The 126,755-nt window shown below is 40.5% G+C and overlaps 1 protein-coding gene across 1 annotated transcript; it reads left to right on the forward strand.

Moving 5' to 3' along the window:
- Positions 1-58,388: 58,388 nt before the first annotated feature.
- On the forward strand, positions 58,389-115,818 carry LOC140598749 (uncharacterized). The gene is made up of 5 exons (XM_072757278.1): positions 58,389-58,430; positions 60,496-60,584; positions 92,446-93,132; positions 98,368-98,518; positions 115,689-115,818. Exons 1-5 carry the CDS (start codon positions 58,389-58,391, stop codon positions 115,710-115,712), a joined length of 993 nt encoding a protein of 330 aa, XP_072613379.1. The 3' UTR covers positions 115,713-115,818.
- The last annotated feature ends 10,937 nt before the right edge of the window (positions 115,819-126,755 follow it).

Genomic DNA, 126,755 nt, shown 5'->3' on the forward strand with positions numbered 1-126,755 from the left:
ATACTCTACATAGAAAACCCAAAAGCCTCCACCCCAAGATTGCTAGAACTCATACAGCAATTTGGTAGCGTGGCAGGATACAAAATCAATGCCCAGAAATCAATGGCATTTCTATACACTAACAATGAGACTGAAGAAAGAGAAATTAAGGAGTCAATCCCATTTACAATTGCACCCAAAAGCATAAGATACCTAGGAATAAACCTAACCAAAGAGGTAAAAGATCTATACCCTAAAAACTATAGAACACTTCTGAAAGAAATTGAGGAAGACACAAAGAGATGGAAAAATATTCCATGCTCATGGATTGGCAGAATTAATATTGTGAAAATGTCAATGTTACCCAGGGCAATTTATATGTTTAATGCAATCCCTATCAAAATACCATGGACTTTCTTCAGAGAGTTAGAACAAATTATTTTAAGATTTGTGTGGAATCAGAAAAGACCCTGAATAGCCAGGGGAATTTTAAAAAAGAAAACCATATCTGGGGGCATCACAATGCCAGATTTCAGGTTGTACTACAAAGCTGTGGTCATCAAGACAGTGTGGTACTGGCACAAAAACAGACACATAGATCAATGGAAAAGAATAGAGAACCCAGAAGTGGACCCTGAAATGTACGGTCATCTAATATTCGATAAAGGAGGAAAGACTATCCATTGGAAGAAAGACAGTCTCTTCAATAAATGGTGCTGGGAAAATTGGACATCCACATGCAGAAGACTGAAACTGGACCACTCTCTTTCACCATACACAAAGATAAACTCAAAATGGATGAGAGATCTAAATGTGAGACAAGATTCCATCAAAATCCTAGAGGAGAACACAGGCAACACCCTTTTTGAACTTGGCCACAGTAACTTCTTGCAAGATACATCCACAAAGGCAAAAGAAACAAAAGCAAAAATGAACTATTGGGACTTCATCAAGATAAGAAGCTTTTGCACAGCAAAGGATACAGTCAACAAAACTAAAAGACAACCTATAGAATGGGAGAAGATATTTGCAAATGACATATCAGATAAAGGGCTAGTTTCCAAAATCTATAAAGAACTTATTAAACTCAACACCAAAGAAACAAACAATCCAATCATGAAATGGGCAAAAGACATGAAGAGAAATCTCACAGAGGAAGACATGGACATGGCCAACATGCACATGAGAAAATGCTCTGCATCACTTGCCATCAGGGAAATACAAATCAAAACCACAATGAGATACCACCTCACACCAGTGAGAATGGGGAAAATTAACAAGGCAGGAAACAACAAATGTTGGAGAGGATGCGGAGAAAAGGGAACCCTCCTACACTGTTGGTGGGAATGTGAACTGGTGCAGCCTCTCTGGAAAACTGTGTGGAGGTTCCTCAAAGAGATAAAAATAGACCTGCCCTACGACCCAGCAATTGCACTGTTGGGGATTTACCCCAAAGATTCAGATGCAATGAACCGTCGGGACACCTGCACCCTGATGTTTCTATCAGCAATGGCCACAATAGCCAAACTGTGGAAGGAGCCTCGGTGTCCATCGAAAGATGAATGGATAAAGAAGATGTGGTTTATGTATACAATGGAATATTACTCAGCAATTAGAAACGACAAATACCCACCATTTGCTTCAACGTGGATGGAACTGGAGGGTATTATGCTGAGTGAAATAAGTCAATCGGAGAAGGACAAACAGTGTATGTTCTCATTCATTTGGGGAATATGAATAATAGTGAAAGGGAATATAAAGGAAGGGAAAAGAAATGTTGGGAAATATCAGGAAGGGAGACAGAACATAAAGACTCCTAACTCGGGGAAACGAACTAGGGGTGGTGGAAGGGGAGGAGGGCGGGTGTTGGAGGGGAATGGGTGATGGGCACTGAGGTGGACACTTGACGGGATGAGCACTGGGTGTTTTTCTGTATGTTGGTAAATTGAACACCAATAAAAATTAATTAAAAAAAAAATCAACCCAAAATGGAGTAAAGACTTGAATGTAAAACCTGAATCCCTAAAACTTGTAGAAGGAAACATAGGAATGAGCTCCTGGACATAGATCTTGGCAATGATTTCTTGAATCTGACATCAAAGCAAAAGCAACAAATAAATAAATAAATGGGACTACATCAAACTAAAAAGCTCTGTACAGGAAAGGAAACTATCAAAAAAATGAAGAGGCAGCCTGCTGAATGGGAGAAAATATCTGCAAATTATGTATATGATAAGGAGTTAATATCCAAAACACTTACAAAATCCATACAATTCAACAGCAAAAAAAAAAAAAAAAAAAAAAAAAAAGGAGGGAGCACCTGGGTGGCTCAGTGGTTGAGTGTCTGCCATCGACTCAGGTCATGATCTCGGACTCCTGGGATCAAGTCCCACATCAGAATCCCTGTGGGGAGCCTGCTTCTCCCTCTGCCTATATCTCTGCTTCTCTCTGTGTGTCTCTCAAGAATAAATAAAATCTTTTTTAAAATTTTAAAAATACAATTTAAAAATGGACAGAAGATCCAAAAGACATTTTTCCAAAGAAGACACACAGATAGCTGACAGGTACATGAAAAGATGCTCAACATTATCAATCGTCAAATTAAAACTACAATAAGATATCATTTCACATCTGTTAGGATGGCTATTATAAAAAGGCAAGAAATAGCAAGTGTTAGAGCAGATGTGGAGAGAAGGGAACACTAGTGCACCATTTGTGGAGATGCAAACTAGCACAGCCACTATGGAAAACAGCATGGAAGTTCTTCAAAAACTTCAAATTAGAAATACCAGATTATCCAGGAATTCTACTTCCATTATTTATCCAAAGAAAATGACAACACTAACTCAAAAAGATATGAAAACCTCCATGTTCATCACAACATTGTTTAAAATAGTCAAAGTAACAACCAAGGAAGGACCAAGCTAAATGTTCATCAATGAATACATAAGTTGTGATATATATAATGGAACATTATCCAGCCAAAAAAGAATGCTATCTTGCCATCTGTGGCAGCATGGATGGACTCTGAGAGCATTATGCTAGCTGAAATAAGTCAAAGCAAGACAAATATCATATGATCCCTTTCATATGTGAAATTTATACCTATCTATATCTATCTCTATGTATATATACTTACAGAGACAGAGAATAGAGTAGTAGTTGCCAAAAGTGGGGGAGAGAGATGAACTGTTTTTGTTTTTTATTCAGTTTAAATAAATTGAATTTTTAAAATTAAAAAAGTAAAGTACAAGAAAAAATAAAATAATTACTTAAAGCACTCTTTACACTTCTGTATTTCATGGTGAATTTTTCTCAGGCCTACAAAATTTGAGCTGGACTTTGCTGGAGCAAGTTATATTTTTTTAATTAACCTTTTTATTTTTAAATAATTGTAGATTCACATGCAGTTGTAATAAATAACACACAGCACAGACTTCCCATATACCTTTTACGCAGTTTCCACTAATGGCGCCATCTTGCAGAACTACAGTCCATTATCATACCAATATGCTGACACGGTTCTGGTCAGAGTACAGAACATTTCTATCGACAAGAAGATCCTTCATGCTGCCCCTTGTATGGGCATACGCAATTCCTTCCCACTTCAGCAACTACTAGCCTTTTCTTCACTTCTATAATTTTATCATTTTATAAATGTTATATAAGTGGAATCATATACTACATAATCTTCAGGAATTGGCCTTTTATTTTTGATTCAGTATAATTCTCTAGAGATTCATCCAGGTTGTTGTACTTATTAATAACTCATTACTTTTTATTTCTGAGTGATATACCATGGTAAGGATATGCCACAGTTCATTTAACCATTAATGCATTGAAGGACATCTAGGTTGTTTCCAGTTGGGTTTTTTGTTTTGTTTTGTTTTGTTTTTTTGTTACTACAAATAAAATTGCTAGAGACACTTGTGTGCAGGCCATTGTGTGACTATGGCTTCATCTCCACCAACAATGTTTGAGGGATCCAGTTTTCTCTATATACTTACCAATATTTGGTGTTTCTACTATTGTTTAAATTTACCCATTTAAACAGATGTGTAGTGATATCTCCTGTGGTTTTAACCACATTTAACCATGATGACTAATGATCTTGAATATCTTTTCACGTGCTTATTTGTTCTCTCCTCAGTGAAATGTCGTTTTGAGATGTTTGCCCATTTTACAACTGGATTGTTTGTTTAAGCAATGTTTGATTTTTGAGAGTTCTTTGTATGTTCTAGATGCAGTCTTTTTGTTGGACATATGATTTGCAAATATTTCCTCCTAAGCTGCAGCCCATCTTCATCCTACTAATAGAAGGCTTGTAAAGAATGTGGGTTCTGTTGCGGTTGGATGGAATGTTCTATAAATGCCGGTTAGATTCTGTTGATTGAACCTGTTTTTGAGTTCTTCCATGTCCCTGCTGACCTTCTTGAAGCTGTCCGGTAAATTGTTGAGAGCAAGGTGTTGAAGTCTGCAAGAATACTCTATTTCTTCTTGCAGTTTCTACCAATTTTTACTTCGCACATAGTACAGCTTGGTGGTGTGGTGCATGCACATGTAGGGATTGTTACATTTTCATGGTGGGTTGACCCTTTTACTATTGCATAATGTACCACTCTGTCTATAGTAATTTTCTTTGCTCTGAAGTCAACTAGATATGGTATTAATCTGGCCATTCCTGCTTTGCTGTGGTTCATGTTTGTGTGATACATCCTTTTTCCTCTTCTTTTACTTTCAACCTGCCTGTACTGATATATTTGAAGTGAGTTTCTTATAGACAGCATATAATAGGTTGTGTTTTCTAAACCCACTCCATGAATCTCTGTCTTCTAATTGGTGTCTTTTTTCATTCCGTTTAAGATCTTACTGGCTTTCAGTATGGTAAGATATTTTTCTATTGAAACCATGACATTTTTGTATTATGCTGAAACTCTGAATCTTATTTAAACCTCTGTTTTAGCTGTTTATTTCTGATCCCACTCCAGAAGCAAAAAGGAGGTGTGATACCTCATTACTGTAAGCACATGTAAAAATAACAAATTCTGCTGTTAATAGAAATTAAGTGTGGGTGATGGGGGAAGGCTGGCCTTCTAATTGTATGCATGACCTTTATATTTTGGTTTATCAATAATAATATTAATATAGACAAGTGAAAAATAATATTGTACCTTCATCATCTAGAATTGTGGAATAGATTTAGAGATAATCTCTAACATAGGACCTAAAATCAGACCCAGCATTTTCTATCCTTACTTGGAATTTCAAAATCAAATCAATTTACATACTGTTTTTCTTTTTATGAAGTAGAAAACCCTATCATTTTTATTACAAGTATGACATAACTGTACTAACTGCTTAAGCATTAAAACCATAGTGTGAAATACATATAAAACAACATTTTTTTTTTTTTTTTAGAAATACCAGGACAAATTAAAAAGGGAAACTTTCAGAATTGTTAAGGCACTACTTGAATACTCTTTTAGATCTGGCCAAGACCAGTAGCATCCTCCTCTACATGTGCTCTGCTCTTGTCTTCCATTATCTGGACACTTCTTGTCTCTGCCCCTCCAGTCTTGGGGTAAAGAGATGACCAGACCAAGGAGGCATGTCTTTCCGGAGGTCAGACAGACCTAGGTCACACTCTGGGAGTTATGGCCTAGGAATTCCCTGTTCCACTGGCCCCGTGCATATTTCCAGGACCTTTCCAAGGTCTAGTCTCCTAAGGACAGCCCCTTATGCCAGCATATGCACCCCAGGATTGAGAGGTAGCCAAAGGGGAGCTACCTTGGTGAATTGGCATGTGGAGGGGGAACCTAAAGGCCTGTATACTGGTGAGTCTTCGTGATGCAGTATGGAGCCACAGCTGGAAAGGGATGTGGGACAGAACTTCCAACATGATGATGAGAACCTCTGTGAGTTGTATTTGGTTTTTCAATTCATTAGAAAGGTATATTTGTCAATTCAGAGGCATAAAGAGATATCTGACAGTTATTTGCTTGATTTGTGACATTAAAATACTTAACTGGGTCTGAGTGCTGGTCTGACCTTGCTTTTGAACCATGTACAAGCTTGCATTAAGGTTCAGTCCCAGATTAAAAAATCTAAAGGCAGGCCTTACCATCAAGTCTTTGACAATGCTACTCAAAAAATAAATGTGAAAATAGAGGATTTGAAATAATTAATAATGCACGCTTTCAAACATTTTAGGCTTATAAGCAATGTATATACTTTCTCTAGAGTAATCTTTATAAAACTCTTTAAAACATCCTCCCTTATACTGATATATACTGGTTGCCTTTCAATGTCTTAAAAATGGAAGGCATTAGGAAGCTGGCTTTCAGCTTCTTCACAACATGAAAAATACCTCAAGCCTCTATCTGTCCAATTCTTCCCCCATCAGAGGGAGAATGGTTGCATTCTCTGTCCCACGGCCCAGCACCTCTCACCTGACGCTATGATATATTGAACAGCAGAAGCCTTGGAGTCAATTCTCAAGAAGTAAAGGCCAGTAAATCAGAGGACATGTCCAGAGAGAATATGAGAGCAAAGACTGCATCATGAGGTAGACTGCAAAGCTAAGTCTAGGATCGTCTTTGCAGACAGCAAAGGAATAGTGAGGATGGCTTTGTCAGGACAAGACAAAACTAGGTTTTTGGGTCCCCTAGATCCTTTGTTTATGATCTAGATCTATTTCTAAAAAAATATTTTATTTATTTATGAGAGACACACACAGAGAGAGAGAGAGAGAGAGAGGCAGAGACACAGGCAGAGGGAGAAGCAGGCTCCATGCAGGGAGCCTAATGTGGGACTCGATCCCGGGTCTCCAGGATCACGTCCTGGGCCGAAGGTGGCACTAAACCACTGAGCCATCCGGGCTGCCCCTAGATCTAGTTTTTTAAGATTTTATTTATTTGAAAGAGAGAGAGCATGAGCAGAGGTGAGGGGTGCTGAGGGAGGACGAGAAGCAGGCTCCCTGTTCAGAAGGCTCCTGCTGGGATGTGGAGCTCCATCCCAGGACCCTGGGATCATGACCTGAGCCCAAGGCAGGCGCTTAACCAACTGAGCCCCCACAGGCACCCCTGGATCTATTGTTAAGAGTCCAGGAAGGAAGGGGCAATACATAGACTCTCATCCCTATAATTTCTTATGAATGCTATGAAATTAGTATAGCACCTAACTTAGCTCTTTCTTCTCAGTTCTGGAATATTTACAGTAACTGAGACCCTTAATAAAATAGCTAAGCTTTGCTGTTTTTACATGTTCCAGTAACAGTTCTAAGCACTTAAAATTGTTCTTAAGGGGCACCTGGGTGCCTCAGTGGTTGAGCCTTTGGCTCAGGTCATGATCTCAGGGTCCTGGGATCAAGTCCCACATCGGCCTCCCCGCAGGGAGCCTGCTTCTCCTTCTGCCTATGTATCTGCCTCTCTCTCTCTCTCTCTCCCTCTCTCATGAATAAATAAATAGAATCTTTAAAAAAAATTGTTCTTAGGAAGGTATGTAGGGTCGTTGTAAGCACTCAATTCTCACAACAACTCCTTGAAGTTGGGATTACTATTATCATTCTGATTTTGAAGTTAAAAACAAATTGGTGGAGCAGAGGGAAATTAAGGAACTTGTCTGAAGTCATGCAACTAATCAATGGCAGAGATTCAAGCAACTAATCAACAGCAGAGCTGAGATTCAAGCTCATGTGGGCTGACTCCTTTTGACCACTGCCTCACACTGTCTTCTGGTGGGAGCCTCTTCTCATTCACACACATATCTTTAGCTACAGGTGAATAGGCAGGTACAATAAGCCGTTGGGTATGGGGTTAATAGCCCTTAAAATGCCCTGAATCTTCTACTGGAAAAGCTCTTCCAAAGTGCACTTTGCTCTGTGGTCATGATGCTGGGTCATGTGGGAACATAACAGTCAGCACATGAAAACATCACAAGGCTTGGGGGCTTTGAGTCCTGGGCAGTGTAGGCCTTTGAATGGCAGAAGTCTCCAACCACCCTCCCCATGCATCTCTTTTCTCTCTGCCAGGCCAGTACACTCAGGCATGTTTACCCACTTCTCTGGGTCTGGTTAAACTTCAGGAGGGAGGAGTCTCAAGCAACTTTAAGGCTGCTGAGTGCCAGGGACCATCACAGTTTGGACTCATGAAGTCACTACATATCCATCAAGCCTTGCTAATGAAATGATGGTGCTTCAGGCCCTCACCCGTAAATATGATAAATGCTCACTGCTGACTGCATTTGGCCTGCTGAACCATGACTTCATTGCCGCCACTGGTCTGATGCTTTAATCAAGTTGTAATGCTTTCTAGGTGGCTGCAGGCATCCAGTCAGGATTTTGTCTGCATGAGACATTCTCTCCACAAAAAGATTCATTTCCCTCACTATTCACAGGTCCACAGTGTCCTCAGAGGGGCAGAATATGTCCAGAACTCTTCCAGTGTGGCACCAGGGCCCTCATCTACCATGAGGCGGTTCCTTCTCACTGTAACAGCTGCTGTGCCTTCGGTCACCGGGAAGAGAGGAAGCAAAAGTGGAGGGCTGAGGTAGGGTATTCTGAGACCTCCTCAGAGCAGTAAGACCCCACTCCCCCTCTGGTACCTCGACCCATGAAACTCTATTTCCTCTGTCATGTCTCTGGTCTACTGCCTTTCTCTGGGATCCTGCTCTCTTCAGACCCTGGCTTCAGGCCTTAGGCCTGCTATGACAGCACACAACTGATCTCTCCACCTTCAGCCTCTCCTCTTCCTTCCTCATGGAGCCAAATTCTTGTTCCTGAAATAAGTTTACATAAGGCCATTCTCCTTTTAAAAATATCTTGCCTTGGTGGCTCAGTTGGTTAACTGTCCAACTCTTGATTTTGGCTCAGGGTGTGATCTCAGGGTGGTGAGATGGAACCCGGAGTCCTCCTCTGTGCTAGGCATGAAGCCTGCTTAAGATTCTCTCCCCCCTTCTCCCTCTGCCCCTGCTCCCCCACCCCTGAGTTCACACATGTATGTACTCTCTCTCTTTAAAAAAATAAAATAAATGAAATTAATTAATTAAAAAATAGAAAAATAAAAATAAAAAATAAAAAAATCTTGCCTTTACCCATAATCATTCATTCATTCATTCATTCATTCATTCATTCATTCACAGCTATGAAGTACCTATCACATGTGAGGCACTTTTATAGGTAATGGAAATACAACATTACACTGAAAAGGCCCTTGTCCCACGGAGCTTACAGTCCAACATAAGGAGAAAGAGAAGGAGCAAATAAATATGTACAATGTCAGGTAAGTGACTGAGTAAGTAATTGGAAAAAAAACCACATGAGGGGACAGAGTCTGATGAATGGGAGTAGAAAGGAGTCATGATCTGATAATCAAGGAATACTTTTCTGGGAAGGAAATGGAGAGAAAGACACTAAGTGACCTCCAATGATCCTGCTGTGACTGCACCGGACTGTGTACCCAACTGTGTTCTGGTGTTCACACCCTGTGTAATCCTCATCCTTTGAGTGTGAGTGGAGCCTACAACTTGCTTCTCCTGATGGAATAGAGAATGGAACAGCACTCCTGTGATTACATTATGTTCCATAAGTCTCCAACTGGGTAATAGTCTTGCATACACTCTCTCCATCACTGTCTTTGAGGGAGCTGCTAAGAATATGTGTTTATTTTTTTAAAAGATTTTATTTGTTCATGAGAGACACAGAAAGAGAGAGAAAGGCAGAGACAGAGGGAGAAGCAGGCTCCATGTAAGGAGCCTGATGTGGAACTCAATCTCAGGACTCTGGGATCACGCCCTGAGCCGAAGGCAAGTGCTCAACCGCTGAGCCACCCAGGTGTCCCAAGAATATGTGTTTATAAACATTTGTATGGATACCTGCTTTCATTTCTCTGGAATTGACACCTAAGAATTGCTGGATCATATAATAAATGTATAATTAAATATTCAAGAAACTGCTAAACTGTGGGTACCCCATTTTACATGACTACAGCAATGTATGAGGGTTCCAGTTTCTCCACATCCTTGTCAACACTTATTTTTATTTTATTTTAGCCATCTTAATAGGCATAAAGTGCTTTCTCTTTTTGTAGTTGAATTGTAAAAGTTCTTTATACATTCTGGATAATAGATCATTACCAGATATATGATTTACAAATATTTCTACCCATTCTGTAGACTATTGCTTTCTTTTTTTTTTTTAATTTTATTTTTTTATTTATTTATGATAGTCACACAGAGAGAGATGAGAGAGAGGCAGAGAGAGAAGCAGGCTCCATGCACCGGGAGCCTGACGTGGGATTCGATCCCGGGTCTCCAGGATCGCGCCCTGGGCCAAAGGCAGGCGCTAAACCGCTGCGCCACCCAGGGATCCCAGACTATTGCTTTCTTAATAATGGACTTTAATGCACAAAAATTTGTAATCTGCATGAAATCCAATTTAACTATTTTTTTTCTTTTGTGGCTTGTGCTTTGGTATCATTTCTAAGAATCTATTGTTAAATTCAAGATCTTGAATATCTATACCTATGTTTCCTTCTACTAGCTCTATGGGTTTAGCTCTGATATTTAGATATTTCATCTGATTTGAGGTGATTTTTATATTTGGTGTGAGGAAGGGAACCAACTTCATTCTTTTGTATGTGGATATCCAGTTGGCTCAACCCATTTGTTGAAGAAACTATTCTATCTCCAACTGAATGGTCTTGGCACCTTTGTGGAAAATCAATACCATAGATGCATGGGTTTCTTTCTGGACTTTCAATTCTATTCTATTTGATCAATGTCTGTTCTTATAGAAGTGTCACACTATTTTAATTATTGTAGCTCTGTAGTAGATTTTGATATCAGGACCTGTGAGTCCTCTTTTTCAAGGTTGTTTTGGCTATTCCACATGAATTTTTTTTATTTTATTTTATTTTATTTTATTTTATTTTATTTTATTTAAATTCAATTAGCCAATAGAATAGTACATAATTAGTTTCTTCCATATGAATTTTATTTTTTTTAAAGATTGTATTTATTTATTCATAGAGACACAGAGAGAGAGGGGCAGAGACACAGGCAGAGGGAGAAGCAGGCTCCATGCCGGAGCCCGATGTGAGACTCGATCCACGGTCTCCAGGATCACGCCCTGGCTGACCTCCAGGATCACGCCCTGGCTGAAGGCGGCGCTAAACCGCTGCGCCACCGGGGCTGCCCTTCCATATGAATTTTAGAAACAGCTTTTACATTTATACAAACCACTGGGATTTTGACTGAAATTACACCGAATCTGTAGATCACTTTGAATAGTATTGCCTTTCTTAAAAAGTGAAACTTTCCAATTCCTGAAAATGGACAGTTTAACATTTATTCAAGTCTTACTAATTTCTTCCATGAATAGTTTGTACTTTGCAGTGTAAAAGTCCTGCACTCCTTGGTTAAATTTACTCCTATTTTATTTTGGTGCTATTGTGAATGGAATTCATTTCATTTCATTTTCAAATTATTCATTGTTAGTGTAAAGAAATACATATGATTTTGCATACAGATCTTGTATTCTGTAGTTTTGTTGAATTCATGCATTAGCTCTAATAGGTTTTTTGTGAGGTCGTTAGGATGTTTTATACATTTTAAATTGTTATATCCTCTTGATTGATCCATCCTTTCACTGTTAGGAAAATTTTAACTCTTCTAATGCTTCTTTTCTTGAAGACAATTTCATATGATTGTTAGTATAGCCATCTCAGATTTCTTTTGGATGATGCTGGTATACATTTTTTCTATCTTTTACTTTCTATCTGCCTATTTCCTTATATTTAAAGTGTATCTCTTGTAGACAGTATATAGTTGCATCATGCATTTTAATGCAACAAATCTAAGGATTTGTACTCAACAAGTACTCCTTTTAGTTTGAGTATTATTCCACTTATATTTAATGCAATTATTGATATACTGGGTTTAGATCTACAGTCTTGCTATTTTTAAATATGTTTCCTCCTTTCTTATGCCCTTTTTTGGGGTGGGGGGAATGATTGAGTCACTTCTAAGATTCCATTTTATTTTATCTATTAGTATTTTGCTAATAACTCTTTGTATTATTTTTTTATTGCTCTAGTGATTACAATTTTTACCCACAGTTCAACTGAAATATTAAATCATTTCACATATATTGTAAGAATAGTGTTTCTATTTAACTTCTCTGTCATTTGTGCTATTGTTGCTATATTTTAATTTACATAACTACATATGTATCCTTACAATATATCAATATTATTTTGGGTTTTAATGATTATCTTTTAAAGAAATTAAAAGGGAAAAAGTCTCTCATACTTATTTATATAGCATTTACTATATACAGTGATGTTATTTGTTTTTAGATCATTTTTAAAAAATTTTTATTTATTTATGATAGTCACACACACATAGAGAGAGAGAGAGGCAGAGACACAGGCAGAGGGAGAAGCAGGCTCCATGCACCGGGAACCCGATGTGGGATTCGATCCTGGGTCTCCAGGATCGTGCCCTGGGCCAAAGGCAGGCGTGCTAAACCACTGCGCCACCCAGGGATCCCTAGATCATTTTTTTAAATCTGAATGTCCATGTGACATAATTTTCTGTTAGCCTGAAGTACTATTTCCTTTAGCATTTGCTTCAATGTGGATCTGGTGGGGAAGAATTCTCTTGGCTTTTGTTTATTGAGAATTTTACTGAGATTTTTTTATTTCACCTTCATTTTTACTGAATGTTTTCACTGGATATAGAATTCTAGATTGCTTGCTTTTTACTTCGAGTACACTAAAGATGTTATTTATACATTTGCTTTGTCTCCTTTTTTGCTTTTGGTGAAAATGTGGCTGTTTTATCTTTTTTTTTTCTTTCTTTTTTTTTTTTTTTACTTTTATCTTTGATCACTTGTATGCCACTTCCTCTGGATTCCCCTGCTGCTTTTCATAATTCTTTTCTTTATTCCTATCTGCACAGATTTAGCCCAACCAGTGTCAGTCATTTGTATCCTTAGACATACTTTTGAATCCATAAATTACTGCTGTTTCAGTGAATTTGTAGAATTCTTTTTCCTCATTGTTGCTTTTGCAAAATGGAAAAAGAGAAAAAGATACTGATTTAGGCATTCATTTTATCATTAACTATATAAGTAGTTGAAGATATCTGAAAATATTTTTTATAATTTCTTTATATTTTTTCATATTGCTGTTTTGTTTAAGGGCAGGGCAAGTCATTTACATGACTGTCTCAATCTTTCTAGTGGTATTAGAATAATCATCATCTAAATAAAGTTCAGTGGTGCTGAATGTCTGTGATATTTGAAGTGATTCTGTACATATGAATAAACATTTTTTATACAACTGAAAAATTTTTGGTTATTTTGGTCTGCCCATAGATGGTATTACTCATTCTGTATTCTGACCTAAACAAATGGTAAAAATGTGAGGCCACAAACAGGGAGATACTATAACCTTATCAGGCTAATTCTCAGTCACTTTTCTACACATACTTATTCTTTAAATGTAATATAGAAATGTTACCATACTTTAAATTGGGCTCTTACTGAAAAGACCTCTCATGGCAACATACCTCCCGCAAAAATATAGAAATAATAAATCTTTACAATGCTATGACTTGATAAAATATTTCCACTGTTTTTTGTTGTTGATTTTGATTTTGTTTTGTTTTTGTCACATCTATAATTGTATCCCATAGGACAGAGGGACAGTGTGAACAGCATGGAGAAATTGTCTCTTAGTAGCAATGGTCATGAATGTATTTGTAAAGACCAAATCAGGCTTTCAAAATTACATTACACAAGAATTATTAATTAAAAATAATTTCTCATGGGGTGGCTGAATGGCTCAGTCAATTAAGTGGCTGTCTTCAGCTCAGGTCACGATCTCAGGGTCCTGGGATTGAGCCCCAAGTCATGCTCCCCACTCAGTGCTGAGTCTGCTCCTCCCTCTCCCTCTGCCCCTCCCTTCTCCATTTGTGCTTTCTTGTACGCTTACTCTCCATCTCAAATAAAAAATAAAATCTTTTTAAAAAGAGAATAATTTCTCATGCTTATAATATGCCTGATGAGTTGTCAACACTTCAAGGGTTTGTATGTTAATACAATTTTGGTATTTTTTCACAAGATTTAAATAAATTTAGTACAGATTTTTATCAGTTTTTTATTGTACTTATAGTGAAATATGTTTTCTGTTTCTTCATTGTTTTCTTATATAAATATACATTTAACAGTCTTAAAGCTAATTCCCCCAGCTTATTGCCTTTTCATTTTACATTTATCTATTTTTTAGTTCTTTGACAGATTAGAGCCATCTTTATAATTCCCAATCTCATTTTAGATAGATTACAGACATACCTCAGAGATATTGTGGGCTTGCTCCCACACTACTGCAATATAGTGAATATTGTGATGAACTAAGTTGAATGAAATTTTTGGTTTCCCAGTGTGTATAAAAGTTATGTTTACACTACAATGGAGACTATTAGTTGTGTAACAGCATTATGTCTAAAAATATAAGATAGCGGGGGGTGGGGGTGAATGGGTGATGGGCACTGAGGGGGGCACTTGACAGGATGAGCACTGGGTGTTATTCTGTATGTTGGCAAATTGAACACCAATAAAAAATTTATTATTTAAAAAAAATAAAAAAATAAAAATATAAGATATATACCTTAATTTAAAAATACTTTTCTTATAAAAAATGTACATTATTGCTAAAAAATACTAATCAACATCTGTTTCAGCAAGTCATATCCACTGATCATAGATCATGGTAATGAATATAATAATATTGAAAAAGTTTGAAATAATATAAGAATTAGCAAAATATGACAGAGAGACCCGAAGTGAGCAAATGCTGTTGGAAAAATGATGTCAAGTAGACTTGCTCAGTACAGAGTTGCTACTAACCTTCACTTTGTAAAAAACAGTATCTATGAAGCTCAATAAAATGAGGTATGACTATTTCAATATTTTAAAATTGTATTATATAATTCTTTTTTAAATAAATTTATTTTTTATTGGTGTTCAATTTGCCAACATACAGAATAACACCCAGTGCTCATCCCGTCAAGTGCCCCCCTCAGTGCCCGTCACCCATTCACCCCCACTCCCCGCCCACCTCCCCTTCCACCACCCCTAGTTCGTTTCCCAGAGTTAGGAGTCTCTCATGTTCTGTCTCCCTTTCTGATATTTCCCACTCAATTTTTCTCCTTTCCCCTTTATTCCCTTTCACTACTTTTTATATTCCCCAAATGAATGAGACCATATGTTTGTCCTACTCTGATTGACTTACTTCACTCAGCAGAATACCCTCCAGCTCCATCCACACCGAAGCAAATGGTGGGTATTCGTCGTTTCTAATTGCTGAGTGATATTCCATTGTATACATAGACCACATCTTCTTTATCCATTCATCTTTCCATGGACACCGAGACTCTTTCCACAGTTTGGCTATTGTGGACATTGCTGCTATAAACATCGGGGTGTAGGTGTCCCGGCGTTTCACTGCATCTGTATCTTTGGGGTAAATCCCCAGCAGTGCAATTGCTGGGTCGTAGGGCAGGTCTATTTTTAACTCTTTGAGGAACCTCCACACAGTTTTCCAGAGTGGCTGCACCAGTTCACATTCCCACTTATATAAAAGTGTTACATGTGCTTCTAGAAATTCATAGAGTGCAGACAAGTATAAAGAATAAAAATAATATAATTTAAATCTTATTTCCTGTCCTATCTAAAGAGTTAACATTTTAATTGCAAATATGCTCTGTGAATAAAGTTTCAATTTATATATTATTTTATATGGCTTTATATAGCAATTTTTAATATAATTATATTAATTTCCACTGAGATTCCCTAGAAACCTAATTATAATGGCTACATGGTATTACATTTTTGCGTGTATCTCAACTTACTATATAATTTCTCCTTTGTTGTATATTCATTTAGTTCCAGTTTTCCTTGTCATAAATATTACAATTAAAATTTTGCATTTAACTCTTTGGCTTCATCCTTCACTGTTTCTTTAGGATAGATCGCTAGAAGTAGTTATGACTAATCAAAGGTTAGGAAATTTTCAAGGTTCTTAATTTACATTGCTAAATTCCTTCCTGAGAAGTAGTCCCAATGTATAATTCCAATGGCAGTATAACAGAATGCTCTTCTTACTTTACCTTCACAATACTGAGTATTATAATTTAAATTATCTAAATTTATGTTAATTTGATAGGCATCGTGTTTTCATTTTTATTTTTTCTGATTAATAGGGTGAACATTTTTATTACATTTATTAAACATTTGTGCTTCTTTGATGAGTTCTTTTTTAATGGCTTTTGCCCAGTTTTTCTACTGGGATATGAATACTTTTCTTAATTATTTATGAAAGCTTTTTATATGAAGAGGGGGTAATTACTTAAAATGTCTATTAGAGTTTTCAGGAGTTTTTTTAAATTGATATATAATTGACATATAATATTATATTAGTTTCTTGTGTACAACATTATGATTCACTATTTGTATACATTGTGAAATGATCACAATAAGTCTAGTTGATATCAGTTACCATACACAGGTACAATTTTTTTTCTTGCGATGAGAACTTCTTAGGTCTACTCTCTTGGCAACTTTCAAACATACAATACTGTGTTATTAATTATGGTCACCGTATTGGACTTTATGTCACCAGGACTTACTATTTTATACCTAGAAGTTTGAATCTTTGAGCCCCTTCCACCTCCACCCCCTGCCTCTGACAACCACCAATCTATTCTATAATTATTTTTTCTTCAAAATTCTACCTATTAGTGAGAACTTTAAAAAAAACCTAGAATATTTCTAGATATATGATGCATTTTTTCATTGTTTCTTCGATAAAAGAAATATATTTCCATTATGTCAGCTAATAATTTATTATTAATATAAAGAAAAACTATTGGTGTTTATATATTTAGCTTGTGCTTTGCCCTTTCAACGAACTCATTGAATCCTTATAAGCTATTTTTAGGAGACTTTCTGTTTTTTAAATATATTATTGCATAAGCTGTAAGAAAATTAAATTTTCTTCTTTCTTTTTTTTAGGTGCAGTCTGTTTTTAAAAAGATTTCATTTATTTATTTGAACGACAGGAAAGAATGATTTTGAGTGGGGGAGAAACAAAGGGAGAGGGACAAGCAGAAACCCCACAGAGCATGAAGCCAAACATGGGGCTTGATCTCATGACCTGAGCCAAAATCAAGAGTCACACACTTGACCACCTGAGGCACTCAGGCACCCCCAAAGTTACTCATTTCTATTTCATACACAATTTCATTGGCCAGAACTTTTCAAATAGTATTAAATAATGATGGTTCTAGAAAGTATTCTCGACTTACTCCTGATCTCAATGGACATGACTCCAATATTTCATAGTTAAGAACAAAATGGATTATTGGATCAAGATAAAGCTCTTGAACACAGAAAAATATGTCATTATATTCCTAATTTTCTAAAGATTTTTAAAAATCTTGAATAAATGTTAAACTTTACTCAATTTTAGACAACATATTGAGCTTATCATATAATTTTTTGTTGGACCAATTGAAGTGATGACTTCATAGATTGCCTAACATCAAACCACCTCTGAAGTATTTTATAATTTAAATTCCTAGCATTTTATTTATTATTGCCCTATATATATCCATAATAAAATTTTATCTATATTAGAATTTTCCAAATTGTCTCATGAACACAGCTTCTACAATGGATTCTTGAAATCAAATTAAGTTTGTGAAATCTATGTGCTGAACCAACCATGGAGATTCAATAGTATACATAAAATATTAAACATAATGAAAATTCAATACTGAAAAGACCAGAAGAGAAGGAAAAATTTGCTTACCTTTTCCTCCAAATCTTTCATACATTTTTCTCTGCTTAGATTTCCAGTTTAATTTTGATTCAGTTTTACTAATTCACACTTTTTAAGAATTTACATTCATTTTTGCATCAAACACAATGGCAACAGCTTAAGGATAGGTGTTAAACTTCACAGTTAATAAAAAATTCTCCCTTTCTCTATTTTTACAAGCACTTTAGTGTGGTTATGAGAGAGGTCGCAAAGGGTTCACCAGTTACATGCCATTTTAAAAGTGAAAGTTCTCTGCATTCATAGTTGATACTGCCTGCTCTTTGAATGATTTTCAAAATGGCAAGGACAACACTGCTATCATCATTCAGTGTTCTGTGCTCCCTGAGTGCAGCATTGTGGAAGATATCAACAGAAATATACTCACAACTATGTGGTTCATTTATCTACAATATTAAATAAAAATGAACAATATACCACCAAAATCTCCAGTTAAATCTCAAAACATATTTGATTCATTTTTACATAAAATGAAATCGACATAATATCATTGTTCTTCACATATGGGTAGTTATAATAGCTGGTTTTATATGTCAATTTGGCTAGGCCATGGTGCCCAGATACTCAGTCAAATATTATTCTAGGTGTTTCTGGGAGGGTGTTTTGGGATGAGATTAACATTTAGATGGGTAGGCTGAGTGAAGCAGGTTGTCCTCCATAATATGTGTGGGCCTCACCCAATCAGTTGAAGGTTTAAATAGAAGACTGACCTCCTTCAAGAAGGAATTCTGCCAGTGGACAGCTTTGGGCTTTAGCGGCAGTATCACCCCTTTTTTTTGTTCTCTAGTCTGCTGGACAACTCTGCAGATTTTGGACATGTTAGCTTCCACAATCCCATGAGCCAGTTCTTTAAAATAAATCTGTCTTTCTCTCTCCCTCTTCCCCCTATCTCTCTGCCTCTCTGTCTCTCTCTCTCTGTCTCTCTCTCTCTCTTCCCCCTCTCTCTCTGTCTCTCTCTATACATACCTATCTCTAACTTTGTACCTCTGTATCTCTGTATCTCTCTATCTAAATGTCTTCTATTGGTTCTAGAGAACCATAATACAGTAATGAAAAGTTAATGTCTTAGACTTCTAGAACTTCAGAGCTGAAAGGAGCCTGAGAGATCATCTAGTTCCAGAAGTAACCATCAAACGATACTGAAATAAAGCAAACATCAGTGCCTGACCTTCTATTAAGCCCTGCAGAAATCAAATCACACATATCCAGCTCCTGCTGCCAGCTGATTTAAGATTAATGCAGGCAACACTAAAGTACATAAACAACACAAGGAAAACATAAAAGAACCGCAATATTGTCAACCCAAGTCAAACCTCATCACTTTCTGCTTTAAAAATATTTAAGTGCCACTCATTTGTTTACACAAAATACCAAATTCCTTAACATAAAACTCAAACCACTAAAAAAAAAATAAATGTAACCCAACATAGCCTGCCTAACTCACCTCCCATTGATCTACCCCTGTGCCTCCCTCTGCACTATCCAATGCCCAGGGAGCACATGGTCTTCCCTAGATCCTTCCTTTGTCCTAACTCCCCCCTAAATTTTCATGGCCAAGTTCAGTCCCACACCCCTACACTGTGATGCTGTCCTATCACTCTAAATTAAAGGATGACTTGCTACTCTGGCTTTTGCCAAATGGTTTAGATAATGTCACAATGGCATCTCGTACTTTAGATTGGGACAGAGGTGGAGGGACAGACCTTATTTCATTCACTCGCTCCCCTTGCTGTGTGTCAAAGCAGGCTCGAAGCATGTTTGCTTAATGAATGAACATGGGCTATACAGGGAAACATATAAGCATGTGATCCCTATTGGCTGTTGATTTCACAGCAGTGGCTATTGTTATTTCCCATGTGCTTAATTTGCACAAAATACCTTACTCTCTAATTGGAGGAGGAGAAAGTTGAAGATCAATGGGGGTGACATCCCTGGAGGTCACTGAAGACTAGAGTAGACTACTTCAGGTAAAACATCCCTGTTTCTTCTGAGCAAGCCCCAAACAAAGACACCGAGGGGTAATCTACAATGGGTCAAAGTCATCAGTTCCTGGTTAGTAACTAATAGGAGGGGTACTATTGAGGAGAGCTGGATTATGTTTTCTGGTAATATGGTGATATTCTCTGCTTTGGGGTTTAGTGGACTCAAAAAGGTGTAAAACAGGTGATAATTATTTATTTTAATTCAAGCAATAATCCATGGAAAGTGAGCTCTACAGAGAGTCCTTATAATGAAAAGAGAAGTGTGGCCTCATAGACAAGACTTGTCACACTTGAATGGTTTCCACAAAGGATCCGACAACAACAGACATCAGCAGTGGGATTCCAGATGGAAGCCAACAGAACATTCTGTGAGGCCACAAGATTACTGAACATCTTTGAGAAAGCATCCAAGGTGAAGTGACAGAGATTTTGGATTAGCAAATGATAGCTAAGGATGGAATTCTCTTGATTCATTCACAGTTCATTTGGGGGGGCATACACAAAACAAGTAACAGACTATTGTGTACATGGAAAGGAACTCATGACAGTCATCATGGCCCCCAAAGATGGAAGATGTGAGTGGCATATTGTTTGTGGGTACAGATTGTATCGAATCATTAAGATTATGATCTCTTGGGAGCTCTTGCAAGAGGAGAAGCACCAGGCTGTGCAGCACTGGGAAGGTGCTCAAAATAAGAAAAGCATCATGAACTGTCAGAAGGAAGCCACAGGTGCCTTGGCAGAAGAGCTATTCGTAAATGGAAGCACATGTGACTATTATTTGAAAAAAAAAAGAGAGAGAGACAAAATTAAGATCTTTCAGATAAAAGGAAGTAGGGTAGCTTTTTCTTAAAAAAAGAACGTGTAAAGGGGTGCCCATCCAAAACTAACTACCTGGAGATTGCGCATTCCCTAGTCAACTTTCCTTTCTGTTCTCCACCAAATATTCTCTTCCGGCATTCCTCTCCAATCTCATTCTCAGTAAATTACCTCCCCTTCTAGAAGCTCTCAGTAAAACAATGCCTGGACTTCTTACTACCACACCTCCTATCCTAACTGTACCCTCCTCCATACTTTCCTCCTTGCTTTCTGACATAGAAGAAGACTTCTGCCTCCACCAGGATGTCTGCCACCAGACAGACATCTCTTCCAGATGGCTATCTTGTCAAGGAACAGGAAACACCAGTCTATGGGCTTTATTCTGGGTCAGCCTTTTTTCCAGGCAAACATCACTCAGTCTCTGAACTGAATTGAGGAAACACAATTTTTACAGGCAGTATGGGTGTCATAAGCCATTGGATCTTAACAAAATATCTGGATTAATCATGTTTATAGAAATGGTGCCAGATACTTTGTACTATTGTCGGTGGCTTAAAAAGAAACAGGATCTTATTTCACTGATAGGTTACCTTGGAAGTACAAGGTGATTGCTATTATTATTATTTATTATTATTTTGCAAGCAAGGAAAACTTGTGTATGTCCATCTATTCTCAAAACTATTGTCTCTGTTGTTGCGTCTGCTGGGCTTTTGGAAAAGTTCTCTGGCTTCAAAATGGAAGACATTCAGGGCACCTGCGTGGCTCAGCAGTTGAGCATCTGCCTTTGGCTCAGGTCCCAGGATCCAGTCCTGCATCGGGCTCTCCACAGGGAGCCTGCTTCTCCCTCTGCCTATGTCTCTGCTTCTCTCTCTCTCTCTGTCTCTCATGAAAAAATAAATAAAATATATATTTTCTTAAAAAGAAGACATTCATTTCTCTTCTTTCCACAGAAAGAGTTACCTATATAAGTAACTCTTCATAAGGGTCAGGATTGACCTCCGACATTTTAAAAATCATGATTCCAAGTCTTTCCCTTCACAGTCTCTACACATTCTGCAACCTGGTTTCTATTCCTACCTCCTCCTACTTCTCTAGATACTTCTCTGTATTCTTGGAAGTTCTCTTTTCTTGTTCATTATATGTATGTTTTCCAGGGCAAGATCCTAATCTTCCTACTACTATTCACCGTACCTGGACAGGATTCACTCAGAGATTTCAATTACATTTCTGTGCTACTGATCCCTCCCAAATCAATATTTTCAGTGTGAACCTTTCTCCTGAGTCCCACTTAGGAGGAAGTCTGGTAGGTACTTCCAATTCACCATGCCCAAAGCTGTCATCGCCTAAACCCCGTAACATAACCTTTATTCTCTAGTCCCTCAGATGCCACCATGATGGCTCTGCTAGAAACCCCCTTGTCACCCACACCATTCAAACATCTCACTACTTGACAATTGCCTCATTATGTGGGAACTTCACTGGGCACAAATTCTGATTAAATCTATCAACGTAGTCTGACTCTGTGCTCAGACCAAATGCATCACAGAGATGAGGTAATATCATATCATTTGGTAACTTTTTATGAATAGTTCATGCATGCTAGACTAAAACTTTTAAAAACATTTGGCTGATCATTAAAGGAAAAGAGCACAGGAATGATGATACTCTGAACATTCTCTCCAATATTCCCGAAATGCCAACCTCCTCTTGTGGTGTATTTATACTCATACTGTGTTCCTTCAGTGAATACCAGGAAAGTCCTAGCTATGCACAGGTCCAGTAACAGGTGCTGGAGTGCAGAGGTAAGGATGGTCCTCACCCCCACACTGCTTAAAGAGTAAGAGAGGAGGTAGTAGACATCATCACCATTAACTGGGCAAGTCCTTTTGCATGAGGTACAGGACTCAGTGGCTGGGGAGCAGACCACGGAGCAGCACTCCAACCAGGGCTGTGTGGCAAACTTCCTGGAGGCAGTGACATTCAAGATGGATTTTAACTCAAGCATTTCTTCACTCCATTCTCCATTCAATCATTTATTGAATGAGTCTCTCATCAGCTGCTTCACAGCTGCTCCTTAAGGAGCCATCTGATCAGATCCTCAATCTCCAGCACCAAAAGGACCTTTGCTTTTACTGTTCAAAACCTTGGAATCCCAGAGTTTGACATGGAATGAAGAAGATGTAGGTCAGATCAAATTAAGAAAGGAAGGAAAAACCACAGCTTCCCCAGCTCACTGTCTCATTTTCAGGGAGCTGGACTTTGTCGCTGACCTCATGCAGATGGATGGGAATATCGGGAGCCAAATTTAATACGCCCACTGTCTGCAGATATTTTTCAGATGCTTCTGTCTGGCATGGTGAGTACACAGTGCCCTCTTTCTGAATAACTTACAGAACAATTACAGCCCAAGGGAGGGGAGTGTTCCCTCTCTGCTCCTGCCACAATGACTAGAAGGGACCCAGGACATAGCATGGGAGTGTGGCTCAGAGACAATTCCTGCCCACAGTCGCCAGCAATTGTCTGGGATGGCAGAGTCAATGGGAGGGCTTGATCCCAATACTGAAGCCTCAGTGGTGCTTTGGTTGCTGATACATGTGGTGACATAAATTGTTGAATAATCCAGACTGAGTTTCCGTGCATTCAGAAATTTCAGCTCTCCCTATGGTTGGCTTTAGAGGCAAGCTCTACCTCCAGCTCTTTGCAACACTGCTGAGAGACTGAATGCAAATGGGCGACAGCTAGAGCATGCATAAAAAAATAAAACTCTGACCCATAAACTGCAGTGACTAGGTCTGGAAACTGACCCCTATGTACAACAACCTAGGAAGCCAGCCTGCTATAAATCAGACTTATAGGAAGTCAGGCTGTTATCTCTAATAACAATCCAGGGGGCCAGATCATAATCCCTGTAACAATTGGCCCCAAGTGGCCAGGACTTGACTAATAATAACTGACAGCTTCCTTAATTTTTATTCCTGCTTCCGATTGAGGACCAACCAGAGAAAGCCAAATATGTTTCCCTAACCAATCACATTGGATGTCCTGCTTCCACTTAGCTCACCTCCAGCCACCCCAAGGCAGCATCCACTCCAGGAATACGTGGAAACTTCCATTATGTTCACTGCAAAGCTTTCCCACTCCTCTGCTTGCCTTTGAGTCTCTACCGAAATGCAAGTGATGGCTGACTCCCTTGCTGTAGCAAGCTCTCAGTAACAGCCTTTGCCTCTTCTCATTTGGTGGGTCTTCATTTATTGCCACACTGTCAATCAGACTCGTGGGCTTTCATCTATAGCTCTTGGCTCCAGATTTTACCTTCTTAGTGTTTTTCTGGGCACACTCTCAAGAATGAACAATAGAAAGCTAAGGTTGTTTGAAAGGGGTGAGGTAGCACCAGATTATTGGTTTGGGGTAATAATATAGAAATGTGAGAAGATAAAAGCAGCATTTTTTATCTCCAGTAACAGTTTTCATTGTGAGCCACAGCAGTAAGGATGGGCACAGACGTGGATGCGGATTGGTGTGGGGACAGGAACAGACATAGATGCAAGTAAAGACCTAGTTTTTCCTCTGTGTGGTGTAAAAGATGAGGTAAGGAGGGGAAAATCACATCTAAGGGAAAGAGTTTCAATCTCCAATAGGTTCATAGTAAGAAAATAGAAAGAAAAGGAAAACAAGTAACTGACAACTCTATAACCACAGCAATAAAATGTCTCCTTGAAAACTCGCCACACATAGGCTGACTTGTGTGTGCATTTCCAAACTGCACACACACACACACACACACACACACAGACTATGTAACATCCAGCAAAACACTCATTATTTTCCTTCTTTGTTACCCATAGGCAATATCATGATTCTTTATTTAATTTTACTTTTATTTATCTATTGTTTCAGAGAAAAAGTGAAAACTGGGGGTGGGGTCAGAAGAAGGAGAGAGATAATCTCAGGCAGACTCTGCTGAGTGCAGAGCCCAATGCGTGGGGCTTGATTGTGTGGGGCTTGATCTTATCACCCCGAGATCATGACCTGAGTCAAGATCAGGAGCTGGATGCTAACCAACTAAGCCACGCAGGTGCCCCCACTTTATGATTGTATCCAAAATTATTATATGCAATGAAATGTGAATATCACCAATCACCTTATCAACACTTGAAATATTCTAGATAATTAGAATATGGCAAAGAAAGCAAAGGCTGACAAAATTTATCTACATCAATATTCTATTCTTACTCTCTTTATTAGGAACTACTTGTACCCATATGGCACTAACACTAATATTTTAGAAGAAGCCAGAAGGAAATTGTAAGCAGCCTATAGTACTGAGTTTCTAAATGGGCCACAGGGTCTTTTTTTACCAAACTCCCTCCAATCCCTTCTCCCTAACTCACCCAACCCCACCTCCCACACAAGCTTCCGCTTACTTCCATCGCTCATATTTACCTCTTTTTTTTTTTTTTTTTTCTTTTTAGAAGCAGGCTCCATGCAGGGAGCCTGACATGGGACTCAATCCTGGGTCTCCAGGATCAGGCCCTGGGCTGAAGGTGGCGCTAAACCACTGAGCCACCTAGGCTGCCCTCACATTTACCTCTTAAACATCATTCCTTTTCTAAAAGTCTTGTCTTGAAATCCAGAAAGTTAAGAATTCAGTGGTTGCATTCGAGGGCAAGGAAGTGTCCCTCTGAGGTGAGATAAACAGGCAATGTGTTTAATTTAGAAGCTTTGCTTGGCATTGGCACAGTTATCAAAAGTCCCTCCTGGAATGTCTCTTCCTTTATCCCTGTACCTGGTAGTTGTCAGCTTTAGGAGCAGGGGTGAATAATCAGCACACCACGTGGAATCCCAGGGACTAATCTCTTCCCTTAATGATCATCCCCTCCACCTCCTACATGTCAGTCATTCTGTGAGATGTAGAGATTTTACATAAAGTATTCAGGTGGGGTGGACACAGCTACCTTGAAACCCCATTTCTACCTCTTTCTTTAAAAATACAATGTTATTTCCTTGAAAGAGTAATCAAAACCCACCTCCACAAAGATGTCCGAATGGAATCCCAGAGGGCCCTTATTAACAGGTCCCTCCAGCATCCCAGCTGCATTCAAAATGACATATGGAACTCCACGTTCACACAATTTCTTTCCTGGGCTCTGGCCTCGTGACTGCGAACACTGTTGTCTCCTCCTATGTAACATTTTCAGCTCCACTTCTCAAGGAAGGTGATTTCTGGTGCCTCCATCCCTGTGTACATCCCTATGGAACATAGAAAGAAAGGCAGGAGTTTCAGAGTGCATCTCCCAACCAGAACACTTGATTACATCCTTCACTGGTAGGAAAAGCATGAGGCGGAAAGCGAGCTGAGGGCTGCAAAGTGTAAACCAGTGCTTGGGCAAGTTTCTTTTGCCAATTTGGGGGGTGGGTGTGGGGAATGTTATTTCTCATCAGCTAGACACAGCAAGACAGAGTGAGCAGCCCAAGGGAAAGAAAGGCTTGTGAGCATTTTTACCAGCCCTCCACTGAGGTGCAATCTGACTGTGTGACAGAGACAGGGATGCTGACCACTGGTGGCCTCAACCTTACTCTCCTATGAGTCTTCCAGAGGAGAACTCGCTCTCTCCCCACTCACACACTAGTCTTGTTTTCTCTGATAGCATTTGAGGTAGAGGAAATGTGGAAGGCTGGGCTGGCAGAAGGAAAGTCCTCAGAACAGATTCCCGGGGCAAATACCACCACCAACAACTTGAAAGGTGTGGAGGGGCTGAGAGAAGCTCAGTTAAAGTGAGAGAACCATGAGCAAGCAGTGAAGGGCCCTGGAAGGGTCTGGGGGCAGAGGGATTGGGGACAGTCCTCGACACAAGTGATTTATTGCAGAAAGAGACAAACAGGTTTTCCATGAGCCTCTCATGTGTCTTATGATGGAAACCCCCACCTCACCTTCATGCTCTCTGCACGTCCCCAAGAAACTTTCCGAGAACACCAACATTTGGCAATGCTTGTCTGGTGTTGGATGTTGTGTCTTCCGGATGCTCTTCCATGCACAGGCTGCTTTCAGCACAGGAGCAGAGGGGGACTTCCAGCCAGGAACTGGGGCCTAGATTCCTAATCAAACCTTGGCTGGAACCCCAACCTAGAAGTGAGCCAAGAGAGTGAATTCATAACTTCCCAGGTGCTGGACTGGTGCATGGAGGGGCCTGAGGGTGTAACGAGCACAGCCTGCCTCAACCCCTGGAATACCGCAGTAGAAGAGCAGCAGAGGAAACTATGCTGAGTTCAGTTACAGTTTTGGGGAAAACACACTATGAACCCCTGCATGTATATCACAGGAAACCAACCCTTCGCATGAATCTGCCCCTTTCTGACTGGGAGAGACTTAAGATTCCTCACAAATTCACAGGATTCACCCAAATTCTGGGAGGCATAATTCTACAGGGTTTGAATACTTCATAAGAAGGGGAGAAGTGTCTGACTCCCTTCAGGGCCAATGCTCTGTATCCCAGCTGAGGCCACCACTGTGCTGCCTGGGCGGTGATTCAGGTTTAGAACCAGTGTGGAACATTAGACATGTCTGTATCACATTACTGTAAGAGCAATTTATATTCCAGAGTTATTTTATTTTATTTTTTGGAGATGGAGGGAGGGGGAAAAGGCAAGGGGAGGGGAGAGAGAGAATCCTAAGCAGGCTCCATGCTCAGCATGCATCCTGACGTGGGGCATGATCTCACCATCCTGAGACACTAAGCGTTTCCCAGCCCTAATCAGTGCCTCTCCTACTCCTTCTTTCCTTCCCTCTTCATCTTCCCCGCACCTCACCCCCATCTTCAGGTTTGGATCATACACAATGCCTCTGATTCGCTTCCAGGTGATAGAGGTAATAATGAACACCTGAGCACTAAGCCTGTGGTGCCTCACTGGACCTAGAACTCAGGGAATGTGTTTATTAAGCAACCCAACACCACTTGGGGCTTGGACAATGGATATACGCTTGTACCAGACATGGTTTTGATGACAAGAAACATCTGGTGGCAGATTGTATCCATGTGGAAAGAACTCTGTGAAGACCTCATCCTTCTCCGGCAGAATGCTAGCCCCTGCAAGTACGCAAAGACACCCACAGCTCCCCCCGGGAACCCTCCACAGTGTGTTTTTCCCAAGACAGCTACCCAGGCTCGGTATGCAATTTATATTTGTTATATTGTGAAAATTGTTTGGGTATCTTGGATGAGAATGGAATGTACCATACTTTGTGTTGTTGAAATTTGGGGTTTAAAAATAATTAACAACTTTCCACCTAAATGGTGGGGTTTCTGGAAACTGATTAGTGATTTTAAGAAAGGTATAGTTTTACCAAGGTTCTTTTTTTTTTTTTTTTTCAAAAAAGGGATTTCAGTGCCCCTCATTTGCTTATGCCAAAGCACATGAGCCTGTTTTGAGAGCCAGCTCTATGGCAGGTGACAGCCTGCCCCAGCCCCAGCCCCAGAGTAGAGAGACAACCACTTCCATGAGGAGAACTGGGGAGAAGGAGAGCTGTGTAAAGTGGATTTTCTAGATGTCCTGGTGGGTGATGTGCAGACACTCTCTTCACTCCTCACAGGGCAATCTTAGGTAGAGATTGGTTCTCAGTAGTCCTCTTAGGTCTGTTTTGTGCTCCTTCTGGGTGCCACACCCGGAGGAGACCAGCCTCAAGGCTGGAGGCACAAGGCCTAGTTGTATGCTGCTTGTATTCAGATTATGACAGCTAGGAGTATCAAATCCATGCATTCCAACATAAAGACATAGTAAACTTTCTGTTTGTCACAGAGGTCCTTATGGAGACTACACTGGGATTCAGACATGACAGCAGCCAAAAGACGCTTCATATTTAGGTGTCAGAAGTCTTGCCAAGGGACACCTGGGTGGCTCAGAGGTTGAGCATTTGCCTTTGGCTCAGAATGTGATCTTGGGGTCCTGGGATTGAGCCCTGCATCAGGCTGTCCATTGGGGAGCCTCCTTCTTCCTCTGTCTCTCTCTGTACCTCTCATGAATAAATAAATAAATAAAATCTTTAAAAAAAGAAGAAGTATTTCCAAGATGAATGTTGTACAAGAGTTCCCACTGACAGAGATGAGACCTGTAGAGGAACCTATATCCCCCTGCTTCCCAGCTTTCTCCACAAACTGTTTAATGATCCCCACAGCAAGAGGTGAGCAAAAGTCAAAGAGTTTCAAGAGGTGCTCAGTGAAGCCAGGGGACAAAGATGCATGTGGGGCAGGGAAATCTCTCCACCTGGATACAGGTCCCAGCAGGTGGCAGAGAGTGTGGCCTTGCCTTGACACTGGGGGTGGGGGGTTGCCACTGGTGACCTCAGAGGACAGGCCCTTGGCTGGGAGTCAGTGCTGCCTCCACAAATGGCCTCCACAACAGTGCAGCTGGTCACCAGCTCTCAGGGACTCCTCCTGTGTGGACATCACCATAGGGCCTGACAGGACAGGTGCATTTCGAGACCTGAAGCAGTGCCTCATGGGACTTTGAGAAGAGGAGGGATGTCCACAATGGTGAGTGGGAGCAGGAAGCAGTGACATTTTAATGGAATTTACACACAGTCTGGGAAGTCCTGAAGAACTGAGGATCACTCAATCTTCTGAAACATTATTTGATTGTTTAAATAAATAGTATAACCTGTTCTGCTTCCATAAAGATGGCACTATTGATCTGTCATTTAGGAGAACATTCACTCAACATTTTTATCGCTGCTGTCTTTTGTCAATACTGGGTTTTGTTGGGGTTTTTGTTGATTTTTTTTCAGCAGTGTTGACAGATTCTCAGTTAAAAATACACAATCTCTTAAGAATGCATACCAGCTACTTGGTTGCGGTTAGGAACATGTAGGGTTGGAGGCACAGTCTGTAACTGAGGTGTAGAGAAGACAGACTGGTCATGTGATGATGAAATCTGTTTCCTAGGTCCTGATGAGAATTTGCACTATTTTATTCATTAGTTTAAGGCTTTCAGTGAAGTTCTGTTCGTGCCAAGCCAGGGCTACAATGAGGGCCATGAAGATGAATGACTTACCTTGGAAGGGGAGCAAACTTGAATACAAACAACTTCTTTTTAAAAATATTTTATTCATTTATTTGAGAGAGTGAGTATGAATGGAACAAGTGGGCGAGGGATGCAGAGGAAGGAAGAGAGACAAGCAGACTCCACCCTGAGCACAGAGCTGGACATGGGGCTCGACCTCACCACCTGAGCTCATGGCCTGAGCCAAACCATGAGTTGGATGCTTAACAGACTGAGCACCCAGGTGCCCTGAACAGAATAATTTCAATGCAATATTAAAAGTGCTGGAACAGAGTTACATGTGAAAACAGAAGTGTGAAGCAAATTCTTTACCTGGGGATGTGCAAAGGTTTCAGAGAAGGTGACAGCTAATACGCATTTTGAAGGGTAGGTGGAAGATTTCCTTATGGAGAATTTTTTAAAAGAAAAAGAAAAAGAAAAAGAGAGGAGCACCTTTTGTTACCTACCAGCTCTCCCCATGCTTCAGCTTCACAGCTATATTCTTCTCTTTGAAGCAGATAATCCAGACTTGGCTTGAACGCTGAATAGATGGTTTTAGTCAGTCCAGAGTTTGTCTACATGTGCTCTGCCAGGGGCTTCAGGGAATATACCAGTAGCACAGACATAGCTCTCAGTCAAGAATTGTACAGATCGCATCTTTTGGATATTAAACAACTAAAAATGAAACAGCAAGCCATGGTAAGTCCCCAGATCAGATGCAACAGAAATAAAAGCGGTAGAACCTTGGAGAAAGAATCCCATAAGCTGCACTCTACAAGGTTCATTTATTTGTTTCATTGTAAACATTTGACGTTTCTCCTTGTGTTTTCTCTGTTATCCATTGCCCTTCAGTGATATTTTGAGGAGCAAGATTTTTCTTGATATTTCTATTTGCACAAATGGGAAAACAGTATAATTGTTGCTTAGAATATTAGACACTGACCTCTTGCTTCATCCATTTATCCATTTCCTTCATTTACAACTCCGTGGTGAAAGGGAAGATTCTCAGTCTATTATCTCCAGCTCTAGTGGAAGGGAGGCAATGGTAAAACAAAAAACAAAAAATAATGGGTCCCTGGGTGGCTCAGTTGGTCGAATGTCTGCCTTTGGCTTGGGTGTTATCTCTGGGTCCTAGGATCAAATCCTGGGTCCAGGTCCCTGCTCATCAGGAAGTCTCAGCCCTTCTCCTCTGTTCATATTCTCTCTCACTGTCCCAAATAAATAAAGAAAAATCTTTTTTAAAAATGCAAAAAAAAAAAAATTAAAACCAAAAAACTGAATCTCATCTCTTGAAAGATACTTTATAAAAACAGTCTTAGCCCTTTATCAGTTTTAAGATCTAGTCAGGTCTAGTAGGAATGGTCTTTAATAAAAGATCTTCTGTAGGCAGAGGAGAAAAGAAAGGTATTCATTTATCAATAAAAGTTAAAAATAGACACACATAAAATGATCATATCAGCTTTTTAAAAAATATTTTATTTATTTATTCATGACAGACACACAGAGAGAGAGAGAGAGGTAGAGACACAGGCAGAGGAGTTGGGGTTTAAAAATAATTAACAACTTTCCACCTGCTTTCCATGAAGCAGGCTCCATGCAGGGAGCCCTATATGGGACCCGATCCCGGGTCTCCAGGATCACACCCAGGCCGAAGGCGGCACCAAACCGCTGGGCCATCAGGGCTGCCCCATATCAGCTTTTAAACAATAAGGCTGAAACCAACTTTTTTTTTTACACTTAACAGTATATTAGAGGATGTGATAAAGGATACAGATGAACAGCCAGGTAAAGAGATACGCAGGGTGAGGTCTGGGAGAGCCCGGAGTATAGGAGCTTCTGTCTTCATGGAGTTGGGATGTGTTTCCCTCCAGGTATGGATATGTTTGCCAGCCTGGAAGCTTCCCAAACCCTGCATATTTGGGATTTTATGGAGGCTTCCTGATGAAGGCATGATCGATTATTAACTCTATTTCCAATATTAATTCCATTTCTCCATGAAAAAACTAAGCCTTTTCTTGGGGGAATGAACTCAAACAGGATTGTCTGTTGGCACACTCCAATCAGACTCCCTGCTATGGGGACTTACAGACATATTTAAGTTCCCAGGGCAGGGAGAATGGTAACATTTGCATTTCTCACTATATACTAAGACAAGAAAGTTCAGAAACATCATCCTAGAGATTGAATGCCTTCCCTGGACCTCTGGGAAGGAGACATCACAGTGATTACAAGAAAACATGTATGATGGCAGGTACACAGGGGTTACTTCATGCCTAACAGAGCACAAAAAATTATTTGTGCTGGTTTACTCTATTCATTTTATTGGAAATGCTGATATAATCAGTAAAAATGGTAGCAGCAACATGATTGCAGTGAGGAGGATTACACCTGCGTGTGCAGAAGAGATTAAAAGTACATATAATTGTCAAAGGACTGCATGAAAGGTACAACCATACATAAGGACTAGGTACCAATCTCCTTCGTCTCATAGACTTTGTTTTTTTTTTTTTTTTTTTTTGAGAAATTTTAGATTTCCAGAATAACTCAGTGGAAAGTACAGAGCACTCCCACAAGCTGCCTCTGTCCCCTCCAATCTCTCCTATTATTAATATCTTCAATTGGTGTGGTGCATTTGTTACAAATGATGAACAAATATTGATACATTATTCTTTTTCTTTAAAAGACTTATTTATATATTTGAGAGAGAGCACATAGGGGTAGGGGCAAAGGGAGAGGGAGAAAGATTCTTAAGCAGACTTACTGCTGAGCACCCCAATGCGGGGCTTTATCTCACAACTGGAGATCATGATCTGAGCCAAAACCAAGAGTTGACACTCAACCAACTGTGCCACCCAGGTGCCCCAATACATTATTCTTAACTAAACTCCATAGTTTATATTAGGATTCACTCTAGATATCATACATTCTACTAGTCTGGGTTAATGTATAATAACCTATATTCACCATTACAGTATTATACAGAATAGTTTCACTGCCCTAAAAATCCTCTTGCTTCACCAATGTATCCCTTCCTTCTCCCCACTCATGAGCCCCTGGCAACCACTGATCTTTTTACTGTCCAGTTTTGCCTTTTCCAGAATGCCTTATAGTTGGGATCACACAGCACACGGCTTTTTCAGATTGGCTTCTTTCACTTAGTAATATGCATTTAAGGTTCCCTCATGTCTTTTTATGGTTTAATAGCTCATTTCTTTTCAGTGTTCAATAAATATTCCATTGTCTAAAGCACAGTTTATTTATCCATTCACCTACTAAAGGACACCTTCATTGCTTCTAAGTTTTGACAATTATGAATACAGCTGCTATAAACATTTGTGTGCAAGTTTTTGTATGGACCTAAGTTTTCAACTCCCTTGAGTAAATACAAAGGAATGCAATTGCTGGATTATATGCTAAGAGTATCTTTCTTAAGTTTTGTAAGAAATTGCTAAACTGTCTCCCCCCCCCCTTTTTCTTTTTACCAAATTGTCTCTCAATGTGAAATCTTTCAACAGAATTTCAAGAAGCTTTTAACTTCAATGAAAGTCCAACTTATCAATGATTTTTTTTCAAGGATTATGCTTTTGTTATTATATCTAAAGTCATCACCAAACCTTAGGTTACCGAGGTTTTCTCCTCTGTTCTCTTCTAGGAGTTACATGGGTTTACATTTTACATTTAAGTCTATGAATCACCTCGAATTAATTTGGGGGGGGTAAGATATAAGGTTTGGACCTCTTTGCATATGAATGTCTAGTTGTTCTAGCATCATTTGTTAAAAAGACTATCATTTCTCCATTGAAGTTCTTATGCTCCTTTGTCAAAGATCAGTTGATTATATTTGTATGTGTCTATTTCTGGGCTTGCTATTCTGTCCCACTGATCCATCTGTCTATTCTTTCACTGATACACACTATCTTAATCACCACAGCTTTAGAGCAAGCCTTGAAATATGGTAATGTCAGTCCTCCAATTTTGCTCATCAACTTCAATATTGTGTAGGCTATTCTGGATCTTTTGCTTTTCATATAATCTTTAGAATAAATTTGATGGGGTTTCAGTTCAAGATGGCAACACAGGAAAATCCTGAACTCCCCTCCTCCCATTGACATGCTGAGTCTATAGCTATACATATGGAACAGTTTCCTCTTCAAAACCTAAAAGCTGGCTGAGAGATGGCTACGTACTGGGCAAATGAGAAGAAAACCACACTGAAGAGGGTAGAAGAGACTAAGACACAATCTAACCATAAACCCCATCTTCCACATGGTGACCCACAACTGGGAGAAAACTCAAAACCAATAACTTCTCCCTGAGGAGTGAAGGGTTTGAACCCCATATTGGGCACATCAACTTTTAGGACCTGTACCTGAGAGAGGAGTCCCCAAAACACCTAACTTTGAAAACAAGTAGGGCTCACATCCCAAGACCCTCAGAACTGTGAGCAATCTGTGAGATGGCCCTTAAAGTTCCTGCACGCTTGGACTCACCCACCCCAAGGCCCAGCTCAGATGGATGGTGCCCAGACTTAAAGTGAGGGAAGCTCATTTGCTTATATTAAACATTGCCCTTAGGGACTAATTGCACACATATCTCTGCTGGAACACTCCAGGAAGAAGACCGGTAGGCACTATTCTGGTGCTCCATGCTCCAGAACACCAGTACTTCTGAGAAAGAAGCTTTCACACATAGTCTGTGCCCAGATCTTTGTAGATGCCACCTAAGGGACACCTCTTGACTGCCTGGCTCTGGAATCCAGGGAGGAACTTTGCATTCCTGGTCCCATGTAACTGTAATAATTGGTGTCACTCAGGACGGAGCTCATATCTTGTCAGGTGCCCCGATTTCTACAGCAGCTGCTAGGGAACAACTCTAGATGGCCTGGCTCTGGTGGACAGTGGGGCTTACATTTGTGGCAAGTTGCCACCCCAATAGCATTTTGCAGACAGCAGACTGAAGCAAAGCCCCCAGGTCTTTCTGTAAAGGATGCCTCTTTGCTTGTTCTAGAGCTTTGGCCTGAGGGGCAGGCTTCAGATCTGGTGCACACCTAGTGGACCATGGGACTGCTCTCAAGGAACACAGGCCCTGGTGCCAACGTGGAGCTCTTCCACCACCTTGCTCCCACTCATCTCCTAGGAAACACTTGTATCCACCTGGAGCCCCAAGTTTTGGAACTACAGCCCAGGGGATACAACCAGATTGCTTGGCCAGTGGGGCTTCTTTCACTTACATAAGCATGCCACTAAAAGCTGCTGCCTGAGGGTCTGGCTTCCAGATGATCTGAATTTAGGTCCTGAGACCCTCCCCTTAGAGACACTGACAGGTCTTGGCACATCCTTGACTACTGGATGCTACTAAAAATATAAACCACTTGGACCAGCACAGAGGTTTGAGAGGTAGCAAAGAGCTGAGGTGAGATTGAATGACAAGGTTTATCTCCTATACAAAGCTATTCCTTTAAGATTGGGAGAGGTGGCTGTTTCATTAACTATACAGAAACAAACATAGAGAGGCAAGCAAAATAAAACAGAGGAATATGTGCCAAATAAAAGAACAAAATAGTCTCAGGAAAAACTTTAACAGAGATAAGTAATTTACCTGATAAGGGGTTCAAGGTAATGGTCATAACAATGCTCACCAACCTGCAGACAAGAATGAATGTACACAGTTCTCAACAAAGAACTGGAAAAAAAATAATAAGGTACCAAACAGAAGTCACAGAGTTGACTGAAAAATACACTAGAGGTAAGGGCACCTGGGTGGCTCAGTGTTTGAGCATCTGCCTTCAGCTCAGGGCGTAACCCCAGTCCCAGGACCAAGTCCCACATCGAGCTCCCTGCATGGAGCCTGCTTCTCCCTCTTCCTGTGTTTCTGCCTCTCTCTGTGTCTCTCATGAATACATCAATAAAATCTAAAAACAAAGAAACAAAAAAGACATAAAACATTGAAGGGGAGTGTAAAAATGTTGAGTGTGAGAAGGGGATCAAACTTTACCACTAGTCAACTTAAATGGTTACAGATAAATTGTTGTATGTAATCCCTATGGTAGCCACAAAGCAAAAACTTATCATAAACACTGGAAAGATAAAGAAAAAGAATAAAAGTATACCACTAAATAAAGACACCAAATCATAATAAAGCAAGAGAAGAAAGAATCAGAGAGGAGCTCGAAACAGCCAATAAACAATTAACAAAATGGCAATGAGTTCATACTTATCAATAACTACTTTCAATGTAAATGGACTTAATTCTCCAATCCAAAAATCCATTTTTGTCCAAATGGATTAAAAAAAAAAAACAAGACTCAACCATATGCTGTCTATAAGAGACTGACTTTAGATGAAGAACACATATAATCTGAAAATGAAGGGGGTGAGAGAAAAAGGTTCTATGAAAATGAAAAAGAAAACCAAAAGAAAATCTGGGGTAATAATACAACACACAAAATAGACTTTAAAACAGACTATAATAAGAAACAGAGATGGGCATTACATAATGATAAAGGGATCAATTCAACAAGAGAATGCAATGTTTGTAAATATTTATGCAACATAGGAGCACCTAAATATCTAAAGCAAATATTAATAGCCCTAAAGAAAGAAATTGACAGTAATACATTAAGAGCAGGGGATTTTAATGCCCCACTTACATCAATGGATAGATCATCCAGTCAGAAAATCAATAAGGAATTATCGGCCTTAAATGAAACAATAGACCAAATGGACTTACAGATATATGCAGAATACTCCATCCCAAAGCAACAAAACACACATTCTTCTCAAATGCACATGGAATATTTTCCAGGATAGAGCATATGTTTGGCTACAAAACAATTTAATAAGAACTAAAATCATGTCAAGCATTTTTTCCAACCACAATGGTACGAAACTTAGAAATCAGTTTTGTGAAGAAAATTAGAACATTCACAGATATGTGGAGATTAAATAACATGCTACTGAACAATCAGTGGATCAAAGAAGAAATAAAGGAGAAATATAAAAACACCTTGAGACAAATGAAAATAGTAATATACTAAGATTTGTGACATGCAGCAAAAGTAGTTCTAAGAGGAAAGTTCATAGCAATTTAATGCCTACCTCAAAAAAAAAAAAAAAAAACAGGAAAAGTCTCAAATAAGGAACCTAACTTTACACCTCAAGGTACTAGAAAGAGAAGAATAAATGAAACCCAAAATTAGTGGAAGGAAGGAAATAACAAAGATTAGAGCAGAAATAAAACAATTAGGGATTTAATAAACACAGTAGAAAAAAATCAATGAAACTAAGAGCTGATTCTCTGAAAAAACAATCGAAATTGATCAGCCTTTAGCTAGACTCATCAAGAAGAAAAGAGAGGACTCAAATAAATAAAATCAGAAATTAAAGAGATGTTATAACTGATAGTACAGAAATAAAAAAAAAATCATAAAAGACCACCTGAACAATTAAATGTCAACAAATTGGATGACCTAGAATAAATAAATTCCTAGAAATATACATATCAATACGTCTGCATACACACTTTGTCTCCATCCACACGTTGCTAAGATCTTGAGTGGAAATGCACTGAATCTATAGATCAAACTGGGAAGAACCAACATCTTGACTATACTGAGTCATTTCATCCATGAACATGGGATAGCTATCCATTTATTTAGTTCTTTGATTTCTCTCATCAGTTTTATAGTTTTCTTCATAGAGATCTTATTCTTGTTAGATTTATATTGAGGTTTTTCATTTTCTTTGATGTTAATATAAATGGTATTATGATTTTCATTTGAAATTCTAATTGTTCATTGTTGGTATATAGAAAAGAAATTGACTTCTATATATTAATCTTGAATCCTAAATTACTTATTGGTTCCAAAAGTGTTTTCATTGACTGGGATTTTTTACATAGACAATCATGCCATTTGCAAACAAAGACAGTTTTATTTGACCTTCTCAACCTATAATACCTTTTATTAATGATGAAAGGTGTTGGATTTTTGTCAAGAGCTTTTTCTGCATCCATTTATATAATGATTTTTCTTTTTTGTCTTATTGATGTGATTAATAACATTAATTGCTTTTCCAATGTTGAAGGAGCCTTTCATTCCTGGAATAAATCCCACTTGGTCATGGTATATAATTCTTTTATAAATTGTTGGGTTTTATTTGATAATCATTTATTGAGGATTTTAGTCTATGTTCATGGGATATATTGGCCTACAGTTTTTCTTTCTTATAATATCTTTGTCTAGTTATAGCATTAAGGTAATGTTTCCTGCTTACTGTTTGACACATACAGGCAAAACTTAGCATGCACGTCATCACTCAGTCCAAGACACACTGTCAGACCTGGGAAGTAGTACCATTCTGTCTGTCAGGTTATCCAGATTCAGCTTTTCCAGAATCATGTGGAAGATCCCAGGAAGAGGAGTAGTCAACAAAGCAACTATGAGAGCAGATACGATACAGTTGTTGCAAATGTGTAGCAGGTAATGGAGGAAGATGTGGAGCTCAAACAGAGGCAAGCAGTTCTCATTACCAACCAAGGACTAAATCCTATATTTCTCACTTAAACTGTAAAACTTTCAGAGGGCATCTTTGTGAAAGGAATGTTCTCTGGAAGAAGAGAAGAAACTCTGGTCAAAATGAGCTCCCACAGTACGTGTGCAATCCAGGAAACAGAAATCCTAAGGATCTCTGCTGGAAACAATTTAGTAAAGTGTCAGACCCTCCCTGTTTCCTCAAGAAATATTTGATGATAGTAAAATCTGGAGAGATAAGCATTTCTTTAAGTGGGGCTGTGAACTGGAATGAAACGAACAGGTTGCTGGGGATGCCAATGGATGTGAGCCCAGGAAGATTCTGTGGCCTTCCATTCATTATGGCAGCGGCATCATCAATAAGGATCCATGCTGGATCCTGAAGATGGGCCATCAGACATGCCAAACTGTGATCCCTTTTGTCCTTAATGCCCAGAGTCCATTTGCCAACCACTACTCTGATTCTGAAATGAAGGAAAATAACCATGAGCTGCTCAATAAACGTCTGGCCCACCTACTCATGTTCCCGTCCAGGTAAAGAGTACAGTGCTTTTAAGGCAACAGAGCCTCAATGTTCAAAAGAAGAGCTCCTATCTGACTCATCGTACTGAACCATTCCCAGAAGACAAATTTCATCTCGGTTCCTCTTACCCTTTTTTCCCTCACAGAAAGAAATTCATGAATAAAGATTAAATTCTCTTTTCTCTCAGTTCCCTTTGGAGCTTACAAGAGATCAGATTCCAGTCAGTACTGGAATTGTTTGCCATGAGACACCTTTCTCAAGGAAAGAAGGGTTTGTTTTCCCAACCATTGTTTATAGTCAATCAGCACTTCCACAGATTAAAATATTCTTTGTGCCATACTGTACAAATGTTTTTTAAAAATTTCTTAGTAATTTTTTTCATAGTTTTCCCTATTTTACCAATGAAGAATTAAAGATACTTGGGAGAAAACAGGAATCACAGATCAAAGACTGAGAAGAGGTTTAAGACATGTTCACAATCAATACAGGTAAGGGTTCAAACAGCAGGACTCGTTTGTTAGCTCTTGTGGGGGCTCTCTTAGCTCTAACATCTACTGATTAAACTGAGTCCAGCCTGAGCAGTTAGAAAAGGCCAGCTAGAAATGGTGAGAATTCAAATTGCAGATCATTTTTTAAAAGATTTTATTTATGAGAGACACAGAGAGAGAGGCAGAGACACAGGCAGAGGGAGAAGCAGGCTCCAGAGCCCGATGCGGGACTGGATCCCAGGACCCCGGGATCACGCCCTGGGCCGAAGGCAGACATTCAATCACTGAGCCACCCAGATGTCCTTTGCACCATTTCAAACTGAATTTTTTTTTTTTTACATAATATCTATCATCAGATCAGGAGCTTTCAGCTCATCAGGTTCCTGAGCCTGTTTTACGGAAAGTGTATTCTGCACATTGATGTTTTTTTGTCGGAATGTGCATCACTGACATTCTTTAAAATACATCCTCGAGTGAAACTTCCCCATCATGATCTCACTCACTTCCTTAAAGTCCGGCGGGATAAGGCCAATCTCCGTCTGGCTAAATCATCCCGCAATTCCAGATTAGTGGCTCTGAATTAATGAGGCTTTAGGACGATTTGCAAAAATCAGTGTGCTAATAAACTTGTGTTAGTCCTGATCATGAGGCCACCATGTCCCCACTTTTCCAGACTTGAACTGTAACCATGCAGAGCTCTGGAGAAAACACGGGGTCAGCGCCCAGAAAATCAGTGCAGGGCCCTCTCTAAGCCATAGAAGGTGAGAGGAGATTGGAGGGAACACCCGGGCATCTTCCTGGGTACGTGTTGTGATACTGAGCTCAAGCTGGGGGACCCTCCCTGGTGTTCTGTAGTGCTTCCTGAACAAGGCTCCAGCATTTCTCTTTCCAAGCTTTCAGGTTGACCTAGTTCCCACTGAATCATTTCCTACCCCATCTGTTCACACCCCAGACCTCTCCCATTTTTGCTGCTTGTTACCAGATCTATACCAATTATTCCGCTCTCTCCACCTGAGCTCTATACTCTTCTTAATAAAGCTGGCCTCTAAAAAGCCTTGGCATCCTTTCTTTTTCTCTTCTTCCTACTCCTTAGTCATTTGTATGGGAAAAAATAATATTTTCTCCCAGTGTCTGACAAGACTGTTGCAGGGATTAAAGGGAATAATACAAGTGTGAAGTGGTTCTTTCGTGTGCAAGAGCTCCTTTTTGTTCATCGGATATTTATCTCACCATGACTCCTGGGAAGCCACATCCTCCATCCACTCTACCTGCCTTCTAGGCAGCGGTGTGTTCATAGGAACGAAAGGCCTTACTTTGTAGCTTTTGTTGACTTCCAGGTCTAAGTGAGGTCTCCAGCGAGGGCCGATTTTAAGCTACCTATGTGACATGCACTGGCTGACAGAGTTCTTCCTTAAAGTATTTAACAATCAAACTCAGGAGCTGGTATGAGCCAGCGACAGCTCACTACTGGGTATGGCCAGGGTCATGAGCTCCCAACAGTTCTACTGTCCAGAATCGTGACCTGTTCCAGCTTCCTCATCTCAGACCAACTCTGCTGCCTCCCCTAACAATGACCCTCATGAGTGGCTGCTCCTCTGGACCCATCTGCCCCCTACCTACACTCCTGCTGTGTCTACTCTGGTAGGCATGGAGAGGCAGGGATGAGGGGAGTCAGGAGGAGGTGACCCTGCTCGACTTGTGCTGGCTCACAAGGACACGCTGTTAAGTAACAAGGAATTCTGAAGCCAGACATTAAACCATTGGTAGCTTGAAATAGGCCACAGTGGGAGTATTTATACCAGAGACATTGGCAAATGCTACAAAAACACAGAGCCTTCCTTCCACCCTCCACAGAATGAAGTTCTTCTCTTTGATTTACTGCTGCTGTCAGATATATCTGGCTTTAACCACTAAAAAAAAGTTGACCAAAGGGAACTACAATACAGAGTAAGTCTGTACTTGCTACAAAGGGCCACAAGTTCAGGGCCCCTCTCAGGAGGACTGTCTGCTCTGCTTTCACTCACCTTCCTCTTGGATGTAGGAGCACTCACACCTTCATGGCCCGAAGGGCACCTGGTACCTCCCTGACTTAGATCTCTGGCAAAATTGATTCCAACTGCCACATAAAGGAGGAGGATTTTCCTTTTTTGTAGTCTAAGAGTGGCCCCCTAAGTGCTTCTTTTCTGGCATAACAGTGACTTCTTTCCAGAACAAATGGTGGTGTGAAACCACCCCCACAGGAATACTGAACACACCCCCAAGGACTGCTCTAACAAAACAATCTTGCAATAACCAAACTTCAACACATGTCCCCACGCCAGAAGTAGTCAGCCTCAGGAGCCCCAGTCTAGGAACAGATTGGGCTGCACCTAGTTTAGTATGATTCCTTTTAAGTCTTTATTACAGGTTTTTTAAAAAGTCTATTTTGGGACCCCTGGATCAGTTGGGGCCCCAACAGTAAGCTAAGCATCTGCCTTCAGCTCAGGTCATGATCCCAGGGTTCTGGGATTGAGCCACATGTTGGGCTACCAGTTCAGTAGGGAGCCTGCTTCTCCCTCTGCCCCTCCCCCAGCTAGTTCTCTCTCTCTCTCTCTCTCTCTCTCTCTCTCCCTCTCTCAAATAAATAAAATCTTTTAAAAAAATACGTAAATAAAATAAAAAAGTCTCTGTTTTGTCTTATACCGTGTCACCAGATTACATACAGCTATTCAAGGCTTTTTAAATCCATGGGTATTGTGGTTTTACAAGGCCACAGTAAAAAACAAGAAATATTATTAACTATAGTAGGAGGCTCAGTGTCAAAGATCACAGGTTGTGAGGAGCCAATGTACCATGAGGAAAGATGCTAAGAATAGGTCTGGACTCCTGACCCAGTTTTCACCATTCCTGGAAAGTAGTTCAGTCTTACAGGACACGGGAAGTATCCTTGTGATGGGATTCCATCCATCTCCCAACACCTATCTAGATCATTCGATGGTACCACAAAATCTCACTATTAGATCTCCTGCCTTTCGCCCCTGCACTAAAGGCACCTATGTGGCAAAGCTAGGCCTTACTACACAGCCAGGCTTGCCCTCTGCAGTGACTAAAGAATCTGGGAGGATGGAGGAAATGTGAAGGAAGACATAGATGAGGAAGAGAAATGTTTCCGAGGCTGAGAACATGAAAGGAGGAAGGGAAAGGCCATGAAGCCACTGGGAAAGGAGTTGCACAGTTATGCAGGGGTGCTAAGATGCTTCAGCCCATGGGACCCCACCCATGGGAGCAGCTGCCCCTGATGGTGGCCCTGAGCAGAGAGATGCAGATGGGATGCATGGCAGGAAGAGGAAATTAAAAATCTGAGAAGAACCAAGTAGCTGCTTTATTCTGGATTTTTTTTTTATTCTGGATTTTAATGACTTTGTCTAAGCCTCCCCTAACTTCTTGTTGGCCAGTTGAAATTTGCATGGCTAAAATAAATTCTCCCAAATCATAAATGTTTATGTGGAAAGAGCATCAGGCACATGTCCCTAAAACAGCCTTAAGTGTTTTGCAATTCATAGCTCTCTAACATTCTTTAAGACACAGAGAAGCAAAGCAAGCTAGGGCAACTACTGCCACTTTTCATTTTTCATTGTGGAAGCTATGTCCCAAAAGTCTGATGTATTGTGGAGGCAGGGGAAGCAGGAATCTTGACCTACTGACCATTCCCTCTACAACTTCTCAGTGTTATCTCCATACCAACCATGGGCCTCACCATGCTTCATCTTGCAAAAGCGAACCACCTTGGGTGGAAGACAGAATGGACTCGTGCCTTCTAAAGTGAGCAGCAGCCTTTGAAGCCAACCCATGAGGGCAGGTGGGTATCAGTGTGGGGCTTCTTGCTGACAAATGCTAATGGTGGGTGAGGGAGCTGGAGGGCTGTGAGACAGGACCCTTACCCCTTCACTGGAAAGAGTACAAGCATGGCCCTCTTAGGGCACTTCTACTATATAGGAAAACCTGCCTTTTTGTGTCCCTGTTGGGAGAGCTACCTAACAGGGATTCAGCAAAGATTTTCCTCTCCCTGACAGCCAAGTCCTCGCCCAAACCAGGTCTAGTGGCATTCAGAGAGACACAAACTGGAGCATCTATATTTGGCCTCTTGGTAAGGGCTATGGCTCCTCAACTTGGATGAGTACTTGTGTACAACTCACCTTGTTGGTAACAAAGATCATCTCTGAATGTCGGTGCAGGCTCTATTGACCCCTGAAGGGTACCAGGAGAGAATGACACCAAAGAAGGGGCAGGAAGAAAAGTGAAGGTCACCATCATCCATTGACTGTACCCTATGCTTGCCAGGTATTCTATGTTGACCATTTATTTGTTCACTCATTTCACAAATATTCACTGAGCACCTCTCCTGTGTGAGGCCTGCACTGAATGGGGCAAGCAGAGGCCCAGCAGTGCATAGCTCTGAGAAAACTCAGATTCAGGGAAATTAATGGTCCTGCTAGTGTCGTGTCATTATGTAAACAGGTGAGTTGAAACGGGGCTCAAAGACTAACTTCAACATCCTTTCACTCTCTCAGGCTGCTTCTCTCTCTGAGATCACATCTATTAGAGCTCTTTTCTTCACAGAGAAATGAAATTAGCCAAGCCTAGATGCATCTTAGTTTGCAGTGTGCCTGCTGAATGGCATTGATCTTCCCTTGGGAGGTGAGAGCTATGCACTCAGAGGGGACGTCTCAATCCTTGGGATAACATCACTAGTACAAGCACTTACACTGCTGTATGGTCCATTCCACAGTTATGGCTCTCTCCTGCAGGTGAAAGAGGAGATACCACTGAGTTAAAAATGCTTTAAGGTTATCCTATACCAGTATCAAGAAAAGAAGTTGCGAAAGCCCAAATGATGGAGTTAGTAAAGCAGGACTTCACAATACTATGGAGTAAACTTTCTGAAAGCAATCATTCCTGCCCTGGTCTCTGAGGAGGTAGACCAGATGTCCTCACTACACCAAAGTCAGTGATTCTTCTTGCCTTGGGAGAGGGCCTGGGGTGCAAATGGGAGGTTCTTAGGATCCTAGGACCTAGGACCAGACAGGTTATGTACAAATCCTGAGATATCCACTAGTGTCACCTTGAAACTGAAGTCTCCATGCTCCAGTCAGGCAGAGGACAGTCAAAGGACAGTCAGGCACCCAGCTCATGGCCTGTTAGCGAAAGCAGCTAATGCATTTCAAGCAGTGAGAGCAGTGGCTGGCAGACAGTAAGCTCTCAGTAAATGCCACTAACACTATTCTACTACTATGTGCTCTGTTCTAATTAACTCTGACCTTTCACGCAGGGATCTGAATATGAGAGCACAGATACCACCAGTCCTACTGAGTCTCAGAACACAATCCACTGTGTCCAAAACCTTCTATTCTACAAAGTGACACCAATCTTTCCAAAAGTTTTAAATTACTAAAGTCACTGCTACTTTGTAAAGAAGTTCTTAACAAACCTGTGATATTGTGAGTTACAAGAAGAAATATATATTGGGTCTTCGTCCCTATTCCTGGGACAGTACTCTGAAAACCCTAGGAGTTTCCTAATTGATGTGAGCCAAAAGGTGTCTTTTGTTATACTAATGAAGTGGCTTGCGGAAAGTATCTAGGGATGGGGGCTGGTTACCAGAGGAGCCAACCGTATGGTTAGAAGGTTTGAATTTTTTCAGTCCCACATCACCCCCACCTCTGGGGAAGAGATTAGGGAGAGAGGAGATTGGAGCAATCACTCATGGTCAATGATTTAGCCAATCATGCCTCTGTAATGAAGCTTCCATAAAAACCCAAAAGGAGAGGGTTTGGAGAGTTTCCAGGAAGCTGAACACATGGAGATTTGGGGAGAATGGCCCCCTGGGAGAGGACATGGAAGCTCTGAGCAACCCCACTCCCAGACCATGCTCTATTCATCTCCTCCATCTGGCTGTTTCTGAGTTGTATGCTTTTTTTTTTTCTTAAGATTTTATTTATTTATTCATGAGAGATGCAGGCAGAGGGAGAAGCAGGCTTCCTCTGGGGAGCCCTGTGTGGGACTTGATCCCAGGACCCGGGGTCACAACCTGAGCCAAAAGTAGACGCTCAACCCCTGAGCCCCCCAGGTGCCCCTGAGGGTGAATCTTCTTTACTAATTGTATAGATTCAAATGCTATTTCTTCCAGAAGTATCTTCTCAGACACACCCAGAAACAGTGTTTTACTGGCAATGTGGAGCTCCCTTAACCCAGTCAAGTTGCTACATAAAAGTAGCCACTGCATAGGTAGTGTGAGCCCTGCTCAAACTGCTAAAGGCTGTACGACAAGGCCAGCCATCTGTGTGGTGGCAATTGGCTTGGGGAAGAGTATATTTATTTTCAAACCTCTGCAAAGTAATAAAAGGAGCAAGCAGTGCACAGTACATGGAGGCGGATAAATCACACGACAACAAGGAGGGCAGAACCATAAAGTGTGCCACCTTATGGCACAGGAACCATTGCTGGCCTTGCTGGTTTATTACTGTCCAGGCCAGGAGGCATCAAGGATGCATGGCTGGGCTGCCTTTAAGGCAACAGATTCTGCAGCAAGTGACATGTGGAGGAACAGAGGACTCACTCGTGGTCACATTCAGAGCTTCAGCATGGCTCTGACCGAGCATTGATTTCAACTTCTCTGTTCCTATGTAGTGTGTCAGTTTGCCATGCCGAAAATGACAGCTCCCTCCTGCCTTGGCACACTTTATTCAAAGCATACTATAGAAGCAGGTTGTATTGTATTCTGGAGCAACTGAAATTCAGAGAGAAGGGCATGAATGAGAATTTCTGCATCACTGTATGCATTATTTTCAAATTATGACTTTTAATTAATTAATTAATTAATTAGTTATTATTATTATTGTTTTAGACAGAGAGAGAGAGAGCTCAAGTGAGGGGAGGGGCAGAGGGAGGGAGAAAGTATCTCAGACTGTGCTGAGGGTGGAGCTGGATGCATGGCTCCATCCCAGGACCCCGAAGCCATAACCTGAGGCAAAATAAAGAGTCAGATGTTTAATCAACTGAGCCACCCAGGTACCCTATGACTTTTACTTTTTAAAAGTGAAATCATTTTAAGAAGGAAGCCCAAACTAAATTTGACTATTCTTCAATGTTAAATTACAAGGTGTGGTTTTCCTGCTGTCCTTAAAAATTGAAATAAACAACAATTTAACACATGCTCACCCCAACCAGGAAAACAAAGTGCATTAGGGTCATGGACTGGGGCTCAATCAGTTAGGCATCCAAGCCTTGGTTTCAGCTCAGGTCATGATCTCAGGGTCTTGGGATCAAGCCCAGTGCCGGGCTCCTCGCTCAGCAGGGAATCGGCCTAGCATCCTTTCTCTTTTCCTCTCTCTCCTCCTCTGCTCCCTCTGCACTCTTTCAAATAAACGAATAAAATCTTAAAAACAAAAACAAAAACAAAAACAAAAACGCCACGTACTGCAACGTGAACACCTGTGTTGTGCTCTTGCAGAGCCACTAGAGGGAGCACACGTAACTAACGTGCGGGTCCCCAGAGCCCGGCGCCTCTGAGGATGCAGGCAGTTACCTTCGCGAGGACGGAACAGCTTCCATCTTGGTATCTGTGCTGAAAAACCACTAAGCAAAGTAGTTAATCATAAGACCAGGAAGACAATGTTTCCCATTATAGAGCATCCTCTTCCTAGAAACTCCAGAGAAAGACAGGAAGATACCAGACTTGACCCTAGTTTTGGAGCTTTAGGGCAAGAGCATCCAGAAATGCACAGCTCTCAACAAGGGCCTCTTCCCAAGCCCCCTTCCCTGAGCAGGGGCAGGGGGTGTGAGTTCTTTGATGTAGAATCCAGGTAAGCACCCATGGGGACAGAGGGGCTACAGAAAGGGGAGTGTGTGTGTGTGTGTGTGTGTGTGTGTGTGTGTGTGTTTCCAGGGCAGGAAACAGGTTCCGACTGGTCGAATTCTTTCCACTGTCTCCTACCAGATCAGCAGCTGGGAATCCTAATAATCACAAAGAGTTTTCCAATGAGGATGGCAGCAGGGAACCCTTTTTTTTTAATATCTAAAATTGGTTCCTATGAAGTACTGTCTGTACTCATTTAGTGAAACTGATAAGTAATTTATTTCTCCCAAGAAGATAGTAGAATGTCCAAGTTACATTATCGCTTTCTCATCTGTTTCCTAGTAAGAAGCGTCCTTCCTTCTTAAGCTCAAATTAGACTGTAGAGTACTTTAGAATTCCCCCAAAAGGATCTTGATGGAGTAAAGAACGGAGTTCAGGAAACAAAATTTAAGAATATATACTGGAAGGAATCTTGTCATGTAGTCATTATTCCTTGAGTTCTTAATATGCCAGTTTGCATTCCATGCCCACCAGGAGTCAGCGGTTGGTAGTACGGTGGTACAGGAAGTGTCCGGCACATGATAGCCCCTCAATAGATACTTATTACATGAATGAATTAACGAATGAGTAAGCGAATGAATAACAGAAGGAAGTACAAGGTGCTGAGGGGAAGTTTTGGGGAGAGGAGGTGCTGGAGGGAATTTGGGGAAAGCATCTCAGAGGAGGTCAGACCTGAGCTGAGCCCTCAAAGATGGCTGGAAGGCAGGGGGTCCAGGAAGAAGAGGGTGCAGCAGGGGCAGAATGGGGCCTCGCAGGCACAGGGAGGGTCATGTCCAGAGATGCTGAGCTATGAAAGACTAAGCACACTGGAGAAGCTGCAGGTAGCTTAGTATGATGGGAGTATGGATTTCAGCTAGAGATTACTGAGGCCTTAAGAATAAAATTTTATTGATTAGTAATGAAATAGTAATATTTTTTAAATTAAAATTTATTAATTAATTTTGTCTTAACTTATAGGTAATTTCAAAATTTAATAAGCATTAATCACAGCTAGCAGCTAGGCCCAGTACTAGATGCCTTCTGAATAATGCATTTAGTCTTTGCCACAGTATAAAGCAGGCCATTCTTCTTTATTTTTTATTTTTTGAGATTTTTATTTATTTGAGAGAGAGAGAGAGAGAGCATGAGCTCCAGCAGGGGGAAGGGCAGAAGGAGAGGGGGAAGCAGACTCCCCGCTGAGCAGGGAGCCTGACAATATGGGGCTCCATCCCAAGACCCCAGGATCCTGACCTGACCTGAAGTCACCCAGATGCCCCTAGGCTATTCTTTATTATCCCTCTTTTTACAAGGGAAGAAACCAAAGTGTGGAGAATTTAAGGAGCATGCACCAAGTCATGTGAATGGCTGTATTATTAGTATCAAGAACCCCAACAACTTGGAAGGACTATATAACAAAGAGATGTTCTTTTTTTTTTTTTTTAAGATTTTATTTATTTATTCATGAGAGAAACAGAGAGAGAGAGAGAGACGCAAAGACAGGCAGAGGGAGAAGCAGGCTCCACGCAGGGAGTCGGAAGGGAGACTTGATCCCGCATCTCCAGGATCACACCCTGGGCTGAAGGCGGCGCTAAACTGCTGAGCCACCTGGGCTGCCCAAGAGATGTTCTTATAGGCTTCCAGAAGCTTTCAAAGGTGAGATGACTGGGTCACTGGTTTGACCACGTCCAGGTTCATTGGTATTTAAATGGGGAAAAATTTTATGAATCATTCCAAACAAAAACAACCTCCAAATCTTAGGTCAAATCATTTTCCGGAACTTGAGTCTTCAATGGGGAAGGTATAACATTACGTATGACCTAATTAATTCATCTGAAGTACTAATAGCCAATTCAAAAGGTGGTATAACTAAAATTCTCAAACATTGAATGAGCAGATGTGGAAAAGAGAGGATTAATATTTAGATTTAGGGGAACTGTTCAATTCTTGGGGAAAACATATACATTTATAAAATATAAAATTAGACTTCTCAGCTCATACAATTTTAAAAAACAATTTCAAGGGGCGCCTGGGTGGCTTAGTCAGTTATATATCTGACTCTTGATCTCAGCTCAGGTCTTGAGCTCAAACCCCATGTGGTGCCCACTTAAAAGTAAAGTAAAATAAAATAAAATAAAATAAAATAAAATAAAATAAAATAAAATAAAATAAAATAAAATAAAATAAAAAAAGGAAATCCTGCCATTTGTGACAACGTGAATGAACCTGGAGAACATTATACTAATGAAATAAGCCAGACCACAGAAAAGCAGATACTGCTAGGATCTCACTTCTTTGTGGGTGGAAAAGAAGAATTACATGTATATGTATATGTATATGTGAACTCATAGTAACAAAGTAGAATGGTGATGATCACAGGCTGAGAGGAGAGAGAACCGGGAACAGGTAGGTACAGATTTTCAGGGGCGCCTGGGTGGCTCAGTACATTAAGTGTCCAACTCTTGATCTCAGCTCAGGTCTTGATCTGAGGTTCCTGAGATCAAGCCCTGCATCAGGCTTCGTGTTCAGCATGGAGTCTGCTTGGGATTCTCTGTCTTTCTCTGCACCTCCCCCCTCCACTCACGTTCTCTCTCTCTCTCTCTCTAAAAGAAATAAAAAATAAATTTTAAAAAAAGGTACAGAATTTCAGTGTTGCAAAATGACGAGAGTTCTAGAGATGGACGGTGGTGGTGGGTAAACAATTGTGTGAATGTACTTGATGCTATTAAACTATAAGTTTAAAAATGGCTGAGACAGTTACATTTTATGTTATGTATATTTTAACACAGTAAGAAAAAATTAGACAAAACAAATGCATGCAAAAAACCATTAATTCTTGCAGTCTGCAAAGAAAACACCCTTTTTACACTGAGATCCCTCAGTTTAAAGTCACTGACGCCTTCATGTCCAGGAGCTCTGGAACTAAGTCATGTCATGGGTTTCACATGGCAGAGAAGCCCTGTTTGGTTTCTCCTGGAGTTAAAGAATCCCAACTCAAATTTTCTCTATTAGAAGTGTCTTGGAAATTCTCATTAAGTAATGATTTTTCATCTTATCCTTGCCTTTAATTTCACTGAATTTCAGGCCAATGTCTTGGATCAGCAGCTCATACTGTCATATTACCGATATACATCCCAGCTTTCCCTATAAAATGGCATTGCCATTTTAAAATTTTATTTTTATGTTATGCTCTTTGAAGGTCCCAGAACATTTTGCATGGGAGCAATTAAGAAATAAAGGTCCACAGTCCCCCGCGGGCAATAAATCACTCCCAGACTAATGTTACCCTTGTAAATGAGCCCACTGGCTAAGTTTAGTATCTCAAATTCAGCCTCTGCTTTAAGAAAGCTTATTGCACCGATGTCATAAATGAAGATTATAATTTATACTGAAGTTATTTCTAGAAAAATTTAGAATGGTTTATAATAAAATATGTGTCTGTTTATTTATACTCGCACATACACTCAAAAGGACATGCATTTTGATGAGGGTGATATCACCACCAAGGTGATGAAAACTGGCTCTTGGTGGAGGGAGGTTAAAAAGTTTTGATATTATAATAGTCTGTGACCTGTGAAAGCTCAACTCTACCCAAAAAAGTCTTATTCTTTAGCATTTACTTTCCCTCATTATATAGAAATTAAATTAATAAATACATAAATAAATTTAATTCAGTGTTTCCCTTTAGGGGAGGCAATAATGAAACAGGGTTGGAAACACTGCAAAAGAACAATCGTACAAGAAGAGAGAAAGGAAGGCTAGACCCCACAGGCCCCTCAGGTGACAAGATGATCAGTCAATGGGACATTAACAAGGCAGGGTAGGTGATACAGGTGGGGCAGAATTCTGCACTCACCGCCTGGCCGCATATGGACAAGTGCCTCCTCTTTTACCTGCCCATGACCTCCACTTGCTGTTCTGCCTCAGTGATGTTCCCCCGCCCCAGTGAATAGCAGAGTGCATAGCAGTAATGGAGCTCTGTTCATATACTGACATTCTCACAGTCCTGCCCCGCATCAAAGTATTTGGTCTCTTCTGGCACTGCCGGGTGATGATGTAAAGCTGTGCATATCTTCAGGTGACTCTCCTTATCACATTCTGTCTCCTAGGGGCCTCCCCAACTTCTCTAACCAGCCTTGCCTCTTGCCAAACTCCCCCCACCCTCTTCTGGAACCACAGCAGACAAGGTGGCTTTCCCAAACCCAGCCTGCACACTGACTAATCCATATCATTGTGTTTGTCTGTCCCCTTTATGTTCCTACCACATCCTCTTTCCCTTCACTCCCTGGTGAAATTCTACCCATCTCTGAGATATAGCTCAAATGTCACCTCCTGTAGGAATTCTTACTTAGCTGCCCCACCATGTCATCAACTTAGAATTAACATGTCCATGTTCTATGCCCGTCTTGCTCTGTTGGAGCTCCTATCACATTCTGCTTGTCTCTGACCTGTGTCATGACAGCTTTCCTCCCACTTATTCCAACTTCCTTGTAGGGAGGACCAAGACTTCTGGATTTTTCTATTCCTTTGAGTTTTTAATACAGAGTCAAGGACTGAAAAAAACATTTATTAAACTGATTGACCACTATAGTTTCTTTAAAAGAACATACAATGATTTAAGAATTGTTTATATACTTGTACAAATTACTCTCAGAAAAGGTTGTAAAAAAGAGTCACCCCATTTCTTTGGTTTGATTTAAATTCAAGTCAGTTAACATATAGTATATTATTAATTTGGGGGTAGAATTTAGTGATTCGTCTGTTGCATATAACACTTAGTGCTCATCCCGTCATGTGGCCCTCCTTAATGCCCATCACCCAGTTACCCCATCCCCTCACCCCCTCCCTTTTAGCAACTCTCATTTCGCTTCCTATAGTTAAGAGTCTCTTATGGTTTATCTCCCTCTCTGATTTCATCTTATTTTACTTTTCCCTCTTTCCCCCTATGATCTTCTGTTTTATTTCTTAAATTCCGCATGTGAGTGGAATCATATGGTATTTGTCTTTCTCTGACTTATTTCACATAGCATAATACCCTCTAGTTCCATCTACATTGTTGCAAATGGCAAGATTTCATTTTTTTGTTGGTTGAGTAATATTCCAGTGTGTATGTGTGTGTGTGTGTGTGTGTGTGTGTGTGCACCTCCCATCTTCTGTATCCATTCATCTGTCAATGGACATCTGGACTCTTTTCATAGTTTGGCTATTGTGCACATTGCTGATATGAACATTGGGGTGGATGTACCCCTTCAGATCATTATGTTTCTATCCTTTATATTTTTTTTTTGTTGTTGTTGTTTCTATCCTTTAGATAAATACCTGGTAGCACAATTGCTGGATCATAGGGTAGCTCTATTTTTAACTTTTTAAGGAACCTCCATACTCTTTCCCAGAGTGGCTGCTCCAGTTTACATTCCCACCAATAGCATAAGAGGGATCCCCTTTCTCTGCATCCTCACCAACATTTGTTGTTTCCTGTCTTGTTCATTTTTGCCATTCTGACTGGTGTGAAGTGGTATCTCATTGTGGTTTTGATTTGTATTTCCCTGATGATGAGTGATGTTGAGCATTTTCTCATGTGTCTGTTGGCTGTTTGTATGTCTTCTTTTTTTTTTTTTTTCCTTTGTATGTCTTCTTTGGAGAAATGTCTGCTCATGTCTTCTGCCCATTTCCTGACTGGATTTTTTGGTTTTTTTGGGTGTTGAATTTGATTTTTTATAGAATTTGGATACTAGCCCTTAATCTCATAGGCAACTTGTGAATATCTTTTCCCATTTCATAAGTTGCCTTTTAGTTTTGTTGTTTCCTTTGCTGTGCAAAAGCTTTTTATCTTGATGATGTCTCAAGAGTTCATTTATCCTTTTGTTTTTCTTGCCTCTGGAGATGTGTCTAGCAAGAAGTTGCTGCGGCCAATGTCAAAGAGGCTGCTGTCTGTATTCTCCTCTAGGATTTTGATGGATTCCTGTTTCACATTTAAGTATTTCATCCATTTTGAATTTTTTTTGTGTGTGTGGTGTAAGAAAGTGGTCCAGTTTCATTCTTCTGCGTGTGGCTGTCCAATTTTCCCAGCAGCAGTTTTTGAAGAGACTGTCTTTTCTCCATTAGATAGTTTTTCCTGCTTTGTTGAAGATTATTTCACCCTAGAGGTGAGGGTCCATTTCTGGGTTCAATATTGTGTTCCATTGATCAATGCATCTGTTTTTGTGCCAGTACCATACTATCTTGATGATTACAGCTTTGTAATAGAGCAGCCCAGGAATAAATCCCACTTCGTGGATTATGGTGAATAATTCTTTCAATGTGCTTTGGATATGATTAACTAGTATCCTGTTGAGAATTTTTGCATCCATGTTCATCAGGGACCTGTAATTCATCAGGGTCTGTAATTCTCCTTTTTAGTGGGGTCTTTATTTGGTTTTGGGATCAAGGTATTGCTGGCCTCATAGAATGAGTTTGGAAGTTTTTACTTCCATTTCTATTTTTTGGAACAGTTTCAGAAGAATAGGTATTAATTCTTCTTTAAATGTTTGGTAGAATTTCCCTGGGAAGCCATCAGGCCTTGAACTCTAGTTAGTTGGCTCTGATATCTTCCTTGACCTTTCTTTTGGGGAGATTTCCTCCATCTTGTCATTTTGGCTAAGTTTCTATCTTTTGCATGTTTTTTTTTTTAATCTTTTGCATGTTATGAAAGCTTGTTAGGTTTCCTGTACCTCAGAGTCATACTATATTAAAGAGAGGTCACACATGGTCCAGGACTAGTGTTTCCACGTATGCTGTGTGCACTCTGCTGCTGCATTTTGGCTGCTCTTTCTCACTGGTTTGTCCTAAAAGAGTCACCCTTAAGTCAAAGTGGTTCCTCTGGGTCTTGAGATCATGAGCCACTTGACATATGCTTTTCTGTAAATTTCTACATGTGAAACTATATTTTTTTCAAATCATAAATGAATGAAATTAAGTCTTGTGTCCAAAAAAATGGATGATAGGTTTTACACAGAGACAGAAAACTCATAGTCAGCCCAGGAATACAAACAGGTTTCATCTCCAGGATCACATCCGGGTGATTGGAGGTGTCTGTGTAGTAAAGGCTTGAGAGGCTTAGTGAGGGGATGGGCTCAGATGGACAGTGGTGGCTTGATAACATAAGGCTATCACGGCTGGAAATGCAGTATGAGCACTGCTTATCTGCCTCCCCTGAAGCAGCAATAGGGTTCTGAGTGCTGCTGCCTTCACATGGCCTGGGTGGTGGACTTCATGGTGGAGGTAGTGGCCTCAGCTGGAGACACACATATCATCTACAGTTGATCTGCTAGGACACAAAACTTGCAGGGCGTGTTGTGTGCCAGGCCTTGTGGTAGGTTCATGTCAAACTTTTTAGCTCTCATAATAATACAATGAGATGATGTTTTTATTACCACCCACAGAGGAGAAAACAAAGGAAATAAATAAGTTTCTCAAGGTCACATAGAGAGAAGACCGCAAAATTTGGACCAAAACCCAGATCTGCCTGAGTCCCGAGGCCTGTGCTCCATCTGCCACCTACAACCCCATCCTCAGGGTGCTCTGAGGGGCCCAGCTGACCAAAATAACTCTACGTGGAGCAATGAAGGATCCGATGGGTCTACCAGATAAGAGTGACTTCAAAACACCTCGGATGAGTTCTATTTCAGGCACTGCAAATAAACCCAAATATCCACACACAACAAAAAAACACTGGCCCTCTGGCATTTAATGTTTATTTTCTCAAAGAAAAGAAAGAAATCTCTAGTGTGAAGCAGTGAACTTTCTTTTCCCATTGATAGAACTGGGTAAACAACATTGTCTCTACACTCCGGCAATGGATGTCTGTGGTTCCATTTTAGCCCTAACACTGATTAATGTTGAATCTGTTACCCCACTTTCCAAATTAGGGGAGAGCAAGGGACAAAAAGGGAACTTTTAGGGGTGATGGAAATGCTCTAGATTTGGATTTTGGATTGCAGTGGTGATTACATGGCTCTACGTAGTGTCTAAACTCATTGAACTTAACGCTTAAAAATGTAAGTGATTTTAGGGGCAACTGGATGGCTCAGTTGGTTAAGTTTCTGACTCTTGGTTTCAGCTCAGGTCATAAACTCAGGGATGTGAGGTCAAGCCCCACGTCTAGCTCTGCACTCAGCATGGAGTCTGCTTGTCCCTCTCTCTGCTCCTTTCTCTGCTTGAGCTCTTTCTCTCTCTCTAAAATAAATAAATAAATAAATAAATAAATAAATAAATAAATAAAATATTTTTTAAAAAATTAGATGATTTTATTGTGTGTTAATCAAACCTCAGCAAAGCTGCTAGAAACAGAAGTACAGAATCCTCAATAGATTCCAGCAGCACAGAGAGCCTTTCACAGCGAACTGCAGAGCACAGGTCAGCACATTAACTGTACATTGCTTCCATGGTGAGTACTCATAGCCTATGTCCTGACCTCTTTTCTCAAAATCCAGACGAAACACAAGAGAAGGCAATGTAGCAGAACTTTATCTACTTTGTAGGTCCTCCGTAGATATTGACTGCCTAGGGTTCTGGTGGTTCTTTTTAAACTCCTGTTGATGAGGTCCTACATACTTCAAGGAATAATAGCTAGTAGTATCTTTATACTGTGAGATATTAACTAGGAATCACTTCCATGTCAACCTTTTTAAGAAAATGATGTGGAAAATAAGCTATTCCTAAGAAATGGAGAAGGAACTGGCCACATGTATAGGCTGAGCCAAGAGAGTCAGAGGAGGAATCCCATGGGAGAAACCAGCGTCTCTGTGTTTGTAAGACTATATCTAACCCCCTTTTGGTCTCACTTTAGAAAAAAAAAACTGACAGGTATAACTGACATTATATTAGCATCAAGTATACAATTTTGCATATATTACCAAATGACCAAATGACAGTAATAAGTCTAGTTAATATCCATCACCACATATATCTAACAAAGGTTTTTTTTCTTGTGATGAGAACTTTCCAGATCTACTCCTAGAGACTTTCAAATATGCAATACGACATTATTAATAATAGCTGCCATGCTTACATTATATCCCAGGACTTATTTATTGTCTGACTAGAGGTTTGTAACTTTTGATCCCCTTCACCCACTGTACCCCCACATCCTCCCCTGGCAACTACCCATATGTTCTCTGTGTCTTTGAGTTTGGGATTCCGAGGTTTTTTTGGTCTCACTTTTCTGAACACTAATGAAAAGATATGACAATGCCTTTATGATATGGCAAATCTAAAGGCCAATGGAATGTTTTGCTGGTCCTAAAGCTATTTCAGTGGTAAATAAGGCATCAACAGATTCGAAGATGGGGGGAAACATTTTCATCTCTATCGGGACACAAACTTTTTGAAGCAGACTTGACTCTCTGAAGTTTTAGGGCTCCCTCCAGATAATTACTTTTTCCCTTCAAATGGCATGGCCCTATATCCACATCTGTGGGTTTGTAAATGGAGCCTGCACGATGCTCCATAAGTTGCTTGACTTGACAAAACCAAAAATATCCTTTAAGACATTTAAAAATAAATACAAATGTGTCTGCATTAAGAGGGTTGTATACTCATTTAGCACATGAGTTTGTGAAACCATTTCCATCCACACGATGAGAATGATTGAAAAATTGAGGACAGAAAATGTGTTTGCTGCAAATGGCACCCCCCCGCCCCCGAGCAGGCATGAGTCGGGAGGCATATAAACACGACTGAGTTCTCACATGATCGGCCTTGCTGCTTGTGGAAACGTTATGTTGCATCCTGACCTGGGAGTCAGGAACGTTAAAGGCCAGTTTCCAGTTCACCATGGATTTGGCTCCCTTGTTTCCCCAAACATCGATCTGGTCATTACTGGAGAAGCAGGCATTAAATATTAATGTTCTAGGCATGACTGAGGCAAGAAAAGACACACAGACACCTAAAAATTAAGTTGAGGCACCTTAAAATTAATTAAGAGGCACACATGGAACATATAAATACTGCTATTATCAAGCATAATTTTCAGAAGTTACTCAGATTTGCAGGACCCAGAACAAGGACAAAAATAGAGACTACATGCCAGAAGACTACAATAGTTAAAATTTAGAAACTAAGTCACCAAACTTAACTATAATATGTTCTTCCTCTTACCTCGCCATATAGACCTTCATGATGATCTGGACCAGGCTGGTATTGAGGATGCTCAGAAGTGTGAGCTGGCTGCCTCTGGCCTCAGCCCTTCCCCTTCCCACCTCTGGTTCCTTCCTCCCCTGCAAAGGCCTTACATGCATGTGTGAAACCCCTCAGCAGCACAGCCATGCTCTGTGAACACCTGTGCATAACTGCCCCTTGGTCCTGGGTGTGTGTGGCATGCATGCCAGCAACACAGTGCTGGAGAATGGATCCAGATGCAGATCTCATCACGCCATGAGGTGAGGAACAATTTGGGCAGAGAATTCCCAGGTTTTAAATACGTGAAGCACAGTCTAGTGGGGATAGCACAGGGTCCTGGAGGACATGCTTCATTGGCCCTGCAGACTCCTCATTCTAACATAAGAGGCACAACCATGAAAAGGTCTCTATACTTTGGGGCTTAGGGTAGGGGCTCCTCTTATGGATCTAAAGATGGTTCCAGAGCCGCTGACAACAATACCAAAATCTACCCTACTTAGACTTTGTAAATTCAGGGATAAGAGACAAATAGGAAGCCGTACCTATTTCATCAAAGGATTTCAGAAGACAGAATAGCAATCTCAAGTGTTAAGAGAGGATAACCATCACATATACATGGGCTTTCTTAAAATGCTGTACACTTTTCTCCTAGAAGGTCAGGAATGAAAAGTGGGTCAAAATCCACCTTTGTAAAAAGAGCAGATCAAGTCCGGCATCTAAACACTAAAACCAAAGATGAAGCATTCATTCACTTAACTGATTTGAGAAATATTCACTGAGGACCTTCTATGTGCCAGGCATTGCTCTAAGTGTAGAAAATACAATGGTGGACAGGACAGGTAAAAACCCTGCCCTCATGGTGCCTATATTCCAGGGTGAGGACAGCCAAGAACATAGGTATAAGTAAATCCATTTCCATTTGTGACAGATTCCCTGAAGAAAACAAAACAGGGAGAGACTAGAGAATGAGGAGAGTGTCGTGTGTGTGTGTGTGTGTGTGCATGTGTGCATGCACAGGTGCATGCCTTTCTGTGTGGGGGTGGCTGCTTTAATTAGAAGGTCAGGGATGAACTCAATGAAGAAATTGAAGTGCTCAGTGACCATCGATGACAGATCCTGCTGACCAAGTGGTCACCACAGTGGATCAGGTCTTTTAAGGAGTAAGGCTGAATCTGAGAAGCAAGGGGTTTCCGTCCGAATAGATAGCTCAGCTACCCACGAAGAGTTGCATGTTCCAGAATAAGTCACTATACCTCACCATAGCTCACTAAAGAACTTATAAATGGAGAGGAGGGTGTCTATGGTGTAGAATTTTTATCATGAACCCTCAGTGAGATCATCCATCATATAAAGTGAGTAAGCCCAGGCCAGGTTGTAGGCAGCTCCCCGTAATAAAGTATAATAATTTCTAGTAGCTCGAATAAACCTTGATAGCCAGAAGACTTTTTTCCCCACATATGGAATATGGCAAGGCTCAAATTCCTGGAAAAGACTCAGACAGTTGTAAACTACGGGATGCCTGTCTGTCAGATGGAGAATGTCCCTGAGGCTCTCAGCCGGCAAATACTGTGATGACAGCAGGGACAGGATGACCACAGCCACTTGCAGCTGACATGTTTTGATCGCCTTTGAAATAAAAGGATAAATTGGATCAGGGGTTTTCACATTTGAGCCACAGAAAGATCAAAGGAGCTTGTTAACAGATTCCAGATCTGGCCATTCAGAGATTCTGATTCAGCAGGTCTGAGGTGGAGACAAGGAAATGCATTTTAACTGGGCACCCAGGTAATTCTAAGATGGGTGATCTCCTGACCCTATTTGAGTGACGCCAAGCTCGATGACGATCTTCTGTCTTGGGTAAGACCTTTATGAAAATCTAACCTGAATTTGGCTTGAGAATCTGCTCACATTAAAGGATCAAATTCTCCTAAACTCGAGCAGCCTCAGGAGTCATCTTGCCTTAAACCTAACTCCCACACTGCTTTAATGGTTGGCTGGATAGATTAATACATGCAAACTGCCTTCGGAACCTTGGGAGGGGGGCACTGTCTCACATGGAACCAGAGGGGTGCATGTTTGTTATAGGCCCTGAGGCCCCAAAAGAAAGGGGAGCTGTATAAATGCAAATCAGTGTTGAATTTTTAGCAGCTCTGAGGAAAGCAAACCTTAATGCTTTAGTTAGGCTCCTGGGAATCTGATCTTTACAGTCAGGGTAGGAACACAGTTTCTATCAAGCTCGCGCTCTCAAAAATGTTAAATATTGGCTCTGGTAGTAACAATTTTGAAGAACATTATTATTTGCCTCTAATTCAAATGGTCCTTTTTGCAATAAAACAAAATAAAATGAAATAAATTAAAATTAAAAACTAAACACCACCAACAACAGAAATAAAATATAATACAAGCAGCCAGGCAATCTGGCGTTTCTAGGTTGAGATCTGTTGCTGAACGGTTATGTGACTATTAATTTGTGAGACTTAGTTTCTCCATCTACAGTAGCATCACCCCTTCCACTAACTGTGCTTCCAGTGAGACAGTGGCTATGGACATGGTGGAGCATTTCACTTCCTATCAGCCTAAAGAAACAGCAGCTCTCAAAAATGGATCTCTAGGGGCACCTTGGTAGCTCAGTGGTTGATCATCTGCCTTTGGCTCAGGTCAAGATCACAGGGTGCTGGGATCGAGTCCCACATCGGGCTCCCCCATAGGGAGCCTGCTTCTCCTTCTGCCTATGTCTCTGCCTCTCTCTCTGTGTCTCTCATGAACAAATAAAATCTTATAGAAAAAAAGGGGTCTCTGAGATTCCTCCAACACAGTCAAGCCTATGCTTTTGAGGATGCTAGGAGAACTCAGGATGGCTGATGTAAGGGTGGGGGGTCATCAGAGGAGGAAAACTGTGGCCACAGCAGGCTACTGTGTGAAGGAAGGAGGCAGTGATGGCATGATTCTGCCTACAACTGAGGATATCATCGGACCTGAGTTTCTCAATAACTCAAACCCCAGGGCATAAACGAGAGAAGAAACACTGGAGGCGGACCATCTGTGAACTCTCATCACACACTGGGCAGGGGAAGGAGAGCCAAAGAGGAGATGTGTCCAAAAGGCAGGAGACGTGTGGCCACTGCCATTAGTGATACTCACAGAGTCATTATCTCTGTCCAACCTAATTTCCTTGCTGATCTTTTTGCCTCTCATTCCATTTGGTTCTCTTAGATTTATTTCCGGTTTACATTGCACTTGCCAACCGTGGTTGCTCCAAATGAGCCCCTCAGGCTTCGAGCCCCCAGCATCGACCCTTCCAAGTTGGTTATTGCCATGTCCAATTCTCTAAATCTCTAAGGTCAAATGATGTGAGCACCTTCTGCAGTCTCCTTTGTGCCAGCATCTGTCTGTGATGAACACCCCGGCTTCTATCTGACTCAGCCTCCATGCCCATCTTCCCTCTCTTCCTCATCCCAGTGACTTTTCTCCATCACTGTGCTGTAAGTCATCCTTTTACTCAGTGCCACCCTCCTCCACTGTACCTCTGCACCTGTGTCACAAATCAGGACTATAGGACGCACTAGCCCAAACACAACCCAAGGTGACAGAAGACTTATTTAACAAAAAAAATCCTAGTAAAATAACGACCCAGCAATTGCACTGTTGGGGATTTACCCCAAAGATTCAGATGCAATGAAACGCCGAGACACCTGCACCCCAATGTTTATAGCAGCAATGTCCACAATAGCCAAACTGTGGAAGGAGCCTCGGTGTCCATCGATAGATGAATGGATAAAGAAGATGTGGTTTATGTATACAATGGAATATTATTCAGCCATTAGAAATGACAAATACCCACCACTTGCTTCCACGTGGATGGAACTGGAGGCTATTATGCTGAGTGAAGTAAGTCAATTGGAGGACAAACATTATATGTTCTCATTCGTTTGGGGAATATAAATAATAGTGAAAGGGAATAGAAGGGAAGGGAGAAGAAATGTGTGGGAAATATCAGAAAGGGAGACATAACATAAAGACTCCTAACTCTGGGAAACGAACTAGGGGTGGTGGAAGGGGAGGAGGGTGGGGGGTGGGGGTGAATGGGTGACGGGCACTGACAGGGGCACTTGACGGGATGAGCACTGGGTGTATGTTGGTAAATTGAACACAAATAAAAAATAAATTTATTATAAAAAAATAAATAAAAAATAAAAATTTTTCTTGTTGAATAATATTGTTGAGACTCCTCTTATGCAATGAAAGGTGGTTCTGTTCTTTTGAAAATTAAAAGGAACCAGGGTACCCAGGTAGCTCATTCAGTTAAGCATCCAACTCTTGATTTCAGCACTGGTCATGATCTCAGGTGTAGTGAGACTGAGTCCTGCATCTGGCTCTGGGCTCAGCGGGAAGTCTGTTGGTAGGTTCTCTCCTCTCCCTCCACCCCTCCCCTAGCTCTCACGTGCACATTTGCATGTGCATACTCTCTCTAAAATAAATAAATAAAATCGAAAGAAAGAAAGAAAGAAAGAAGAAGAAAGAAAGAAAGAAAGAAAGTAAGAAAGAAAGAAAGAAAGAAAGAAAGAAAATTAAAAAGAACCAAAACTTTCTTCTAAATGCTCAGCACATTCTGAGAGGCATACTTTCAGGGACTATTAACAATAATTGTACATTTTCTCTTGAGTCATTCTGTTCTTTTTTTTTTTTTAAAGGTTTTTTATTTATTTTATTCATGATAGAGAGAGAGAGAGAGAGAGGCAGAGACACAGGCAGAGGGAGAAGCAGGCTCCATGCCCGGGAGCCCGATGTGGGATTCGATCCCGGGTCTCCAGGATCGCGCCCTGGGCCAAAGGCAGGCGCTAAACTGCTGCGCCACCCAGGGATCCCTTTTTTTTTTTTTTTTTTAATTTAAGAGTCATTCTGTTCTTAAAGAAAGTTTCATTGATATTACTAATTGCATAACTGAAGATACCATAATGCATTATATATTCTACAAGACGATTCCTTTTTTTTTTATATCTGAAAGCCAGATTTCAGTTCTAGAAATGTGATCACTATCTATTCCATATCCTTAAAAGCATATTACTCTAACTCCTGAAGTTCTTACATTACCAGAGGGAAGGAGAGCAGAATGAAAAATATTGAACATTCCATGGGACCAATCACAGTATTGCTTGCAGAAGTTGGCTAACTTCTGCAAGCAATAAGTTGTGTTTGGCTAAAATGGCTCACTGCAGGTGTTACATCCTGTTAAGAGCAACAGTGGTCTCTTCAGACCCAGGTGAAATGATTTATGGCTCTTCTCTTTTGACAATGGCTTGTGTCATCTAACCATGCACACACAGAAATGTGCCTCAACAGGTGTCAACAGTTTATAAACCATCCAGGCTTCCACCAATGCCAACAGATGTCAAAAAACTCAAGGCTGTGAGTGTCTTTCCAGACATGGTTGCTATATTTTATTCTCATCTACAGCTGACAGCTGCTTCTGAGTTAAGGCTGCTACCCCATAAGGCACAACAGAGATGAAGAGGAAAGAAGCAACAGGCCCAGAGCAATCAGAAAAAAAGGAGGCGTGAATTTTGGTCATGGGTACTTACAGAAGGTTAACTTAAGTGCTTGCTATTTAGAAAAACAGTGCTTGGGCAAAACACTGTGCTTTTATGATTAGTTAAACATTGAAGATGGTTAATAATCTGGAAGTAAAAGTTCTATTTGTTGGGAACATAAGGTGAACTTTTAAAGGAAGAATTTTTTAAAAGAAGTTTTGCTTTAAAATATTAATAAGGACAAATTACTACTGAACTTAGCCATTATTTTATGTCACCTTCCTTTTTTATGATTCTTTCCTTTCTTTAAGTCAAAAACACTAGCCCACATCTAGTTATAGCAAAACTTAGAGAATTAACTAATTGTCCATAAAGCACATTTTCTATCTCAAAAGGACATAATAAGCAAAACAATGTAAATTTGCCTTTTTTCTTTTGAATATAAATTCATTAAAAAGACATATACTGCAACAGTTTTGGGAAATAAATGCAGAAACTTTAAATAAAAACAGATTTTAAGAATGCTTTCACTTTATGTGTCTTAGACAATAAATCAGATTCTTGGTGGGTCTGTGCAATTATAGACACAGTGAGAATCAAAACTGTTTCGGGTTCAATGAGTAAAAGAGTTAAACAGTCTGGGTTTTAGGAAAGCTTTTTAAGAGTACTTATATATAATTGCAGAACTTATTTCCATCACTTACATCAAGCAGGGCTATTGCCTTGCATTGTACAAGTACCATAATCACTTTTCCAGAGGTAACATAATTCAACTGTATTTAGAAAATCTTACAGATAAACTAGCTTTGAAGACAGATAAGTAAAAATAGCCATGACTTAAAAGTCACAGATATCAAACTGGAATTGGCAGTTCTTGTTAAATAATCCTTTTAGGGGCATCTGGGTGGTTCAGTCAGTTAAGCATCTGCCTTTGGCTCAGGTCCTGATCTCCAGTCCTGGGATTAAGCCCCGAGTTAGGCTCCCTGCTCAGTGGGGAGTCTGCTTCTCCTTCTCCCCCTCATGCTCTTTCTCTCTCTCAAACAAATAAATAAAACCTTTAAAAAAACAAAACAAAACAAAACAAAACTCATCCTTTTAATGTAATCGTTCAGCTTTTCCTTCATTCAAAATAGTATGTTTGTGAAAAAAGTCTAGAATATTTAGAAATATGTAAAGCAAAAATTAAGATGATCTATAATTCAACCATTCAGGAAAACAGATAACTAATAAAATGGTGTTAATATTTCAGTGAATTTCCTTAAAAAATATTTTGGTGTAACACTGCAAAATTGAGATCTCCTTTCAGTTTTGTATCCAATTTTTGTGTTTAGCTTTCCTTAAGGGTATTCTCTCATTATCAGATATATTTCTTAGCAGCTTGATTTTTAATCATTGTATGACATACCGTCAGAGGGATATATTATAATTTCTTTAAAGCATTTTCTATTTTTGAAAATGCAGGTTTCCATTCTTTTGATTTTATAAATGATAAAATATGTCATATATTAAAGTAAGTGACCAAATCTTGTCCATTGTAGCTATTACCTTTCAAAGGAAAGCTGGCATTTTCATGTATTGCTAATGAGAATATAAATGGGTATGTTTAAGGAGGGCAACTTCGCAGATCCATAGATATTATGAATTATGAATTATAAATTCAAAATTCATACTTTTAAGTGAAGCAATTCTATAATTAGAAATGTATGGTATAGATTAATTAATCAATGACAAAGGAGGTCAGAATATACAATGGAAAAAGGACAGTCTCTTCAAAAATAGTGTTGGGAAAATTGGACAGCCACATGCAAAAGAAGGAAACAGGACCACTTTCTTACACCACATACTCTAATAAATTCAAAATGGATTAAAGACCTACCGTGAGTTCTGAAACCATTAAACTCCTTAGAAGAAAACATGGGCAGCAAACTCTTGGACACAGGCCTTAGTAATATTTTTCTGGATCTGTCTCCTTAGACAAAAGAAAAAAATAAAAAGTAAATAATTGGGACTACATCAAACTAAGAAGCTTTGCACAGCAAGGAAACTTAAAAAAAAGAAAAGGCAACCAACTGAATAGAAAATATTTGCAAATGATATATCTGATAAGGAGTTAATATCCAAAATATAAATAAAACTTATACAACTCAACATCAACAAAACAAAAATGGGCAGAGGACCTAAATAGACATTCTTCTATAAAAAGAACAGATGGCCAAAAGATATGGAAAGATGGAAAGAAACCATCAGGGAAATGCAAACCAACACCACAATGAAGTATCACCTCATACCTGTCAGAGAGGCTAGAATCAAAAGGAGAAACAAGTGTTTGCAAGGATGTGGAGAAAAGGGAACACTCTTGCACTGTTGATGGGAATGTAAATTGGTGCCTTCACACTAGGGAAAACACCATGAAAATTAAAATTAAAAATAGAGCTATCATATGATTCGTAATCATTTATTCATTTCATTCACTCAGTAATCATTTCATTCTCAAAGAAAATGAAAATACTAATTAGAAAAGATGTATACACCGCTATGTATTTTTTCAGTATTATTTACAATAGTCAAGATTTGGAAGCAGCCTATGTGTCCAACAATAGAGAATGGATAAAGAAAACATGGTGCATATATATACAATGGAATACTAACCATATAAAAGAATGAAATCTTGGCATTTGTGACAACATGAGTGGACCTGGAGGGTATTATGCTAAGTGAAATAAGTCAGAGAGAGAAATGTAAATACCATGTGATTTATGTGTAATCTAAAAAACAAAACAAATGGAAACAGATTCAAAAATACAGAGAACTGGTGGTTGCCAGAGGGGAGGTGTGTAGGGGGATAGGCAAAACAGATGAAGGAGAGTAAGAGGAACAAAGTTGCAGTTCTAAAACAAGTAAGTCACAGAGAAGAATAGTTCAGCATAGGGAACATGGTCCATAATATTGTAAGATGTTGTAGGGTGACAGTCACTGAACTTATGGTGATCATTTCATAACATAAATAATTGTCAAGTAATAATGTTGTACCCCTAAAACTAACATAATGCTGTATTTCAATTAAAAATAAAAAAATAGGGATCCCTGGGTGGCGCAGCGGTTTGGCGCCTGCCTTTGGCCCAGGGCGCGATCCTGGAGACCCGGGATCGAGTTCCACGTCGGGCTCCCGGTGCATGGAGCCTGCTTCTCCCTCTGTCTGTGTCTCTGCCTCTCTCTCTCTCTCTGTGTGACTATCATAAATAAATAAAAATTTAAAAAAAAAGATTTAAAAATAAAAAATAAACTTATCCTGCAAATATACACACATATAGCAGATGAAATGAGTTTGTATAAAGTTTTTCATTATACCTTTCTCTGGGATAGAAAAATATTGGAACTAATCTAAAAGTTCATAATTAGGTTAAATACATTATTGTCATTATTAAATGGAATATTATGCAGCTAATAAAAAATAAGGCAGTTCTTTACGTACAAATATGTAATAAACCCCAAGATAATTTACGGTGAAAAAATTATACAAAGTAACATATAAAGTCCTATGCATTGTGTAAATAATAAGATGAGATAAACATATAGCTTGCTTGAACATGCAACAGAATAATTCTGGAACAATAGGTAAGAAACTCGTAAAACCAGTTGCCTTCAGGGAAGCAAACGTGTGGCCAGGGAATAGGGTTGGAAGATAAAATTTTTACCATATGACATTGCATCATTCATGGCTATGAGCCATGAAAATATATTGTTAATCAAGAAATCAAATCTTTAGAGAATTTAAATGGAGAAACAAAAGAGGATATTCACAACCAACACTCATGCATTCAATACTTACATTTGCCAAATTTGAACATTTTTTCTGTGGACATAGTTCAGTTCTCCTGCCTGTCTTCCCTGAACTCAAAACTCAGTGGTGCTAAGGTGGCTGGAACTTGCAAGTCAGGTTTCCAAAAAGAAGGAATTATATGCAGAAAGAACTACAGGAATCTGTATAAAATTTCCTTGCATCTTTGGGCTTATTATTCCATATAAACACAGGGCAAAGCTTGGAAGAAAACAGAGAGTAAGGAGATGTGAGTTGGATAGAGGTTTTTGAGGTCCTAAATCCAAGGAGATACTAGAATTCAAAACAGTCTCAGTAGAGAGAGCTTGCTGAACACTCTGGGTATTCTGTTGAGACCTAGTAAATGGTTATGCCCAGACCTACAGTAAGGGCTATTCTAGAACTTACCTAACAAAGCCCAAGAACAGACTTCTGTAGGATCACACCAATGTGCAAATTGACTGCCTGCCAGAAACCTCAACACTCTTTATAGGAAGACAATAAAATCCAGTTCTCAACAATGCAGTATTCATAACAGCCTACAATAAAAAAATTACTAGCAATGAAGCCATAAAATGTGACCAATAATGAGAAAAAAATTGAAACAGATACAGAGATAATACATTTGTTGAAATTAGCAGTCAGAACTTCCAAGTCCGCTGAAATTTTATCTCTGTTTTCTCTACCAATTACTCTTACATTCACACTCTAGTTCCTGGAGCCACCATTCCAGACACAGAGTGGAAAGACAGGGTGGATGTGTGACTGGATCACTGTATTTCTTTTGTCTCAAGAATCACAGGACTTGTCCACGGTCCATGAACATTCTCTTCATTTTATCCAATTTGCTGAGTAGAAGCATAAGTTTAATAGCCATTACTTTGTTAATAGCATTAATGTCATAATTAATGACATTGTTTGAATTGTTAGTAAGTTTGGGCATAGATTTCAAATATTTTTTGAGTTATTTAGGTACCCTCTTTTGTGAAATGTTTGATTCTTAACTTTGTTCCAATATATTCCTAAATTGTTTGTCCTTCTCCTGACTTATATGAATTTTGTAGGTATTTTGGATCCTTACTTTTTAAATTAAAAATAATTTCTTACCTAAAAACCATAAGAGGACTCTCTATGATTTTTTTTCCATAAAATTAGAACTTTACTGTACAGAATGGATTTTTTTTTGCATATTGTAAAGCTGAAAATTTTCATTTTAAACATAAGGAAAAACATTTCAACATGCAGGGAACCACGTGTTACCATTTACTTTGTTCCATTATCCATTATTTTATTCCTATTCCAATGGCACATTTCATTAATTACTTTAGCTTTATAATCTATTGTGACATCTTATTAGACAAGTTTTATCACAGGATATCTTTTTCAAAATTGTCTTTACTCTTCTTAGGCATCTTCTCTTCCACACAGTCTTGAGAATCATTTGCCATGTTCAGGTATTACTTAATTCCTTAATGATGTGAAAAAACTGAAGTCTTCTGTGTAGTACCAAAAAGGATACAGAATTAAAATGAATATAACTTATAGGATAATCTAGGATTCTGTATTCCAAAAACAAATCCTCCGATGAGATAAATGCTTGATTATTTTTTCCCATCTCTCAGTCCCCAGGAGTGGGAAGTGTGAACAATGATCTAGTCTGGGTTGCATGCGGCCAGGCTTTTTTTACTCTTGCTACTCCAATACCTGCTCACCCTCCTCCCCAGCTTTACACTATCCACTACCCCCTTCAAAGGCTAGCCTACTAAATGATAAAATCAGTGTACGGTCTGCATCCCTGACCCATGCCCCAGGTTGAAATCTGAACAGAATTTGCTTCTATCTTCACTGTTTTTCAGACAGAATCCAGCTAGTCCCTGCCTTCCCTGCAAGTTCCCAGTGGGCTCCATGGAAAAAAAAAAAAATGAAGAGGCAGGTTTCAGGAGAGATGTGGAACATGGGAAATGATTAAGGCTTTACATTACAATAATTAGTTCTTTCCTCCAAATCAGACTTTCTTTGATTTGGCCAGAAAGCGCAGCCTGAAAATTAAAAAGTGATTTAATTAAATCTCCTGAGAGTTAAGTCCGAGTATTCATCCAGAATTACAAATGGAGAGGGGTTCCTAGGTGGCTCAGTGGTTGAGCGTCTGCCTGTGGCTCAGGTCATGATCCCGGGGTCCTGGGATTGAGCCCTGCATCAGGCTCTCCTCTGAGAACCTGCTTCTTCCTCTCCCTCTGCCTGCTGCTCTGCCTATTTGTGTTCTCTCTCTGTCAAATACATACATACATACATACATACATACATATGGAGAAATTGAGGTGCAGCATGCATGCTAAGGGAATTCCGACAACCAGTAATTATTCATGCACAGTAGCACTACAGCATTAGCATATTATTCCAGTAAATAAATTCTTAGAAGATCAGTAGTTCACATGCCTTGATTAATAATAGTAGTGACATGGGCACTAAAGAAAAACCTAAATCAACACAAGTAACGCATAATTAGAGCACAGATGATTAAAAAAAAAAAAGATGCCCAAATGCACATTACAAAAATTCAAAACAGGAGAACACTAATTAACTTCAAGTCTTTGCTAGGACTACATCTGATTACAAGTTGTCATGTATTTCCTGGCTGAACTTTTGCATAAATGCTCTTAATTTCCCCTAATGAAACTGTGGAAATCGAGAATTGTATTGTGAAACTAAAAAAATAAAAACCTTTCAAAACAATCACCTTGCAATTCAATCCAACTGTCATCAGTTTAAGGACAAGGTAATCAGGAGTGTCTGACAAGGAGGAAAGAGAACAAGGGTCTGCATGGCCACTAGACTGGCCGGGTGCCACACTCAGATGGAAGGTAGATCTAGATCTCAGGTTCCAAAGGACCTACCAGGGATCCAGAGATGATCTTCTGGGGAAACCTTTGCAATTGTATTCAAAATGTTGTGTGGGCCACAAGTTTAACTTTCATCAAATTCGCAAATGATTCATGAGCTTCTGAGGGTGAACATTCAACAGTGGTATTCACAGGAACGGTTAAGTCTGGAGTAGAGATGAGGGGTGGGGAAAACTGTGCTAACAGAGATTCAGCTCAACCCTGATCAGGACAGGGGTGCAGACAGAGTACAGAGCACAGCCATTGCAGCCCTGTCTATGCCCCACCCTTGTCCCTCATACGGCCATTTCCATACACTCCTGCCAGTCGGTAACTGCCATGATTGGCATGTCTAGGCCCTTTACTGGAATGTAGGCAGTCATACTGCCCTCCTGCACCATGAGCCCAAAGCATTAGGGAATTCACCTCCCTGAGAATAGACCTTGACCAGCGACTCTTGAGAACTGGTATATATATTCTCAAGCTTCCTCACCCATGAGTTGGGATAATTCTGAGATGTGTTTTTCATATGGCTTCCCAGAGGTCCCCCTCCAAGGGATGGAGAGTCCCCCACATCCATGCAGATGGAGTTGGTTTAATAACTCCCCCTTAGGGGCCATCTTCCCATCCCTAGGTCACTTCCCCACTCCCCTCCTGGTCTTCTCTGTATCTCTCAAGACAACTACTTGCACTTAAGCCCCTTGTCTCAGGGATCATGTGGCGGAAACTGGACTAAGACCAGCCAACACTTGACCCCAGCTCCTTAGCACTGGCAATTCTTTATCAGCCATCATATCTTCTTACCACAGGAGTTTCCAGAGGTCTCAACAGGTGCAGAGTGGCAATTAAGTCTCCAACAAGAAGTTGTAGAGGCAGATCTGTTTCCTCAGAGGTCTCCAGGTTCCTACTGCACCCTCACTTCTGGAAAACGTACAATCTTTTTCAATCTCCACTTTCTGAGAGGGGGATCCTCTCCTGAGGAGAGCTGGCTCCCCGGGAAGTATTCAATGTTCTCTGAGTGCTATCTGTGTAGCCCTCTGACTCAGGTAAATGGAGGCCGGGGTCTGAGTGTCCTGGGGCTGTGGGTAGAGCTTGTAGTCCCTAGGTCTCAGAAGACTGTTTGCAGAAACCAATTTCTCGCTTTTATAGCCTGTGTCTCCACTGGGGCATCTAGGCTTTTCTTCAAGCAAGAACCTGTTAAATAACAAAAATTCAAATTAGTAAATGTGAAGATCTAATTGGCTTTATTAAGTGATTCCTGAATCAAGCAGCATCCATCTAGCATGTAGAGGGAAACTCGGAGGCTTGTACAAAATGGAAGGTTTTTATAGGAAGAAGGGTGAGGCAAGGAGCTATTAGCAAAAGAAAAGCAAGAGGGAAGGGCTCAGGTTTTACCATGCAGATTATCTCTGGTGGGGTAGCAGGGGGCCAAGTGACATATTCCCTCTTTGGTGCCCATCAGAAGATTTACGGCTGGTGGCTTAAGACCACATTTCTGGGGGAGGTTGAAGCTACAATTAGGTTAGGTATTAAGTCTTGGTTTGTTCACTTGGCCTAAATGACGCCATTCTGGACCTGTGGTTTTCTTTTTTAACAAACCAAAATCCCCTGCTTCCTGGGCCATAGCTACTTTATCCGGAAGCAACTTTGGCCTTGTGGGAAGAGCTGCATTTGGGTGCAGAAGCTCTGGGTTTGTGTTCTAACTCTAGCTATGTGACCTTCTACAAATCATTCAGGTTGTCTAGCCTTGGTTTTCTCATCAGTAAGATGTTCAAAATTAATAAAATTACATGCATCTAACAGGGTGGTGATGTGGATTAGGAGAGACAGGTGCTTGTAATGGTATCTTGTAAATGAAATTTAACCTATGGAGATAGTATTTTTCACTGATCATGTTAGCAAAGATAAGAATGTCTGATAATAAATTTTTTTTTAATTAAAAAAAAAAAAGAAAGAAAGAATGTCTGATAATGCACTATGCTGGTAGGGACTGGGAAAACAGGAACTCACATACACTGCCCCTGGCAATGCAAACTGTTACCACTTCCCTTGAAGGAACCTTTGGCCAAAGCATTCAAAATTGCAAAGACACATGCCCTGTAACCTAGCACTTCCATTCCCCAGAATGTGTGCTCAGACATACTCGTACACGTGTGCAAAATGACACGCACACAGAGAAGATGTGAATATAATTCACAGCATTGTTTATGATACAAAAATACTTGGTATAACCTATTTAGGTTGTTTAGTCATCCAAATTGGATGGGTTGAATAAATCACAGTTTGATGACTCAGTAAAATTCCATGTAATCATTAAAAAGAGCAAATCAATTCCATATACTCTGACACAGAGTCATCTCTGAAATATCTTCTTTTTTATTTTATTATTTTTTAATAATAAATTTATTTTTTATTGGTGTTCAATTTGCCAACATACAGAATAACACCCAGTGCTCATCCCGTCAAGTGCCCCCCTCAGTGCCCGTCACCCATACACCCCCATTATCCCCCCCGCCCTCCTCCCCTTCCACCACCCCTAGTTCGTTTCCCAGAGTTAAGAGTTTTGCTCACATGAACAATTAGCTCTAATAGTATTGCATGTTTCACTGTTTTCTAGTTTTTTTTTTTTTTAATATTAAGACTCCTCTGAAATATCTTCTTAAATGGAGGAGGGGAAGAGGGAAACAGGTGAAGAACAGTATATATATAGTTTGCAATGATTTGTGTAAAAATAGTTATACAGTTGTGCAAAACTCTGAAAAAATACATAAAACACTGTTGGATAGGAGAATCACACACAGCTAGAGGACCAGAGAGCTAAGGGGGTCTTCTGATATCTTTTTTTACTTTCTGCATCTAATTCCATGCATGAGTACTACCTATCCAAATAGCGTTAATAAAAAAAAACAAACAAACAAACTAGGAAACAGTGAAACATGCAATACTATTAGAGCTAGTAGTTCATGTGAGCAAAACCTAATAATAGTGCTTGCAAAGCAAAATACTGCAGCGTAAGATCCTGGGCAACTTGAACAAAGGGCTTCCAGGCTCCCAGGGACTACTCAGCCTCCACCCCTAGGTGGCACCACGATTCTCATGAGGTCCCCAGATTCATTCACTTCAGTCTCAACCCTGGGTCACAGCTGCCGGGGAGGAGTGACCTGGTTTTCTCTTATGGTGTGGAGCTTGGCGGGGGGCCAAGTGGTTAGCATAATAAGATCAAACATTTTCCTCATTTCCTCACCCTGCGTTCTCTGTACACACACGCAGACGACAGCCTGCTGCCTGGCTGCCTTTGTCACAAGTTCCACAAGCAGATGTGTTTGTGTTTACTACTGCTCTGTATTTGCATGTTTGTTTCCCTCCCAGTGGGCCTCACTGGGTTGTCTGGGAATTGCGTGCCTGTGCCTGGGGGCTGGCATATTGTTGCAGTACTTCATGCAGTGTTACCATCTTGGGCTCCAGCTCTCAGGGCCTTACTGGTGCTGAAAAGCACTTATCTGGCTTTCTTTCAGATTACAAGCACCTGCAGAGGCTGCCAAAAAAGGCATCACAGGATTTAAGCCCATTTAGTCTGTTCAGGCTGCTATAACACATCATCATGGACTGGATGGTTTAGACGTCAATTTGTTTCTCACAGTCCCGGAGGCTGGAAGTTCAGGATCAAGGTACCAGCAGATCCCTGTCTGCTGAGACCCTGCTTCCTCATGTGCACGTGGCCATCTTGCTGTATCCTCACAGACAGAGAGGAAGCAGGGTCTCCTGTCTTCTCTATAATCCCATTACAGGGGCTCCACTCTCAGGACTTAACCACCTCCAAAAGGCCCCACCTCCTAACAGGATCCCACTGGAGGTTAGGTGTCAACATATGAATATAGGAGGGGGCAGGGATACAAAATGCCAACCACACTGACCCACAGTCTTGCAGGGGCGTCAAAGAAATCCTTCAAGAACCATCAGCCACCATATAGTTGTTACTCTGAGTACATGAACTGGTGAAGCGATGATCTTGAGGGTCACGAGGTGTGGTATGCCACATTCCAGGGGCATTACAGGCCAGACTCTCTCAATCCTATTGGACCAGTGTTCTCTTCTTCCAACAAATAAGTTGTCACATTCTCCTTATTATTTGGAAATGAAATCTATAAATAATATTACCACCTACACATAGAATTTCAATAAAGGAAACCATTATAATTGCAATATAAGTTAAACTAGAAGGAAAGTCACTTGTAATAAAATGGTCTATCTTTCCACTTGTAAATGCTCAGGTATGAGCACGCTAGAGGATGTGGTGCAGCCTCTGGATATTTGCATGTCTCTGCTGAGTCACCAGGAATGCAGCAGCTACATACATAGTGTGTAGGTGTGTATTACACTAGCAAATCACATGGCAAGAGGACAATGATGGAAGCAACAGAATTTTCTGAAACCAGAAATCACTCCTGAATCTTACAGCAGAATTCTTAAAAAAATTTAAACCCTCCCCCAAAATACTTTGGGTTTATACACCAAAGGAAATTTTACAAATAAAATGCACTTACATAAACATAGATCAGATTTTCACTGACAATCATGTAGGATGTGTGGGAAGACTCTTCAATGAGCATGACCCTCCCATGCATTGAAGGATTCTTAGCATTCCTGACCTACATCTAAATGCTGATACCTACCTGAGTCCCTAATGATTGTGACAATGAAATGTTCATGCACATTTCTACTACACACTGATGTAACCAGCCTTCTCTGGGCTCTGCCTGGCCCTGAGAATCTCCCCAACTGGTTTCCAAGACCCTTTAGCTTTCTACTCTTAGGAGTCACTGGTTTGGATAACACATTTTCTTTACAGCATCATAGCAGAACATGCATGTTACCTGGAAGAGCCACCAGCGCAGCATGAGTTCATACACTGAATGCATTAACTGCTATATTATAGCATGTATCCCTGAGGTAATAGAAATTGGCAGGAGGGTTGATAGCCTAGGTATGAAATTTTGCAGAGAGGGAATGGGTTCAGATGTGATGGTGAATGTACACAACTAGCCACAGGCGGGTATTTGCGTACCTGTCTTCACAATTATTTTGCCTATGTGCCCCTGAAATATGTTTAAAATCCATCACCTTGGGGCACCTGGGTGGCTTGGCAGTTGAGTGTCTGCCTTTGGCTCCGGTCATGATCCCAGGGTCCTGGGATGGAGTCCCATGTCGAGCTCCCCGCAGGGAACCTGCTTCTCCTTCTGTCTGTGTCTTTGCCTCTCTCTGTGTGTCTCTCATGAATAAATAAAAAAAAAAATCCATCACCTAGCATGTTGTGAGATTGACAACAAAATTTTAAGTGCACATGGTTAAAAAGATTATAATTTCTGGAGTATTATGCATATTGTCATTTTAAGAAATAATTATTACCTTATCTTTTATATCCTGTGGAATCTAAATACCCACGTAGTTTTTACCATCCCAGCATTATCTATTTTATTACAGAAATTTTCAATCATACAGGAAAGTTGAAATAACTTTATATTGAAGACCCACCACCTATATTCAACCCTTGACTTACTACAGATCTATCCATCTCTCCATCACTCTATCCAAACATCAATCCATCTTATTTTTATGCATTTCAAAGTAAGTTGAAGACATCAGACATTCCTCCTCAAAACGCTCCAGCATGCATATCATTAATTAGAATTCCATATCTGCTTACATATTTTTTCTTTTGAGGTAAATTGATATAAATAAAATGCACAAATCTTTTCTCACTTGAACCTTGAACCCTTATAAAGATATAGCACATTAACTTCACTGCAGAAAGATTCCTCTATGCCTTCCCAGTAACTCTCCAACCCCACTCCCTCAAAGTTCTAATTTTTTTCTTCCCATACAATAGTTTTGCCTATCAGAGAACATCATATAAACGGAGTCATACAAGAAGTACTCTTTCACTCAGCAAGCTTCTGACGTTCACCCATATTTTTGTGTCAATCAGTAGCCTGTTCCATTTCACAGCTGAGTAGCATTCCATAGTATGAATTTATAACAATTCTGCTGTTGATAGACATTGAAGCTGTTTCCAGTTTGGGGCTATTACAAATAAAGCTGTTCTGAATATTCTTGTACAAGCCTTTTTGTGGACATATATTTTCACTTCGCTTAGATAAAACATAAGATAGAATTTGAAATATATTAAGATTTATAAAACTGCAAAGGGTTTGTATCATTTTACGCTCCCAACAACAATGTATGAGGTCTGTGTTGCTGAGAATAACTGACCTCCATTATATAAACAGTATTAAGTCCTCTAATTCATAAATATGCTGCATTTTCCCATTAGCTTAGTTCCTCTTTCATTTCTCTCAACAATGCTTCACAGTCTTCAGTGCACATCTTTTATTCAATATATTCCTTAGTAATTTAATTTTTAATTCTTTTGAAGATAATTTTTCAATTTTATTTCTTAGGTTTTTTGCTATCGGCATATAAAAATACATTTAACCTTGTGTCCTGAAACCTTGTTAAATTCATTTATTGGTTCTACTATTTGTTTTGTAAATTTCTTATCCTTTTGTATAAACAATGATGCCATAGGCAAATAGAGGCTTGACTCTTCCTCACTTCTTTTACTTCTTCCTGACTCTCATGTCTTTTATTTATTTTTTCTTACACTATCACACCAGCTAGAACCCATAACACAACACTGAATGGGAGGAGTCACAGCGAACATTCTTGCTTTGTCTCCAGTCTTAGGGGGAAGGTTCACTGTTTTACCATGTGAAAGATTTCAATCTAAAGTGGACCTTCAAATGGAGAATCTCATACACATGCCCTCAGAAGAAAAGAACTTAAGAATTGAGATTAATTTTCCTAAAATGCCTGATTTACAGAATACCTTTATCTCCTGACCAATGAACATCCACAAAGAATCTCTCCTCATCCTCAAGCCAATGAATTTACTCCTGGGACTCTGGCTGGACTTCCCCTTGCCCATAAATATAACCTGCCCCATCAACAGAACTGCCTACAACTTGTTACAGCATGCACTTCCCAAATTGCAATTCCTCTGGCATTCTCTTATTTTTTATTTTTTTAAGTAGGCTCCACACCCAACGTAGGGCTTGAACTCATGACTCTGAGATCAAAAGTTGCACACTCTACACTCTACCCACTGGGCTGACCCTCCTCTGCTATTCTTGAATAAACTCAATTCCTAGTCATTCAAGACTGCCTCAGTTTACCTATTCATCTAGGTTGACATCCCTTAAGTATGATGTTAGCTGTACATTTTTAAAGATTTTATTTGTTTATTTTACAGAGAGTGTGTAAATGGGGGGAGGAGCAAAGGGGTCGTGGGAGGAACATAACCTCTAGCAAACTCCATGCTGAGCATAGAGTCTAACCCTGAGATCATGACCTGAGCTGAACCCAAGAGTCAGAAGATCATTAGATGATCTTTAATAGAATAAGGAAGGTCTCCTGCATTCTCAGTTTATGGAGCACTTGTGTCATGAAAGGATGCTGTATTTTGCTCATCATTTTTTACTGTATCCATTAAAATGATATGATTTTCCTCCTTTATTCTATTAATAGGATGAATTATATGGATTAATTTTTGAGCATCAAACCCACATTCTATAACTGTGGCAAACCTTACGTGGTGATGATGTATTATTCTTTTTATGTTCTGATTTGATTTGGTATGTTTTTTTTTTTTTTTGAGGCAATTTCCCTTCTCTGTTCCTGAGTGATACTAGTCTGTAATTTTATTTTTCTTTTCTATTATTCTTTATGATGTCTTTGTTAACTATTGATATGTAGTACTGGTATGCTAGTCTCATAAAATGGGTTGGAAAATGTTCCTCTATTTGCTAAAAGAGGTTTTGTAAGATTGATGTCATTTTCTCCTTAAACATTTGATAGAATTTAGTAGTGAAAAACTCCTGACTTACAGTTTTTGTGGAAAGATTTTTGATAATTCAATTTTTCTTTCTTTAAATTTACTATCCAAATTTTCTCTTTCATCTTGGTAAATTTTAGTTTCTGAAGAATTTGTCCACCTAATTCATCACATTGTTGATTTAAAACTGTTTTTAATATTCCTTTAACTTATTTTAATGTCTGCGAGATTTAGATTGACAGCTTCTCTTTCATTCCTGATATTGGTGATTTGCATTCTCTCTCTCTCTTTTTTTTTTTTTTTCTTAAATCAATCTATTTTGGAGTTGATCAATTTTGCTGATCGTTTTAAAGAACCATCTTTTGACTTTGTTGATTGTGTTCTATTGTGTTGAATTTTGCTCTTCATTACTGTTTTCCTTGTACATCCTTTGTGTTTACATTGCTCTTCTTTTTCTACCTTCTTACATTGAAACTTTAGGTTGTCCATTTAATGCTTGTCTGCACAATATTTAAAAAAAGAAACCTTGTATCTTGAGGATACTTTGCCATGCAAAGTGCTTCCTTCTTTATATCAAAACCAAAAATTGTGTTTTAACTGGATTGTAGACTTCCTTTAACAGATGTATGAATATAAAAGGGATTTCAAGAATGAAATTATTCAATTTACACTTAACCTATTATATATACTATGTGTGAATGAACAAACTAGATCAGGTTTTCTTTAATTTAAAAACATTATTTATATGAATATATATGTGAAAAATAGAATGACAATAAATGAAGAGTTAGAAATCTCTCTCTCATTCACTTATTCTTTCGTTTAACAGGTGTTTATTAAACAAATGTTATGTACAATGTACTCTGCTAGGTGTTTCAGGCTAATGGTTAAATATTTCATGGTCTAACAACCTGACAGAGAGATAGACATGAATTTGGAAAGTGAAGGTATCATGTGCAATGGCTGGGCACTTTGGAAAGGAGTAGAGAGTTTTTGTTGGCTAGAACATAGGTTCATGTGTCAGTGCAATGACAAAGATTTAATGAGGTGCCCTGGGGAGGGCCTTGAATGCAGGACTGTGGAAAAGAGTGGATAAATTATGGCTTGACAAGCAAAACCTCAATTCATAAAAACAAATTCATAGTAATCACAGTCACTACTGCTTCTATTCCACTGTAAAGATGCAAAACACATAAAAAGTTTGTTAGCCTCCACCAGTTCTTCCCAAGAAGCATTAACCTTTCTATCAAGAGAAGGTGACATTTGAACAACTAACTATAAAAGAATTAAACTGGACCACTTTCTTACATCATACACAAAAATAAACTCAAAATGGATAAAATGCCTAAATGTGAGACCTAAAACCATAAAAATCGTATAAGAGAGCACAGGCAGTGATTTCTCTGACACTGGCTACAGCAACATTTTTCTAAATATATCTCTTGAGGCAAGGGAAACAAAAGAAGAAATAAACTATTGGGACTACATCAAAATAAAAACTTCTGTACAGCAAAGCAAACCATCAACAAAAAACAGGGAGGCAACCTACTAAAGGGAAGAAGGTATTTTTGCCAATGACAAATCCTATAAGGGGTTAATATCCAAAATATATAAAGAATTTACACAACTTAACACACACAAAAAAACCCCAAGTAATCTGATTAAAAAAGGGCAGATGACCTGAATAGAAATCCAAAGACATATAGATGGCCAACAGACACATAAAAGATGCTCAACACCACTAATCAGGGAAATGCAAATCAAAACCACAATCAGGGATGCCTGAGTGACTCAGTGGTTGAGTGTCTGCCTTTGGCTCAGGTCATGATCTCGGGGTCCTGGGATGGAGTCCCTGCTTCTCCCTCTGCCTGTGTCTCTGCTCTCTCTCTGTGTCTCTTATGAATAAATAAATTATATCATTAAAAAAAACAATCATTAAAAAAAAACACAATCACCTCACACCTGTCAGAATGACTAGAATCAAAAAGACAAGGAATAACCTGTGTTGGTAAGGGTGTGGAGTAAAAGGAACTCTTGTTTTGGGACTATATAGCCACTATGGAAAACACTGTAGAAGTTCCTCAAATAATTTAAAATATAAATACCATGACTCAGTAATTCCACTATTGGGTATTTACCCAAATAAAATGAAAACACTAATTCAAAGGGATGCATCCACCCGTATGTTTATTGTAGCATTATTCACAATAGACAATCTATGAAAGAAGCCCACGTGGCCATCAATAGATGAATGTATAAAGTGATTATATATATATATAATGGAATGTTATTCAGCCATAAAAAAACATGAAATCTTGCCACTTGCAACAAGAGTATAATGCTAAGCAAAATAAGTCAGTCAGAGAAAGGCAAATACCCTGTGATCTCACTCATATGCAGAACTTAAGAAACAGAAAAAATGAGCAAAGGATAAAGAGACAAATCAAGAAACAGACTCATAACTATGGAGAACAAACAGGAGGTGGGTGGGGGATGGGGGAAATAGAGGATGGAGATTAAAGAATACATTTATCATGATGGAAAAAATTAAATAAATTAAAAAATAAAAAAATAAAGAATAAAAGCAACCCTACCAAGGGTTTACTAAGGGTTTAAACCAATCTTACCAAGAGTTTCAGATTCCAGTTGATTTTCTATCATGGCTTGAAGTTCAGAGATGGATCATCTAAGGCAAGTGCAACTGCTCAAAAATGCCATCAAGTATTTGGGCTCCACCTATTTTAAATAATAAAATTAAAAAATTAGCTTTCAGCCTTTGTGGTCATTGTTAAAATATAGCTGCTGTAACTCCAGCATTGAATCCAAGTTATAGGCAGAAAGAGGAAGGCATGCAAACAGCAAGAACATTTCTTCATGAGGCTTTGCCCTTACACTATAGAAACACAGAGCAAAGTGGGAATAGAAGGAAATTTTCTTAGCCTAATAAAGAGCATCTACAAGACCACAGAATACTAAATGTTTTCTCCCTGATATCAGGAAAAAGATAAGGATGTTTGCTCCCACCACTGCCATGCAATATTGTACTGGAGATTCTTCATAGGTCAATTAAGTAAAAAAAAAAAAAAAAAGAAAAGAAAGAAAAGAAAAAAAGAAAGAAATTAAAATGTACCAAATTGGAAAGAAAGAATTAAAACTATCTCAATTTGGAGATGACAGGCTATTACCTAGAAAATCCTGAGAAATAAGTTCAGAAAGATGGCAGGAGATAAGATAAACATATAAAATTAAATTTTTTTCCTTTTTTAAAAAAGATTTTATTTATGTATTTGAGATAGAGAGAATGAGTGGGAAGCAGGGAAGAAGAGGCAAAAGGAGAAGCAGGGAGCCCAACACAAGGCTGGGATCAAGACCTAAGCTGAAGGCAGACACTTAACCAAATGAGCCACCCAGGTGTCCCCTCAATTTTATTTCTATACACTTGCAATGAACAACCTGAAAATGAAATTAATAAAACAACTGCATTTATAATCACACCAAAAAGAAAAAATATAAGTTTAAGTAAGTGTAAAACTTGTCCATTGAAAACTACAAAATGTTAAAAGAAAATGAAGACGAGTTAAATAAACAGAAAGCATCTCATATGTTTGGATCAGAAGACTTAATATTATTAAGATGGTAGTACTTCCCAAATTTATACACAGATTGAAAGCAATTTGAAGTTATTAAAAGTTCAGCTGCCCTTTTTGAAGAAACTGACAAATTGTTCCTAAAATTCATATAGAAATTTAAAGGACACAAAAAAGTTGAAACTGTCTTTAAAAATAACAAAGTTGGTGGGCTCAAACTTTCTGATTTTGAAACTTACTATAAAGCTACAGTTACCAAGACTACAAGGTGTGACTTAAGGCTAGACAGACATACAGAACCACTGTAATAGAATTGAGAATCCCAAAATATACCCTTGCATTTATGGTCAACTGATTTTCAATAAGGGTGCCAAGACAATTCAATGGGGGAAAGAATAGCCTCTTAAGCAAATGGTTCTGGGACAAGTAGGTACCTACATGAAAAACAAAAATGAAGTTGAACCCTTTTCTCATGGCACACACAGAAAAATGGATTACAGATATCAATGTAAAGTTAAATGTAAATGTAAATGTAAAGAGCTAAAACTATAAAACTCCTACAGGAAATATAGGAGTAAATCTTTATGATCTTGCCTTAGGCAAAAGCACAAATAACCAAAAGCAGAAGTAACAAAAAAATCTGACAAATTAGACTTTATAAAAATGTAAAGCTTTGTGCTGCAAATGATACAAAGAAAATGAAAGTACAACCTACACAGTGGTAGAAAATATCTTCAAACCATGTATCTGATAGGAGAATTATAGTGAGAATATGTGAAAAATTGAGAAAACTCAGTAACAAAAAGATAAATAACCCAATTAAAATTGGGTAGAAGATTGTAACAGACATTTCTCCAAAGAATGTATACAACTAGTCAATAAGCCCTAAAATGCTTAATACCATTAGTCATGAAGAAACTACAAAGCAAAAGCACAATTAGACTTCATTTCATTCCCATTAGGATGGCTATAATCAAACGACAGACGACAATGTTGGCACGGATGTGGAGAAATTGGAACCCTCCTACATATTGCTGTTGGAAATGTAAAATGGTGCAGCTGTTGTGAGAAATGTTGGCAATTCCTCAAAATGAGGACATTCTGAAACAAAGAACCTTGTGACCCAGGAATCCCACTCCTAGGTGTATGCCCAAAAGAACTTGCATTTATTCCCACTGTTTGGAGCAAATTATTAGGCTGCAACAAACATTCCATGTTTCCAAACCTTCAGAAACAAGGCATCATTAGAATGAGAATACAAATGCATTCTACAAATTTGGGATTTGACAGGTTTGTGGATTTGCATATGATGCATATAGGAATTTGTCAACGGAAGTATATTTAAAATAATAACACTGAACATATTTTTCACATGTCTTAGGATTTTAAATCCACTTTATAGCTTTTGTGCTGTCACATTAAGCCTCTAGCAAGCACAATCAGAGCTGAGCTTCATTCTCAAATTTTTCTCTAGGCTATTATCAATTACTTATTTTACAGAATCAAAGACATCACAATGTCTGTGCTTTGAGAGAATTTGCTCTTTTTACAGACATAGAGTTATAATGAGACGCTTGCTATTTCTTCTAATTCCTAAAACTACAATAGTGTGATTTATATTTATTTTAATTTCCTCTCCACTTGGACTAGATGCAAAATGGAAGTAATTGAAAATGCAGTCAATGAAAAACAGACCAGGAGGATGCCCCATTTTGCTGAGTTTTTCCTGGTATGACAATGCAGGTTCCTTCTTAAAGCTCTGAGCCAGCTTGGGACAGGACTTTCTTGGAAATGGCCAATTTCATTTGGATAAGTAAAGAGAGGTCATAACAGAGACTGTTGCAAAAACAGTGCCCAGAAGCCACAAACATGAAGCATCTGACTGGAATCTGACATTCTTGTACCTTAGCTGATGCTATGTTAGTGAAAGATCTTAACTCGTTTCCTAGCTTGAAAGCCTTTGGGGCAAATGGACATATAAACTGTCAATCCTTCAGGCCTACCTTTTTGTAATTGTTTCTGGATTTATCACAGGGACAGATTCCACAGACAATTGGGCTCACATTTTCCAAACTGTTGAGTCATACCTTTTTCCAAGATTGCAAAGAGGAATCTAAAATTTTTTAGGAAAACCTCAAGGAAAAACAAACAAGTAGCCTAGAAAGTGATTTCCACGATAACAAAGAAGACAGAGATAATACTTTCTATTAGAGAAAAATTTATTTTTGATGACCTCATCTCACAGTCAACCCCTATAAACACAGGTTCTGCCTATAAATTGCAAGAGCTGCACAAAGAATGGCTAGGCTCAGGACTTCTGCTGGTCTCCTGTCTGGCTTCCGGTTAAACAACAGCACACAGCCAGCTCTCCAACAATGGTCTATTCCTCCCCATATGGTCACCTCACCACTCCAGCCAGAACAAGCCAGGACACAGAGGACAGAAAGAGCAGATGGGATCTGAAAAATGCCTGAGTCTGGCACATGCACATGTTCCATTTTGGATCTCTCGCTCCCTGGTGCCCACCATACTCTCCTCCTTACTTCATGGTCCATGCAGTACTGTTGCTTTCTGGCTGGTCAGTCTCTACCTCCTCTCACGACAGCTTTCATCCAGGTTTGATCTAGCCACCCTGCAACTTTATATTACATGTTAGGAAAACAATCTAATTAAATCCCATTGCTATGCTGGTTTTTAAATTTTGTGACTCCAGAGGCCTTTCCTTTCTTATTCATCCTTCCAGCTGCTGATTTCTGGAAGGATGGGTTATATGTGATCATAATAAGTTCAGAAGAAGATTTTGTGGAGGGAAAGTAGAGATGGAGAGTCAGCTACTTATTTCCTCAATTTCCATGGCCTGGCTTATTTTAAGTACTCAGAGTTATAAGATGATTGGTGACCTGCCCCGCATTGGGCTGCCCGCTCAGTGGGGAACCGCTTCTCCCTCTCCCCCTGCTAGTGCTTCCTCTCTCTCATAAATAAAATCTTTATAATTTTTTTTTTAAAAGAGTGACCACTAGTCTAACAGTCTTCAAGCCAATGCTTCATATTTTAGATTTTTATTATGGCAGCACTTCATTTCTGGATACCAGTTTTTGTACCAAGTAGTTATTTCTACATTACAAATCACCACCAAAATTAGTGGAGTGAAAGGATTACACATTAGAAAGAGAAATCTCATGGTATATTTGATTCTATGACTAAATTTTTTGTGACTTAGGAAAATTAACTTTTTTCCAGATATTAGGACATGACTATGGCACAAGTTTGTAACCGAAGACAGTGATGAAGATGTGAAATGAAACCAGTTCCTAAAGTAGAAACTACTGCTTTATAGTTATGAGTAACTACATTGTCTTATGTTTGCACTGGGCTTTATATTTCATCCCAGTACTTGCTGTGTCTACTGTTTCATTTTTCCCTCACAAAGGTCTTATGAGAAGTTATTTTGCATCCATTAATTTCTATTATCGATCTTGAAGTCATTACAGGTCAGTTTGAATGTCCTAATATATATATTGAATATTATATGATATAGCAAAGGGACTCCCTCCTAATGTCCAGTCTGGGGCTTTCTCCATCTGACCACACTGGCTCCTAGGGAAGGTGAGTTCCCAATTTGTCAGAGGATACATTAGAGAAGCATCTTCACTTAGCATCCTTCCACACATACAATTTCATGCCTGCCATAGCCAGTTATGGTGGGTTGTCAGATTATCACCAGATCTCTACAACCTTCTTGATATCTTCCTCCAATGTGCAAAGTAAAAAGACAATCCCTCCCATGAGTTTTGCAGTTTAAATAGTCAAGTACAAGGCACTTCATATTGATTTCTAGCTAGACATAATTTATATGTGTAAGGGAAGAAAAATAACTTTCCTTCTACCCTTCTCGGTTCTTGGCTGAGACCTCTGTAATAATAGACTAACAAGGAAAAAAACAAACAAACTGAAATTCATTGACTCATATACTTCATGTCTACATAGGAGATACTCAGGAGAAAATGAGTAACTCCTTTAGGTGACACATGGTAGATACACTTGCCCTGAGCACTGCATAGCATATCAACTTATCAGATCACTATGTTGTACACCTGAAGCTAATGTAACATTGTGTGCCAACTATACTCAAGTAAAAATAAATAAATTCTTCTTAAAGAAGAGTAAATTATTTTTTAGGAAAGATGAGTGGGCCCTCGGAAGAACAGATGGGAGGTATGATAGTTTGGGACACAGTTTGCATGTGGTGTTGACCTCTAGTCCCCTCACATGTGAGAGGAAGCAATCTCTCCTGGTTGATAAAACTCCTCAAGGAGGATCTATGACAATTTACTTCCTTGAGGCGGATTTGTCTTTACCAGGTAAGCTTTTCTCTGCATTTGCTGTTTTTCAAGTGCCTACAGTTCAAAATAATCAATATACCAAAGCAGCATATTTTGGGGTGGCACATCCTGAACTCCTTCAACCATATTTTGGAACGACGTATCCAACTATTGCTTACATGCTACCACATTAGCGTATTTTGTTGCCTTATCCAATTGGATTTAGAGCTTGCTTCCATTAGTGTGGTGACTCATTGCTACTTAAGTTTGGTCCAAAAGAAAAAAAAAATGCTTGTTTGGAGATAAAAATAAAAAATCCTAACATGGCATTGAGATAATAGAGTTCAAAAATGTTACCTTTATTCTATTTTAAAAGTAAATGAGGCAGCAAAAATATGATCATTCCTTTATTTTTGGCATGCTGTTTATAAACTGTCAGCTTTGAAGATCTTTTAATATATATTTTGAAGAGAAAAGCACATTAAATATACTTTCAATTGGAAACTAAATCTTAAGTTTTCAGTCTATAAAAGAAATCACTGAACTACCCACATCATTAATAAGAGCTCTGCTGGCATGAAAAGTATATATAAAATATAATTTACTTCAAGTTCAATACACTGGAATGACAACCGGCCAAGTTGTAGAATTTAATATGACCTTAATTAACTGGAATCACATTCTGGAATTAAGTCAAAGAGAAGTAGCTAAAGATACAATGTTTTCTGTTCATAACAGAAAAGCAGGGAGCCTCCAAAAAGATATGGCTAATAACTATTAAACATCAGAGTCAGATACTGTTCTAAGAGTTTTTTTTTTTTTTTAATTTTTTATTTATTTATGATAGTCATACAGAGAGAAAGAGAGGCAGAGACACAGGCAGAGGGAGAAGCAGGCTCCATGCACCGGGAGCCTGATGTGGGATTCGATCCCGGGTCTCCAGGATCGCGCCCTGGGCCAAAGGCAGGCGCCAAACCGCTGCGCCACCCAGGGATCCCCCTGTTCTAAGAGTTTTATGTGAATTAACTCACTTTATTCTCACAACAACCTTGTGACTATTATCACCTCCATTTTACAGGTAAGAATGTTAGAGTGCAGCAATACTGGCCAAGGTGCCATAGGTAATGTGACAGGGCCAGGATGCAAACCCAGATGGTCTAGATCAAGATTCCAAATGCAGTATCCATACTCCATTTGTGTTTTAAACTAAATCACAGGTTCAGACTTCTAATAAAAACATACTTGACTATCCTCCAGTAAACAACAATTACAAATGCTGGATAAAAAACTGAAGACAATACTTGAAGGCACTGATGAGCAAAGAAAGGAAGCTGACAATGGAGAACATGCAATCAAAGAAGAGAACCACTTCTATGAAATGCACATTTAGATAGCTTTTCCCCTGAAGACACTTCCAGGTCTGCATAATCTTTAACAGAACTCAAGTAGAAAGACCTAGTTGTATTGATCTGAGGGGGCAGGAGACGGAAGTTAGAGGTTAAATCCTGGAACAGAAAAAATGATAGTAAGGAGAGCCCCAGTCCTTGGCTATACCTGAACTGAACATGTGTGGGGTAAATCAAAGAATTTACCCTGAAAGGCTGAGATGGCTGCATAGAGATTTCAGTAATGCCCCATACTAAGACTGAGTTTGGGTTTGGGTCTAGCTCTACTTGAGAGGCATGGGAAACCCACATTGCTTTCACTGGACACCAGAAGGGCCATGCTTTAGGAATAAGGATCATATCTCAGGAGTCGTTTTCCTTACCCTACCACTAAAAACAAGAAAGATACCTGCTTTAACAAAATCTAAACCCAAGAGCCTACACAAGACCAAGAGCCTCTACGAATCTATCACTAAGAGAGAAAATAGGCAGGGCTATGAAACAAGTCCTAGCAATTTCAAAGGACTGAAATTATACAGACTATGTTCTTTAACTACAACAGAATTACGTTAGAAATCAGTAACATAAAGATAACCAAAATATCTCCAAATATTTGGAAATTGACACCTTTTTACAAAGCCTGTGGGTCGGGACACCTGGGTGGCTCAGGAGTTGAGCATCTGCCTTTGGCTCAGGACGTGATCCCGGAGTCCCTGGACTGAGTCCTGCATCTGGCTCTCTGTATGGAGCCTGCCTCTCCTCCCTCTTCTTATGTCTCTGCCTCTCTCTCTGTGCCTCTCATAGATATTTATTCATTTTATTTATTTAAATAAAATCTTAAAAAAAAAAAGCCCATGGGTCAAAGAAGAAATCACAAGAAAAAAATGAACTTTTAAAAGATTTATCCATTTATTTTAGAGAGAAAGAGAGAACATGAGTGGGAAGGGCAAAAGGAGAGGGAAACAATCCGAAGCAGACTGCCTGCTGAGCAGGGAGCCCAATGTGGGGCTTGATCTTCTGACCCTCAGATCATGACCTGAGCTGAAACCAAGAGTCAGATGTTCAACTGACTGAGCCACCTAGGCACCCCCAGAAGTAAAACTTTTAAAATATTCCATGCAAACAATGCATAAAAAAGCTGATATAACTATATTAAAACCAAACATTATAAGATTCAAGACAATGAGAGGTCTTTAATAATAATAAAGGTTGAATTCATTAAGAACGTACAAAAACTCTCTGTGCACATATTTCTAATATGAAAGGTATAAAGCAGAAATTGGCAGATCTCAAGGGAGAAAGAAACAATTACACAATTGCAATTGGATGGCTTTTTAAAATTTTTCTATTTATTTCTTTGAGAGACAGAATGCACATGAATGGGGACAGGGGTAGAAGGGGAGAGAGAGAGAGAGAGAGAGAGAGCGAGCGCATACCAAGCAGATTCTCCACTTAGTACAGAGCCCAATGCAGGGCTTGATCTCACTACCTGAGCTGAAATCAAAAGTCAGACCCTTTACCAACTGAGCCACCCAGGGTCCCCTCAATTAGATATTTTAAAACCTTTTCCATCTCAATAATTAATAGGACACTTAGACAGAAATACCAGTAATAATATAACAAATTTTAATAGCAGTAACAACCACCCTGATCTAATTGATATTTAACGGAATGTTATACCTAACAACTGGAAAATCTTTTCAGATCCACTTGAAACATTCCCCAAGACAGACTACATGCTGGGTTCTAAAACAAATCTTAATAAATTTGAAAGGATAAAAAATTATGTTCTCTCCTCATGACAGTATTAAATTAGAAACTAATAATAATAAGATATCCAGAAAATGGCAGGATATTAAAAAAGTTAAGCAAGATATTCCTAAATAACCCACATAAGTCAAAGAATAAATCACACAAGAAATTAGAAAACAGTTTGAAATAAATAAAAATGAAAATATATCAAAATGTGGGGGATACAATTAAAACAGTGCTTGAAATGAAAATTAGAGCATGAATGTCCATATTTTTTTAAAAATGGTAAAATTTAACAATCTAAGTTTTCATCTTAAGAAGTTTAAAAAAAGAGAGAATAGAAGAAACTCAAAGTTGGTTGAAGAAAGCACATCATTAAAGATAAGAGCAAAAATCAATGAAACAGAAAATAGAACTAACAAAAGAGAAAAGATCAATAACATTAAAAACCTTTAGTTAGAATGATTAAGAAAAAAACAAGGTAGACATAAATTACCAATATCAGGAATGAAGAGGAGCTGTGAACCCATCAGCCTTAAAAGGATAACAGAAGATATAATGAAAAACTTCATGTCAAAACATTAGACACTTTAGTTGAATTGGACAAATTCCTCAAACAACATAACTCACAAAGACTGACTCAGAAGAGACAGAAACCAGAATAGTCTTACATCTAGTAAGGAAATTAAATGTGTAACCAAAATCAATTAATCAAATAAACAAATCTTTCCACGAGGAAAACTTCAGAACCAAATGATTTCACTGGTGAATTAAAACCAGAGTTACACAAAGTCATAAATTGAAGAGGAAAGAAAAGTTTCCAATTCATTTTTTAAAATCAGTATAACCCTGATACCAAAACTTGACGAAGACATGACAAGAGGCAAACATTCTCAACAAAATATTAGCAAAAAAAAATATTTTTAAAAAAATATTTTATTTCTTTATTCATGAGAGACACAGAGAGAGGGAGGCAGACATACAGGCCGAGGGAGAAGCAGGCTGGATGCAGGGAGCCCCATGCAGGACTCGATCCCAGGGACTCCCGGATCACGCCCTGAGCCAAAGCAGACGCTCAACCGCTGAGCCACCCAGGCGTCCCTCCTAAGGTGAGGCCATGCTGCATTTAGAAGTAGGTTCTCACCACAAAAATACAGAAGTATTTTTAAAAGATAATACATCACCACCACATGGGATTTACTTGAAGGATGCAAGATTAATTAAACATTTAAAAATTTAAAAATTTAAAAATCAATGTAACTTGGCACATTAACATACCAAATATGAGAATAAAGGAAAAATCATAGGATAATCTCAACAGGTACAGGAAAAGTCATTTGGAAAAAAATACATTCTCGTAGAGAATAATGAAATTCCTTAGCAAACAGGGATAGGACTCTTCATTCTTGTAAAGGACCTGACTCTACAACACTCTACAACACACAAAATGGTGTAAGGTAGGAAAATAATTTTCCCTCTGTTGTTCTGAGTTCTTGTCTGAGACACCTGTAATAAAAGACACATTACCAAGAGAAAAACAACAGAAGTTTATTAGAAGTTAGTATACATGGGAGATATTTAAGGAAAAATGAGCAGCTCTCTGTCTCAGAATTTAGATTTATATACCATCTTAATAAGCAAAAAGAAGGAGGGATATAGGCTTATTAAGGGGATGTAAATGATTTTTAGGAAAAGTGGATGGGCCTACAGAAGAACAGACAGTAGGTATGACAGTTTGGGGGTGGTGTTGACCTCTAGTCTCCTCTACTCTTACAAGACTCCATCTTTCCTGGATGAAGAAATTCTCCAAGGAAGGCATTTATGTCACATGTGTTCCCTTTAGAGGACTTGTCTTTAGGCATATAAGAGGAGTTCAGAAAAAAGCATCTCCCTGCATGTGCTGTTTTTCAAGTGTCTACAGCTCAAAAGACTCATATATCAAAGTGGCATATTCTGCTACCCTTCAAAACCCTCTCCTCAGAAGATCAGGAACAGTGCAAATATACTGGAGTACACTCCTCTTCAAATTGTACTGGATATCTTAACACAATAAGGCAAGGAAAATAAATGAAAAGTATTAAGATTAGAAAACAGAATAAAGCTATGATTTTTCACCGATGACATGATGATGTACATAAGGAGTCTACAAACCAATCAATAGAAATAAGTGAACCTTGCATCATACATTGCATAATATGAGGTCAACCTACAAAAAGTCTATTGTATCTCTACGTAATGGGTATAAGTAATTACAATAAAATTTTAAAATAATACAATTTATACGTTTATAAAGAATTTCACCTAGGAATAACTTTAACAAAAGAAGTGTAAGATCTATATAGTAAAACCACAAAGAACTACAGAAAGAATTTTTTTTTTTTTAGGTTCTGAAGAAATGGGCATATATAACATATTCAGGGATTGGAAGACAGTATTTTTAATATGTCCCTTTTCCCAAATCTACAGGTTCAACAAAAACTTAATCCCAGCAGCTTTTCTGTAGGCATTGGCAAGCTCATTCTAAAGTTTGTATGGAGATGCCAAGGTCCTAGATCACCTAAACCAATCTTGAAAACGAACTCTGATCCCAAGACTCATTAAAATCTACATATTTGAGTCAGAATGGTACTGGTGTAAAAGCAAAGTTCAGAAATAGAGTCACATATTCAAAAATAATTTTCTGGCGTTTCATTGCATCTGAATCTTTGGGGTAAATCCCCAACAGTGCAATTGCTGGGTCGTAGGGCAGGTCTATTTTTAACTCTTTGAGGAACCTCCACACAGTTTTCCAGAGTGGCTGCACCAGTTCACATTCCCACCAACAGTGTAAGAGGGTTCCCTTTTCTTCGCATCCTCTCCGACATTTGTGGCTTCCTGCCTTGTTAATGTTCCCCATTCTCACTGGTGTGAGGTGGTATCTCATTGTCGTTTTGATTTGTATTTCCCTGATGGCAAGTGATGCAGAGCATTTTCTCATGTGCATGTTGGCCATGTCCATGTCTTCCTCTGTGAGATTTCTGTTCATGTCTTTTGCCCATTTCATGATTGGATTGTTTGTTTCTTTGCTGTTGAGTTTAATAAGTTCTTTATAGATCTTGGAAACTAGCCCTTTATCTGATAGGTCATTTGCAAATATCTTCTCCCATTCTGTAGGTTGTCTTTGAGTTTTGTTGACTGTATCCTTTGCTGTGCAGAAGCTTCTTATCTTGATGAAGTCCCAATAGTTCATTTTTGCTTTTGTAGATGGCTTTTAAGATGTTGAGGAATGTTCCCTCTGTCCCTACACTCTGAAGAGTTTTGATCAGGAATGGATGCTGTATTTTATAGCAGCAATGTCCACAATAGCCAAAGTGTGGAAGGAGCCTCGGTGTCCATCGAAAGATGAATGGATAAAGAAGATGTGGTCTACGTATACAATGGAATATTCCTCAGCCATTAGAAACGACAAATACCCACCATTTGCTTCAACGTGGATGGAACTGGAGGGTATTATGCTGAGTGAAGTAGGTCAATCGGAGAAGGACAAACATTATATGGTCTCATTCATTTGGGGAATATAAAAAGTAGTGAAAGGGAATATAAGGGAAGGGAGAAGAAATGTGTGGGAAATATCAGAAAGGGAGACAGAACATAGAGGCTCCTAACTGTGGGAAACGAACTAGGGGTGGTGGAAGGGGAGGAGGGCAGGGGTGGGGGTGAATGGGTGACGGGCACTGAGGGGGGCACTTGACGGAATGAGCACTGGGTGTTATTCTGTATGTTGGTAAATTGAACACCAATAAAAAATAAATTTATTTTAAAAATAATAATAATTTTCCAAAAGAAACCAAAGCAATTCATGAAAAAAAACAAAAGTCTTTTCAAAGAATGGAGCTGAAATAATGAATAAACACCAAAAAAATACGAACCTTGACTCCTATCTTACACTAACGCAAAATTATTAATTTGGGGTAGGACCTATACGTAAGCATAAAGCCATAAAGTCCCTAAAAGAAAACACAGCGAAGCAACAAAGGAAGAAGAGGTGTCTGCAAGGGAGGCGCAGGCTGGCTGCCTCCACGCCCGCGCCCGCGGCGGGGCCCAGAACCTTCCAGGAGCCCGCACGCCCTCGGCCGGCCGCCGCCCTGTGCGCAGGCGCCACCCCGGCGCCCCCGAGCGCCAGCGACCCCGGGCTACGCGACACACCTGGAGGCGGCCCCGCTGGCGGCCTGGGAGAAGCAGCCGGGTGCCCGACGCCGCGGGCACAAAGGGCAGCTGGAGCGGCAGCGCAGAAGCAGGCGCGGGGCTTCCCGGGACGCAGCCTCGGTGCGCCCGCTGCTCGGCCGGTCGCGTCGAAGGCGCCTGGGGCGGGGCCCAGAGACTGCCCGGCTTCCGGGCCCTGTCAGCGACCGCCCCCGCCCCCGCCCCCGCCCCCGCCCCCGCCCCCGCCCCCGCCCCTCGGCGGAGAGCCGCTGCGCACGTCACACCTGAGGCGCACGCGCCCGACCTGCCCGCGCGCTGCGTGGACCACGTGGGGCCCCCGGCGCGAGGGGGGCGCTGGGCGCGTGCACAGGCTCGAGGGGCCGGGCAGGTGCGGCGCCTCACGCCTCAGCCCGGCCTCCCGGGCCCACGGCGACCCGCGAGCGACTGCGGGCAGCGGCCGGGTCGGCAGCACGTGGTGGGCCCCGTGACCGGGAGAGGCTCGACCAGGTAGGGCCGCGGCGGGCGGCACAGCCAGCGCGGGCTCTCGGGCGTCCCTGGCGGCGGCGCAGTCAGGGCTGGGGATGCGGGCCCGGAGGGGGGGAAAACCACTGAAACAGGGCCTTCGTGCGACCCTAGGAGAAAGATTTCTTAGGCCATCAAAAACAGGAACCATAAAAAAAAAGGACAAGTGGACTTCACCATATTAAAATATCTTTTTTTTTTTTTAAAGAAACAACCCAGTACAAATTGAGCAAAAACTTAAACGCAAAAGAACGTGCATATGTTTATAAGCATAAGGAAAGAGGCTCAGGATTATTAGCCGCCTTGCAGACGTCGAGGTGGTACCACCCGGCCACCAGAAGGGCGGGAGACCCAAACAAAAACCCGGCCTTGACAGCAGAAGTCGACAGGCTGCAGAGAGAGCAAATGGAACCCTCATACATGGCTGGCCGGGGCATGGACTAACACAACCACTTGGGAATTTTGGCAATTAGCAAAAAAAGTTACATATCTACCCCGTGTCCCAGAAATTCCGCTCTTGTATATTTCTTCAAAAAAAGAGACACATCTCTGAGAAGACTTGTAGAAGGAAGAATGGTCATAGCGGCTTTACTCATCATGGCCCCAAATTAGAGAACACCTCAGTGAACATCAAGTGAATAGGCCTCAGGTGGAATTCTACTCAGCAGTGAAAAATAATTCACCGCTACCACAACGTAGCTGAATCTCAAAAACGTCCTGCCACATGTAAGAAACCAGGCCAAAAAAAAAAAAAAGTCCATCTTTGATTCAATTTATAAAAAGTATTAGATCAGGCAAGACTAAGCTATATGGTTAGAACAGAAACCAACTCGAGTGAGTGAATTGAATGCAAAGACTGGAGAGGAAAGTTTCTGGAAATGTTTTAGTCTTCACAGCATAGTGGCTATGCGGATGTATACATGTGGCAAAATTCACTGGTACAAGATGGGTGCATCTTATTATATTTCAATTAGACTCCTAAATATTGTATGTAAAAGAATTAAATTACTAAAATCTGTTACTTGTGCCTTGTTCTCTGTCCTGCAACATAAATGGAGTCAGTGGCTTGAGAAGAATAGGGTGCCAACCCCCCAAAGTGGACAGATGTTTTGAGATACAGAGAAGAGGACAGTGTCTCCTGAGCATTCACACACTACACTTCTACCACAGTGCATCAGCAGACACTATCATTCAGCAGCTCAGCTCCACAATCACTCCCATTTGCTGTGTTTATTATCTATCTCCCCAGAAAGGCAAATCTCTGCTGGGAATGGTTTCTCTGATGTCAGAAAAACCAGAGATGAAGCCTGAAACATATACCAATCTCTTATCTTCTATTAGCCCCCTTTTAAAAAAATATTTTATTTATTCATGAGAGACACACAGAAAGAGACAGAGACATAGGCAGAGGGAGAAACCTCCCCTGCAGGGAGCCTGATGTGGGACTCGATCCCAGGACTCCGGGATCACAACCTGAGCCAAAGGCAGACTCTCAACCCCTGAGCCACCTAGGTGCCCCTCTTAGCCCATTTTCTTTCATCTACATGTTATGAGTTAGCCTTTATGATGCTAGATTCTTGCTGCTGTTGTAATTCTAGGTGGCTGTGAGGATGCTCCAGGGATTTCTGTACCAATTCTGAATTCAATGACAAGTTGGAAAATAATTCTTTAAGTGAGTAGATAAATATACAAATAATAACATCCTTCCAAACCCAAGAATATTAGGTTGCAAATTTTTAATACTAGGCTTGATCTTTTACTGGCAACGACCTAATTCCGGAAAATATATCCTCTCTAAACTTTCTGCAACCAACTAACAACTACAAAAGACAGTCTAAATCATGATGATTTTCTTTTTCTTTTTTTAAGATTTTATTTATTTATACATGAAAGACACAGAAAGAGAGAAAGAGAGGCAGAGACATAAGCAGAGGGAGAAGCAGGCTCCCTCCGGGACTCAATCCCAGGACTCCAGGATCACAACCTGAGCCAAAGGCAGACACTCAACCACTGAGCCACCCAGGCGTCCCAATCATGATGATTTTCAAGTTGTAAGTTTTGATTATTAATATTCTCTAGAGATAACAGGGTTTCTACAAACTTCCACCTTTTTTACACCTCATTAATTTTTGGTCAAAAACACTTTTCCATATAAAAAAAAGTCCATTGTTATTTTAAAGGTCAATCATTGATCATTTATGACAAATACAGTGATCATCAGCTGTTTGCACACAAACAATGGACCAAGTAGAATGAATTCAAGAATAGAAATCAGGCAACCTAAATCCTCGTGTTGGCTGCACCATGCAGTAATGATTTAGGGCCAAGTTACAACCCATTTGAATCTCAGATTCTACAAATGTAACATGAAAGAATTGGACTAAATGCTCTCAGAGTCCTCCCCCTTCACCTACTAAAAATCCTTAGTGACCATGTAAACCCTGGAAAGGGGTTTTTTTCATTTCAACTCTTAGAGGTGGTCTTCCAAGTGCTTGGGTGATGTGGGCAGGAGACGAACACAGGGGTGGCAGGGGGCAGAGAAGTGCTGTGTTGTTCCTGGTCCTGCTGGCTTATCACCACTGTCACTCTGTGACAGGAGGGGACTGTTTGCCCACTGTTGTATTCCCACAGTTTAAACCAGTGCCTGGCACCACATACTCAATACACTTCTGAGTGAACTGTAGTTCATTAAATATTTATTTAAATAGGGCATGAACCTAGTCAGTGAGGGCAGGCACCATATCTCTCCTGTTCACTCCTGTACCTTGGTGCCTGGAATATGCATGGTGTATAGCAGGTACTCAGTTAACATGAGTGGGGAAAATAAATGAAAATATTATCATTCTTACAGAAGTGTTAGCCAGGGGGCAAGAGTTAGAAATGCCAGAATCTTCCTGGAATGGTTTTAATTTGCAGGTCAAGGACAATTCCAACTATACCTAGCTTCTTGAACAGTCTTGGAGAACTTCTTATAATTTCTCCTTTGGTGGAATCCCTGGTGGGCACATCTGAGATCAGAAAGGCAGGGGCAGTGGTGGATATGGTGCAGAAACATAAGCAGCACCAAAAACTCTCCACACGCTCCACAATGAATATGACTTGATCTTTGCTTAACATGTATGTTGGGCCCAGTGATACAAAAGTTAGCATGTAGAAGCCAGCAAGGGAAGGGTCAGGATTATTCTCCCAAGTGTGGGACAGAACTAGAGAGACTAAATGAGTGGCACCTTTCTTCCTGATGGAAGTAAACTCCTCTTGGAATCTTTGCCATTGGTTTCTACCTAATAACTTTTGCTTTCCAAGGTCCTGGCACCCTTTCTTTAAGAAGGACTATATCCTGGGAAAACACAAAAGCAAATGGCATTTCTAGCCCTGGGGTTCTAGTCTTAGCTGCACTAAGATAAGCTCAAATTCTTCGGCAAACCAGTTAATATTCTGAGCCTTGGTCTTCTGATCAAATGAAGGACTATGTACGCAAGCTCATAGAACAAATAGTATAAAAGAACAATTAGGTAGTCGTAGCATTATGGCTACAGGCTAAAAAAAAAAAAAAAAAAAAAGATTCAACTATATGCTGCCTATGAGAAACCAACCAGAAATACTGACATATTTAAAAGGGTTGGAAGTTAAAAGTAGACTCAAAGTAAAAGAAAAAAGCAAACCTTAGCAAAAGCAGAAATTTATGGGAGGTCCAGTATAGCCTCACAAAGACAGTCATGAGCCTGGCCTCAGGGAACAGCAAATCCAGGCACTCAGGAGCCCCTGTGGACTATTTCTACCTTCCTTTCTTCTGCTGTTCTCTCTACCTATAGCTTTTATTAGAGCTGTCTTTCTCCAATAGTCAAGGAACACAGATGTTGGCAACTCTCACTTCCCACAAAATTTATCGTAGGCTTGTTATATGCCAAGCACATTTCTAAACATTTTAGATGTACTAACTAATTAAACTTCACAACAACTCTATCAGGTAAATACTATTATTATCCTTATAGACCGGCAAACTGAAGGATAGAAAGGTTAAGCAACTCACCCAAGGTTACACAGATAAAAGTAGTGAAAAGTAGTGAAGATTCCTAGCTTCATCCCCAGAGAGACACTAAATTTCTTTCTCCGGCTCCAGTTTGGAAAACCTTGGGACAGGACTCTGCCCTGGAGTGGGTCATGCACTCTTAGCCCTCTTCTCTTCCTTCCCACTAAATCAATGTGCTTGGAGCAAAAGAAGGAGAATTTTCCAGAAGAAAAAGAGCTGACTTACAAATCAGCACCTGACCATCACAGGGTTCTTTCAAAGTGAACCCATCAAAAGAGATATTTTGAGATGTGCAGGTTCAGAAGGGTGACATCTGTCTGCTTGTAACTTGCTTCTTTTCAACAGTAAGATTCATTATGTTTAAGGGATTCAACCTTTATATATGTGAGAAGGAAAATATAGAGATAAAGATAGATAAATAGATAGATAATATATGTTAACTAAACTTACAAAAAAGAAAAACTCTTTGCTTCATACCATGCTAGATTAAGCCACTTTGAAGAAACTGGGATTTTCCTGTTTGTGAATTGGCCATCATCTAATAGTCCAGTGGCATTTCATTGTATTGTCAAGATATGTTTGTGTATCAATTCCCAGCTGACAGAGACACTTACTGCTTACTTCAGTTCAGGGAAAGTTAAGAGTTATGTTAATAGCCTGTTAGGAAAAGATAAGATAGATGTTGATTACCTGTTAGAGAAGTTACCACCAGAGTTTTTTTTTTTTTTTTAACTTGTATCTAGTTTAGCGATCTCATTTATGCATTCTTTTCTCAAGAGAGTATATATATCCCTATTTCTCTTCCTGTTAGCCCACCCATTGGTTAGTTAAATCAAACAAGCTTTCTATCAAACCTGTTCTTTTGAACGTTGCCTTCACATATGGGAGGCAGATATAATTTTGATCTAGATAAAAACTGTGACAGTGGCAGAATGACATTCCTTGACACTCCCTTCCCTCTTCTGATGGAGGAAATACTGCTAAGTACAGGAATGGACATTTGCCACCACAGCCATTTCTCCCTTGAATGGAGGGCTGCCTGTGGCTGGGAAGCCATGGAGCAGGTGTCAAGGGACAAGAGGAAGGGGTCACCCAGCCATAGAGGGGGAGCACATAGAGAGCTTGCAGGCAGTTGACAGATATTTTGATATATGATCTGAGAGCATTTTCCATTCTTGGCACTTTTGCAGCCCTGAGGCTGTCCACACATTGAGACTGAGACAGCCTCCTCTGCTTCAGGGGGATGGACAAGATCCAAACAAGAACAAAGGAATGAAGGGTCACTTTGTGCCTTCGAAAAATGCCGTTGAAGCCCTTTTCAGAGACAACAGTTGCAAAAAGGTAAAGCTAAACTTTTCTAGGTGAAAAGGGGATCAGCAAATCTAGTGAGGCCAGCCTTCTTGGAGTCTAGGTTTATAAACTGAATCATAGGTAATTAAGATGAGGATAAAATACGTTAACTTCCCTTGCTCAAAGGAAGACATGCAAACCCTTCCTGGCCTGGAAAGGATGTAGAAGAGATTCAAGACCCAGTGCCTGACCCACCCTCATGTCTGTATGGGTAGGTGTGTGAATGGAGTGGAGGTGGCAGAAAATGGGTAAGGAGCAAGTGCCCCCTATTTCTTATTCAGAAGTCTTGGAAGAGAACCACCTTGGAAGGAACCCCAATCTTACCATGGGTTCAGACAGTGGCAGCAGGGTGGGTTGTGGAGAGAAAAGGCTTGATATGGCATGCACCCTAGACCCTGTGCCCTGCCATAAGGGAGATGCAGATATTCCTGCATGCCCAGTGGGGATCACAGGTCAGGAGAGGGGCTAGACATTAGAAGGCACCTGGGGCTGGTAAGAAGATGTTGCCAGATATGGCAGTGACAGGGACCTGAGCAGCAGGTGCTGGCATCTCACTGAGGCCAGGTGGGACTGGAGAGGTCCGTGGCACACGCAGTAGGAATAGAGACCCCCTTGCAAAGATCAAGCATTGAAGTCTAGGCAGTGGGGCCAGTAGGACCCAGGTGAACGCACGCAAACCGGGCGCCCCTTCATGTAGACACCATCCTGGGAGACTGGGGCAGAACAGAAATCGCAGAGAATCTGAACTTGAGTTTGATAGAGTTTAAAGCCTGGATGAACTGAAAACCCTGGTGATCTAACCTGAAAGATCTCCTTGAACAAGCAGAATTAAGTGGGGCCTTCAGACCTAAGTACACTTTGTTTTCAGAAAATAAAGTTCTTGTCTATGTATGTGATAATCCACATAGTAATTCTCTAGCAGAATCACAAGATGTGGGAGACTCTGGTCCCAGGTTCTTATCAACACTAGATCTAAGTGTACAGACACCCTGAGACATCTTCTAACTTTCATGACAACAGCCAAGGGCAAACTCTCTTATTTAAAAGCCTCACTGTATTTAAAAAAAAAAAAAAAAAAAGCTTATTTAGTACTAGAGATCGCTATTCACCCTTTAAACAGGTTTTTGCTTATTGCAGCCCTGAGGCACACCATTAGCCCTCAGAGCTCTCGTTCTTTGAAAATGAAGGTAATAGATTTTAAAATATTTTTCTCATATAATGGAGTGTGACTGTTTTTCATTCTGTGATTTTTGAGTTCTAGACTTTCTCTTAACCTCTAAGGAGAGGGGCAAGTTCTCCAACCACAGGCCAGAACGTGAGGAGTGGAAGGGAAGCTGGAAGTAAGCTGGAGACAGGGCTCGGCAGGATGAGTGTCTCTAACATTGCTTTCTTACTTACCTTGTGGGTTTAGAAGGAGAAGTAAGGGAGGTGTTCCCCCTCTGCATCTGATGATGTAAGACTAGGCCAGTTTTGAGGTGCCTGGGTGGCTCACTTGGTGAAGCATCCAACTCTTGGTTTTAGCTCCAGTCATGGTGTTGGGGTGAGATCATGCCCCATATTGGGCTCCATGCTCAGTGTGAAGCCTGCTGGAGATTCTCTCTCTCCCTCCCACTCAGCTCCCCCCCCCCCCCACCCACTAGCTTGCTCTCTTTAAAATAAATAAAAATAAAATCTTAAAAAGATAGGAAAAAAAAAAGACTGGACCAGTTTTATCCTTTGGAGTGAGGAGTCACTCATATTGGTGTCTCCCTCACAGTGCAGCCTTCCCTGGCACCTCTGAGGCCAGCTGAGTGCCCTTCCTCCCTCTGTGGCACCCTGTTACTGGGCCATATTACCTTGTTTGTGTCTGCTCTTGCAGTGGGCACAGTAATGTCTGGTCTAATAAACTTTGGTAATAATACTGGTCCACAAAGTACTGTAAAGCTTAATAAATGAGAACGGTATGGAGGAAGGGAATGAAGGAATGGAAGGAGGGAAAGAGGGAGGAAGAAAGGAAGAGAAAGAGGACAGAAAGGAGGAGAACATAAGAAGAGGACAATCATAAAAGACAAATAAGAGATTACAAGAGGAAATAGAAAAGTTGTAATGGGAGCTCCAGGGCACTTTGCCAGGCTGATCCTGAGACTTGTTTCTGGCCTGACATCTACTTGGAATCCTCTTCCCTGGGGGAAGCCAGGACCTCTCTGCACTAACCTTGCTAAAATTCTCTTTTGCTCCGTGCTTTGCCAGAATTGAATGGGATGGCATCCATTTTTTTTTTTAGTTGGTCCCCCTGAATGACATTTCCCATAGCAGAGTTATTCTGGGTCCCGTGGGCAGCAAAATCAGTGTGTGTCCGATCTGTATGACCTTGCATGTGAAGGTGAGCTTTTTTTAGGTGGTGCTAATACAAAGGGAGAATGAGCCTTAGATAGTTTGGCATACTAAATATAGAGTGGCACTTTTAAAAATGCAATCTTGGCTGCTCCGAGTGTCTGAAAAGACCTGCCAGTCACTGCCAAGGGCAAAGGATCATCTTTTCTGGACTACATGAGGATTCAAGGACCTGTTTGGAATCAAAACAGATCATTAGTAACATATGCATGGAGAATGACCACAGCTAATTATGTACATGTTGCCTCTACACATAAGTGCTCTGCAGGCCACCATATAACCCTAAAAGTAGGCTGGAGTGGCTAACCTGGCTTTATGGACAAAGTGAACCTGGGAGCCCATGTCATGGTGTCACTATGAGTATCAAGGCATCTCAAGGGAAGAGGGTGTCACTATGGGAAGAGAAACGACCACACAAAATAGGGATGCTGTCACAAAATGATGGGTCATTGCAAAGAAAGGGCAGTTCATTCCTAATGATACCCAGTTCCCTGTAAGCTGGAAAGCAGATTTTCTGGGCAGAGCTGCTCTGGACCATTACATATCACTCCTCGCGGTCCCTTTAGGGAGTGGCAAAAACTGGAAATAGACAGTTACTTCTCTTCAGTTTAAGTTTTTGTCTTGTAGCCTATCTCATGGCTCACCCCTAAAAGCTGGGGAAAACCAGTGGCTGTAGAAGCCAAGGGGTTGAGCTGGGTATGAGGATAAAGGGAAAAACCTGATTAGGAACTGCACAGTGTTCAAGCATCTTTACCATGGTAGACAAAGCTTGCTGATCATAAACATAAAAAATGGGGTGCCTGGGTGCCTGAGTTGGTTAAGCATCTACCTTCGGCTCAGGTCACAACCCCAGGGTGCTGGGATGGAGCCCCACATTGGGCTCCCTGCTCAGCAGGGAGTTCGCTTCTCCCTCTGCCCTTTCCCCTGCTTGTGCACTCTCTCTCTCTCTCTTTTTCTGTCAAATAAATAAATAAAATCTTTAAAAAAAAAAAAAAAGGTTAGGGGATCCCTGGGTGGCTCAGCGGTTTGGCGCCTGCCTTTGGCCCAGGGCGTGATCCTGGAGTCCCGGGATCGAGTCCCACGTCGGGCTCCTGGTGCATGGAGCCTGCTTCTCCCTCCTCCTGTGTTTCTGCCTCTCTCTCTCTCTCTCTCTCTCTCTCTCATAAATAAATAAATAAATAAATAAATAAATAAATAAATAACTCCTTAAAAAAAAGGTTAAAAATGTGTGCTACATGCTCCTCCACTTGCCTCACGGGACTAAATACATTGTAACTTACAAAGAAACACAGGTAGGAAAGGCAGGGCTTCAGTGTGCCTGAGCTCTGGTATCTAGAGGCCTCATTCAACCCCATGCCCATCATTGGGGAGATAAGGGGCAAGTTACTTAGCTCTATGTAATAGAAGAGACAATATTATAACACTCATTCCTAGAGTTGTTCTAAAGATTAAGTGAATTAAGAACATGGAAAGGGTTCAGGAATTGCCCAGCACATAGTGTTGATTCACAGTGGTTGCTATGAGTTCAAGGAACTCAGAGGGATTTAAAGATGTTAGTTGTGTAGAGTCATATAGACAGAGACAAGCACACTGGGAAATGGCATTTTGAGCAGTGCCCCGTGACCAGCAGACGGGACCACTGTGCAGAAGTGCCCTGGCCTCCCCCAGGGTAGGCACTACCAGATTCTGAGGAACACCTGTGTCCTAGGCATGCATGGCAAATCGTTCCTCTGTGTGAACAGAACAGACTGTCTCATGTACTGAACCATGGAACCATAACTTGCTATTAGCCAGTTCCTTCCTCCTAGAGAACATCAAGGTGCTGGTGGCAGGCAAACTAGAAGATGCAGCTTAGGGGTATCTAGATGTGTAGGGGCCTCATGACTGTCTAGAAGGGATGGGGACAGATACTTGCCAGGTTTCTGACTGTGGACCAAATGTCCAAAATTTTGAGATTTCCTAAGCATATCCAAAATGCTTCCTTGTAGCATCAGAATCCCAATGACTGGATCACAGGGGCCCTTGGGAGGTACCCTCTTACTCTGCAGATGAGCCAAACGGGAACACAGTCTGCCAGGCAGCCAGTGCGGAAAGGATCCATGTCACATTCAAGCCGGGGGCTGGTTGATTTTGTCCTTAGCACTGTGCATTCCGGAGGGAAAATCAGATCAAAGGAGAGAGTTAATGATCCCTCCAGGCAGAGAGGCTCTTTTCGATCTGGGAAACTGTCTGGAAAGGTAGGATAAGGAGCCTGAATAGAATTACAAATGCATGAACCCTAAGGACATTCATTCACTTCACTCATCAAATACTTCTTTAGTGCTGACGATTCAAAAGGCACAGGGATAGGTACTCTTGAGGTTCAGATTTTCTTTGGCAAGATACTGAATATCTAAAAACAGTCACCAATAAAGGCACAGCCAGCAGCTGGGCGGTACTGGAGCCATTCCTGTTCGCTAATGGAGGAGACTGTTCTTATCCTCTAGTGATGGTATCTCTGGGGAAGGCTTCGGGGAAGTGGTCCTTTAGCACAAGGAATTTCCGTTTTATAAGGTTATTTGCTTAGAAGTAAGTCTATATCCTGAAACACAGGAGGTATCCTAACCATATTGAATGAACCATCAGTGGTAGATTCGAAGTAGTCCTGTTGACAAGGCAATTTCTCCTGCCATATCTCTGAAGTAGACTGAGCTTCCCCTTGGGGGAAGATCCTAGGAAAAAAGGGGAGGGGTCCTCAACATCGCTTAAGAACTGAATTATCGCCCCTTCCTCCTGTGACATGAAATCTTGACTCTCTGGGAAGCCCAACTGTTTTCCCTACACCTGCCCCATTCTCCCCTTACCAAGTAAGCAACCAGGCTTTGGAATTTCTTACCTCAGAGACTCGAGCGCTTTGGAAAGCAAGAGCAGCCTGATCCAAAATGCTTCTGAAAAGCAAAATAACAAGGAATAGACAGGGAGATCTGCAGGCTCCTTGATCAATTGGGATATTTTCCAGGTCCTCTGGCAATGTGTCTACAAGGGGACAAGGCCTCTGGGGAGAAGGAATAATCCCCAGGGGAAATCAGATTCAGTTATGGGACTCCCACTTTTGCCAGAAACTCTGCCTCTTGGAGCCTGGCTGGGCAGTGGCAGAGCCTCTTGCAATCTCTTCAGTGTGGCCCAGCGGGTGGCCAGAGAAATGACAGGGCTAGGTAAACCTGCAGGCCCCAAGGATAGGCATGGGTGGAGGATAGCAGTAATCACTGAGACTGAATTTCCCTCCTGGGTTGGGGTTAGGGCAGCCATGTGGGAGGTGACAGTCCTAGAAGGCAAACGTACTTGATTTTATGAAAACAAAGTTTTCTGCATACCTGATATACTCACCTAATAGCCACATGATCTAGGGTCTGCTGGTTCCTTGCTGGTTCCTCTAAGGTGATAATGGCAAACACACCCCAGGTCAGCCCGTGAGCAGCACAGACTGGGGAAGACCATGGTCATGGCATCTTTCAACACCATAGTGCTGCCCCCTGAGCTGGGTGCACACCAGGATTTACACATTGGCACTACTTGTAGAGAGATTCACTCCTTAAAGTTTGTGTTGTTTTTATTGTTTTCTAGGGAAAAAAGTAGTTGTGGTAGGGTTACCATTTTAATCCTAAATTGTGTGTTCCTCTGAGGATGCAGGCATGTCAGATAGATCTAAGAGGCTGGTGACCAGGCATCTGGGTGGCTGAGTCAGTTAAGCATCCAACTCCCAATTGTGGCTCAGGTCATGGTCTCAGGATTGTGAGATGGAGTCCTGCATCAGGCTCTGCATTGACTATACAGCTTGCTTAAGATTCTCTCCCTCCGGGGGCATCTGCGTGGCTCAGTGGTTGAGCCTCTGCCTTTGGCTCAGGTTGTAATCCCGGGGTCCTGTGATTGAGTCCCACATTGGACTCCCCGAAGGGAGCTTGATTCTCTCTCTGCCTATGTCTCTGCCTCTCTCTGTGTCTCTTATAAATAAATAAAATCTTCAAAATTTAAAGATTCCCTCTGCCTTCACCTTCCTAAACAAATTAATTAATTAATGGCTGGTGACTGGGGCTCCAAAGGGCTTTATTTACGTGATGCATAAAGAAATTGCTTGAGAAAATGAATTACTTTAAGACGCTTGAGGGCAAAGGTGTTAGAGTTTATGATGGAAGCATGAGAGTGAAGGATGATTTTGTAAATAGTATAATCTTTGATAAGAAGAATCTCAGGACAAGACAGCTACCAAAATAAAATGTGTGACTTGGAAACAACAAAAACAAACAACCCCATTAAAAGAATGGGCACAGGAATCGAGCAGACATTTCTCTGAAGATACACAGATGGCCAAAAAACCCACGAAAAGATGCTCAATGTCACTCAACACTAGGAAGATACAAATCAAAACCACCATGAGATAGCACCTCACACCCATCACAATGCCTACTACTGAAAAGGCAGAAAAGAAGTATTGGCAAGGATAGGAACATTTGTGTACTGTTGGACTGTAAAATGGTGCAGCTGCTATAGAACACAGTAGGTGGTCCCTCAAAAAATTAAACATAGAATTACCGTTTGATCCAACAATTTCATTTCTGGATATGTACTCAAAGAATTGAAAGCTGGATCTCAGAAAGATATTTGAGCACTCAGGTTCATAGTATTATTCACAATAGCCACAAGATGGAAACAGCTCAGATGTCCATCAATGATGAATGGATAAACCGATTGTATACATACAAGCAAAGGAATATTATTCAGCCTTAAGAAGAAGAAAATTCTGACACAGGCTACAACATGGATGAACCTAGAAGACAGGACAATAAGTGAAATAAGCTAGACACAAGAGGACAAGTACTGTATTACACGTATGAGGTACCTAGGATAAGCACATTTATGGAGACAGGAGGTAGAAGGGTGGCTGCCAAGGGCTGGATGGAGTGGGAGAATGCAGTTACTGTTTGATCAGGACAGTGTTGCATTTTCCAAATGTTTCAGGTGGTACATTTTATGTTATGTGTATTTATGTGAGTAAATATTAAAAATAAAATTTTTGAAAGGTGGGGGAAGAGAAAGAAAACATAGTTAATGCATATATGTAGTGAATGAAACATGAAGTGTCCACAGTGATTGGGGAGCCATGGGCAGGACACACCACACTGATTTGGATCCCAGCAAGGAACCAGCAGACCCTAGATCATGTGGCTATTAGGTGAGTATATCAGGTATGCCCTCCATCAGAGGGCATGTTGTCACAGGCTTCTCTGGAAAAGAACAATTGCAATAGCAGACTGCTGTCTGGTCCCAGCAAGCCAGACAGAAAGGAACAAATAAAATGCCTGCTGGTTACCAAGCTGGGAAGGGAAGAGCTCAGTAATGCTGTGGACCCAGCTCAGCTTTGAGATTAAAAAAACACCTCATGCTGAGAAATTTCTATTCCTTTAACAGATAATCTACAATTCTTGTGGATCTATATGAGTTCAAAAGAATTATTTCTGTGCTGAAGACACACCACTCAAATATTGTGATATAAGAGTCATACCCAATTCCCCATCTCTCTGAAATATTTACTCAACTTACCTCTCCTGTTGCCTGATAGTCCCCTCATTAGTGTCATCTCCGTGAAATAAAAAACATTATAACTTCGGAAAATACCACTTTTATTGCCTCTGGGCATCTTTCCCTGCCTCCTCAAGCTGGTTTTGTGGCTCACCTCACTGGTCTCATAATTCCCTATGGATACCTCTGTCACCACACACTGTATATGTGCTTCCCCCATACTACACCTTGTGTTTTTTCAGGTCTATAACTGGGTTTTATTTATTTTTGATTCAGAGTGGCTGGTTCATAGCAGTGCTCAAAATGGGTGCTCAAAAGTGCTTGTCTTATGAATAGACAGATGGATGAACAAAAGCAATACTCACCATTATGTCGGCACATATCTAACACATTTTACCCATTGGGGGCTTCTGGTGAGAGATGGAGAGATCTGGGGTTGGAGACATCAGAACAGGATTGTCAGGTGCTCACTATGACGGAGCCCATCTTTTTACTTGGGATGTATGGTGCTGTTCCCTTGGGGGAGCCTCTCTCTGGCAACACTTTGGTTAAGCTGCTGTGCATTTTCAGTCTGGCCCTGTTCCTGCTTAATTAGCATACATCTTGTTAAAATAAAATGAGATAGATGGTTCTGGAATACATGGAATAGTGGAATCAGCTTCTCAGTTGCAAACAGAGAGATTAAGCATGTGGAAGAGAAATGCTCTTTTTGACAGATTCTCAAAATAATTACGAGCAAGCGTAGGTGGAGAAGTGTCAATCAACCAAAATGCATGTGATAAGCACACCTTTTTTTCAGATGATTTTGAAGAGCTTTTGCCCAAACACAGGATACAAGGAATACAGTGCATTTGTGTTAAAAATAGTTGTAAGTTAAACTTTTGAAGAACTAACAATATCAGAAGTAATGGTTATTAGCTTTTTGCTGAATATGAACACACGTGGATAATTGAAGGTGTTTTTTTTTTTTTTTAAGATTTTATTCTTTCATGAGAGACACAGAGAGAGAAAGAGGCAGAGCCATAGACAGAAGGAGAAGCGGGCTCCTCACAGGGATCCTGACGTAGGACTCGATCCCAGACCCCAGGATCACACCCTGAGCTGAAGACATACGCTCAACTGCTGAGCTACCCAGGCATCCCAGATAATTGAAGGTTTAAGAGATTAGTCAGAAATAGGGATTGGATTGGGGAAGATCCATTCTTAGAATCGCTCAAGGGTTCCTGCAGAAACTACGTACAGGTATTAAACACAGTATTATAAAAATGTCTCCATGTCTGAGAAGCAGTGAGTGATAATCTAGATATAAAGCATATAAATAAAATTCTAATACCTGTGCAGAGTCAGGGAGCTTTTCCTCTCATCTCTACTATCATATCACTACCCATTTATGTTGAGGCCGTTCCTGAACAGTGCTGCTGCTATATTGTCACTGTGGTAACTACTTTAAAATTCTTTAGCATAAATATGTGATGTGTGTATGCAAATTAGCTTTCATCTGGATGTGAAGATTTAACTTAGTTAGCATGCAAAGCACTCTAACCATAATTAACATTCACTCATTCATTCAAATATCAAATGTGGATTGCATAAAATCACTTAGACACTATTCTAGGAACTGGGGATAGACCAATGCATGAAACAAATTAAAACACCTGCCTTGAGAAAGCCTACAATCTGATCACAATTGATGGTGACTATAGGTGCTTGCTTAGGTATTTCCAAGATAGCTATAGAAATCATATTCAAGAGGTGCATGGGTGGCTCAGTTGATTATGTTTCCAACTCTTGATTTCAGCTCAGGTCATGAACTTAGGGTCATGAGATTGAGCCCTGCACTGGGCTCTGCAGAGAGCATAGATCCTGCTTGAGATTCTCTCTCTCCCTCTCCCTCTGCCCCTCCCAGCCACCAGTGCATACACTTTCTCTCTTCTCTTTCTGTCTCAAAAAAAAAAAAATCATATTCAAAGGATTTGATAATTGGAAGAAAGGATATCAGGAATAATTTCTCTACTAATAAATAGGTGGTGCTGAAAACATTTGGTGGTCTAAAAAGTTTCTCCAGGTCCTGCCTATATATGAAGAACAAATATAAACAGTAGGCAGGCCCTCTAGCCTACTATGTTCAGAATAGGGATGGAAATCTGAATTCCTGCTGGTCAGTGCTCTCCACTTCATTAAGGATGCTTGCACCTGATATGAGCATAAAGTTGGCCGATCCTACCTTCAGAATGTTGCTGCTTCTGCCTCAGAACAATTAGCACAAGATGCCTAAAGAGTGCTTGGAAACAGAGTAGGCCTTTGCTGAACTTACAGGAAAGGTCTGATGTTTCTATGACTGCTTGATAAAAAATGTTGATACCTTTGGCAAACTTTGGTTGAATATTTGCTGTCATTGTAACCTACTCTCTAAAAACAACATTACTGGGGAAGGTATGTTTATTTTTTGTTTTTATTTTTTAAAAATATTTTATTTTTTTATTCATGAGACACCCACAGAGAGAGGCAGAGACTTAGGCAGAAGGAAAAACACCCTATCTGCAGGGAGCCCATGTAGAACTCGATCCCAGGACCCCAGAATCACCACCCAAGCCAAAGACAGACATTCAGCCACTGAGCCACCTCATATTTGGTACCCCAGGAAGGTATGTTTAAACACTACCTTTCTCCCATCACTAGAAGATCCCCATATTTACCAGAGGGACCGGCTGACCCTTGACTGTCCGAATGAACTCGAGCCATTTGTGACAGCATCATGCTTTCTTTCTCTACAAATCTTTGGTTTTTTTTTCTTTTTTAAGATTTGATTTATTCATGAGAGACACACAGAGAGAGGCAGAGACATAGAGGGAGAAGCAGGCCCCCTGCGTGGAGCCTAATGTGGAATTCAATCCCAGGACCCGGGGGTCATGACCTGAACCAAAGGCAACCACTGAGCCACCCACGTGCACCGAACTTTGGTCTTCAACATGGTTCTGCCTGTGACCTCAAACCCTTCTCTCTGGTGGGCTAGTTAGATTGGCTGATGGTTATCCACTCTACCCAACCCTTACACTTTCACAGTTTGAGCAGCTGGGCCTGAGCCCAGCAGACCAGAAGATTTCAGGTACTGAGGAGATGCTGAGTCTGAGCTAAAACTGATGGGACAGCTGGTCTTTTCTTTTTTTTTTTTTCTTAAAATACACAATCCAGGATGCCATCTATTCTCTTAGGTCATCCTAAATTGTGCTCAGTGCTGTTTAGGGAAAGCCTACTTCTCCTCTGGCATGTCCTGTACACCCACATGGCCACTACACTCAGAGCACTTCTGCCTGCCACACCAAGCAATCTGTGACACCAGCTGGGAGTCCCACACTTTAATTCAATAGATACAATTCTGTGTAGCTAGGGATGGTGTCACATCTCACAGTGAAGGGCTAGTTCCACAAGACTGCCCTCTTTCCTCCTTTGTCAGACAGACAAAGATTGCAAGTGTAGTTTGTCATCTATGTTTCTGACCAAACAGCTGTATATTTGAGGTTCCCAACACCACCTCCCCAGGTTCAATTACTTTGCTAGAGCAGCTCACACAACTGAGGAAAACTATTTACTTAATGTTTACCAGTTTATTACAAAAGGATGTGACAAAGGCTAGAGATGAATGTCCAGAAGGAAGAGATGCAGAGGGCAAGGTATGTGGAGGAGAGGATGCAAGGCCTCCATGCTCTCTATGAGCACACATTCTCCCCACACCCCCAAGTGGTCACTTACCAGAAGCTCTCCAAACTTCATACTCTTGGGATTTTGATGGTGGCTTCCTCACATAGGCATAACAGATCATCAACTCCATTTCCAGTCCCTCTCCCCTCTCTGGAGGATGAAGAATGTGGGAGTTGAAAATTCCAAGCTTCTCATCATGGCTTGGTCTTTCTTGGTGACCAGCCCAATCCCAGAGCCCATCCAGAGTCACCTTGTTAGAACCAAGATACTTCTGCCCCCACGAAATCCTGAGGGATTTAGGAACTCTGTCAGGACCCTTAGTCAAAGACCAAAGATTGGAATCAAAGATGCTCATAGTGCTCTCATCACTTATGATGAGCTCTATGCCAGGAACCAGAGGCAGAGACCAATATATATTTTTTCCATAATTTTATAAGTGCCGTGCTCTCACTTTATGGAAAATGACTATCTTTAACCCAATCATTTCCCACAAAACTGCCTAATTTCCTATTAGTAGCATTTATAGAATGGTGGGTTTTTTTTTTTTGCATAGAATATCTTACTAAATGTTATAATAAATCATCATTCATGATGACAGCTAATAATCAGTGAATGTCTCATGTAGTCACTTGGTGGGGGTGGGAGTGAGTGTACAACAGTGGATCCTCTGGATCTCAGTAGGAATATATAGGTTCCTGGAAAAGAGGTCACTGACCGAGCCTGATTGATGGGAACACACACATCCTGACATAATCATGGAGGCTCAGGGTGTGGTCCTGGAGATGGGAATCTTAATGACCCAGAGCTAAATAAGCTCATGAGACACATTTATAAATATTGTGAATCCATAACATTTACAGCATTTCCTAACACAACGTAAATGCCATCAAAGGTGGCTGATGCTTCTATCTCCTCTGCATTCTTTAGAATTCTTTTAGTATGAAGCTCACTAGGCCAAGAGGGTGACCTGTATCTATGTAGGTACTCGGAGTGAGCACACTGCAGGGGTAGTTACAATGGAGGGAAGGGCAGGCATGGTGCAAGCATTTGCTCTCAACTGATGCCAACAATTCTATCCTGAATCTTCCCAGGTAGGGTGGGCCTTTTTAGGAAAGAATGGATGTGTCAGGGATGCCTGGGTGCTTAGTCAGTTAGCATCTGCCTTCAGCTCAGGTCATGATGTTGGGGTCCTGGGATCCAGCCCCATGTTGAGCTCCTTGCACAGCGGGGAGTCTGCTTCTCCCTCTGCCTCTGCCTGCTGCTCCCCCCTGTGCTTCTGCTCTCCCTCTCTCTCTCTCTCAAATAAGTAAATAATCTAAAAAAAAAAGAAAGGGATGAGTCAGAAGGAGCTGGTTCACATTGGAAGCTCAAGAAAAAGAGTCTCAGAGTTGGCAGTGTTCATCCATTACTGTTTGTATGGAGATTCACCTTCCTGCAGATAGCCCTGCTGTGAAGATGGACACACCAGGCCACCAGAGCCTGATGACACTGAATATTCATATCATATAACCAACATCCCTTGCCTTCATTCTTTTCCGTCCAGGTCATCTGCTTGATTCAGCTCCTATTAACATTGAAACAAAATTTGATATTCTTTAGAATGCTAGCGCTCTGTATCAGCTAGAAATGAAGGACACTAAGGCCCTGGGAGAGCATGGAGCCAGAAAATAGAATGAGCTCCATCTTTAGTCACTGTACCAAAAGTCACCCAATCCATACACATGGGACTGTCACATCAGTGAAAATTAAATTCTACTGTTGCAAACTTCTGGCATTTGTGGGTCTCTTTATAGAGAAACTTGAATTTTCTGAGCTGATACAGGAAACTGTAAACTTCTTGTCTTCATAAGCTTAGCAACTTTTTACTGTTTTCCCATATCAGATAATTGGGGTGGGAAGGTCCAGGGACCAAGAGAAAAGAAAGGATTCTATTATTGCAAATGATACCATTGTGGGATAATGTAAACATTATGTATATGAATGTGGATCTCCTGCTATCTCCTCAATAGCACACTATGGTTCCTCTCCCCAGCATACTGTGTGGTCAGCCAGCATATAGAAAATATAAGGCTTTCTCGAAATTGGTCTATTACAGTTGAAAGCACATTGGCATACGAGCTAAAAAATATTTATGTCAAACAATTTCAGCCCATGTAATATCCTTCACAAATCAAGGGCAATTTCTAAGATAGCATAGTTATAGGATTTATAGATTGTATTTTGCTGCTAGCATATGAATTACTTACTAAGCAGGGGATGGAATTTCTATTCAACACAGTCCACTGCATGAAAATAACAGAGTAACCAAGGCAGAAGAATTTAGAAAGTGGACATGGATCCAAGTGCTTGAGCAAAGCAGAGTAATGACCTTATTGAAAAAAAATATTATTACTGGAGACAAATATGGAAAGCAAAGAATGTAAGAGCAGAATGATTGACAGTCAGCCTGTTTTCCATTTCTTCCTTGACTATGTTATAGGAATGGGGATGCAGTCTATTTTAGGAAGTGGGGAGGATGGTGGCCAAGGTCAACTGTTCTGAAGGCAGATTGCGCTGGTTCCCATTACTTACTAATTAGATAGCCATGAGTAGCTTCATTCTCTCCTTGCTAAACTTCCTCATTTTCCTCATCCATAAAATGAGAAACATCAGAGTACTAACTCACAGCTGTGTTTCGAACATTGAGTAAGATAAAATTTAAAAAGGAATTCCAGAGCAAATTAGCAAAGAGTAAGGAAGCACTCACTTACCTTAGCTATGTGTAAACTCAGAAAGAAATCAACATAAATACAAATCCTAGAGACCTGCGATACACTGCAATGAGTCAATACTAGAGTAATCTGAATACTGAAGATGAAGATCATAGCGCTTGGGAACATTTCAAAGCACTTTTCCCACTTCTGGTTCTTCCCTTTCACTGTGTCAACTCCCTTTATTTTGAATGCGAAAAAGAAGACATAGGCAAATTAAATAACTCCACAGATCCCAAGCCTTGTTAATAGCAGAGGATTAGAAACCAGCTCTGCTGGTTCCCTTAGCAACACTAACAGGAAGTATAATTTTGTGTAGTTAGTCACACAAAGATTGTGTCATTGCAGAAATTTAGTAAAACACCCATATTACGCATTCCACGAATAACGCAAAGCTTATGTACACTTGATTTTAGGGCCCGTTCTTTGGAAGGGATGTGAGCACAGAGCCTCAGTGTGTGGAGTTTTTATTAGGATTTCGTTACATAGGCAAGATTGGTGAAATCATTGATCATGAGATTGAGCTCAATCTCCTGGAGGACTTCCAACCTTCTAATGACCCGCTTGATCTTCCGGGTGATTGGACTGTATCATGATCCTCTCTGGGGCCCATCTCCAGTCAGGTCATGAGTGTAATAAGGATACTCCTATGACTCAGAAAATTGAAGAGTTTCTGAAGCTGTGTCAGCAACCAGGGACAAAGACCAGACACATTCATTTCATAGCACACTGAATTTCTTTGATCAACTCATGATCCCTCCTCCATATACTTCCCTCTTCAAGGCTAACACCTCCTGTACCCCAAAGGAGATTAATTACTGATTAAGTCAAAAGAATAATTGCCCCTGATAAGCCTTTTAAAAAAATATTTTGACGTTCATCACTTATATAGTCTGTACTGATTTCAGAGGAACAGTGTCATTTCAGAGGCCCATCTGAGCCCTTGAGAAGAGCTCTCAATAAGAATTCTCTCTCCATGGCTGGACAGTTGGTCTCCTTGGAGACAGCTTTTCATGGGCAGCCCTGCCAGGTAGTCCCAAAGCACATCATGGAAGATGGATTTCATTTCCTTCATTACTCTAGCGTGTATTTTCCAAATTTTCAGTAATGGACATAAGTGATTTTATAAACAGGAAATAACTCTATGAAAAAAGAGTAGCAACCTGTACTAGGGTATATGTTCCCCCATACAATGATACTAGGTAGCAATTATGAATAATGCAAAGAAATCTAAAATAAAGTTTCAGGTAAAAACACCAATCCCATATACTAATATAAATTTTAAAATATACATGTATATTCATATACATAAAATTTATATACATAAAATACATAAATTTCATGTATACATACATATACATATATATAAATCCACATCTCTCTCTATATAATATATGTATATAATATATAAATACACAAATGAAATCTATCCTTACATATATAACACAAATATATATATCTAACCTTTGCATATGTATATATATACCTATATATACCTATATATAAATACATATATACAAAGGTTAATAATGGTGCTTTTGGTAAGTGATCTTGAGAGAGCTGAGAGCATGGAGAAGGACTTGGGATTTTCAGAGTATACCTTTCTATAGGTTTAGTTTTTAGCATAGACACTAATATGCTTTTTCATAAAGTTTTCTGTGATCAGTGGCAGATGGTAGGCAAATTTATGAGGACAGCATTTAACTTACTTAAGTTGAGGACTTCAAAGGGGTTTAATAAAATCATATTTTGTAGTAAAAAGTGGGAGGGTAAGAAAAAGAAAGAACTCAGGGAAGACAAGGAAGATGGGAGAGGATGAAGGGAGGGATAGAGGGTGAAGAAGTGAGCATTCCTTGACCAAGTGTGAAACATGCACCATGTATAACCTGACACCTAGCACTAATGTTGGCCCTCTATAGAAACACAGGAGGCCAGTCTACCTCCCTGGACATTATGCCGGTGTCAATAAGATCATTTTCTACAACAAGTATTCGTGTAGTCAGGGGATTAGCACTACAACTTGTGTGGTCAGGGAGACCAAGAAGTTATTAATCATTTTATAACGCTTTCTCCTGTTTTTCTCTCTTCTAAAATCTTTAAATCCATTATCATAGTAACATGGATTGAATCACAATGCAACGGAGAAGTCTGGGATCACAGAATGAAAGGTGGTTTAATATTGCCTTCTGGGCAGAGAATTTTGTCTTGATTACAAGCTGGCAATTTAAGGTTAGTTTTAAAGTTACAGGATTATCGTTATAGGTCTTTAGGACAAATAAATGTTCTTCAATACTACATATTTTAAAACCTTATACCCAACTGCCATATAGAAGACCGACCTTTGTACCTGTCATCAATAAGGAGAAAATCTTTAGGGACGCCTGGATGACTCAGTGGTTGAGCACCTGCCTTTGGCTCAGATCATGATCCTGGGATCTGGGATAAAGTCCCACATGGGGCTCCCTGTGAGGAGCCTGCTTCTTTCTCCACCTATGTCTCTGCCTCTCTCTCTCAGTCTGTGTCTCTCATTAATAAATAAATAAATCTTAAAAAAAAAAAAAAAGAAAGAAAATCTTTAGAGGTCCCAAACGCAACTCTCTCCCTCTAAGAACATTGGAGGACAATTTCATTTGATAATAACAATTCAGAGAAGATATCAGATTATTTCTTTAAAATCTACATCAGATGAAAATTTTTACCATGTTTGTTAATCTGAGTTTAAAACGTTTCTTGGGGGGAAAAGATTAACATTTGTTACAACTGTTGAAAAATCTGTTTTTCAGGTACCTGAGTGGCTCAGCAGTTGAGAGTCTGCCTTCTGCTCAGGGTGTGATCCCAGGGTCCGGGGATCGAGTCCTGCATTGGGCTTTCTGCATGGAGTCTGCTTCTCCCTCTGTCTGTGTCTCTGCCTATCTCTGTGTGTCTCTCATGAATAAATAAATAATCTTTAAAAAATAAATTAAAAATCTATTTTTCTTGAAGAGCTGAACACACTTGAAAGATAAAATGAATACCCATAAAGAAATATAGTAACTATAAGCTACATTAACTCACAAATCTAAGGAAGTATGATAAACAAGTTACATATTGAGTGAATAACACAGTTTGTTGGATTTTTTAACCTCCAAGATTCCAAGACAGAATACAGATGGTGGATAATAAAGTGCAGAAGCACAGCCAGGAACTGGAAACCCAGGGATCCTGGGCTGAATGAAGAATCAAAGGCTACGTCTCAGGCTCTGATACAAAGTTGCTAGTTGACTCTGCTCCATATCTTCATGCTATGTCAACCATAGGAAGAGCGCTTTCCTGTTCCTACTGGGTCCCAAGTAAGGTAATCATTGCTGGGGGTGCAGAAATGAAAACACTGTGTGATCTTGAAGGAACTCGAGTGAAATGAGACGGATAACTTAGCAATTTCAGCTTCAGTATGGGGTTGCTCTGGTCAGTGCTCAGCAGCAGAGGACAGAATCCACTCTTGCTGCCTTGTGCAGGAAGAGTTTACGCTCAATCACTGGCAGAAGAGTAGAGTCTAGCAGAGCTTCTGTGAAGAATACCCCCCACCACAAGAGGAAGCTGCAGAGCCTGGAAGCCGTTGGAGGAATTGGGAAGTTTTTAAACACACTACCTCTGCCCACACTGACAAGATGCATGTCCAGCACCTGGCTGCCTACCTATATTCTGAAGCCAGGGCTCACTGCTCTCCATGAAGGCTTAGTGGAACATCTGAGGTCTGAGACAGGATACAAGAGAAAGAAAATGTGTGCCACTACATCTTGGGGACAGAGTTGACATTCAGGCATAGGTGACTTGATTTTCTTCTCTCCAGACTTTGGTCAGCAGTGTGTGCATGCGTGCGTGTGTGGTCAGGTGAGAGTTGTAGAATGGAATTCTATGAATTATCAGATCAGCCTAAATTTTAAAATAAAGTTAGAAAGCTTTATTACTACTTGGTGGGTAAGGTTCAGTAGAACGACCAACCTTTTATAGAGATTTTGTGTATCTAAGTTGCAACCTTGGTGATGACCTCATACAAGTGTCAGAATATCTCTTCTCCCAGTGCCTGGCACAGAGTGAATGCTCAGGAAGGCATGTTACGGTGCCTCCCACACATATGGGCCACCAAAAACAGTTCATTTTAGAAGTGAGTGGGTCTTAATTCCCTGGGCTCAACTGCAGAGAATGAGATTTTTTTTTTTAATTTAGTAAATGCATTAATCCAGGTGCTGGGAGAAGTCAATGCCAAGATGGTATTAAACATTAAGGACTTTATTAGAGCCGCACCCATGAGAGGAAATAGAGAGGAGCTCTGGGAGTCTAGGAAGGCTGTTTGACAACAATGCAAATCTGACAGAGTGAAACAGAGAGGAGGGGAAGATTGGGTGGCAGTGCCCAGTGCCATCTGAGGAAGGTTCAGTGGGCCATGGGGGTCCTCAAGCCAATCAGATGCTTGGGGTGTCTTGGCTCCTGGGAATGGGTCTGCTTGACTGTTCTTGTGGCTCCATTTACTGGCTGAATCGGGGGCTTCGGGGCAAATGCAGTTAGTTGTAGATTTCAGGACAGAAGCAGCTGGAAGCTTTGATTAGTTAAGCCGCCTCCCCCTCCATGGTTGGAGATCTGTGAGATGTATTCTCATGACTCATAGTCTACCTAATCCCTCTGCCTCATCGTGTAGCACCAACAATTCCTGTAGCATGGCTTTGCCAGGTAGGATTCTCTTATATGATTATAAATATATGAAGGATAATAAAAGAGACAGATTCTCAGGAAGATTGGTACTATTTAAATACACACTCTACTCCTGCTGTTTTAACTGCTTTGAGCCCAGCCTTAGAGTGCCTCGAATTCATCTTCTGTCAAGTAGTTTGATGTTCTGATGCCAGTCTTTTTTTAAGTCCGAGGTTGATTTCCTCAATTTATTTAATAAGCTTCTCACATATTGTCTTACTTCTGATTAAGTGCTTTTCATGCTTCTCACATAAGCATGAAAAGTACACAATTTTTCTCACATCCATAAGTATTTTTTCATGAGGAGGGAGGGTAGGAAAAGCAGGAATAACTCTGAAATGAATCACCAGGATACCTCAAATTCCTCATCTCTAAAATGGCAGACATAACATCTGCTTTATCATATCATGGGAAGGATTGGTTTTGTATTAGTCTGAATGAGATACCAGAAACCACTCCAGGTATTTTCATCAAAAGGGGTTTAATACAGGGAACCAGATGCTTACAGAATTTCTGGAAGGACCCTCAGGACAAGGAACTGCTAAGTTGGCCACTGGTAGTTCTAATTGGTAGCTGCAATACTGCACCACATTGGTTGCAATCTTGGGACAGATCAGAAAACCTGTGCCAGGACTGTTGGCTCTAAATGACACAGGACTCCTAGGGTCACAGTGGCATGACTATGTTCTTCTGCTGAACTACGCTCCAAATTCATGTCTTGTGCAGGAAATTATTAATGTTCATAAGGAAAGTACAGTTTTTTAAGGCTTCATTTATTTTTTGTTAAAGATTTTATCTATTTAATTGAGAGAGAGAGTGTAAAAGAGTACAAGGGGGGAGACTCAGGGGGGAGGGAGAAGCAGACCCCTCACTGAGCAGGGCATACAACTGGCAGCTCCATCTCAGGACCCTGAGGTCATGACCTGAGCCAAAGGCAAATGTTTAACCAATTGATCCATCCAGGTGCCCCTTGAAGCTTCATGTAAATGTGTTTGCTGTTTCAGATCATAGGTCCTAAGAAATTTCTAGATCCCTAATGAACTTTGAGATGCCAGTGTTATAGTATCAAGGCACATCTATTTTGGGGTTTTCAGCTTTAATGTATTATGTTTAAAGTGTTAATTCTGAAACATGATAAAACTGGGAAGCACAGAACCCCAAACAAAACACATTTGGGGTTTTTTGGGGGAAAAAATCTAAATGTATTATTAAAACTAAAATTAAATTGAAACTTGAAATGTAAAATTTTGAAAATTGTAAAGAAAGAATCAGAATAAGGAAAGTTTCCCTATTTAGCAGCTTGGTTGAAACCCATTTTCATATTTTTTATTTAAAATTATGTTACAATTCCTTATCAAACAGTTTTTCTGTACTTATGTAATCAGTTTTAAGGAAGAATTTTCCATTGGAGCTAGGTTTGAGCCAGAGTGCTATTGTTCAAGCAAACCACTGTTTCCAAAAATAGTATTATTACATTGATACATCATTATTGGAGAAGTTCCAGTGATTTGTTACGAAGAAGCAGAAAGTAATTTCTTTAGGACTGAGGAAAGCAGTCACCTCGTGTTGTATTTAATGTGAAAATCCCTGAAAGGATTTTTTTCCCTTCTCTGGACAGTGGGGAAATAATTTTCAGGAACTTGGTGCTCAGGAGGGAGACTGGATTTGTTATTCAAGCAAAGCCTTCCACGACAGAGACACATGGAAAGGTTTCCTGTGGGTCCAGGAGAAAAAAAAAAAGATGGTTCAGCATCTTTTTTGGCTCTTTGGGCATCTGTTGGGCTCCCAGTCTGCCTGAGCACAGACCCAGATTGTGTCCCCGGTGGCAGTGGCCTCTGCATCCCGGGGCGAGAGCTCCACAGGGAGGACAGGCCTGTCTGTCACATGGCTGCACGAGGTGGCAGCGGTCATGGGGGGAGTGGGCAGTGGAGGGTCCTGGGAGAAAATCAGTGCAGATAAGGCCAGGGTGATGGAGCCCTCAAAGCCTCCTGTGCCAGAGCAGGGAAGGAGGATGGTGCGGGGGTAGAGGGGAAATTTCATCAGACAGGCACTGCCGAGCCCCAGGGGTTTTCTAAGCCAAAGAGTGACTTTTTGTTTGTTTGTTTGTTTTTTAACATTTTGTTTATTCATGAGAGACAGAGAGAGGCAGAGACATAGGCAGAGGGAGCAGCAGGCTCCATGCAGGGAACCTGATGTAGGACTCAATCCCAGGACCCTGGGATCTTGACCTGAGCCAGAGGCAGATGCTCAACCACTGAACCACCCAGATGCCCACAAGTGACATCTTAAAATGTGCATTTAGAAAGGTCAGCTGGTGGTCAGCTTGGAGACAGGTGGAGGTGAGAGGCTGGGCTCAAACAGAAGTCTAGTTAAGGATGCTCTGCTGCATCTAGGGTGCAGGGGCCAGAGTAGCTGGCAACTGTGGACGGTTCCAAGGACAGCTCAGGGGGTCGTTACCTGGGCTGAAGAAGGGACAACTGCCAGAGGGGCAGCTGTCCTGCCCATGGATGTGGGGCTCCCCGCTCAGCAGGATGCCAGGTGGGCACACCTGTGAGGATGTGAGATCTGCCATCCACAAGGCAGGTGTGCCAGCCTGTGACCAGTCCCTCGACATCAGCCCTGCTCTTTTCTCTCTCATGGCAGGAGGTCTGAGAGCTGCCTGCACTGTCTCTGTCTGACCTTGCAGCTCTCTGCCTCTCATCATCTCTACCACTCCATCAGGTGCAAGACTTCCTCTTTACAGTCCACCAACATCTTCCATCTCCTGACCTCAGAGACTATCTTAAAATGGAAAACAAACAAGGTGAAGTAGGCAGATTCATTTGTTTGGGGTTAGTGCTGCCTTTTCCCAATTACACAGGATATCTGTTGTTGGTGCAGGTGACCTTGACCCACTGCTGCCAAGTGGTTGTCCCAAGGGCAGTGCACTTAGCAGGACATCTGATGGGCCATGGGCCACAGGGATGTGCAGGCCCTTCAGTGACATAGCCAGGCCAGCGGAGCTGGGGGACTGGTTCTTATAAGTAGGCTCCCTTCGTCACTAAACAAACAGCACTTTCCCAGATAGCACCATGTGCCCATGCCCAACCCCTCTGGCTGCCTGCCTTGCTGACACAGGGGAGTGGTGAGTTTTGCAGAGAAATGACTCATTCAGATATGACTTAATCTAAACCGGAAGTGTATGATGCATTAATGCACCAGGACCCATTCCTGTGGGCCTGTGTCCCGAGAGCCCCCTTGCCCCTGGGAGCATTGCCATAGGAGTGCTTTACAACCATCTGCTCTCTGGCTGCTGGGGTTCTGGGAGAGCCATGACAAAGGAGCCTGGTACAGAAGGTTTTTATATTTGATGTACCTGAAAGATCTATCAGGGGGCCTACGGTAGTGATAGCCCCTTCTAAGGAATATGGAGCCACAGCGAACCCGTAGGAGAGTCAGTTTGGGATGCGTACAAGTAGAGCCAGGGGCAAAGGGAAAAGTTGCATGGAAGCCAGTGAGCCAGTACCTCCTCCCAGCCTTGGGGAATTCTGACTTCTTTCCATAAGCAGCACTGGGATTCAGCTTCAAGGAATGGGTCCTTCATTCAATTTTATAGAAAAAGCCCAGCTTCAGGAGCCAGGGCTTAAAGAGTAGCTGTCACATCACTGCTAACCCTTAGGGAAAGTTTTGGATGAAGGTGACTGCTTTAGTTTTCCACTCTGGGGCTCAGTTGGGTTTAGCAGCAGGTTTAAATGTCAAAACAAACAAAAAAAAATGTCAAAACAAAACAGGAGAGTGGGGGACTGAATCAGAATACTTCGTGGGGTGGGAGAAAATGTCATCACCTACAAACAAAATAATCCCGGACCTGAGCTGTTTCCCTCCACCCAGATAGAGCAGGGCTGGCATGTGGTTGTCAGGAAGACCTCTGAGAGCTGGAAGGTCTGAAGCAAGGGACCCAGAGGCGTGAGAATCAGCACTTCTCACCTCCAGACCCTGCTGGGTCGGGGTACCAATGGATGGCAAGCAAGCCTCAGAGTGTAACATGCCAGACTCCCTATCTTCCCAGGTTGCTCATCAAGCTGGGTACCATCTGCTTGTCCTTACCTGTCACAAGACTCTCATTTTTGTTTCCAATGTGGCATATGTTCACATTGCTTAGGACTCAAGAGTGACTCAGGGAAAAACAGGCCATCCAGGGATGCAATGGAACCAGCACATCAGCGGCCCATGAGGCATGTGGCCCTGTACCTGGAGCAGCCACTATAGCCTGTTTGGGGGGGCTGGAATGCTCCAAGTTGTCTGTGAGGCTCACCATGAACAGATGCATGCAGAAGGCTGAGGGTCAACTTCATACTAACCTGTAAAAGCATCAGGGAATGCTAGGAATGTAATCCTGTCTCCATGGAGCACGCACTCTGAGGAATCTAGAAACGGACTTTTCTTTTGAGGAAGATTTCTTATGCATTTTTAAAAAGATTTTATTTATTTGAGAGAGAGAGAGAGAGAATGAGTGGAGAGAGGGGAGAGGAAGAGGGAGAAGCAGACTCCCTGCTAAAGCAGGGAGCTTTTTACTAGGGGATTGATTCCAGGACACTGAGGTCAGGACCTAAGCTGAAGACAGATGTTTAACCCGCTGAGCATCCCAGGCGCCCCTCTTAAGCATCTTGAAGGAAGAGTACTTGTACCATCTTATCTTCACCTTTTTGGTGCATAAGAAAGCAAAGAAACAGTGGCAGCTTGCTGGTTTATAAAGAAGCGTAATTTCCACTTGTCTTGGCTTCTCTACCTCAGTAGAGACAGCAAGGAAGAGTCCTCGCCTTTCTGATCTTCTGCCTCTAGCCCTGGTCCGCTCATTGAATGCTGGTCCCACTTTCCAGTTTCCAGACATGACTTTGTATTGCGGCCAGTCCCTGCAATGTCAGAAATTCTGGATGTGTTTAGCTGGGGTCAGGAGGTGAGGGGGGCAGGGAGACACAACTCCTGGCAACTGAATCTCAATCCTCAAGCACCCACTTGGTTCTCCATCCATCAACCTCCAAGAAACAGGACTGTCTTAGAGTAATTTGTACACTGTGGATATCTTTCTTACATCTGATTATAAAACCAGCCACCCTCAGGTTTGCAGATCACAAAGTTAGAGGAGGAGATTTCTTCTCACCCATTGCTATCCAAACCTCAGAATTAAGACTCCCTTACCCCTTCACCCCAGTGATGGATTTAAGGATAGAATTATTTCAGATAGTACATTTTCTGCCAAATGTCTTTCCCTGTAGGAATTCTATTCATGATACTGTCTACTAAACCAAAAGTTCTGCTACTGTTTCGATGGTGGAGATTTTAAACAGCAATTGCTTGTGGTGGAGGGATAGGGTCCAATGGGGAAGAGGAAGGATTTGCTCATCTCAGATACTGAGATAGTGGGAATGGGCCACATAGTCTCCTATAGAAGAGATGCCCTTGCTTTGGGATTCTTTCGAGAAACACTCATTAATCGCCCACCAGATCCAGGGATGAAGCAGAGAACAAGCCAAAACCCTTGCTTTGTGAAGCTTACATACTGTAGGAAAGACAGACAACAAACAAGTAAATAACTAGATTTTTTAAAAAATTGCAAAAAATCAATTAAAAGAAACAAACAGTATGATGAGATGGGAGTGAGAGGAAACCTTGAGGGAAATGGTGCCAGAGCATCTACCTGAGCAGGTGGCCCATTGGCTGGAGCTGGAACAAGGAGGCCAGGACCAAGCCAGCCATACAAAGATTGGGGATAGGGTGGTGAAGAGGGCACTCCTGGTTTTGGTTTGGTCTTTTTCCCTTCCTGTTGGATTTAAGACCTCATTATTATACCTCTAAGAAGGAAAAAAAAAAGCCATGTTATCATTGCAAATCATGATTGATTCCAAAACACATTTTGATTTCAGACATATTAAAATGTGTTAAAATTTATGTCTTCACATCAGTGTGATACACCAAAGCAAAAGCTTAGAAATGAAAAAAGGTTTGGCTTGCTTGAGCAACTGAAAATGATCTGATATGTTTGTAGCTAGTGAATTGAAGGAGACAAAGGTATGAGGTTTCAGGAGGTAAAAGGACAAATCTTGGGCTTTTGGCTTAAGCATAAAGGCATGATGCTGTTGGCCTCTGCTGAGATAGGAGAGACTTTGAACTTGCCAAGACGTACATTTTAGACTGATCTTATAATTTTTAAGTGGCAATTAAGACAAGGCAGGTTAAAAGGAGATTTAATACTCATTTAAAACCTAAGGCTTATAAGGAAGCTTTTGTTCCATGTCTATCAGGAAACCAGGGATCCATGAAATTGTTAGCTGAAGAAATTGAGTAAGGTAGACGTCGCTTTTTTTATATGTATTTTTATGTCAGCTGCATAGCATGCCACCATAATCAGTAAACTGGTAAACTGCCAGAAAATGCTTCTACACTACTTTCCTTCTGATAGGAGGTAGATGCAATTGGCATGTCATCTAGAAATCCAAGTTCCTTCAAGATTTACAGTCCAGTTTCTCAGACAAACTATTCAAAGCAATAAATTTTTCATTGAGGCCATTGGCCAGCACAATCATTGTGTCTATATGGCTGTTTATAACAAATGCCATGGCATCTCATATATCATTTTAATGCCATGACCTTCCCAAAAGGCAGTCAGCGACTGAAACTACTCCCTAAAATTATATAGATCAGAAAACTGATGTCTGGCTCCTGACAACACATGCAGATACCGGAAAGGCTGGAATCTGAACCAGGCCTCTGCAATAGCAGCCTGTTCTTTTGCCTCAGATGTTGGAGTCCTTGGTTCTTTTTTTTTTTTTTTTTTTTTTTTTTTTTGAGTCCTTGGTTCTTAATCTCCTATTGCCATTATGCCACTGCCCAGCCCGTTTTGTGTTTCTACAGTGAAATCCAGGATAAGTCCTTCCCTGTGCTATACTTTCTTAAATAGATTATTCTCATCTTGTTTGCTCCCACCACTACAAACTACAAAATGCAACCATGCTCAAGGTCATTGGTGCCCCAAGGTTATGAACATTCTACCATGTTTTAGAAATTTATCAGTCTTGCTCTTTGAACATGGTTTGAACAGAGGTTAACTGATCTTGCTCTCTGCTTCCATGTACTCAGACTCAGAATATATTGTTTTCACCCCAAGGAAGTGTTACAGTGTTAATTTCCTGGGAAAGACTGAGAGAAAGTGCTTTTTCATCAGTTAATGAACATTCAGCCAATAGTTTTAAAGCTTGGATAATTATCAGACTTCCTTGGAGGGTTTTAAAATAATATCTGTTACTGCCTTTTTATTATGTTGAAATCTCCATATTTATTAAATTAGATCCTCCAGGAGTGGGAAGAAGGGGAGACATTTGATTTTTTCTAAGTTCCCTAGTAATTCTGATGTTTATGCATTTGGGATATGCAGCCTTGAAGAACTCTCCTAAAATGATTATAGCTGTTCTCTGGATTAAGCCCCTTGACCCTCCTCCATCTCTTACCCTCTAGGAGACTTCTAAAGAGCACATTATCCCATCCTTCTCATAAATTATAACATCTTCACCTTTACATGTTCCAGTCTTCCATCTTTAGAAACAACAAAAAATCTTTTCTCGATCCCATACTTTTCTCCAGGTAAGCTCTTGTTTGAACCAGACAAGGTTTGCTTTATGACCCACTGTCTCCATTGCTCTACCTCCTGCGTTCTGCTCGCTGCCCCTCTGAGTTCCACAAAGTCACAGTCACTAACTTTTTCTGGTAACTGGATATATACTTTTCAGTTTGCATTTTTCCTGATTTCTTGGTATTCATGACTGTTAGCCTCTGTTTCTGTTCTGGAACACCATTTGCTTGGCTTTCATGAAACCACATCCCTGTTCTGTTTTTGTAGTTGTTGTTCTGAACACCGCTTCTCAGAGAATTGAACATTCTTCTGCCATAGGACCCTTAGAATTGTGTTTCTTTTTTTAAGTTTTATTTATTTATTTTAGAGAGATCAGGAAGGGGCAGAGGGAGAGAGAATCTCAAACTTACTCTGTGCTGAGCACAGAACACAGAGCCCAATGTCAGGCTTGATTCCACAACCCGAGGTTATGACCTGAGACAAAATCAAGAGTTGGCCACTTAACTGACTTAGCCACCCAGGTGTCCCTAGAATTGTGTTTCTTAAAGGAAGATCTTTAGCTTACCTGGATCAGAATCTTTGTGGATACTAATGAAAAAATCTAGAATCCTAGACTTACTAAAGCAGATTTAGGGACATCGCCCGAGAATCTGAATTGTTAGCATACATTTTTTAGGTCAGAACTTCCCAAACAGCCTGCCACAAAGAACTAAATAAGATACAGATAGTGCCTGCCCGCAGCTTTCTAGTGGCTGGTAACAAAGGCCACAGGTCCTGGCTGGTTGTCCTCCTGCATGAACAGCTCCATTTGTTTATCCCAGGTGTCTTACCAATGGGATCATTTCTGTGGATGCCAAGAGGTGAGAAAGTTCAGGAAGTATTGCCATAGGCTTTATGCACAGTCAAGTTTAAGGACCACTGCCTTAAATGTCGGTGCCCTTGGGTTCTCCTGTCTGGATCAGCTTCTTTCCCTACTGCTGTATGGACTAGTCCAGAGCAAATCCATCCATTCCAGAGCTCCAGCTGACACAGCCTCAGATTTGCCTGGATCTCCTTTCTGAGACCATATGCCTAATTGCCTTTTGGCTGATAACTGGCAATGTCCCGGGGTATCTCAAAACCAGTATGTATCAGGCCCAGGAAAGAAAGCAAACCTCCACGTGTCTTACGTCAATTCATCTGGACTCTATTCTACCTTTCCATAGCCTAATAAATTGCTTTAATTGTAACAATTGCGATGAAACTTATCTCCCCCATGAGATCATGAAGTTATTTATGGCAGGAACTTCATTTCTGCAGTTTTAATCTATCTTGGTACTGTCATTACTTTTCACATAAAAGATACTCAATAAACAGCAACTTCCACCAGAACCATTTCTGAGTTAGCATAAGGAATCAGGCAGGAGCTGCTTTGAGCTAATGTCTCCCACTTAGGAGCTATGTGACTTTAGGCAAGGTATTCTATTGTTCCGATAATTGAGTTTTTCAACCTTCAAATTGAGACAAGAGCTTACAA

Source organism: Vulpes vulpes, chromosome 4 (assembly GCF_048418805.1).
Source record: "Vulpes vulpes isolate BD-2025 chromosome 4, VulVul3, whole genome shotgun sequence".
Taxonomy (NCBI): domain Eukaryota; kingdom Metazoa; phylum Chordata; class Mammalia; order Carnivora; family Canidae; genus Vulpes; species Vulpes vulpes.

Coding starts and splice junctions, on each gene's coding strand:
- LOC140598749 (XM_072757278.1), top strand. CDS start 58,389: ATGACAGATCCTGCTGACCAAGTGGTCACCACAGTGGATCAG. Junction 60,585..92,445: donor CCCAGCATCGACCCTTCCAA/GTTGGTTATTGC, acceptor AAGAAAACACAG/CGAAGCAACAAAGGAAGAAG. Junction 93,133..98,367: donor ACCGGGAGAGGCTCGACCAG/GTAGGGCCGCGG, acceptor GCACTTTTGCAG/CCCTGAGGCTGTCCACACAT.